The sequence below is a fragment of the Microtus oregoni genome, unplaced genomic scaffold (assembly GCF_018167655.1).
Source record: "Microtus oregoni isolate MIOR12 unplaced genomic scaffold, Mior012 000008F_ref0000371, whole genome shotgun sequence".
Classification (NCBI taxonomy): Eukaryota; Metazoa; Chordata; class Mammalia; order Rodentia; family Cricetidae; genus Microtus; species Microtus oregoni.
The window spans coordinates 38,519,700-38,657,044 of record NW_024543067.1 but is presented as its reverse complement, the minus strand read 5'-3'; the positions used below and the strand labels follow the sequence as shown (position 1 = coordinate 38,657,044).

General features: G+C 50.5%; 8 protein-coding genes across 18 annotated transcripts; 6 read left to right on the top strand and 2 right to left on the bottom strand.

Moving 5' to 3' along the window:
* Positions 1-7,927: 7,927 nt before the first annotated feature.
* On the top strand, positions 7,928-18,620 carry Ecsit (ECSIT signaling integrator). Of its 2 annotated transcripts, none has more exons than XM_041657176.1 (8): positions 7,928-8,019; positions 13,990-14,146; positions 14,856-15,273; positions 16,300-16,523; positions 17,112-17,166; positions 17,254-17,402; positions 17,741-17,846; positions 18,290-18,620. In XM_041657176.1, exons 2-8 carry the CDS (start codon positions 14,051-14,053, stop codon positions 18,541-18,543), a joined length of 1,302 nt encoding a protein of 433 aa, XP_041513110.1. In that variant the 5' UTR covers positions 7,928-8,019; positions 13,990-14,050; the 3' UTR covers positions 18,544-18,620. The 2 variants fall into 2 exon arrangements, with proteins under 2 accessions (XP_041513110.1, XP_041513111.1); XM_041657177.1 differs by having other exon boundaries at positions 7,983-8,120.
* Positions 18,621-18,962: 342 nt separating this feature from the next.
* On the top strand, positions 18,963-36,143 carry Znf653 (zinc finger protein 653). 2 transcript variants are annotated; one of them, XM_041657175.1, is made up of 9 exons: positions 18,963-19,449; positions 22,421-22,464; positions 24,642-24,857; positions 33,072-33,680; positions 33,800-33,977; positions 34,081-34,192; positions 34,925-35,039; positions 35,363-35,462; positions 35,544-36,143. In XM_041657175.1, the coding sequence occupies exons 1-9, from the start codon at positions 19,157-19,159 to the stop codon at positions 35,719-35,721; spliced, it is 1,845 nt and encodes a 614-aa protein (XP_041513109.1). In that variant the 5' UTR covers positions 18,963-19,156; the 3' UTR covers positions 35,722-36,143. The 2 variants fall into 2 exon arrangements, with proteins under 2 accessions (XP_041513109.1, XP_041513108.1); XM_041657174.1 differs by having other exon boundaries at positions 33,776-33,977.
* Positions 36,144-39,211: 3,068 nt separating this feature from the next.
* Elavl3 (ELAV like RNA binding protein 3) lies at positions 39,212-75,530 on the top strand. 3 transcript variants are annotated; one of them, XM_041656970.1, is made up of 7 exons: positions 39,212-39,648; positions 53,947-54,163; positions 54,385-54,488; positions 65,197-65,350; positions 65,461-65,686; positions 67,096-67,134; positions 71,633-75,530. In XM_041656970.1, exons 1-7 carry the CDS (start codon positions 39,640-39,642, stop codon positions 71,982-71,984), a joined length of 1,101 nt encoding a protein of 366 aa, XP_041512904.1. In that variant the 5' UTR covers positions 39,212-39,639; the 3' UTR covers positions 71,985-75,530. The 3 variants fall into 3 exon arrangements, with proteins under 3 accessions (XP_041512904.1, XP_041512903.1, XP_041512905.1); XM_041656969.1 differs by having other exon boundaries at positions 53,944-54,163; XM_041656971.1 differs by having other exon boundaries at positions 39,213-39,648; positions 53,944-54,163; positions 71,654-75,530.
* A 581-nt stretch (positions 75,531-76,111) lies between these two features.
* On the bottom strand, positions 76,112-86,926 carry Prkcsh (protein kinase C substrate 80K-H). 3 transcript variants are annotated; one of them, XM_041657409.1, is made up of 18 exons: positions 86,781-86,926; positions 86,325-86,474; positions 86,048-86,164; positions 85,283-85,378; positions 85,130-85,187; positions 83,712-83,829; positions 81,824-81,953; positions 80,169-80,253; positions 79,750-79,828; positions 79,172-79,258; positions 78,846-79,004; positions 78,676-78,772; positions 78,320-78,389; positions 77,825-77,914; positions 77,329-77,403; positions 77,144-77,243; positions 76,905-77,055; positions 76,112-76,426 (listed from the first exon to the last, which is right to left on the bottom strand). In XM_041657409.1, exons 2-17 carry the CDS (start codon positions 86,398-86,400, stop codon positions 76,909-76,911), a joined length of 1,584 nt encoding a protein of 527 aa, XP_041513343.1. In that variant the 5' UTR covers positions 86,401-86,474; positions 86,781-86,926; the 3' UTR covers positions 76,112-76,426; positions 76,905-76,908. The 3 variants fall into 3 exon arrangements, with proteins under 3 accessions (XP_041513343.1, XP_041513345.1, XP_041513344.1); XM_041657411.1 differs by having other exon boundaries at positions 78,867-79,004; XM_041657410.1 differs by having other exon boundaries at positions 86,777-86,859.
* On the top strand, positions 86,631-101,948 carry Odad3 (outer dynein arm docking complex subunit 3). Of its 4 annotated transcripts, none has more exons than XM_041657407.1 (13): positions 86,631-86,797; positions 92,965-93,086; positions 93,167-93,244; positions 96,357-96,524; positions 96,610-96,711; positions 96,800-96,925; positions 97,870-97,992; positions 98,562-98,714; positions 99,560-99,720; positions 99,804-99,960; positions 100,509-100,661; positions 100,998-101,082; positions 101,228-101,948. In XM_041657407.1, the coding sequence occupies exons 1-13, from the start codon at positions 86,683-86,685 to the stop codon at positions 101,344-101,346; spliced, it is 1,662 nt and encodes a 553-aa protein (XP_041513341.1). In that variant the 5' UTR covers positions 86,631-86,682; the 3' UTR covers positions 101,347-101,948. The 4 variants fall into 4 exon arrangements, with proteins under 4 accessions (XP_041513341.1, XP_041513340.1, XP_041513339.1 ...); XM_041657406.1 differs by lacking the exon at positions 86,631-86,797 and adding an exon at positions 87,314-87,663; XM_041657405.1 differs by lacking the exon at positions 86,631-86,797 and adding an exon at positions 87,314-87,663 and having other exon boundaries at positions 96,354-96,524.
* A 117-nt stretch (positions 101,949-102,065) lies between these two features.
* Positions 102,066-120,024, top strand: Rgl3 (ral guanine nucleotide dissociation stimulator like 3). 2 transcript variants are annotated; one of them, XM_041656724.1, is made up of 19 exons: positions 102,066-102,115; positions 102,534-102,644; positions 103,184-103,416; positions 103,563-103,616; positions 103,770-103,984; positions 108,607-108,746; positions 108,838-109,053; positions 109,684-109,787; positions 109,872-109,956; positions 112,982-113,038; positions 113,146-113,232; positions 113,418-113,450; positions 113,535-113,656; positions 114,594-114,689; positions 114,797-114,865; positions 114,952-115,048; positions 116,216-116,356; positions 116,692-116,806; positions 117,276-120,024. In XM_041656724.1, the coding sequence occupies exons 1-19, from the start codon at positions 102,083-102,085 to the stop codon at positions 117,392-117,394; spliced, it is 2,127 nt and encodes a 708-aa protein (XP_041512658.1). In that variant the 5' UTR covers positions 102,066-102,082; the 3' UTR covers positions 117,395-120,024. The 2 variants fall into 2 exon arrangements, with proteins under 2 accessions (XP_041512658.1, XP_041512657.1); XM_041656723.1 differs by having other exon boundaries at positions 102,534-102,662.
* A 2,727-nt stretch (positions 120,025-122,751) lies between these two features.
* Epor (erythropoietin receptor) lies at positions 122,752-127,267 on the top strand. The gene is made up of 8 exons (XM_041657822.1): positions 122,752-122,889; positions 123,922-124,054; positions 124,374-124,549; positions 124,636-124,793; positions 125,465-125,618; positions 125,701-125,788; positions 126,468-126,555; positions 126,649-127,267. The coding sequence occupies exons 1-8, from the start codon at positions 122,775-122,777 to the stop codon at positions 127,258-127,260; spliced, it is 1,524 nt and encodes a 507-aa protein (XP_041513756.1). The 5' UTR covers positions 122,752-122,774; the 3' UTR covers positions 127,261-127,267.
* A 1,946-nt stretch (positions 127,268-129,213) lies between these two features.
* Swsap1 (SWIM-type zinc finger 7 associated protein 1) lies at positions 129,214-131,753 on the bottom strand. Its single transcript, XM_041657457.1, has 2 exons — positions 131,511-131,753; positions 129,214-130,873 (listed from the first exon to the last, which is right to left on the bottom strand). Exons 1-2 carry the CDS (start codon positions 131,751-131,753, stop codon positions 130,280-130,282), a joined length of 837 nt encoding a protein of 278 aa, XP_041513391.1. The 3' UTR covers positions 129,214-130,279.
* Positions 131,754-137,345: the final 5,592 nt, after the last annotated feature.

The following is a 137,345-nucleotide window of genomic DNA, read 5'->3' as shown; positions in this document are numbered from 1 at the left end:
GGTTTAATTGGAGTTATTTTGTGTTGGCCGAGAGGCTCTTCTTAAGAATTTTCTTAACAGGATCTCACGTAGCTCAGGCTGGTTTTGAACTCTCTGTGTAGCCAAGCCACCACACCCAGATGTTTTGTGAGTCAGGTGGCCATCACCTCTGTGTAGCCATCACACCCAGATGTTGTGAGACAGGTGACCATCACCTCTGTGTAGCTTTCACACCCAGATGTTGTGAGACAGGTGACCATGACGAAAGTGAGAACCTGTGACAATGAGCAGCATGGAAGGGACTATCTGATGCTATCGACAGGAGAGAGAAGTTTCCAAAGATTTCATATGATCGAGGTCCTCCACTTTAGACCCAGGCTGTCGTCAGCCTCAAGAAGTCCAAGTGAAGGCGTGAAGAGTGACAGCGTATCTGGGACATTTGCTCTGGGACCGTGTCACCCTATGGATCCGTCAGCTGGGAGCACAGGGGACAAACATGAGGCCAGAGCAGGCAGACTCAGCCGCAACCAGATAGAGGTGCCTCAGTGCTGTGGCAGATGCCAAACTCTTTTTGCTGTCCTTGGAGGTATGTTGATGTGAATGAAAAAGCCCCCATTAGTTCATATATTTGAAAACTTGTCCCCAGTAGGTGGACTGTTTGGGAAGGATTTGGCGGTGTGGCCTTGTTAGAGGAGGAGTGTCACTGGAGGTGGGCTTTGAGATTTCAAAGTCCCTGTCAGACCAAGACTGTGTCCCTCCGACTGCACCTTTCAGATCAGACATGAGCTCTTAGCTACTGCCCTATCTAGTGCTCTGCCTGCCTGCCTGCCTGTCTGTCTGTCTGTCCGCCTGCCTCCCTGCCTGCCGGCTGGCCACCATACCCCTGCTGTGATGGCCAGGGCCCACCACTGAGACTGCAAGCCCCCACTTTCCTTTCTAAGTTGGGCATGACGCATCTTCTTGGCCACAGAACACTAAGACAGGTGGGTGTATACCACCATGTGCTGCCTGCTGCATAGCCTTACACAGGTTGGTTTTAGCCTGGTTTGATTTTTTAAATGTATTGTATGTATATGGTGCTCTGCCTGCATGTACACCTGCATGACGGAATAGGGCACCAGATCCCATCATAGATGGTTGTGACCCACCATGTGGTTGCTGGGAAGTGAACTCAGAGTAGCCAGTGCTCCTAACTGCTGAGCCATCTCGCCTGCCGCCATGGTTTGATTTTTTTTTTTAAATACAGGTTTCAGGGAGTCCAGGCTGATCAAGAACTCACTATAGGGGTGGGCAGCACTGGGATGGAACCAGTGGTACAAAGTTCTTGATACCAAGCCTGGGACCCACAGGTGAGGACCAACTGCGCCATGTCCTCCAACCTCCACATGCACACCAAGGCACTCGGACCCCACCCAAATAAATAAACAAAATCAAACCTTTTTTTAATTTTTAAATATTTATTTATTTATTATGTATACAATATTCTGTCTGTGTGTATGCCTGCAGGCCAGAAGAGGGCACCAGACCCCATTACAGATGCTTGTGAGCCACCATGTGGTTGCTGGGAATTGAACTCAGGACCTTTGGAAGAGCAGGCAATGCTCTTAACCTCTGAGCCATCTCTCCAGCCCCCAAGCAAACCTTTTTTTAAAGAACTCAGTGTATAGCTAAGGATGAACTGGAGCTGTTGACCCTTCTGCCTTAGTTTTGAGTGACAGCAATATAGATCAGCAGCACACCTGGCGTTAACACCTTTTTGAACCTTAATTTCCTTCTGTAATGGGCATAGGAACAGTTCCTCTCAGGTTTGCTTGTTTTAAACTTTTTTAACATTTACTTATGTTTATTTATTATTCGTGTGTGTGGCCACATCACTGCTGGTATATGGAAGGTCAGAAGACAACTCCCAGTGATCCGTTCCTCTCCTTCCATCATGGGGCCCCAGAAGTGGACTTGGGTCATCAGACTTGGTGGCAAGTGCCTTTGCCTTCCGACTCATCTGCCCAGCCCTTCTAGGCTGGCTTAGTGGCTAAAGTCACTTATGCAAGGATGAGGAGTTGAATCTGACTCCCCAGAACCCACGTTAAAACTAAGTATGGCAGCTGGGCATAGTGGCACACACCTTTAATCCAAGTAACTTGGGAGGCAGATACTGTGCAGGATCTCTGTGAGTTCCGGGTCAGCCTGGTCTACAGAGAAAGTTCCAGGACAGTGAGGGCTACATAATAGAGAGACCCTGTCTCAAAGCAAGAACAAAACAAATACATAACAATCCAGACATGTCTGCCTGCGCCTGTAAGTCCAGCATGGGATAGGGGCAGAGACAGGATGGTACTGGAAGCTGCCTACTCACTACAGTAGCCAGGTTCAGTGGGGGACCCCATGTTAAGGGGACACCATGGAGATCACTGAAGGAAGACATCCAAGGCCTCCTCTGGCCTCCCACACACTTACAGGGCACAGACACGCCGATGCACATGCCCACAGCCACGCCTGTGCCACACGCACAGACAAAATGGTAACCTTTGTTTTTATTTTGTTTTTTGAGACATGGTTTTTCTGTGTACCCCTAACTTTCCCAAGACTTGCTCTATAGACCAGGCTACCCCAAAAATGGTAACTTTTAGAAAGGAGTTACAGATTTCTCATCTGAACTTTTTCCCAGCTGCTTATGTTAACATAACATATTTTAAAGTTATGCATGTGTGTGTGTTCCCACGTTTGTCTGTGCACACGAATGTATGTGTGTGCCTGCAGGTATCCGGGGGTGCTGGTCCCCTGGAACTGGAGTTGTAACTACCACAGGGTTGTAACTTAGGAGGTTATGAGCTACCACCTGGGGTCTGGCACCTGACTCAGACTCCGTAGCAGCAGCAAGTGTCTACCTGCTGAGCCATCTCTTCAGCTCCAAATGGTAACCTTTATAAAAATAAACTACCTCTTTGGTTTGTTTGTTTGTCTAGTTAACTGGTTGAGACAGGATCCTATTATGTAGTCCAGGCTGGCCTCAAACTCACAAAACTCCTGCCTCAGCATCCTAACTCTGGGGATTACAGGCGTGCTCCCCCATGCCCAGCTCAGGAAAGTTCTATGTGCAGAGCCACAGGCTTCATGAGACTTGTTTGAGTTTGGGGGTTGTTTGCTCTTTTGTCCTTCCCTCCCACTGTGTCCTTTGGTTCCGGAGGCCAAGTCGAGATCCTGGCTTTTGGTTTCACGCCTCTCTAGATTCTCCAGTAGTTGTGTCGTTTGTGAGCCTGACTCCTTGGCAGGGACTTTGCATTTGGATAGTCTCATAATTTGGCCCTGATCCAACTGCAGCTTTGCAGGAAGGATACCAGAGAGGTGACAGTGTGCCTCTGTGTGCGTCATACCAGGGCATGTGACATCACCATGACTCATGGCTGGTGATGTGAACCACGGTTCTCCGGCTGCCAGGATGTCTGCCCACACTCTTCACTACTTCTCTGGGGTTATTCTAAGGACTGCACGGTAAAGGGACACTCAGATATACTGTACCATATACAGTCCACACAGCGGTGCAGGGCCAGTGAGAGCACCTGCTTCAGTCAACTACTTGGGCTCACTCCCCAACCCTCTTTGTGTTTGCTCTTAAATTTTTATTACATTTATTTACTTGTGTGTGTGCACACAAGCTCAAGGCAGGCCACACACGTGGGAGTCTGCTATCCCCTTCCACTGTGTGGGTTCCAGGAGTCAGACTCTCAGGTCTTGGGACTTGACTGCAAATGATGTTCTGTGAGCCACATCACTGATCTGGGACTTTTTTTTAAATAATGGTGTTGAGAACTGAGGGACCTGCGTTTGCTAGGTAAGCACTCTACCACTGAACTACATCTTAAGCCCCATGGTACTTTTTCATTTTACAACCTTTACTCATCTTAAAATTTATGTGTGCCGGGCAGTGGTGGCGCACGCCTTTAATCCCAGCACTCAGGTGGCAGAGGGAGGCAGATCTCTGAGTTCGAGGCCAGCCTGGTCTACAAGAGCTAGTTCCAGGACAGGCTCTAAAGCTACTGAGAAACCCTGTCTTGAAAAACCAATAAATAAATAAATTAATTAATAAATTAATAAAATGTTACGTGTATGAGTGCTTTGCCAGCATTTATGTGTAGCATGTGTATTTAGTGCCTGGAAGAGCAAGTTTAGTTCCCAGCACCCATGTGGCAGGCAGCTCACACAGATCTGTAACTCCAGTTTCAGATGTAATGCCCTCTTCTGGCCATTGCAGGCACTGCACACAGTGCAAATACCCACACTTAGACGCACAAACACATAAATAAATATAATAAAACTAGGGATTGGAGAGATGGCTCAGAGATTGAGAGCACTGGCTGCTCTTCCAGCGGTCCTGAGTTCAATTCCCAACAACCACATGTACAGTAACTACAGCAGAAGCCATCGTCCAAAGGGACACAGAAACAAAGGCCATCACCTCTCAACAGACAGCCATAACTAGGCATTAAGAGGCTAGCACAGTGAAATCAAGGCCCCAGGTCTACCTCTGCCTTGGCTTGGGGTATTGCTGGTTAGTGTCACTGTGGTGAAATGCCTGAGTAGTTTTATATAGAAGAAGGGTTCCTTTAGTTTAGTGTAGTCCTGGAGGTTCAGAGGTTCAGCACCAGGTGATGTCTTCTTGCTGGCAGAGTGTGCAGGAAGGCAAAGCATCACCTGACAGGAAGTGGGGCTGTGGACAGGTCCTCTGCATCTTCCTGACACACAAACACCCCCCCCACCAGGGTTCCTCATTCTGTAGCCCTAGCTGGACTGGGAAAGGCTAGGTGGACCAGGCTAGTCTCGAACTCTAAGAAGTGTGCCTGCTTCTACCTTTACTTTTTTTAAAAAAAAATTTTTTTATTTGTGCAGAGTTTTGCCTGCTTGTATGTCTGTGTGAGGGTGCTAGATACCCTGGAACAGGAGTTACAGACAGTTGTGAGCTGCCATGTGAGTGTTGGGAATTGAACCCAGGTCCTCTGGAAGAGCAGCCGCTGCTCTTAACCTCTGAACCGTCTCTCCAGCCCACCTTTTCTCTTCATATGAAGCCACTAGTACTGATGACTTTCTGTGGTCCGAATTACCCCTAAAGGTATCACCTCGAAACTCCATAGTTGGATTAAATTTCTTTTTTGTGGAGACAGTTCTTATGAAGCTCAGGCTCTGCCATGTCAGGGGTGTCTTTGAACTACTGATTCTTCTGCCTCTGCCTCCTGAGTGCTGGGATGATAGGCATATGCTGGGCTTGCTCACTTCCTTTTCCTTCCTTCCTTCTTTCATTTCTTAGCTACATATCCAGTTTGGGCTAACCTGGGCTACACTGTCTAGTGGCCATGCATAGTGGCACATGCCTTGAATCCCAGCACTTGGGAAGCGCTCAAGGCCTGTCAGAACACAGTCCAAGAATGGAGTCATGTGATAATTCTTGGAGAAAGGCGTAAGTCTTGTGGCCTCAGTTTCGTCACAACACAGCTGTCCCTGGCATGGTCTCACTCTCCGCCCAGGTGCAGCACACAGGAGTGAGTTCACTTCAGCTGCTGTCACTCATTTGCCTCTGTGGAAATACGTCCTTGTGACTGAACGCCTTACACACATGATGTCTCGTAACCCTCAGAGTGTAAACTGTCGGGTGCTCTCAGTAAAGCTGCTACTGCATGAGACGTTAGTCCACCCCATTTTCCCTCCTTTCCCAGGTTCATGGCACCAGCTAGAGTGGTAATCAGAGGCCAGCCTGGTCTACATAAAGGGTTCCAGGCCAGCCAGGGTGAGCGATATAGTGAGACCCTGCCTAAACCAAACCAGAGGACTGGGGCTGTACCTCAGTTGGGCAAGTAACTGCCCACAATGTAAGAGGCCCTGGATTCTGTCTCCAGCACCACATAAACTGCATGGTGGTCCAAGACCTGTAATCCCAGTGGGAAAGAGGCGGGAAAATCAGTGCAAAGTCAAACTCAGCTACACACAAGTTCAAAGCTAGTCTGGGCTACACAAGACTTGTCTTGGAAATGATTGCTTATGGGGTTGGCAAGCTGGCTCATTGGGTAAGGTGCTGCCAAATCCTACAGCCTGAGTTCAGTCCCTGGGACCCACATGACAGACAGATTCTAGCAAGTTGTCTTCTCATCACCACATGTACCACCCCAAAACAAAACATCTTAGGAAAGATGCATTTAAATTAACAAAACTCTACACTCAAAAATTTTATATATATATATATATATATATACATATATATGTATATATATATGTGTGTGTGTGTGTAAAACCAGTATTATCTATACACTCACAGCAGTTCCAGGCATGATCAGATCACCTACACATACATTCCACAGACTTCTCCATTGGCCCTCAGGTTTTTTAAAGACCACTGCTCCACCTGTATATTTTTTGATTGAAAGATGCTGTGTACAAATGTGTATGTTACATGCCTTCTTAGAATGAGAGCCGATTTAAATATAGTAAAATGCTTGAACCAACTCTTGAGATGGGAGAATCACTTGAACACGTGTAAGCATTCGTAGTCAACTGTGATCAGACAGACAGGTGGTGATTAATGTTGAACTCTATAAGTAGAGGCTGGCAGCAAATACAATATCCCTCTTGATTTTGGTGACTCCTTCAGCAAATTTGTTCTCCAGCTCCGCGTTTCCAACAGCTTTTGCTGCTTGACACATCTGTCGAAGCTGTTCTTCCCAGGCGCCTCATCCAGCGAATTGTGCTGCCTTCAGCGACAGCTGTCGTTCTGCAGATAGAACAGATGTGGCTCCAGTTGCCCAGGTACACACCATATCCATCAGGTGAGGGTTGAGTGAGCTTAGGTAAGTGTCTTCATCAATCTCCAGTTTTGCGCTTGCTGAAACTTGTGCAATTCTTTTAGCACATTGCTGCATTTGCCGAAGTGGTCCAGCCAACTGTTCTGTTAGTTTGGGCATCTCACTAGAACACAAAACAGCTCAATAGTGCAGTTGCCTGTTCTGCAGGAAGGTCATTGGAAAGCCCCTTAAACACCATCTGTTAGAAGGAGCTCATCGGCACTGCGTATTTCATAAGCCACACGTCCCTTTCATCTCTATACGTAGCAAAGCCCAACCTTCTTAAAACACATTTGGACATTTGAGTTCATCCATGGCCCTCAGTTTTGAAGCGTCAACCTAGACTCCTTGTTCGGGAATGAGAGGGTGCCAGGAGTGCATGTCCTTTCTCACAGTAGCCCTTGTACTTATATGGCTCTTTTACATAGATGAAGTCAAACCTCAAAAATTCTAATTAATTCTTATTAAAGTGCTTGCTGCCAAGCCTGATGACCCAAATTTCATCCCCAATATCCATGTGGTAGAAGGCCCATTCCCCCTGAATTGTTCTCTGACCTCCACGCGAATGTGCTCACACAGATTTACATTCACACGTAAATAAAATAAATAAACCTAACTTGGAATCCTATTAAAGCTGCTGGCAGTGTTGCCCACCTGAAGTGCCAGCTACTCAGGAGACTGAACCCTGAGGACCTCTGAGTCCAGGGTTTCGAGACCAGCCTCGGCACTATAGCAAGACCCTGGCTCAGACAACTCAAATGCAACCAACCGAACTAAAAAAAATTGTTTGGTAAATTTTTGCGTGCTTAGCACGCAAGAGGCCCTGAGCGCCATCCCCAGCTCTGCACGGAATCGAACGTGGTGTTTCAGGTCCGTAACAATATTTTGTCCGAAACAACAGTTTACCATCACACTTCGGGTGAGAAAACTGGATGGGATAGGCTCAGCCGCCGCCAGTGCAGAGCCTCCGCCCCGGGACCTAAGAGCCCCCCCACACACACACTTGGGAAGGAGCAGGGCCTGCTCCCCCTGAGGCGGGATCAGTGTCCTCCCTCCTTCCTATTGGTGAGTCTCTTCTTATGGGCGGGATCTATCGCCACAGGCTTTTCTGATTTGCTGTCCCTTTAGCCTGTAACCGGAAGTTCTATGACTCCACATGACGGCGCCCAGCGGTGCCACCGAGCGGGCTAGGTTCCCGGGCCGGCTGCGTGAGTAGGTGGGTCTCGCGTGGGAGGACGATGGGACAGTCTGGGCTTCAGGGCGTCCACTTCCAGGCCTGGTAGAGCCGTGGAGAACGACCGTCAGCTCGGCCTCAGGGTGAGGGCACCGTGACCTTTGGGGGGGGTGCAGGTTTGGGAACGAGTGAGAAAGGTTGCTCTGCACCTCTTGCTTCAGTGTCCGGTTTCGCAGGTGCGACAGTCGGCTCAGGCCACACAGCACGTCGGTGTTGGGCACTTACCACGTACCAGGCACTGATCCTGCTGGTGGAGATACAGCAATGAGAAAAACAGATTTTTTAAAAAATTATTATCTAAAAGAGCCAATTATTGAACAAAACGGAACAGTTTTGTGATTTCAAATAGTGGTTGTTGAAAGCAATGTGTTTTTCCCTGAAACAAGAGGCTTTATGTATCCCAAGCAGGCCTCGAACTCTTGATCTTCCTCTTCCAGGCCTGCACCAAGATAGGAAGCGAAGCGGTAGACACGGGGTAAAACAAGTTCAAAGCCTCTGAGACCAATAAACTTGTCTTGTTTCAGAAACAGGGTGGCTGGGACCTCAAGGGATAGGGGGAGTTCAGCAGGTAGACTCTGATATTTATTTGAAGAAACAGTGTGGCTGGGACCTCAAGGGATAGGGGGAGTTGAGCAGGTAGACTCCGTCTGATACTCATTTGAAGTGTTTTAGTTATGGGGGGAGGGTGCACGTGCTGTGGTGCACGGTGGAGGTCAGAGGACAGCTATGGAGTTTCATCCTTACACCTTATTCCAGTTCCAGGGATTGAACTCAGGTCATTAGACTTGCATTGTTCCAGCAGCAAGAACCTTTCTGTCCCGGCTCTTATTTATTTTAGCCAGGACCTTACTGTAGCTCAAGCTGGTCTGGATGCAATCCTCCTGCCTCAGACTCCACAGTGCTGGCTTTGGAGCCACAGCACTTGTCTCAAGTCTGGCTTGTTTTTTGAAGCAGAGTCCCACTATGTATCCCTGGCTGGTCTGGAACTTGCTGTGTCTGTGTAGCTCAGATTCACCTCAGACTCAGAGGTCTGCCTGCCTGTGTCTCCTGAGTACTGGGATTACAGGTATCTGCATTTTATGTGTTCATGTATGGCTGCATGGATGTATTGTTAGTGCATGTTCATGTTTGCACATGTGTACAGGAGGACACATGTTCTTGGATGTTGTTCACCTTGTGCTCTGAGACAAGGTCTTTCACTGGGACCTGTAACTCAGTAAGTAGGCTGGCTGGCTGCCAAGCTCAGGGACCTGCCTGTTTCTGCCTCCCTGGTGCTGGGATTGCAAGGGCATGTCACCTCACCTTTTTATGTGAGTGCTAGGGATCAAACTCAGGTCCTCAGACTCAGGGCAAGCATTCATCAACAAAGCCTTCTTTCCGGCTCACCTAGTTACATTGTTAGAGCTGTCTTTGTGCTGGAGGGACTTAACTGACTGGGCGGGAGGATAATGGTATGCAGGGAAGCCGAGTGGGCTGGTGCGGTGACCTGCAGCAGAGCGGGTAGATTTGGAAATAGTCTCCAGGACTGTTTGACAGATTGAATGACTCCAACTTTGTGTCCTTACTGGGAAGGGTGGTGTCGCTGGCTGGCCTCCAGAGAAGCACATGAAGCAAAGGTATGTCGGTTGGTGTCCCATTCGGAGTTGGAGATGGCTGCTCTGTACTAAAGCTATGTTTAGGCATGGAGGTGAAAACGTTAGGGAACCATAAGCACAAGTTGTTACTACTCTGACTAATACATTAGGAGCCACCTATGGCTGCCGCAAAGCAAATTCTCACACAGTAGGTCTGACAGTCAGCATTTTATAGGTCCTGGAACACAATTTGCAAAGCAAAGGTTTAGATTCTTCTTACCTAACTGTATGCCAACCAAGTATCCCACCATGAGTCCACCATGAGCCCCTCACTGGGGATTCTAGGCAGGAGCTCTACCCCTGAGCCACACCCCAGCCCTTCACTGGGGGATTCTAGGCAGGGGCTCTACCACTGAGCCACACCCCAGCCCCTCACTGGGGGATTCTAGGCAGGGGCTCTACCACTGAGCCACACCCCAGCCCCTCACTGGGGGATTCTAGGCAGGGCCTCTACCACTGAGAGTCCCCAGCAGCTCACTGGGGGATTCTAGGCAGGGGCTCTACCCCTGAGCCACGTCCCAGCCCCTCACTGGGGACTCTAGGCAGGGGCTCTACCACTGAGCCACACCCCAGCCCCTCACTGGAGGATTCTAGGCAGGGCCTCTACCACTGAGAGTCCCCAGCAGCTCACTGGAGGATTCTAGGCCAAGTCTGTACTACTGAATCACTGCCTGAGTCTAGTCCAGTTGCATTTCCTCAGACCACTAGCTGCAGCTATCACCAGACGTTGGTCAGATATGCAAACATGTTGGCATCGCTAAGTCTGAGTCTGCATGTTTTATGCTCCCAGAACATTTGTCTGCACCTTCAGTTTCGCAGACACTGCAGGACCCTGAATGCCAGGAAGAAAACCAAGGATGTTAACAAAGGGCTGTGAGGGAGGGGCCTTCACTATCTGCTACTTAGGAAAAATCAAGCAAGTCAACACTTTGAAGTTATTGGTGACTTCTTCGAGGTGTGGAACACACCAGTTTGGACTAGTGTTACTGACATGACTAGGGCAGCCTTCGAGTGGAGAGGAAGGAGCCAGTGTGTGGATGTGACTTCGGTGTAGCTTTGTGATAAAAGATCAGGAGGTTGGAGGGAGATTTTGGGCAATGATACTAGAGAAAAGGCTGTTTTTTCTTAAATAGATTGTCACTAGGTAGCCCTAGCTGGCCTGGAACTTACTGAGATCTGCCTGCCCCTGCCTCCTGAATGCTGGGATTAAAGGTGCATTACCATGCCTGGCTCAAGTAAATGAAGGTTTTGTGTGTGTGTGTGTGTACGTGTGTGTGTGTGTGTGTTTACGTGTGTGTGCCAGTGGAGGTCAGAGGACAGCTTGTGGAAGTCAGTTCTTTCCTTCCCTCTGGATTCCAGGGACGGAATTTCAGCAGTCAGACATGACAGCAACTGCTTTTACCCGCTCAGCCATCTTGTAGCTCCCAAGGTATTTTGTTTTGTTTTCTTACCCTGTTTTTGGAGGCAGGTTTTTATGCAGCGCAGGCTGGCTCCATACTTGCTATGTCTACAAAGCTGATCCTCCCGCTTCAATGCTGGGATTACAGGTGTGCCGCCACACCTGCTGCACCCAGTGGTGGCAAGGGTGACCCAAACTCTTCCTAACATTGTTCTCCAAGGCCTAGGCACCATGACACAAAAACCCCACAGGTACACTAAGAAAACTGCAAGCCAGTGCCTCCGGACTATCGCCTAAAGTTCTTTATAGCGGGTCTACAAACATATCGAAAGGAGTCTACATTGTGGCCAAGAGAACGTATCTCCAAAATGCAAGGGTAGTTGGATATCTAAAAATTTAGTATATATATTAATTATATATTTTAATATATAATAATAAAATACATTAAGAACAAAACCCCCAAATTACGTGATTATTTCATATGATGCAGAAAAATATTTGACAAAGTCCAACACTCTTACTTTTGTATTTGTTTGAGACAAGATATCACTGTGTTGAACAGACTAGCTGTGAGGGTCCCTGAAAGTGTCATGGCCAACAGTGAGATGACCTGGATGAGGTTAAGAATGAAACTTTAGGTCAGCACAATTTAGCTGGTGCCAGATCCAAGCTTCTGGAGTCTAATGCCAAGAGACTTATTTCTTATACATTTAAGCACAATAAAACTTTGGGGGAGAGTTTACATGTCATGTGACAGTTATCATGACAAAGCTTCAGGCATGACTACATAGAAACACCTTTGCAAAGTGGGTCTCCTTTTGTTTAAAGATTATTTATTATGCATACAATGTGCTGCTGGCATGTATGCCTGCAGGCCAGAAGAGGGCACCAGATCTCATTACAGATGGTTGTGAGCCACCATGTGGTTGCTGGGAATTGAACTCAGGACCTCTGGAAGAGCAGCCAGTGCTCTTAACCTCTGAGCCACCTCTCCAGCCCCACAAAATGCATCTCTATAACAAAGCCCCTGTGGCCTTTCTCACAAGAATGGGCACTACTGCTGGGCAGTGGTGGTGGCGCATGGGCAGTGGTGGCACTCGCCTTTAATCCCAGCACTTGTGAAGCAGAGGCAGGTGGATCTCTGTGAGTTTAAGGCCAGCCTGATCTACAGATTGAGTTCCAGGACAGCCAAAGACTATTTCACAGAGAAACCCTTTCTCAAACAAACAAACAACAACAACAACAAAAGGAATAAAAAGGGTTCTACTGACTGAAAACAGTGCTCAGGACAAAGGCCTAGGGAGGAAGGGTTTGTAATAAGCATCTGTGGTCAGATGGTCCCTACTTTCTTCTGAGCCTTGTGTTCAAGCCTTTTTTTTTTTTTCTTTTCCTTTTAAAGCTGGAGGAGGCAGAGAAAGGGGAGTCCTTGGGGCTTACTGGTCAGCCAATCTAGCTGACCTCGTGAGCTCCCAGTTCAGTGAGAAACTGTCTCCAAAACTGTGGCGCTGCCTGCTGTAAATCCCCACCCGGGAGAGGCAGAGGTGGGGGAGCTCGGTGAGGTTTGAAGCTAGCCTGCAGAGCAGCTTCTAGGCCAGCTAGAGCCATCTAGTAAGACCCTGTCTCAAAAAGGGGCTGGGGGTCTGGAGAGTGGAGAGATGGCTCAGCCATTAAGAGCTCTTGCAGGGTTTGATTCCCAGCACTTACATGGTAGCTCACAACCATATCTAACTCCAATTCCAGGGATCCAATACCCCTCTTCTGACCTCCACAGGCATTAGGCATGAATGTATATATAGACATACATGCAGGCAAAAACACCCATACACATAAAATTTTTTAAAAGCCAGCTATCTCAGGCCGGGCGATGGTGGTGCACGCCTTTAATCCCAGCACTCGGAGGCCGAGGCAGGTGGACTCTGTGAATTCAAGGCCAGCCTGGTCTATAAGAGCGAGTTCTAGGACAGGCTCTAAAACTATGGCGAAACCCTGTCTCCAAAAAAAAAAAAAAGAAAGCCAGCTATCTCGGCATTTATACAGTGAGGTAGGAGACTACTGAAAAACTGTCCTCTTGCCACAAAAGTAATGTGGACTATACATCTGTGTACAGATACACACGAAATAAATGGATTTTTAGAAAAAAAATGAACTGGGTGTAAGGTGGGGGTGACATGCACCTTTAGTCCCAGCACTCAGGAGGCAGACCCAGATCTCCATGAGCTCCAGGCCAGCCTGGTCTATGTGAAGAAATCCTGTCTCAGGAAAAAAGAAGAAAAACTACCAGGTATGAGCCAGTGAGCTGACTCATTGTATAAAGATACTTGTGCCAAGCCTGGAAAACTGGGTTTAATCCTAAAACCCACATGCTGGAAGAGAGCCAACTCTCCATGCTGTCCCTGACCTCCACACAAGTGCATGTAGTGTATACACGAGGCAGGCATGCACAAGCACACACAATAAATCAATAAATATAATTTTAAAAAATGGGCTGGAGAGATGGCTCAGAGGTTAACAGCACTGACTGCTTGCTCTTCCAGAGAACTTGAGTCCAAATCCTAGCACCCACAAGGTGGCTCACAAACACCTATGAGATTTGGTGCCTTCTGGTATGCAGACATATATATGTACATAATAAATAAATCTTTTTTAAAAAATTATCAGGCACTCTATCAATAAAGCAAAATTCGAACCAATTTTTGGAGGTTCTGTGATGGCTCAACAGGACCAAAAAAAAAAAATTATCAGGCTTGGTGGCTCACACCTGTAATCTCAGCACTTAGAAAGTGGAGGAGTTTAAGGCCATCCTTGGCTACAAGCAAGCCTGGGCTATATGATACTCTTATCTCAAAAACAACAAAATCAAACAGGAACACTTGGGGCTTTGTAGGCTAGGCTCTTTGAACTGTTCTCTTTGCCTTACAGGTGTGTTGCCAGGCTAACGCTGTCTCAGTTTCTCTTGACTGGTGGCTGAATCTGCAGAGGCATGAGCTGGGTCCAGGCCAGACTGCTGGCCCGAGGCCTCTCTAGGGGCTGGGGAGGTATCTGCAGGACTGGCCTCTCAGAAGCTCCTGTTGCTCAGGTAACCACAGGCTAGGCACTCAAGAGTGGAGGGGTAAGGCCTGGGCTTTACACTCACCTTCTCAAGATCAGGCCACAGAAGTTAACAGTGGTCCTTGACCTGCCTGTCCTGCTGATAGCCCGTGTTTGTTTTGTTATTTTGCCGTTGCTATACTAAAGTACGATGACCAAAAGCAACTTAAAGGTATTTGGGCTTGTGGTCCTGAGGACGAGTCCATATGACAGGGGAGGCATGGCAGCAGGTAGCCAGAGCAGATGCCAGGGTCGCACTCAAGCGTGGAGAGTGAACTGTACAGTTGAAGCATAAATCCTCAAAGCCCCCTCCAGTGACATACTTTCTCCTGCAAGGCTCCAAGTCCCAAAGGTTCCATAATCCAAAAGCACCTACTGGAAACCAAGTGATCAAAAAGAAGCCTATGGAGTATTTCTCATCCAAACCACAATAGTATGTGTATTTTTGGGTTGTGTGTGTAAGAGCCATATGTAATAGCAAATGGCCTCAGAATATGATGTGTGGTTCAAGCTAGCCTTGAGATCTCAATTCTCCTGCCTTAGCCTCCTGGGGGTTAGCATTTTAGGTGTGTACCACCATGTGGCACATACTTTGTCATGGTACCTAAGCTAGGGCTAGCAGCCACAGTCTCAAAGCGCCTCCATGATGTTGAGGGCACCTCTGCCAGGAAAGCTAAGCAGCATCTGTGCTCTCCCAGGTGTCCCTCTGGGCCCCACGAGGCCTCCACTGCAGTGCAGTTACACACAAGGATGACACGTGGTTGATTCCTCCACCTCCCGAGCCCCAGAAGAAGCCCAACAAGGTCCCAGTTGTCCATGAAGAACTGTTCGGGTCATCAGCAAATGGGGAACGAGACAAGAAAAGCTTCACTCGTGCCGTGCGCAGCTTTGGGGAGCACAATGTGCGCAAGCGTGGCCATGTGGACTTCATCTACCTAGCGCTGCGCAAGATGCCAGAGTTCGGCGTGGAGCGGGACCTCTCAGTGTACAACCTGCTGCTGGATGTCTTCCCCAAGGAGGTCTTCCGGCCCCGCAATGTTATCCAACGCATCTTCGTCCACTATCCACGGCAGCAGGAGTGTGGGCTTGCTGTCCTGGATCAGATGGAACGGCACGGTGAGGGATGTGGGCCCAGTCTTAGCACCTGCTTCATGCCCCTGCTTTCTCCATCTCTACCTCTCAGGATTTCTATCCCTCTTAGAATTACTGGGACGAGGCTGTAGCTCAGTTGGAGGACTTACTGGGATGCTCCGAGGCTGATCCCCAGCACCCAACAGCCTCAGGTGCACGCCTGTCACCCCAGCTCCTTGGGGGTGTGTGTGTGTGTGTGTGTGTGTGTGAAGTGGATGCAGGCATTCAAGCTCATCCTTACTATGTAAGTTTTGCTTTGAATTTGTTTGCCTTTTTTTTTGTTTTGTTTTTTTGTTTTTCGAGACAGGGTTTCTCTGTTTAACAGCCCTGGCTGTCCTGGAACTCTCTTTGTAGACCAAACTGGCCTCAAACTGAGTACTGAGGCTAAAGGCCGTGCACTACCATGCCCAGCCTTTGTTTTCTGTGAGTGCTTGAGTGCACGTGCCCCAGAGAGCCAGAAGAGGGCTGGATACCCTGGAACTGGAGTTTACAGTGGTGCAGTCCACATTCACAACTGCTGAGCCGTTTTTTCTCCAGCCCTTTTGCCCCAACACGTACATTTTAGATCCTCTCACGTAGCCCAGGTTGACCTTGAATTTGCTGTGCTGGCCTTGGACTCCTGATTTTTGCCTCTTGTTCCAAATCTTGGGATCATAGCCTGTGCTGCTGTGCTCTTTCATATGGTAAAGTCAAACTGGAGCTGTGTGTGTCAGGCCAGCACTTTTACTCTGCTATACCCCAGCCCCAGCTTCAAACAAAACAAGCACTGATGGCCGGGTGTGGTGACGCACACCTTTAATCCCAGCTCTGGAAGGCAGAGACAGGCAGATCTCAGAGTTCCAGGCCAGCCAGGGCTATACATATAGACCCTGTACCAAAATAAGAAAGAAAAAAAAATCATGAAAAGTAAATCCCCTTTAATTCTGTCCTCCCTTCCTGCTCTTTCCTGACTTGACATTTGTCTAACCATACCTACCTCTCTGAGGCTCTACCTGGATCTGCCCAGCACAGGAGTCATGCCCGACAGAGAGACAGAGTTCCTGCTGATTCAGATATTTGGACGCCACAGTTACCCCATGCTCAAGTTCCTACGGATGAAGCTGTGGCTCACCCGCTTCAAGAATATCAACCCCTACCCTGTGCCCCGAGATCTGCCCCAGGACCCTTTGGACCTAGCTAAGCTAAGCCTGCGACACATGGAGCCTGACCTCAGTGCCAAGGTCACTGTCTACCAGGTATGCATTCCTGTTGGTTGGTTCCTGCAGCTACCATCCCTGGCTCGTGGTGCTCATGGCCTTCCTTATTACCACAGTTGGACCCGAATTAGTCTATTTAGCCGTTACAGAAACATCCTGTGTCAGGTGTATTTGTCCCTTCTTGTAAATGACTTGGATGAGGTCACTGCGGGTTGCATATAAGTTGGATGGCTCCAAGGTCCCTTCAGGATGGGCTCAATGTTGGCAGCCCCGGCCAAACTGGCTACAAAAAAAAGAGGAAGGGACCACTTTCGTAACATGTAAGAGACCTGGTACAATTGTTCAGGATTTGCTGGCATCCTCTTTCCCTTTGCCTTCTCTGGCTCCCCTGTAGATGCTCTGGAATCACAATCTTTTTTTTTTTTTTTTTTTTTTTTTTTTTTTTTTTTGGTTTTTCGAGACAGGGTTTCTCTGTGGCTTTGGAGCCTGTCCTGGAACTAGCTCTTGTAGACCAGGCTGGTCTCATGGAGATCCGCCTGCCTCTGCCTCCCGAGTGCTAGGATTAAAGGCGTGCGCCACCACCGCCTGGCTGGAATCACATTCTTGCATCCCTGCTATTCCTTGCAGATGTCTTTGCCCAGTGACTCTACAGGCATAGATCCCATCCAGCCCCACATTGTAGGTAAGACCCCAGCCTGTCCCAGTTTCTGCCGGATCCCTTTGGGCCTTTCGCTGCTAAGGCGTCACTAGGTTCTCATCTCCACACCAGGAATCCAGAGTCCTGATCAGCAAGCTGCCCTGGCCCGCCACAACCCATCCAAGCCTGTTTTTGTCGAGGGCCCCTTCCCTCTCTGGCTGCGCAATAAATGTGTCTATTATCACATCTTGAGAGCTGATCTGCCATCCCCTGAGGAAGAGGTGAGTTACATCCCAGAACCCACATGTCAAAGGAAAGAACTGACTCCTGGGAGTTGTTCTCTGAGCTACACAGGGCTGTGCAGAAATATAATTTAAAAAAAGAAGAAATACATAGTGGCATATAATTTTAATTCCAGCACTCAGGAGACTGAGGCAGGCAGATCTCTGAGAGTTGAAGGCCACTGTGGTCAGTACAGTGAGTTCCAGATTAGCCAGGATTGTAGATTCTGTCTCAGAAAAAGGGGTAGGGGGCCTGGCACTGTCTTGAAGTTCAGATGAGGAGCTGGGATTCTGTGTTCTGGCCTCTGATCACGCTTGCTTTCTCTTGCCGAAAGTAGAAAGTAGAGGAGATCCCAGAAGAATGGAATCTCTACTACCCAATGCAGCTGGACCTGGAATATTCTAGGAGCGGTTGGGACAACTATGAGTTTGACGTGGACAAAGGTAAAAGCAGTTTTCTGTACAGCACATCCTGTGTGGTGGCCATGGGACCTCAGGCTGAGACACTCACTGCTCATTTCTCCAGTCCCCACAATCAGGGGTCATGTACTCCTGGGGAACCTGACCTCCTTAGCCACCCCCTCTCCCTTAGATCTTTTATGGAGCATTATGCACCAGCTAGTAACATGATCAGAACAGATGCAAGTCTCAGGTCAGTAGGGAACAGTCAAGTTATGTAAGGGAGTTGAGAGGAGGCACGTGGCAGCTTCCAGGTTTGGGGTCAAGGCCAGCTTCCTGATAGCGTCTGAAGAAGCAGGTGGCATAGTCCAGGTTAAATGTAAAACCAGTATGTAGCAGGGGGTTGCTCTGTGAATGTTTGGAGGTGCCCATCAGTGGGAGGTCAGAGTACCTCAAGGTAGTGAGGGCAAACTCCTCTCTCCTAACAGTGACAGAAGGCCCCATCTTCGCCATGTGCATGGCTGGTGCCCATGACCAGGCAACACTGGTCAAATGGATCCAGGGCTTGCAGGAGACCAACCCAACCCTGGCACAGGTCCCTGTGATATTTCGCCTGGCCAGGTCCACGGGGGAGCTGCTGACAATCTCGAGGCAGGAGGAACAGTCCCCTCCCCACAGCCCTCCCAAGGGCCAGGAGGAAGATGAGGCCTTTCAGGCACAGCAGCAGCAGGGCCAGAGTTGAGTCTGAGCTGTAATGAAGCGAAGAAAGACCGGACTGATACAAAATAATATGGACAAAATAAAAATTTCTTCCCTGGCCTTGTGGCTTCCCTTCAGATGTTATGCATGAGTTCGTCTGGCTCTACCTTTCTGGGACCCTCCTTTTTATTTACCTTTAAAAATCCGTTTATGTATTTGTGGTGTGGGAGGGGTGTGTGGAGGTGAGAAGACTATTTGCTGGAGTTAGTTCTGGCTTTCCACCTTCTGAGTCCTGCAAATGGAACTCAGATTGCCAGGTTTGGCAGGATTCGCCTTTACCCGCAGAGCCATCACCATGGCCTTTTAAAAAAAAATTAAGATAGTGTTAAGTAGCCCACACTGCTCTAGAATTCAAGAGACAGCCAAGGATAACCTTGAGTTCCCAGAACGTACTGCCTTCACTTCCCAAGTAGCCCGGTAACTGGAGTGTGCCGTCTTCCTGGCCAGCGCATGCGCAGCTCCGGCTAGCTGTCCCCCGTTTGGCGCCGCGGGCAGTGGAGAACCTGTGAGAAATCTCCCGGCGGCGCAGGCTAGGCGCGCCACTTCCGGTTGAGGCTCCTAACAACGGGGGAGGCCGGTAACCAGGTTGGGGGGGGATGGCGGAGCGGGCTCCAGAGCCCGGGGCGGAGGCGGGGGCGGGGGCAGGCGGGGAGACGGCAGCAGAGGAGGGCGCGGCGGGTCGAAAGGCGCGGGGCCGACCGCGGCTCACAGAGTCGGACCGGGCCCGGAGGCGGCTCGAGTCCCGGAAGAAGTACGACGTGCGGCGCGTGTACCTGGGCGAGGCGCACGGCCCTTGGGTGGACCTGAGACGGCGCAGCGGCTGGAGCGACGCCAAACTCGCTGCCTACCTCATTTCGCTGGAGCGCGGCCAGCGTACCGGCCGCCACGGGTGAGGGGGCGCGGGCCCGGGAGAAGGAGGGAAGGAGGGAGAGGCGGGGAGAGCGCCGCCCCCGGAACTGGAGGCCCCGCCCCCGAGCCGCCAAGCAGGCCTCAGGCTCAGGCGACCCGGACCCCTCACGCGCCGCCTCCGGCCTGCTGACTATCCAATGCCAGCCTTTTCCCGCCCCTCTGCCCGCCTCCAGTAACTCTGACTGGCCCATCCTGGCCTCGGTTGGGGCGTCCCGCAGGTGTGAATTTGCAAAGGTGCCTGGCACTCTAGTTTTCTGTATGTGACTAGCTTGTATGTATATATGTATGTATGTGTGTGTGTGTGTGTGCGCGCATGTATGTGCACCACCTGCGTGCCTGCTGTCTGCGGAGGTCAGAAGAGGGTGTTCGATCCCCTGGAACTGGAGTTACGGATGGTTGTGAACCACAGGTAGGTGCTGGTAACCAAACCCGGTCCTCTGCAAGTTCAGAAAGGGGTCTTCACCACTGAGTCATCTCTCTAGCCAGCGCTCTGTTTCAACTCCCTTGTCGGGGCTACCTATAAAGTCAGCAGGAAGGGAAAGACTTCACCTGTCCTGCTCCTTCTGAACTCGAAGACTTGGCGAAGGACTCCGGTCCTCCCTGATGCCAGTTAACTCGGAGCTGAGTTGCTCCCCAGGAGCCAAGGGGCTTAGGGGTGCCATGACTTAATTAATTATTCAGTTGTTGGTTAGTTTCTCGAGACAGGGTTTCTCTGTGTAGCCCTGGCAGACCTCGAACTCGCTTTGTAAACCAGGCTGGTCTCAGCATCCTGCGTACTGGGACTAAAGGCATGCACCAGGCTTGGCATAGGGTTCTTTTAAGATTTTATTTGTTTGTGTAGGCCCACAGGTGGAGATTACAGAACAGCCATGTGGAACTGGTCCTCTCCTACCATGTGTGTTTTGCCACACTCTAAGTATTCATATGTTGGTAAATTGACATGTACTGCTTGCCCATACTGAGAAACGGTCTCTGAAAGTATGTCCGCCTCCTCCCCCATATTTTAGAGCCAAGCATGTTTGTATCAGTGCCCTCCAACACCCTTTGTCTGGGGTAGGGTGGGCCCTCTAACTCAGTGACAGGAAGAGAAGAAAACTGCAGAACAGCCCAAGAGTAAAGATCCTGTGCCCTTAAGAACAGCAGAAGGCGGAGTGTTTCCAACAGAGCTTACTACTGTTTGTTCCATAATGCAAAAATACCTGCAGTGGGAAAGAGGCTGAAGTTCAGCCGTGGAGAGAGAGCTCAACCTGGAACCCCAACTGACACCTCAGCTTCCCCAGCCAGCTGCTGCACATTGTAAACGCCAGATCCGATGTTAGCTCTGTTTGGTCTGCACAGACAGTTCCAGCCAGCCAGGGCTACATCATGATACCCTGTCTCAAGTAAAATTACAGAGCTTAGAAAGGATCCAGCCACAGTGGGGATTCATGGTGTATCTTATTCTTCTCTTGTTGACCTCATCTGTCTGATTCTGGGGGCTGGAGAGGTAACTCCAGTGCTTAAGAGCACTTGTTGCTCTTGCAGAGGATCTGGGTTTGGTTCTAGGTTGTGGTTTGCAACCATCTGTAACTCCAGTTCCAAGGGATCCTTCTGATTTCCATGGGCAGCAGGCACATACATGGTACAAAGGCATAAATGCAGGCAAAAACTTATGCACGTGAAATAATAAAATCATTTTTTTAAAAGTTAGCCAGGCATAGTGGCACATGCCTTTAATCCTAGCTCTTTGGAGGCCGATGCAGATGGAGCTCTCTGAGTTTGAGGCTAGCCTGGTCTACGTATTGAGTTCCAAGATAGCCAGGGCCACATAGAGAGAGACCTTGTTTCAAAAGGAAAAACAAAACAAAATAAAAATAATTTGATTCTGTGGGGCAGTAATCAGCCAGGAGCAAGGGGTATATAATTCAGTGGTCAGTGATGGAGTACCTCATATGTGAAGAGCTCTGGATCCCACCCCCACCATATGCAAGCATGCATGTTTGTAATCACAGCACTTCAGAGAAAGGCATTTGCTCCCAAGCCTAATGACCTTAGTTGATCCCCAGGACACATTAGCAGAAGAAAACTGACTCCTGCAAGCTGTCCTCTGCCCTCCATACATAATCACTATGACACATTCCCTACCTCTATAAATAAGTGTAACACAAATTATTACTATTATTATTATTTTGGTTTTTTGAGATAGGGTTTCTCTGCAGCTTTGGAGCCTGTCCTGGAACACAAATTATTTTTAAGAATAAAACTCTTACATTGAAGCATGAGGAGTAAAGGTAGGCCCTGGGATGCCAGGAAGAAGGAATTTACAATAATCCTCTTGCCTCTGCTTCTTGATTTCTGGGATTATAGGCATGAGCTGTCACATAGGGTTTATTTGATTCAGTGAAAGGAACCCTGGGCTCTGCATGCTAGGCATGTGCTCCAATATTTTTTTCTATTATTTTTTTCTATATTTTACTTCTTGAAACAGGGTTTCCCTATATGATGTAAGCTGGCCTTGACTTCTTGATATAATCCAGACTGGCCTCAAATTCATGATCCTCCCACATCTGCCTTCTGAGTGCTGGGGAGACGGGTGTGCGCCCACACTTCTGACTAACATTATCAATTGATGGTTGGTGGAATTTGTGGATATAGGGACTGACTCTGAATACAAGCCATCTGCCCCATGGGGTAGGAGTCAAGGAACTCTCTTAGCATTCTTCCCAGTCTCTACGTCCCATCTGCCTGGGACCTTCTGAGGGCTAGTGTTCTCTGAGCTAAGTAATCGTAAGAGGCCTCCATTCAGGGCTGCTGCCAGTGGCAGTTACCCAAACCACGGACTGCTGGAAAGGGAACAGGACAGCAGTTCAGATTCCATCCCAGAGCAGATGAACTGCTGTCATTTTCTACCAGCTCAGGACTTGGGCCCAGCTTGGCCCCAAATTCACCCTCACCGCCTCTCTGTGTTGCAGGAAGCCTTGGGAACAAGTCCCCAAAAAGCCAAAACGGAAGAAAAGTAAGTGGAGCTGCAGCATGGGGAGGGGTGGGAGCACGTGCAGTGCATAGCCTAGAAGCAACCCAGTTACCATCCCTTTGCTGCGTGGTTGGAAGGTGGAAGAGCCAGTCCCTGCCCCACATGCTAGAGGCAGAGTGTGTTGTGTGCCAGGTGGGCTGAATCTAAAGAGGCCCCACCCAGCAGGACCTCAGTGCCTTACCAAATCATTAGGCTGCGGGTCTCCTTGACATTCAGCTGGGTGATTAAGAGAACCACCTGGTGGCCATGAGTCCTGCTCTGCCTCTTTTTTGATACATGGGTCTCAGTGGAGCTCAGGCTCATTCTATAGCAGAGGGTGGTCTTTATCCCACAGTGCTAGGCTGACAGGTATGTGCCACAAGTCCAGTTCATGTGCTCTTAGTGATGGAACCCACGGCTGTGTGCTCACTGAGTAGGTTCTCTACAACTAAGTCATATCCCCAGCTTCCAATTAAAAAAAAATACATGTTTTTATTCTTTTATTTGTGTGCATGCACACGTGCATACACATCACAGGTGTGAAGTCAGAACTACTTGTTTAAGTTGATTCTTGCTTTCTACCACATAGGTCCTGAGTATCTAACTCAGGTGGGTCAGGCTGGTAGCCAGCTACTTATCACTGAACTATCTTGGTGGCATACTATTTTTTTTTCTGACTTGTTTTACTGTGCAACCCAGGCTAGCCTCAAAACTCAAAATCACCCTGTCTGATGGGATTACAGGCATGCCTAACCATTCCCACTCACAGCTTTGGCACATGAATTCTTGGAGGCAGAGGCAAGTAACCATCTTTACTGTGCAACCCCAAAGGGTTAGGTAGTGCCAGGCTGGAAGTGGAGCAGCTGTTGAAGTTCCATGTCACTGATGTGGTTCTCATGAGGATGGAGACCCTGGGCATACTCCCTCAGCCCAAATACCTCTCCTTCCCAGCTCTACAGGTGTAGGACAGCCCTACCCCATCACACTCATAGGCCCTAGTGTTCCTCTGTGCCCTTGTGGCTTCTTTACCCCTTCTGCCTCTGTGGCAGTCTCCAAAGGTGGAATCCTGGTTCTCCCCTGGCCACTCACTTAGAGCTGCCCAGCCAGATTGTGACAAAGCCTAGATCTGAACGCAGGCTGTTTGGCTCTGCCATTCTCGCCCTCCGGCACCCTCACCATGTATGATGAGTTCTTGCCCTAGCCAGCAATACTGATGGTGTGGAATGACAGCCTTTGTGGGGCTGTCATTCTAGAGGGGGAGACAGACAGGAGGTATCTGAATAGACAGCCACAGGCAGCTTCTTGGTGCTGTCACAAACATACCAAAGTTGGCTAGCATGACTCCGAAGAGCATGGCTTCTTAGAGGAGGGCATCTATGGGTGATCTCTGGGTGGAGGCACTGAGTGAGGCTGTCATCTGGAGGATGTGCAAGGGCCGAGGCAGGACCTTACCTAGCTCATTTAAAGGACAGCTAGGAGGCCATGTGGCTGGAAGGGGTGAAGAGGAGTATGGGACCTGACAATAGTATATGGTCTTGCTGGCCACCTTGGCACTTGCTTTTCTCTTTCCCCTTTTGAGGTGGTGGCCAGTGGATTTTGAGCTGAGAGGGGATATGCCCTGCTCTCCTGGCACCCCCTTGTGGCTGTAGATGTTAGCATGCTGACACCAGGGAGAACTCCTAGGACTGTGTGGCTCTAGCCCAGAGGTATTGATGAAGATTTTTATTAAGAAGCAGCTGGGTATGGTGGCACACATCTTGAATCCCCCCAAAAAACCAGCTAATGATGGGGGCATCAAGCTAAAAGCTGAGCAGTGGCGCATACCTTTAATCCCAGCACTGGGGAGACAGAAGCAGGCAGATCTCTCTGAGTTCAAAGGTATCTTGGGCTACATATGAGCCCCCCGCTTTTTTTTTTAAAGGAAAAGAAAACAGCTAACAATTATTTTGCCTCTAGTATGTGCTAGTCCCCATAATCTATATGACTTCACTCAGCCATGGACAGTACCTGGCTACCTCTGGATCCTAGTTGTCTCTAGGTTGTGTTACCTCTCCTATCCTCAGTTTCATCTCCTGCTAAGTGGGAGTGGGATTCAAGAGGCTGTCTCAGACTGTGGGAACTGTGGGCTCCAGGGGGAGTGAAACCCTGTCCTCATGTCCACCTGGATCCTGTGTCCACAGGGCGGAGGCGCAACGTGAACTGCCTGAAGAACGTGGTGATCTGGTATGAGGACCACAAACACCGATGCCCATATGAGCCGCACCTGGCTGAGCTTGACCCTACTTTTGGCCTTTACACAACGGCTGTGTGGCAATGTGAAGCTGGCCACCGCTACTTCCAGGACCTGCACTCTCCACTCAAGCCCTTAAGTGACTCAGAGCCTGACAGTGACAAAGGTGGGTCTTCAGGACACGGGCATCGGAGATAGCAGGCATGGGGCCTCAGCACTCTTCCCAGGTGGACCAGCCTGGACTGCCCTCAGCCTCAGGGAGCTGTCAGAACTGTATCAGCCAGGATGTAGCCTGGCCAAGCCCTGTGTAGACTTGCAGCCTTTGAGTCCCTGCCAAGCTGAGCAGAATGCTGTCCTCCTGTGCACTAACAGCCTTTTCATTTCTTCCAGCTTTCTCAGCTCCCTTTCCCTGTCTCGCCCTTCTCACTCCCTTTGTTCTCATCAGCTGAATTACTGGTTTTGGTTTCCTTTTAAATATTTTATGCATTTTTTCATTTGTTTTTGGCTGGCCTGGAACTTGCTATTTTAGACCATGCTGACTTTGAACCCACACTAATCTGCCTGCCTCTGCCTCCCGAGTGCTGAAATTAAGGTGTGCACCACCACATTCAATCCTGTTTTGTTTTTTTAAGTCAGGGTCTTTCTTTAGAGCCCAGGCTAGTCTTGAGTTTTGGACAACCCTTCTACCTCGGCGAACCAAGTACTGGGATTACAGATGTGCACACAAAACCTGACTTCTCAGTAGTATATTCTAAGCAGGTGTCTGCCACTTGGTCATGCCCTTAGCTCCTCACTGAAAGATTCTAAGTACATGTTCTTCAGCTGAGCCACACCTCCTCGGCCCCCACTCCTTTTTTTTTAGCCCTTAAAATTTGTTTTTTTTTATAAACTTTTTGTTTATGTATATTGTTATTTTGCTTGTGTATGTCTATGCATCGCAGTGCCTTTAAAGGCCAGAAGTGGTGTTGTATTCCTGGTCCTCTAGAAGAGCAATCAGTACTCTTAACCTCTGAGGCATCTCTCCAGCCCCTTTCAGCCCTCTTTTTAGTTTTGAGATAAGGTTTCATCAAGTTCCCCAAGCTGGCTTTGAACTCTCTGTAGCTCTAGTAAACCTTGAATTTGAACTTGAAATCCTCTTGCCTCAGCATCCCAAGTAGTTAGGATTACTGCTTGGGCCACACTCAAGCTTCTTTCCTGCCTTTGATCTTCTGTTTTCCACTGTTGTCCCTCCCGTTCCCCACCCCACCCAGGTCTATCACATTTACTGTCCCCTCTCTCTCCTATCGCACACAAGTCACATTGGGCTAGCTGCCCACTTAGTCTGAGAGGGACTCCAGGAAGGCCTGAGTTCATCCTGGTGTGGGCAGTGAGGATGCTGCATGCTAACTACCTCAGGACTTGGCATGACTGACAAGGCCTATAGGGCCAGTTGCCAAGTGCTGTGGCAGGCCTGAGGGTGGGGTCAGTCATCAGAGCTAAGTCTGTGCTGGCAGGCATCACCAAGCAGGTGGCATCCCAGCTGGCTGAAGGGAAGCTGAGATGAGAAGTACTCCTGGTGGGCCTCCTACCCACGGCCACCCCTCTGGGCCTTGGCCAGTCTCCAGAGGGCAGGAGTCTTAGTTAGGGTTTCTTTCGCTGTGAAGAGACACCATGACCACAGCAACTCTTACAAAGGAAAACATTTAATTGGGGTGGCTTACAGTTCAGAGGTTTTAGTCCATTATCATGGTGAGACATGGTGTTGTGCAGGCATATATGTTGCTGAAGAAGGAGCTAAGAGTTCTACACCTTGATCCAAAGGCAGTAGGAAGTGAACTGAGACACTGGGCATGGCTTGAGCATATATGAGACTTCAAAGCCCACCCCCACAGTAACACACTTCCTCCAACAAGGTCATGTCTACTCTGACAAAGCCACACCTCCTAATAGTGCTACTCCCTATGAGCTTATGGGGGCCCAATGGCATTCAAACTATCAGAGCAGGTATCCTGTGCTTTTTGTTTAGCACCCTGTCCTCTTCAGCCTGCTACTTCTCCCTCAGTGTGCCCCACTGGAGGCCCTGCCCTGGGCCATCTGACTTCTCCCCATAGCCCTGTCATTTGTCCTGCTGTAGGAGGATTGGGACTCGTCTATCTGGTACTTCTTAGGCTATGATGGTGTCATCCCAGGCCAACACTGACCTCTATAATTGGGCTTTTGGGAGTGAGCCCTGTGATTCATTAGCCGTGTCTGCCCAGGCAGTGGTAAGGAGGTGGCTTTGCTCCTGTTCTGGCCTTGTCCCCAAGCGCCTCTCCCTACCTTGGCCCATGCCTGGGGTGATCTTGCCACCTCTCAAGAGTCAGACTGGGAACCTTCTGCTGGTCTGTGAAGTCCAGACACAAACAGATGTTTGTTGTGTTGGTGCTTGGAGTGGAGTCCAGAGCCTACAGGTGATAGGCAAACATTCTCCCCTGAGCTTTTTTGGAGCCAGGGATGGAGCACCAGGTTGCCCATGCTGACCTTGAATTCATTTTATAATGCCAGTAGGCCTTGAACTAGTGATCTTTCCGCCTCAGTCTCCTGAGTAACTGGGGGCTTAGGTGTTATAAGTGGCAGAAAGGCCTGTTCCTCTTCCCAGCCACCCTGTGGCATCCAATCAAGATGGTCTCCATGCCTGTGTGAGTCAGCTCTCTGTTACTATACTGAATGCCCAGAACAACCCACTTAGGACAAGAAAGGCTTGCCTAGGTCTCAGAAACTCTGGTGCCATTGGAACATGATGCTTAGGGACAGCAACAGTGGGGCTGCCTGCAGGAAAGTGCCAGTCATCACAGCTTCTGCCAGAGAAAACTGGAGTGGGCTAAGGCCCCACAGTTTCCTTAAAGACCCACCTGTGGCCTGAGTCCTCAGGCTCAGCCTGTCTGTTAAAGGCTTCCCCACCTTCTAATGGTGCCGTTTTTGGAACCATATTTTTAAAACAGGAGCCTTTGGGGAACACTTAGACAAGCCATAGCTATACCCCAAGGGTCACTAAGAAGCTAAAAGCAAAACTCATCTACTTGTTTGGTCTGTTTTCATAGTTAATAGCCCCAGTGCCAGTTGAGCTGGCCCCAGAGTGATTCTGGGGCCCAGAGTGGTGCTGTAAAGGCAGGCCCTTTACACAACTGCCAGCAGGTACTGATCCAGGCTCTGGAGCCGCAGAACTAATGGTCCCCAATGGCATGGCCAGTTGTGTTTTGAGCATAATAACAAAAGTTCCAGTCACTCATGGCTCCATTCCCTTCAGTCTTTGTGTGTGGAGTTTAGTAACAAATACATGACTGAAATATTGGGCCTTGGCTTACTAGTGGCCTTCTGGGAGTAGAAGGAGTGCTCTGCCCAAGGGCCTCCTTTGTGTGCACATGCGTGTGCACATAGAGTACAGGCGCTCAAGAAGGCCGGAAGCCTTTGATCCACTGGAGCTAGAGTTGCAGGTAGTGAGCTTCCTAACGTGGGTGTTGGGACTGAATGTCTGCAATAGCAGTGTGTGCTTTTAACTACTGAGCCCTATCTCTGGCCCTTTGTGGTATTTCAGTTCTAGAGTAGAAGCAGATGATAAATAACATAAGCAAGTACATAAGATATTCTGGAAAGGGGGATTGTTTGAGACAGGCGATCAGGATACCTCCCTGGGAAAGTCGATGAGCTGACACGCCCCAAACCTGAGGACTCAGGTTCTTTTTGTCCTGTGGCTCTAGCCTCCTCCTGGACCTGCCAGGATGGATGAGAGGGTCAGAAAGGTGGAAGGTTAGCCCAAGGGAAAACATATTGGCTGCTCTGTTGGCTGGAACCAGAGCTGGGCTGTGTCTACCTGTTGCAGGGCATGGGAGATGCAGACCAGCAGGGTATGTGTGCACAGGAGGAAGCGCTGGCCTGTCTCTTTGGCAGGAAGTGATGAGCAGGTTCTTAGGAGCTGGGGAACCAAGCTCTATTGCAGGGATGCTGAGGCCATGACCAGCATCTGTAGGGATTGAAGAGAGGCAGTTGGGCTGTGGGTGGATGGATTTTGGATGTAGCCCCAACAGGTTTTACTGACAGATTGGAAGTGGGTCTGAGAGAAGGTTAAGTATAGCCCCAGGACATTGGCTTGAGCTACAGGAAGGATAGAACTGCCACCCTGTGAGACTGGGCCACCTGTGAGCAGCACAGGCTTTGCTGGAAGAAAATCTAGTGAGGAGGATCCCAGTGTCACCGAATGGATTCTGAGATGGGAGCAACAGAGAATGCAGTAGGGAAGCCCAGCTCCCCATGAATACCTAGAGTCACCAGGCCACTGGTGTAGCCTATGGTGTCAGAGAAACAGATACAGTTGAAGGGTAGGGAGGTGGTAGCTGGTCAAGTGCTTGCTATGCAAGCATGAGAACATGGAATCAATTCCCAGCACATGCATCTAAAAAACAGGTGTCATGGTATACCCTGTAATCCCAGCAGTGGGGAGACCTGACAGGAACTCCCTGGGGCTCACTGACCAGCCAGTTTAACCAAAATGGTGAACTTTAAATTGAAGGAGAGACTCTATCTCCAAAAATAAATTGAGCCAAACATAATGGCACACGTCTCAGCACTCGAGAGGCAATGGCAGGTGGATCTCTGTGAGTTCAAGACTAGCCTGGTCTACATAGTAAGTTCTGGGCCAGCCAGTACTACATACTGAGACTCTTGATTCAAAATATACAGTAAAAATAAACGAATAAGGGAGGTAGAGAGTGATTGAGGAAGGTGCCAAAATTGGCTTTTGACCTCCACATATATCTGTACACATGTGCACACATATGCAGACACATAAACACATATACACACATACAGTAGATACAGCCTGTATTCTGTGCCCATGTGTTTTATACTCAATGCTTCTGTCTGCATACAGAGTCAGCCAACTGAACATAGGGGCAAGGTCAGCGTGTGTGAGTTCATTTCCAACACAACACAGTATGGGCCTCTTTTTGATTCCTTTTCCTTTTTTCTTGTGTTTTCTTTTGTCTATTTGCTTCTGAAGCAATACAGTATAGAAAGAGTTGTTTGTATTGTGTCAGGTATTACAAATTATTTAAGACAAAAGAAGTGTGCATAAGTTTTATGAAGGTTTGCATTTTATTATTTAATTTTTATTACATTTATTTGTTGGGAGGACTGTGTATGGCGTGCCACCAATGTCGATGCCAGTGAATATCAGAGGACAACTTAGTAGGGGTTGGTGCTCACCCTTCCACCATGGGGTCCTAGGGGTCAAACTTAGATCCTCAGTTCTGGCTGCAAGTGATATTTACCAACTGAGCCTTCTCTGTAGCCCCCAGATACTGTATTTTATACACAGGCTTTCAGTTTCTGAGAATGTTGATGTCAGCTTGGAGTTCTAGAACCAATAATTCCCCCTGAACAAACTTCCAGAATCTTTAGAATTTCCTGAATGGAGAAGGTTTTTTGTTGTTGTTGTTGTTTATAAACTAGTCACACAATGAGTAATTGCCTAGTTATTTTTACTTTATCAGTGTGCATGTGTGTGTGCTCACCCGCGTGTATGTGCACGTGCCAGAGAGGGCATCAGATCTCCTAGGGCTGTTGAGAGCTCCCCGGGAATAGAACATGAGTCCTTTGGAAGAACAGCAAGTGCTCTTTAACCTTAAGCTGGGCCTGATAGTGTTTTCTGTAATTCATATGGAGTCACTTTAAGGAGCTATTTGGAATATCCCTAAATCCATCCTAGTTAGGTGATTCTGGGCTGCAAACAGAAGTTTCTGTCCCACCAGCTCCCACAGCCATTCAGTCCCAAAGAAACACACAGAGGCTTATATTAATTATAATCTGTTTGGCCTATTAGCTTAGGCTTATTAACTAGTTTTTACAACTTAAATTAACCCATAATTCTTGTCTGTGTTTAGCCACAGGGCTTGGTACCTTTTATCAGTGAGACATTCTCACCTTGTTTCCTCTGCATCTGACTGGTGACTGCATCTCTGTCTTTTCTCTTCCTCAAATTCTCTTAGTCCGGTTTCCTTGCCTATACTTCCTGCAGGGCTATTGGCCAATCAGCATTTCATTAAACCAGTGTGAGTAACAAATCTTGACAGTGTACAAGAACATTATCCCACAGCACTGGGCACCACAACTACAATAGCTGCTGGGTAGGGGGACTAGCCATCTACAAGACCAAACACAGGAGGAGAGGGAAGATGTAAGCTTAACACCCTTCCATCAGGGAGCAGCTAAACATTTGGTCATGAGAGCTCTTCTGAGGCTGGGGAGATGGCTTAATCAGTAAAATACTTGCTGTTCAAATGTGAAGACATGAATTTGGGGCCCCAGCACCTGCAGAACAGCTGAGTGCCAGCCAGTGAGATGGCCCCACAGGTAAAGGTGTTTGTTGCCAAGCCAGATGATCTGAGTTCTGTCTTTGGGACCTACATGGTGGAAGGAAAGAGCTAACTCGTGCAAGTAATCCTCTGGCCTCCATACATGGACACCATGGTGCCCCTACCTGCAAATAAGTAAATGTGAGAAATACAAAATAGTAAGGGAGAGAGAGATTGAGGGAGACAGCAGATGTCCACCTCTGGCCTCCACCCATGCACACCCAGGCTCGTGAGCAGTGAGCGGAGAGTTCTGGTGGGGTGGACTTGATGGCGCTGAGAGGGAGGCACATTCGGAGAGGTGCAGAAGCTGAAATCTGTCACCAGGAACCAGTACTGTGACTCCAGTGTTGACTTCTGACTATTGATAAATTACAACTTCATGATAAAGTTGTGATCGTAAGCAGACCAAAGGGAGAACTTTCTAAAGTTCCATAAGTCATCCCAGCAAGTCATGGCACCTGAGAATGGCATCATGGGAATTCTTAGCTGATACCTGAGACACACAGGGTGGACCAGGATTTTCCATGGGCATCAGAAGTGGACAGAGCCTTGTGACAGAGCCCTTGACTTAATAAATTAGAAGCTTACTCCAGATAGGTTGTTTCTGAATCCTATGGAATTGAGATGATAGCATTTGACATGAATCAAATTAGTGTGAGAATCAGTGCTAATGCTGGGTGTGGTGGTGCACGCCTTTGATCCCCACACTTTAGAAACAGGCAGCCCCTGTTTGAGGCCCCGCCTGGTCTACTATATATCCCAGCCAGGGACACATAGTGAGACCCTATCTCAAAACAACAAAAAAACAAGCCAGAGAGGCCAGGGAAGAGCAATGTGAGAGCCTCGAAAAGAGACTAGTGGTTGAGTATAGCTAGCCAATTCAGGTATACAGGGACCTAGAAGGGACCACTGGCTTTGGACCTCGAAATCACAGTTCCTAATTCCTGGCCATACATAGATTCCAGCTGCTGCTTCTGCTGCCACCACCAACTGCACCACCCCCATGTGTGTATGTTTTCACGTGTGTGTGTGTGTAGGCCAGTGGATTACCTTGGGTGTCATCCTCAAAATTGTCATCTCCCTCCTTTGAAACAGGCTTCCTCACTGACCTGAAGCTCACTATTTAGTCTAGACTGTCTGATCAGTGAACCCCAGTGGTCTTTGTATCTCTGCCTCACCAGTGCCGGGGGTGGAGCACTGGGAACGTGAGGCCATGGAGCACATGTGGAGGTCAGAGGACAACTTTGTGGAGTCGACTTTCCACCTATATATGGTGTATTAGTTACTGTTTTGTTGCCACGATAAAACACCATGACCAAAAGAAAGAATTTATTATTCTGGCTTGTGGTTCCAGAGGAGTGAGAGTCCGTCTGGTGGTAAAGCATGGCAGCGAGCAGGAAGCTAACTGCAAACGCAAGCAGAGAGCAAATGAAAAGAGATGAGGCTGTGTAACCTCAGGTCCTGCCCCTACTGATGTGCTTCTTTCAGCAAGGCTACACAACTTAAACTTCCCCAAACAGTGCCAGCAACTGGGGATCCAGTGTTCAAATGCCTGAGCCTATGGGAACTTTTATCATTCAGATCACCACATATGGGTTCTATGAACCAAACTTAGGTAACCAGTCTTGCATGGCAAGTACCTTTAACCACTAAACCATCTCACCAGTCCGCACACAGAAATCTAAAGACTTATTTTTATGTGTATGAGTGTTTAGCCTGCATGACTATAAATATACTACATGTGTGCAGTACTCATGGAGGCCAGGAGAGAGTGTCAGACCCCCTTCAACTGGTGTTACAGGCTGGATTGAGCCACCACATGGGTGCTAGGAACTGAACCTGGTCCTCTCTAAGAGCAGCAAGTACTCTTAAGCACTGAGCCATCTTCCTAGCTGCCATACATGGTATCTGACCTGGATTATGGGATGGAACTCGGGCCCTTGTACTTGTAAAACAAGCACTTCGGTGTGAGCCGTCTCCGAGCTAATAACCGTCCCCTTTTGTCTCTGCAGTGGGCAATGGACTGGTGGCTGGCAGCTCTGACTCATCCAGCTCTAGCTCCAGCTCTGACTTGGATGAGCCTCCTGATGCCCAACTGGCCAAAGCCTCAGCTGCTGCTGCAGCCACCCCTGCCAGCCCTACAGGCAGCAGTGGACTGATCACTCAGGAAGGAGTTCACATCCCCTTTGATGTCCACCATGTGGAGAGCCTGGCTGAGCAGGGCACCCCTCTGTGCCAAAACCCTGCAGGAAGTGGGCCCGAGGCCCTGGAGACAGTGGTGTGTGTGCCAGTGCCCATGCAAATGGGCGCTGGCCCCAGTACCCTCTTTGAGAACATGCCCCAGGAGGCACTGGGTGAGGTGGTGGCCAGCTGCCCAGTGTCAGGCATGGTGCCTGGCTCCCAGGTGATCATCATTGCTGGTCCTGGTTATGACACCCTTACAGCCGAGGGCATCCACCTCAATGTGGCTACTGGCAGTGGCACTCCCAGCAGTGGCGTGGGTGAGGAGGTACCCTGTGCCATGATGGAAGGTGTGGCAGCCTATACACAAACGGAGCCTGAGGGCACCCAGCACAGCACCGTGGACACCACCTCCATAGCCAGCATCGAGACCAAGAAAGGTCTGGAGTGCCACTGTGGCCTCTGGCAGGGGTTGGGAGGGGTGGCAGAGGGGAAGGAGCTCAAAGTGAGCTCCTTGACAGCCTTATCCCCACAGACACCGCCCCGTGTCACCCCGTAGAGAAGGAGGACCTGTGTATGCTCAAGGAGGAGAAAGAGGATTCGGTGGCCCCAGAGCTGACAGAGCTGGCAACTACCATGGCCGAGAATAGAGAAGCGGAAGCAGATGTGGATGGAGAGGAACTGGACAGCAGTGACATGTCAGCTATCATCTACGAGATTCCCAAGGAGCCTGAGAAGTGGGTGCTAGGATGGATGGGTGGGACCAAGGGTAAGGAACAGCTACAGACTTATAGCCTACTGGGACTGACACCCTGATGCTACAGGCTCCTTCCTCTCCAGGAGACGGCGGAGCAAGCGGTCACGGGTGATGGATGCTGATGGCCTGCTGGAGATGTTTCACTGTCCCTATGAGGGCTGCAGCCAGGTGTATGTGGCTCTCAGCAGCTTCCAGGTGAGGCCACCCCCAGGCAGGTCTGGGTCATGTGGCTGCATGTGGCTCTATTTGGTGTCAGTGGCACAGGGCCTGTGTCCGGGAACCCATTTCATCCCGGCTGGCCTTGCTGGACATCTGGCTTTCTCAGCCCTCTCTCTCTCTGCAGACATCAGACACAGCTGCCTGGTCTTACCAGCACCCCGACCACCCTCTTAGTCTTCCATAGGAAGACCACCGAAGTCCCAGGGGTCAGCCATACATGGGAGCCCCAGATCCTAGTACAACTAGAACTCTTTTCCTGTAGTTTACCTTCACAATGTGGATGATATACCCCGGGGGCAAACAAGGGTTTCCTCAGCTCTCCACACTGAAGGCAGCACCAGTAGACTGTTGAATTTTCTGAGCATGTGTTAAGTTCCCAGGCTGTTTTCATGGGTAAAGAATGAGATAACAGAATCAAGTTCCCCAGGGCAGTGCAGTATGTGAGGCATCCATCAGCCATTGTGCCTCTGGAGCCTCAGTTTCCTCCATTAGCAGCAGGAGCCTGCCAAGGTTAACTGGAGCCCAGAACTGGGATTGATAAAGCTGCTCTTTGACTCCCGCGCTCCTGTCCAAGCTGGATACTGGAATGCCTTTTCTACCTTCAAGTCTAGGCTGACTGTGGCTGATGTCCCGGCTACCTGCATGTCTTCCCACTTTAATAGCCCCCAGATGGGTCCATGGTACCACTCCTGCCCTTCTCACCCCTAGAACCACGTCAACCTGGTGCACCGAAAAGGGAAGACCAAAGTGTGCCCTCACCCTGGCTGTGGCAAGAAGTTTTATTTATCCAACCACCTGCGGCGCCATATGATCATCCATTCAGGTCAGGCCCTGCCAGCTGGCACCCATAGGCCAGGTGTAGTGCGCATGTATAAATCCCAGCGTTCAGGAGGCCTGGGCTGCACAGTGAAACCCCACATCCTTCCCTATACCCGGTACTGTTTACATGTGCAGTAGCCCCAAGTCCCAACTCTTGTCACATGGGGGCTCATCTTAGCAGTTAACACCCTGTGTCAGGAACTGCAGTCCTCTTACCTGTTGTGACTCCAACGGACACCATTCTCAGGGTTGTGGGATGGGGTAGGGGAGCTTGCTCCTTGCAGTCACCTCTACTGGGCAGTTTCCTGAGGCTGTTGCCACTCCTAGGCATCCGAGAGTTCACTTGTGAGACCTGCGGCAAGTCTTTCAAGAGGAAGAACCATCTGGAGGTGCACCGGCGCACGCACACAGGAGAGACGCCCCTGCAGTGAGTGTTGGGGTGCTAGGGAGGGAGGGACCTGATCGGGTCGCAGGGGAGTCTCAGGTGACCCGCCCCTGGACCACTCAGGTGCGAGATTTGCGGGTACCAGTGCAGGCAGCGTGCATCGCTCAACTGGCACATGAAGAAGCACACGGCAGAGGTGCAGTACAACTTCACTTGTGAGCGCTGCGGGAAGCGCTTCGAGAAGCTGGACAGTGTCAAGTTCCACACGCTCAAAAGCCACCCGGACCACAAGCCTACCTGACCTGCCTGCTCCCACGGACCTCAGCCTCTATTTATTTGTATTCTTGGACATCATGCCCAGACCTGTCAGAGCCCAAGACAGCCACTGGGGCTGCCCCAACCGCAGGCCGGAAGGAGGTGTTCCCCATTCCCCCTGGGCAGGTGCCCCGCCCTGTCCCTTCACGTCCCTCCCATGGAGCTGGCACCTGGGACCGACACTGCCGAACTGTGTCAAGAACACAGAATGAGATTAAAGTGAAAAAGGAGATGCCCTTCCCCTAGGCCTGAATAATTGTGGGGGTTGGGCACACTTTTGTGACCAATTAACCTGCTCTCCTGACCCAAGACTAGGTTGGGGGTGACTGCCCTTGGATAGCACACAGGAACCTTTCCTGTTAGCCTCTGCTCCCACAGGGTACCAGAATCCTGATGTCCACACCTCTCATGTCTCAGAATGTTGATTCCTGGCCCAGAGGACAGTGGGAGGAGCTAAATTGTTGAACACACATTTGGGAACACCCAAATGAGACTTCTACACTGGAGACAAACACTGGATAGAAAATGGAGTGATGGGTTGGGTTAGCGGAGTAGGAGGGACTTCCCTGAGAAAGTGTCTTTTGCTCTTGTGCCAGAGTAACAGAGAATCAATCCCAGTATGGGAGGATGGCTAGGTGTGTTCCTGGAACAGGACCTGGCCCCATTGCGTGCTGGGAGATTCGTGGGGAAGGAGGAGCCACCACCAGGTGGTGCATGAGCCTATGGACCCGGGGTGGTTGGTTGCTGCCACGTGACCCAAGGGAACACAGCTGCGCGAGCTCTGACACGTGCCCCTGGGAGCCTTGCAGCGCCACGCGCAGATTGGTCCCCATGGGGTGACAACACGACTCAATTCCCGCTTGGGACTCGGGTCTGCATTAGCGTGGTGCAGAACTGAGGGGCTGGTCTAAGCGCTCTAAGAGCCCCTTCTCTTACTCGCTCAATAGGAGCAGGCGGTTTCCATGGGAACCGCGGTGCGGCCTTTGCCCCAGGAAGTAGCCTGGCAGCAGAGAAACTCCCAGCCGAAGGGAGCGCGGGGGTGGAGGGCATCATTTGTGGTGGTGGGTCCTGCATCGGCAGCCGAGTTGCTCCACAAACCCCAGAGGAGCCACTTGGGAGCCTGCTCTGCCACCGCCCCTTCTGTGTGGGTCATTCTGATTGGCCCGCTCTCTTCCTGCGCGGCAGCACCTTCATCGTATGTTCTCTCATTGGCTCAATCTCCAGGGCATCTTGCAATTGGGTCTTTCGAGAGTCATTCGTGATTGGTTAAATCAGACTGATTCGCACTCTTGACAAACCGGATCATGAAGGGGCATACAAGAGTAAGAATAGGGCCGCGAAGACGGCTCATGGGTAAAGGTATCTGCCCCCAAGACTGGTGACATAAGTTCGATTCCTGGGGCTCACATGGTGGAAGACGAGACATGAATCCTAAAAATTGTTCTCCCTCTGACCTACACACACACAACATTCAGTGTTAATTAAAAAAAAAATGATTAGGTTAGGCTGGGGACAGTGACTCGGGTTAGAGAATCTGGTCTTCTGCCAGCAGCGCCTTTCCACCTGATCAGACCGCTGTCTGTGGTGCTGAAGCCTTGCTCGAGCCCCCACCCTGACCCAGTAAAAGCAGTAAACATTAAAGGAGGTGTTGCCGCTCCAATCTCCTAAAAAGGGGGGTGCTTTTACAGGACAAACAATCACATTCCCAGAAAGCCAGATATTAATCAGTAGGCCTGCCAAGCCTTGTTTGCCCAAGTTTGGAGACCTTCCTTATCTATGGTTTTGTGACTAGAGGTTGTATGACTCTAATGGGGGTCGATGGTCTAGAAGTCTTAGCACAAACCTCTTCGCCTGCTTTGGAGCAGCGTGGCGTTTCCCTGCCAGAGGGGGTGCCAGCGCCCAAGTTCTAAACCCTAGAGTACTTGGTGCACTCAACACCCACAATGTCTAGTTTCCTTCCACAGTGGATACAGTAAGACCTCCTTAACTGCTTGATTACTTCTGCTTTTCCTTTCCTTCCTTTTTTCTTTCTTTCTGTGGCTTTGGAGCCTGTCCTGGAACTAGCTCTTGTAGACCAGGCTGGTCTCGAACTCACAGAGATCCGCCTACCTCTGCCTCCCAAGTGCTGGGATTAAAGGCGTGCGCCACCACCGCCCGGCTCTTTTCTTTTCTTTTTCTTTCTTTCTTTCTTTTTTTTTTTGTTGCTGTTCTTGTTTGGTTTTTGTTGTTCGTTTTGAGAGAAGGTCTGTGTAACTCAGGTTGACTTGGAATTCACTATGTAGCTGATGATGACCTTGAATATGTGGCCCTTTGTCTCAGCATCTCCGGTGTTGGGATTACAGCACCATGCCAAATTTATGTAGTACGAGGGATGCTAGTAACTGAACCATATCCCTAGCCCATTTTAAAAATTAGTATTACTATTTGTGTGTGTGTGTGTGTGTGTACCATGGGTGAGTGTTTGGTGGTCAGATGACAACTTTGTGGAGTTGGCTCTCTCCTTCCCTTTAAATGGGTTCCAAGAATCAAACTCAAGCTGCTGCCCAGTATGGTAGCAATGACTTTAATCCCAGCACTTGGGTTCAGAAGCAGATGGATTTCTGAGTTCAAGGCCATCTCGAACTTGGTCTATAAAGCAAGTTCCAGGACATCCAGGACTAAACAGAGAAACCCTGTCTCAAAAAACAAAACAAAAACAAAAAGCCCTCAGATTTCCAAGATTTCATGGCAAGAATCTTTTCCTCCTGAGCTATATCTCCTTTTGTTATATTTTATTTTTTTGAGAAAGGGTCTCATGTAGCCCAGGCTGGCCTTGAACTCCGGATCCCCCTGACTCTCCACCTCTCAAAGCTGGCCTTACCAGCATATGCCATTGTGCCCACCTATTTTTTCTTTCTGTTTTTTTTTTTTTGTCTTTTTTCTTTACTTTCTAAAGAAACAAAATTTTTCTAAGCAGCCTGGAGCTTGCTATGTAACCCAGGTCAGTTTAGAGTCTTGTGTAGCCCATTCCATTCTCAAATTATCAACGATCCTCCTGGCTCACCACACCTAGTATTATTTCTAATATCACCAGAAGTCATGCGGAGATGAAATCTATTCACCTCGGATCTAGCAGCCTGGGTCTGGGTCTTTGTCCCTTCCCAACCTTCTTCTGGTTGTGTTTAGGCCATGGAAAACTGTCTTTACCACTTCAGAGTTAGGTGCTGGACCGAAGAGGGGAACCCATTTTATCTGCAAAACTCAAGGAGTACTCAAGAACGGTGTCAAAACAGGACGAGGGAGCCGAGATGTGAGGCCTCAGCATATTCATTCTCGGCGTGCAGAGTCCGGCCAGCGCGCACTCGCTTCCACCTGCCGCGCCGTCGGGAGCCGGGAGGAGGCGGGGACCCGCCCTCCCAGCCAATGAGCGACGTCGGCGCTGGCAGCTGCCGCTATAAAGGGCTGGGGGCGGCGGCGGTGCGACCCAGAGCGCGGAGCGCGCAGCGCGGGCCGGAGGGAGGGAGGGAGGGCGGGCGAGAGGAGCGGACCCGACACCCGACTCCCGGCACCCGGCACCCGGCACCCGGCACGGGACAGGCCGATCCGAGGGCCCACCGCAGAACTGCCGAGATCTTAGTTGAGAAGGGCGACCTCTCCGGGCCCCGCGGGGCCGCGCACTGGGCGTCCTCCACCGCGCGCCCGCTCCCTCAGTCCACCTGCCGCTGGGGACCCGACCGTCGGCGCGCGCATCCCCAGGCTCGGGTCCCGGCCCTCGAGGGCGCCGCCGCCTCCGTCTCCGCCTCTGCAGCGTCCGCAACCGCAGACGCCCGGGCGGGACCCCGGCGTGAGCACCGGGCGCCCCCCAAGGAGTGCACGAACCCCGGAGCCGCCCTCGATACGGACCGCGCCCGCCGGGCACACAAGAATGGTCACTGTAGGTACTCCCTTGTCGCTGCGAGATGAACACGAGAGGGAGGGGCTGAGTCTGGCTCCACGGAGACGCGGTGGGGGGGTAGGACCAGGCCTAGCTAGGCCTGAGGGTGGGGGGGTAGGACCGTTCCTCGGGCCTGAGAGTGGTTAAAGTCGCATCCGGAGTTCTAGGGAGCAGAGCCTGACCTGAGAGGATTGGCGAGCTGGGCTGTGTGCGGGGTTCCCTCGGCTACCCCGGGGTCGGGATGGCCCCTCACTGGAAGACTGTGGGGGAGGGGCCGCGGCGCGGAGGATGTTTCCAGCATCCCAGGCCCAGACCCGTAGGCCGCCCAGGAGGACGCGGGCCGCGGTGGCCTTCTGTTGGTCCGGGCAGGGGCCTCACGGCATTCTCCGAGAGCTTTTTTGGGGGGGGGGGGGGGGGGGGATGGAGAGGCGGGGTGTAATCGGATTGCGCTATCCCGGGCCCCAGCCGCGCCCGAGAGGCGGGCATCTTCGTCCTCGAGCCCCGTCGACCTTGCGGCAAGCGGGGAGGAGAGAGGAGGGGGCGCCCCGAGGCCTCGCTGCCACCGCTGTGGTCTCTTTGTCTCTCCGCCCTTCTTCGCAGGCCATAGCCTCGCGCGGGGCCTCGGGGCTGCGGAGGGGGGGGGGGGACGACAAGAGAGGGGTTTCCTGTTCCCTAGCCACTGCCTCCAGGTGAGGGGGTGAGGGGCTGCAGCAGCATCCCATCGAGCCTGCTGCACGCGCCCTCCCCGGGCCAGGGCTCAGGGCCTCGGGGTGACCTTGAACGCGCCCGCAACTCTCGCCGCTCGGCCGGCGCGCGTTCGCTTTCAGCAGTCTCAGAGCTGGTCAGCTCCCGAACTCGCGGCCCCGCCCGACGTGCCACGCCCTGCCTGCCACGCCCATTCAGGCCCCGCCCCGAGGCCCCCAGGACCTGGCCTGGAGCGAGCCCTCGGACCTCCACCCGGTAACCCGGGCGTGTCCCGGGGCGGGGCTGGCCAGTGCTCACCGCACCCTGGCTCCACCCCCGCCTCCCTGAGCGACTAGCTCCCCGCGCCGTCGCGCGTCCTTTGTCTGGTCCCCGCGCCCAGCCTACCTTTTCTGCTCTTCGGAGATCTCTCCCTGTGTGTCTTTGCACACCAAGTGTTGTTCCCGGCCTCTTTTTCGAGTCGAGGCTAGTACAGTGGAGGTCGGGAAGCTCAATAGTTCATCCTGGGCCTCCTCTCTCTTGGACCCCGGGACTGAACCACCGCCTCCCCGAAACCTTCCTAAGACAGGCTCATCGTGCTGTGTGACCTCAGGCTGATTCCTTACCATCTCTGGGCCTCAAGGTGCTCATTCAGGTCTGAGAACAGGAGTGTGGCCTCCTTGGGACTCTCAGACCCCTATAGCAATATAGCACTCCCCTGATTCCCCCTCCTCTGTTCTGCTTGAAAAGAATGCGTAAAAGAGAAGAGGGTGTGGTCAGAGGTTACAGGAGGACCTGGAGCCCCTTGAAGGCCTGGAATTCCCATGGGTGGTGGTGGGGGACTCTCAAGAAGGAGGAAGTGAGGGGGATGGAAACGGTGAGGCCCCTAGCAGAAGTAGAAGGCAAAGGGTTCAGAAATAGGAGGCTCAGTCTGCACCACGTGGTGGCCCGACTTGCCTGCACAGATAGCCACTCAATGCCCTATTGTCACCAGTATCCAGGCATCTGTCACTGTGATTGGAGCCCAGAGGCCCAGCTGGAGGCCAAGGGGGTCTGAGGAGCGAGTGCCTTTAGGTGTGCTTTTGAGAAATCCCTACCTCAGCTGTGTGTGGTGTGGTGCTGGGGGGTGCAGTGGAAATGAGAAAGAGTGAGGGGAAAGGTTAAGCCAAGAGAGAGAAACAGACCCATAGGAGGGGCCAGGAAGGGAGGGGGGAAGTCCTGCTCAGTCAGCCCTGGGCCAGTCCTCAAGGCCCCTCCAACGCTGGGGTGCCACCAACCCAGGCTGCAGTTACTACAGGACAGGCCAGGTGTGGCTTCTGCCAATCCGATCCCCATTATCGGCTTAGGCGGCTCAGTAGGTTCAGCTGTGAAAGGAGCACCAGGCCCTGCCCAGCTAAGCTCAAGCAGGAGAGGAGGGAGAAGCGCTAAGGTGAGCAGGCTGGCAGCAAACCCGCAGAACTAGCACACCCTGGTACCCCTACCGTCATGGGGGCACAGCTGTAGGTAACTCCACACTCAGGGCTCAGTAAGTCAGGGGTCAGCTGCTGACTTGGAGCTGGCAATATGGCTCAGTGGGTACTTGTGCCAACCTGACTTCCATCTCTAGGACACACATGGTGGAAGAAAATAACTAACATCCAAAAGTTGTCCCCTGGCCTCCATACAGGAGCAGTGGCACACACAAGCACACACACACACAAGCACACACACACAGGCCTATCTAAGATAGGCTCCACAGCAAACACTAAACCATTACCTCTGGCCTTGGTTTCTCCATCTGAGAAATGGTCTCCATTTTCGGTATAGTGCTGGTAGTCTCAAAACATGTAGCTGGACATGGTGGCATAGTCCTTTTAATCCCAGCACTCAAAAGGAGAGGCAGGCAGATCTCTGAGTTCAAGGCCAGCCTGGTCTACGCAGGGAGTTTCAGGACAGTGGGACTACATAATGAGACCCTGTCTCAAAACAAACAAAACAAAAATCCACATTCCACATGCTCAATGCCTGACACACAGTGGGGCTCCAAAAACTAGGAAGTAGGCTAAAGACAGCATGCCTAGCACACGTGATGTCCTATGCTCTGAAGCAATACTTGCTGCAAGTAAACAGGCATTCAGCGCTGCTTGCTCTGCGGATGTTGGGTTGTCTTTTTATTGAGTTCAGTTTTTAAGGCAGGTTTGATTTTGTGTCGAGTTCCAGGTCCTGGGAACTACAGCTGAGGGCTGCCGTGCCATTCTGTGTTTGCTGTTTCTGTTCATCTGTGTGGTGCTGGGGCTCTGTGCAGGGCCTGTGCACTGCATGCTGAGAGTGTGCTCTGCCACAGGTGCCGTTGGGGCTCTGTGGCTCTCGTTATTATTGATCTTTGATCCTAGATTTGAATTTTTATTACACTTGTAAATTTGCTTATTTGTGTGTGTGGAGGTCAGAGGACGGCTTGCAGGTTTGGCTCTGTCCTTGCAGTTTGTGGACACCAGGGATGGAGAACAGGTCCTAGGGCATGGCCGCAGGCATCTCTATCTGACTGGCTCTGTTCTGCCATTTCACCTGGGGCCATCCCTGTTTCACCGAGACTCAGTTTTCTCACGAGATCAGTGGAGAAAATGCCTTCATAATGTTCTATGTTGGGAGAATTTCTGAAAGTTTCTCACGAGAAAGCTGGGGTTAGGACTCAGTGGCAAAGTTACCTGTCTAGTATGTGTGAGTCCTGAGTCTAATTCCTGTCCTAAAAAGAAAAAAGAACAGGGTAGCAGGTTCTCAAAACATAGGCTGTGCTGTCAATATAGTATTAAAATTAGGAAATCCTAAACCAGGCAGTGGCGGCACACGTCTTTAATCCCAGCACTTGGGAGGCAGAGGCAGGCAGATCTCTGTGAGTTTGAGGTCAACCTGGTCTACAAGAGCTAGTTCCAGGACAGACACCAAAGCTACAGAGAAACCCTGCCTTGAAAAACGTAAGTAAATAGATAGATAGATAGATAGATAGATAAAATAATTAGGGAGGCGAATCAGGCATGTTTGTACACATCTTTAATCCTGGAACTCAGGAGGCAGAGGCAGGCTCATCTCTGAGCCCAAGGCCAGCCTGGACTACAGAGTGAGTTCCAGGATGCCAGGGCAATACAGAGAAAGCCTGTCTTGAGAGAGAGAGAGATCTTGAAAGAGAGGGAGAGAGAGAGATCTTGAAAGAGAGGGAGGGAGGGAGAGTGAATATTAGGAACCCTGCAGTGTTCACCATCTGACTGCTGTGCCCATGACAGGCATTACTAATAAGCCCAGGATTTAATCAATGCAGAACATGTTCCTCCAGAGACTAAATGGCTTTGGAGTACTCTGAGCAGATGATTGTGGGTAGCCACTCTCAGCTGATTGGCCATCAGAATTGACGCTCTATGACACCCTTTCCCTCACCCTATTGTACTCAAGATGCCCAGGGCCTTGCTTGTGTGAGGGAGTGAGTGCCCTGCCTCTGAACTACACCCAGTCTGGTGTCAACCTTTTAGAGACTGAAAGGCAGTGGGGCCTGATGGAGCACATCTGCCTCCACAGCACAGGGGAGGTAACTAAAGACCTTTTAAGTCAAGACTTTAGGAGCTACCCCAAGGGCAGGGTTTGCAGCTCAGCTGGGGTAAATGCTTCTTGGCATGTAACAAAACCTGGAATGGATTCCCAGCTCCACTCTAATAGGGCATGCTAATCCCAGTTTGTGAGAGTGGAGACTCAGAAAGAAGTTCAAGGTCAGGAACCAGGAGAACCAGAAGGCACAACAAGTCAAGGCTCTTGCCACCAACCCAAGGACCTGAGTTCGATACCTGGGGCCCACAAGGCAAAAGGAGAGAACCAGTTGTGTGTGGACTCATGGGATGGTTGTAAATAATACTGCTGAGGCAGGGGCATGAACCTTACAAATCTACTTCCACTTCTCACAACTAAGCCCATAGCAGACTTTACTAACTGATCTCAGTATGCTGCCCAGCTGCCCTAACACAGGGCTTTAAATTCTTCCTCAGGTTGCTGCATCCGTAATCTGAGGTTCAACAGTGTGGCCCGGAGTCCAAGAAACTTTAGGGAGCAGATCTGAGGATGCACAGCTGGGCAGTGTGGGCTGGCACATCGCAACTCCCTCACCAACCACTTTCAAAAACTTAACTTTGTTAGCGTGTGTGTGGTTATAATGGGCATCTGTGTGCCGCAGCAGGTGTTTATGAAGGCAAGGGGACAATGTTGTGGGGTCCGTTCTTTCCTTCCACCTTCACGTGAATGCTTGAGTTAAACTCTGGGCCCAAGACCTCAACACCTACATCAAAAATTTGTTTTTGTTTGCTTGTTTGTTTAGTTGGTTGGTTAGTTGGATTTTTGAGAGAGAGTTTCTCTGTATAACAGTCTGGCTGTCTTGGAATTCACTTTGTATACCAGGCTGGCCTCAAACTCACTGAGATCCACCTGCCACTGCCTCTGCCTCCCAAGTGCCGAGATTAAAGAAATGTGCCACCACCGCCTGGTCTCAAACATTTGATTTTTAAGATTTATTTATAATATGTGTGTGTTGACTATAGGCATGTTTGTGTGCATACCTGGTGCCTGGCGGGGTGCACGGGGTCTAGAGGCCGGGAGAAAGCCGTGGATACACTGAAACTAGAGATACAGCTGTGGGCCATCCTGTGGAAACAAACTAACTGCTAAGATGCCTCTCCAGCCACCATTTTTATACTGCATGTGGGCTTTGGAGACAAGGTTTCAGTTTGTAGTACTGGCTGGCCTGGAAAAGCTCACAGAGATTCACCTGCTTCTAGCTGCCTCGTTCTGGAGTTAAAGGTGTGTGCCACCATGCCCAGCATAATTTTTTTTTTCTGGGTGGGGTAGTAGGACTTTGCTATATCTACCATACTGGCTTTAAGTCATTACATAGCCAGGTTAACCTCAAACTTTTTTTTCTTTCTTTCTTTTTTTTTTTTTTTTTTTAGACAAGATTTATCTGTGGCTTTGGAACCTGTCCTGAAACTAGCTCTTGTAGACCAGGCTGGCCTCGATCTCAAAGAGATCCACCTGCCTCTGCCTCCTGGGGGCTGGGATTCAAGGCGTGCGCCACCACCGCCCTAACCTTAAACTTTTCATACTCCTCCGTCAGACTTTCAAGTGCAAGGATTACATGTATGAGCCACTATGCATAGCTCGGGCAAATTTATTTACTTTATATTTGATTTATTTACTGTGAGTGAGATTGTGGAGTGTTGGCATGCACCCCTATGTGGCGGTCAGAGGACAGCTTGAGACAGTTGGTTCTTCCTCTGCGTGAGTTCCAGGGAAGGAACTCAGGTTTTAGGCTCCATGGAAGGTGCCCTTACTTTAAAATAAGAAGGACTCTCCAGTTTCCTCTATAACTGACCACAGTGAGTGTGGCTTCTGGTGAGCCAGCGTCCATGCCACCAGGGGCTGGATCACTGTGCTGTCTTGCAGGTCCATCCGAAACAGGCTAGGCACTGCTGCCATTTCACACACAGAGCCCTAGGGGACTGCTGCTCCCCAGTTTAAATTTTGTTTGTTTCTTTGTTTTCAGACAGGGTCTCACTACATAGCTGTGGCCGGCCTAGAACTTACTATGTAGACCAGGCTGGCTCACAGAGATCCATCCACCTGCCTTTGCCTCCCAAGTGCTGGGATAAAGGTACATGCCCCACGCCCAGTTCATTTTATATTTTTGATAGAGGCTCTCCTTTGACCCAGGCTGGCCTTGAATTGGTTTGTGCTGATGAGGATGCCCTTGAACTTCTGATCTTCCTGTCTCCATCTCCCTAGTGCTTCCTTTATAGCCACGTGCCACCATCCTCGACTCTCTGTAACCCAGGCTAGCCCTGAGCTGCAGTGGTGATCTTGCCTCACTTCCTCTGTACAAGGCTACAGGGATTAGAGGGGTAAGCCAACACACCGCGATAAGATTATAAAAATCCCCTCCTTTCGTCAGTCCTAGGAACTAAACCCTACCTCACATGCTGGGCAAGCACTATACCCTGAACATTATCCCCAGCCAAGCTTTGGTCACTGTTAAACACACACATTCTCTCTCCTTTTCTTCCTTCCTTCCTTCCTTCCTTTCTTTCTTTCTTTTCTTCTTTCTTTCATCTGTTCTTTCCCAGTTATTTAGTATGGGTGTGTACTAGTGTTAGTGTGGAAAGGTCAGAGGACGACTTTAAGGAGTTGGTTCTCATCTTGTGGGCCCTGGGATTGAACTCAGGTTCTCAGTCCTGGCAGCAAGCACCGTTACCTGTGGAACCATCTTGAAGTCTCCTTCCTTGCCACGACTTCTCAGAAGAGCTGGAGGCAATGCTGGCCACTTTGCCTTCTGGTGTGCATGGCAGACACTACCAATAGATCCCAGCCCTCTTTCTAGCTGAACCAAGACCTGGTTTACACAGCCCTCCCATCAGAGTCATTACCAACTGCTTTGGTTTTCTTTCTTTCTTTCTTTCTTTCTTTCTTTTTTTTTCTTTCTTTTGTTCTTTCTTTCTCTCTTTCTTTCTTCTTGTATGAGTGTTTATCATCACATGAGTTCAGTGCCTAGAGGCCTGAAAAAAGTGTCAGATCCTCAGGACTGGAGTTACAGATGGTTGTGAGACACCATGTGGGTGCTGGGAATCACACTGAGGTTCTGTGCAGAACCTCAGTGTGATTCCCATCTCTTCAACTCCAACTGTTTTGATTTTTGCTGCAGGGGAAAACAGAGTCTCAAGAATCTAAGGGGTATATTCAGAGACATCAACTGAGTGTCAAAGCCGTACAACCTTAGTGACTGCGATCTCACCTAGAGAAAGCGAACATGTCCTTCAGTGGAGGGAGATCCACATCTGAGGTCTAGTTCCAGCACTAACGTGCTGTGTGACTCACTAACTTCCTATGGTCTTTGAGCCTTAGACTTCTCACCTATCCTAGGAGAATTAGCTCCCGTCGTCTAAATGTGTCAATTCGCAGCCGGTGGGGTGGCCACAAGGAGCTGCAAAGTTGGCCCAACACAAAATCATAACCCTATTTAAAACAGGAAGTTTTTCCTGACATGCTGGCACACATCATTAACCCCAGAACTCAGGAGGCAGAAGGCCAGTGGGTCTCTAAATTCAAGGGTATCCTGCTCTACATTTTGAGATCCTGCCTTCAAATAAACATCGGATTCGGGGAGGGGAGCACGTTTTGTTAAAGATTGTGTGGTTCTTCAGTGTGAACTTGTAGACAGTAACATCATGTCCAGTGTCAAAAGACTGACACACTGGTTAAGTATCAAGCTGAATTATACTCTCAAGCATAAACATGAGAATTGTTGAGTAGATGGGGAACTAAGGGTACAGCACTTGCCTGGTAGAGTAAGCTTAGCTCTGGGTTCGATTCCCAGTTCCCAATGAACAAAACATATCAGCAAACTAAATTAAGCAATGCAAACAAATACAATTAAAATATGCATGACCAGGCTGGTGAGATGGCTAGCAGGTGCTTGCAGTTAAGTCTGGCAATCTGAGTTCAATCTCCAGTACCCACATGGTGTAAGAAAAGAACCGACTCCAACAAGTTATCCTCCGACCATTTCATTAGTCATGGGGTGCATGCACCCACACATATAAGCAAATAAACAACACTGAAAAATTAAAGACAAAATATGGTTAAAAGAATGTTTGAGATGGGGTCTTACTGTTTAACCCTGCTGCCTTGGAATTCCCTGTGTAGACCAGGCTAGCCTGGAACTCACAGAGATCCATCTGCGTCTGCTCCTGAGTTCTGGTATTAAACATTTGTGCCACCATACTGAGTCCAAAATTTACTAGTTATGTAAATACTAGCCAGTTATGATCCTAGCTCTTTGGGAGTTTTGAGGTTTGCAAATCTGAGGACACCTTAGACAGCTAATAAGACCCATCTTAAAAGGTGTGTGTGGTGGGGGAGGACTGGAGAGGTAGCTCAGCAGTTAAGAGCGCTGGCTGTTTTTCCAGAGGACCCAGGTTCAATTCCCAGCACCCACTTGACAGCTCACAACTGTCTGTTCCAGGATCTGATATCTTCACACCAATGCACATAAAATAAATAAATCATTTTTTTAAAAAAAGGTGGGGAAGGTTTGGGACACCGCTCAGTTGGTAGAGTGCTTGCCTGCCGTGCAGAAAGCACTGAATTCTGTCCATAGATCATACTAGCAACCTAGTGTGATGGTGTCTGCCCCAAATCCCAGCACTCAAAGCTTCATGAGTTCAAGGTCATCCTGGGCTACTTTGGTCTGTATGAGACCACTCAAAAAGAAAACAAAATGGCAAGAGAAATACCACAGTGTGCCATGGTATTTCTTCAGCATGCAGTGAACTCAGGTTCAATCCCTGCTGAAATGATAAATCTAGATCAAAATAAAATGCTGCTTTTTAAAAAAATTTTAACTGTTGGAGATCAAACTGAGAGCCTTGATTCTCTCATTTCAATGTAGGATCTGAGGATCAAACTCAGGCTATCAGGTTTTTGAGGCAAGTGCCGTTACCCACTGAGCCATCTTACTGGCCCATTTTCTTTTTCTCTTTACTTTTTTTTGGGGGGGGGGGAGCAGGATCTCAGGTAGCCCAGGTTGGCCTTGAACTCTCTTTTAGGAGAGGATTATGCTGGACCTTCAGCCTCTGCCCCCAAGGGCTTTGGGGCTCGTGTCTGTGCCACCACACCACCTCCAACTTCTGCACAAAATCATCTTAACTGGTAAAGCTCGCGTAGGAAAAATCTCTCAATTGCACTTTAAAATTGTTTAGTATTTATTATCTCTCTTTTAGTTTCTTGAGACAGGGTTTCTCTGTGTAACCGCAGTGGCTATCCTGAAACTTGGTTTACAGACCAAGTTGGCCTTGAATTTAAGAGATCCGCTTGCGGGGGCTGGAGAGATCGCTCAGTGGTTAAGAGCATTGCCTGCTCTTCCAAAGGTCCTGAGTTCAATTCCCAGCAACCACATGGTGGCTCACAGAGGTCTGGTGCCTCTTCTGGCCTGCAGACATACACACAGACAGAATATTGTATACATAATAAATAAATAAATTAAAAAAAAGAGAGAGAGAGATCCGCTTGCCTCTAACCCCCAGTGCTGTGGTTAAAGGCATGTACCACCACAGCCTGGCTGTTTAGCATTTATTTATTGTATGTGTTAGTATGTGTGTGCCGTGGTTCACATGTGGAGGAGGTAAGAAAGCAACTTGCAGGAATGGGTTCTCGCTTTCTACCACATAAATCCTGGGGGATTGAAGTCAGGCTTTCAGGCTTGGAGGCAAGCCTTGTCTGCTGAGCCATCTTGCCAGCCCTAGGGGAAGAATTATCTGTAGCTAAGACGATTGTGGAGCTGTGAAAGGTTTGAAGCTTTAGTTATTTGTCTGTTTGTTTGTTTGGGGCTTTAAAAGGATCAATGTATTCTGTATTTATGTGTATATCTGTGTGCCTGTATGAGTTCATGTACCAAATGTACCAGAACCCCTAGAAGCCAAAAGAGGGTGTCAGGTCCCTTGGAAATCGAGTTGCAAATGGCTGTGAGCTGCCCTGTGGTGCTGGGAATTGAACCTGGGTCTTTCAGAGCAGGATCTGCTCTTAGCCACTGAGCCGTCTCTCTAACTCCCTGTTTTTTTGTTTGTTTTTTGAGACAGGGTTTTGCTGTAGTTTTAGAGTCTGTCCTGAAACCAGCTCTGTAGACCAGGCTGGCCTCGAACTCACAGAGATCCACCTGCCTCTGCCTCCCGAGTGCTGGGATTAAAGGTGTGCGCCACCACTGCTCGGCTTGTTTTTGACTTTTTGATATGGGGTCTGTGTAGCTCAAATTGGTCTTGAGTTTATGGGTACTCTTGCCTCAGTCTCCTAGGTGTTGGAATTACACACACACACACACACACACGAACTGTCCTGCCCCCCTTTCTCTGTTTTTTACTTTGGAGTTCACAGGTAGCCTGTTATTCAGAATGACACTGAACCCACAGAGATCCACCTGCCTCTGCCTCCCAGTGCTGGAATTAAAGGTGCGCCACCACACCCTAATTAGCTTTTTTTGTTTTAAGCATTTCTTTAACCCCAGGAAATCAGGACCCTTGCGATGGGCTCCCAGTCTCCACAAAAAGTGACAGATACAGTCTAAAAATTAAGAAATAAAAGTCATTCTTTGTAGATGTTTTATGTTTTACAAAAGAAAAAAAGAAGAAGTAGTGGCATTTCATTTTATTTTAATAAACAAAACTTGCCTGAGGATAAGAAAAGTAAAACAGCCACACTGGCCAGCCTTACCGACCAGGCAGCAGCGACACACACCTTTAATCCCAGTAGCCGCACCAGCTTGCCACAGAAACCAGGCAGTAGTGGTGCACACCTTTAATGCCAGAACTAGAGAGGACTGTAAGATGGGAGGAGACAGCTCTCAGACACAGTCTCATTCTGAGGTTTCCTGGAGGCAGGATCGTCATTTTCAGATTGAGGTCAAAGCAAGAGCCAGTGGCTGGCTATTTTGCTTTTCTGACCTTCATGTTGAACCCCAATTTCTCTCTCTGAGTTTTTATTAATTATGCTTCATTTGGTGCCCAATGCGGGGTCATTACAAGAAGAAAAGGAAGAAAGAAATTCAAAACAAATAGCTCACAGAGAAATTATGGGGTAAATAACTAATAGGGAAATTATGCAGGAAAGAAAGAATATTAACACACTTCAGAGGGGGTTACTTCTGGTCGGAGAAGAAAAACAAATCCTATTAGAGAGGACTTGGCTGTGGCCTTAAGGTTACTAATATTGTTACATTTCCAGTTTTTGTTTTGGTTTGAATTTTTTATTTCTTTTTCTTCCCTCTGTCTTTAAAACAGGATCTCTGGGCTGGAGAGATGGCTCAGTGGTTAAGAGCTTTGCCTGCTCTTCCAAAGGTCCTGAGTTCAATTCCCAGCAACCACATGGTGGCTCACAACCATCTGTAATGAGGTCTGGTGCCCTCTTCTGGCCTGCAGGAATACATACAGGCAGAACACTGAATACATAATAAATAAAAATTTAAAAAAAAAAAAACAGGATCTCTGTGTAGTTCTGGTTAATCTAAAAGTTGATATGTCGACAAGGCTAGCCTCCTAAATTTTGGGATTAAAAGTATACACCACCACGAAGGCTGCAACTACTTTTCCTTCTTTGCTCCTTTGCTCTGAAAAGTCCCAAGTTGATTTCAGCTGCTCGCTTGTTTAGATGAAGTCGCTCCTCAGTTTCTCTTGCTGTGACAAAATACTTGAAGCTGAATGTTTATAAAGAAAAGAGTGAGGGGGCTGGAGAGATGGCTCAGAGATTAAGAGCACTGGCTGCTCTTCCAGCGGTCATGAGTTCAATTCCCAGCAACCACATGGTGGCTCACAACCATCTGTAATGATATCTGGTGCCCTCTTCTGGCCTGCAGGCATACATGCAGGCAAAACACTGTATACATGATAAATAAATTGAAAAAAAGAAGAGTGGGGCTGGAGAGAGATGACTGAGTGGTCAAGAGCACTGGCTGCTTTTGCAGAGGACCTGGGTTTAATTCCCAGCATCCACATGGCAGCTCACAGTAACCCCAGTTTCACACAGATGTACGTGCAGGCAAACACCAAAGAAAGAAAAGAAGGATGAGTGAGCTGGTTCTGCGGGCAAAGGATGCCAACCCTGACCCACCTGAGCTTGACCCCTGGCTCCCAAGTTGTCCTCTGACCTCCAGATGTGTGCCCTGGCACTTGCGTGCTGCACACGCAATTAACAAATAAAATGCAAAGGCTTGAACTTTAGGAATAAAGAAAGCACTCTGAGGGCGGTTTTGTTTCCGTTAGGGCCTCACTGTGCAGCCCTGCTCACCATAAACTGCGGCAATCCTCCTGCCTCAGCCTCCCTGCTGCTAGGATTACAGGCATGTGCTACCATGTCAGGCTACAAAAGAGATTTTCTTAGCTTTGCTTCGGAGGTTGAAGGTCTCAGAGTAGGTGGCCCCATCAGTTCATCCTCTAGGAGCCCCTTGGTTGGATCACAGTAAGGCAGAGAAGTGGAAGTGGAGGTGCCACCATGCCATCCCTGGTGGCATGTGCTGGCTCCCTTCTGAAGGACAGGAAAGCAAAGGAAGAAGAAACTGCTGTGTTCAGAGGCCAGGCACATGGGATGGTCTTTCCACACAAAGTCTGAAAGGGGTCAGGGGTGGCCCAGTGAGACACCCCTGTCCCCTGAAGCTGGAGTCACAGGTAGTCGTGAGCCACCTGACAGACCCCGATGACTGAAGAAATCAAACGCTCAACTGTGTGTCACTTTCCAGTCCCAAACAACCTACTCTTGAGGGAACTGGCCAGGGTCCCTGGAGGACATCGGTCCCTGCCAGCAACCTAATTACTTCCCACTAGGCCCACCTTCTTAAAGGGTCTGCCACTTCCCAGCTTAGCCCCCTAGGCCCAGCACATCCACACCTCTGTGGGCACACTGCAGCCTATCCAGACCATAGCTGACGGGTTAGGGAGTAGACTCACCCATCTTAGGCACATCTGCTTCCCTCATACCATATTTGGATTCAGTTTTAAGACGGGGTCTGGAGTGTGATGGCATACTCTTGTAATCTCATCACCTTGGAGGTAGAGGCAGGAAAATCAGAAGTTCAAAGGTTGAGACCAGTCTGGGTTTCATGAAACCCTGCCAAAAGAGAGAGAGAAAAAAAAGAAGGCCCAGGTCTGAGTGTTTAGTTCAGGCCTCTTCAGTGTTGGTATTATACACAGGTAAGATACTTATAAAGCATTTATAATTAGCCACATAAAGCGTTTATTTTATTTATTTTGGGTTTTCAAGATAGAATTTCTCTATGTAGCCATGGTTGTCCTACAACTAGCTCTTATAGACCAGACTGGCCTGGAACTCAGAGATCCGCCTGCCTCTGCCTTCCCAGTGCTGGGATTAAAGGTGTGCTCCACCACCACCCAGCGCTTTTTTTAAAAATTAATTTTAAAATGTATTACATTTAAACTTTTTAGTTTGTGTACATGTGTAGTGCACACATGTCATGGTCTACTTGTGGAGGTCATAGGACAACTTTATGGAATTTATTTATTGGACTCTGGAGACAGAGCTCAGACTTTAGGCCTGACGACACATTTACCTGCTGTGCTGCCTCTCCTTCACCATAAATAACTCACAGAAGAAGACGAATGAATACACCTGTCATCCTAGCAGAGGCAGGTGAGTCTCTGTGGGTTCAAGACCAGCATGGTCTATGTAGTAAGCCAGTGTCTCAACAAATATCGTGTACCCAGACTGAGCTGCACAGTGAATTCAAGGTCAGCCTAGGCTACACAGCCAGAAAATCTCCAAATCAAAGAGACCACCAAACAGCTAATCCCAGCACTCGGGAGGCAGAGGCAAGGGGACTCTGAGTTTGAGACTAGCTTGGTCTACAGAGTGAATTTCAGGACAGGCAGGGCTACACAGAGAAACCCCGCCCCCAAAAAAGAACAAACCAATGAACAAACAAAACCCAATGAAAACTGTCATCCCCTCCTTTGACTAAGTTCATACCATATTAGACATGCCTATGCCTAATTCATCCCCCAAATCCCTCTTTTCAGTGATGGGGACTGAGCGGGTGCGACCTGTTTTCTCCAGCAGATACTGGGGGCCATGGAGTCTCAGGTTGGGGGGGGGCCGGCCGGCCCGGCCCTGCCCAACGGGCCACTCCTTGGGACAAATGGAGCCACTGATGACAGCAAGACCAACCTCATCGTCAACTACCTACCCCAGAACATGACACAGGACGAGTTCAAGAGTCTCTTCGGCAGCATTGGGGACATCGAATCCTGCAAGTTGGTTCGGGATAAGATCACAGGTGTGGGACTCTTTCTGTGTGTGGCCTCCGGTGGCAGGCAGGGAGGAAGTACCCTTGGAAAAACTAGTGTGACCTAGATGGGGTAACTCAGGATGGATGGAGCCAAGTGGTTCTCTAGGGAACACATAGGGAGGATAAATCCGAGTGGGAAGCTGGAGTCTGGCAAGGTGTGCTGGGGACACTGGGCAGACTAGAGAAGTCACTCTTCTGTCCTCCCACAGGGCAGAGCCTGGGCTATGGGTTTGTGAACTACTCTGACCCCAATGATGCAGACAAAGCCATCAACACCCTCAATGGCCTCAAATTGCAGACAAAGACCATCAAGGTGAGTGTCCCCACCCCATGTGACACCTGCCCCTCACTGTTGTCTCCGCCCCCTGCCATCATTCCTTCTGAAGCTTTGGTTCTCTCTCTTCCTTATTGGTCACCCGGCTTTATTTCTCTGAGCCTGGTCCCTCACCCATCAGTGTGAGGGATTACTTCTATTTCACTATTCTTTGTGTATGTGTGAACAGGCACGCATGTGCCCCTGTATGTGTGAACACTAGAGCAAATGTGGGAATTGGTTTTCTCCTTTCACCTTGTGGGTCCCAGGGATCAAAATCAGACGGTCAGCCTTGGCACCAACTGCCTTTACCAGCTGAGCCACCCCCTTGACTGGAGACATTACTAACAGTAAGAAGACTTAGGGAATCTGCCAGGCCCAGGAGGTAGGACAGAGTGACCAGGACCCCACAGGCAGACCCCTCCTTGTCTTTGTCCTGGAAAAGGGGGTGGGGCCCATCTGCCATCTGGAATCTAATTAGGGACTGGGGAGGGGGTAGGATGCAGTGCCCCTCCCCCACCTTTGTGCACTGCCCCTCCCCCATGGCCTCCCTTCTCAGCAGCTGCAGCTGGGACCATGTGAGCCCAAGTTCCCTTGGGAAGAATCACCATGGAAACCCCCTCTCTGAGTTGGCCTGGGGGTGTTTGGGCTCCACCCTTCAAATCTGCTCTAGGACCCCTGGGGAGGCCAGGCTGAGGGTGCCCATCTGGCCCCCAATTTATCATGGGAACAGAAGTATAGGAATCTTTTCCTTTCCCCAGAGTGGGGAGAAGGGAATAATGGTACCACTGGATGAGTCTGTGTACTGTAAGCTTGATCCAGAAGCCCCAGGGGCGTGAGAGTAGACCCCAGTGACTGTAAGTAAATCTGCAGGTGTGTGCAAAGCAGCAGATTGTGACTCCGCACTTGTGGGATACAGTGACTGTGGGTGACTGTTGTGAGACAGCTGTGGGGCTGGGAGTGTAGCTCAGCGACAGAGTGCTTACCCAGCCTGCCTTTCATCTGAAGCACGGACAAATGAATGATTAGGGGCGGAGCCTGGAGAGACAGCTCAGCTGTTCGTATTGCTTTGAAAACCTGACTTTGATTCCCAGAACCCCAATAAACAAGCCAGGTATGTAAAATCAGGCATAGTGGCATATAACTTTAATCCCAGGACTCAGGAGGTAGAAGCAGGCAGATCTTTGTGAGCTGGGGCCAGACTGGACCATATAGCAAGTTCCAGGTCAACCATAGCTATATAATGAGACCCTGCCAAAAAAATGAAAAAGGCAGATTTGGTGGCCTTTGCCTGTAACCCCAGTACTGGAATGTGAGGCAGGTTGACCCCTGGCCTACGCACACACTCGTACTCATGCACAAGATTTGGGGACTGGGGCTCAGTTTCTGCAAGTATTGCCTATCCAGCATGCATGGTGGCTCAGGGTTGGCTCTCCAGCACCACATACACTGGGCCCGGTGACACAAGCCTGTGATCCCAGCATTCTAGACAAAGCAGCAAGAAGATCAGAAGTTCAAGATCATCCTTGGTTTCATAGGAAGCCTGGCTACACAAGACCATCTCAGAAAACATCAGACAAGACGACTGTGAGTGTGTGGAACCTGGTGTTCGTGTGACGCGTGCTTCGTGACACCACAGTTCCTGTTGTGGCTTCCAGGGTGCACAAGGGGATGTGTCTGTTGCAACAAGATATCGTATGGCTTGGTGTGGTTGTGTGTGTCGGCCTGGGCCAGGTTTGTGGGCTATGCTGTGGGGTTGGCATGCGGTCAGCACCTGATGGTTTTCTTACTCTAGTTCTGGAGGGCCCAATATTGTCAGTAGGGCTGTGACTTTATGAGACAGCCTCTTGCTGGTTTTGTCACGACTATGTTGGTCAGGCCTGAATGTTGTTGCCCTGGCAGATTTGGGCCAACATGGTTTCAGCTACTTGGATGCCCCAGGTTCCATCCTGGTGTGGGGGTACAAGAAGAACACCAAAGCCCACCCGAGTATGAGTGACAGTTCACAATGCTGGAAACCCAGAGGAAACTGCACGGCCTGCAGGCAGCTGCACAGGTTGGAGAGCATCCTTCCAGGTGTCCAGGTGGCCTAACCCTCTTCCAGGCAGCTCGGCTGGTTTCTGCTTCTCCCAGGCCAGGTCTCAGCATCTTCCTGCAGCTTTGTTCTGCAAGTCTCAGAGGAGTGCTCAGCTTTATGGCTCACTCTAGCAGGGAGGGGCCTGCTGAATCTGGTCAGTTTCAGGGACTTCCTGAGGCTGGTTTGAGTTATTTATCTTCCTGCTTGAGGAGCTTCTGGAAGGATGGGATGTTTCAATCTCTGAGAAAACTGTAACACGACCTGACCTCTTGTGCTCTTCCATTCTGCGCAATGTCTGCCCCTCTTCCGCAAAGACCTCTGAGACTCGGTGGGGGTGACTGTAAGTGTCCACGTGTGGCTAAGAAACAGGCCACCACGCCACAGGAAGTCACTTGTTCTCAGGAGCTTCACAGTCATGAGTGGAGGGTGACAACAGTGATCTATGGTGTCACCACACGTTTAGAAGGCCGTCTGACGGGCACATCACATCCGTCTAGAAGAACCATACAAGTCACCTCCCCAGACACAGCTGTCTGGTTTACAGTACCAGACGTACTTGTACGTCTCTTGTGGAGCTGGCCTTAAGTCCAATTGTTCTTGCCCATATTGTCTAAGCAACTACTGCACAATCAGGCCCATCCTGCCTTGTGCGTCAGTATTTCAGCACACAGGGTCCACAGCCACGCAGGAATGTTGGGGACAGTACCCCACCAGCAGCCTGCATGTGGCCCCTTCTGGCACTGTGTGAGCAGGCAGCAGATGGGAGCTTGCAGTCCAGTCCCAGCTTAGTTTCCCCATGGCCTACAGTTGGAGCACGAACTGCGGTGTCTTCAGCAATAGGGTGTCATGTTTAGTCCTGGCATACAACTCACAGGGAGGTAGCCCACCCTTGGTTCTAAAATTTTCATTCAGTGACCTTAAGGCCTCTGGGAGTGTCCTTTGGGATTTTTTTTTTCAGTGAACCAAGTCCCATAGTGTTGTGAGGTAAGTAGCAGGCAGGGTCATGGCACTTGGTTGTCTGTCTCTCCAGTGTCTTTCCAAATCTGCAAACCCTCAGAGGTTAGCATTATGTCACCTGTTAACAAAGCTTTTTTCAGAGACTACACAGGACAAGGCAACATCCCAAATCCCCATCGCACAACCTTTGTGGGGTTACAAAGACAACCATGGTGAAGCACTCTGAAAGTCTGCTGTCACCTGTTCTCAGCAAGTGTCAGGTGATCTCAGGAGTTCACAACTAGGAAGACACCAAAGTCAAACATAAGCAAGGTCTAAAACAGCACAGAAAGGTTCCATCCAAGCCGGGCGGTGGTGGCGCACACCTTTAATCTCAGCACTCGGGAGGCAGAGACAGGCAGATCTCCGTGAGTTTGTGGCTAGCCTGGTCTACAGAGCTAGTTCCAGGACAGGCGAAAACAAAACAAACAGACAAAAAAAAAAAGAAAAAGGTTCCATCTATTTGTATCAGCTGCTTCCTTCACAGATCAAGGCTGGGTACAAATCATGGAGAGGAGACACTAACTTAATTAGCTCTCTGTAACCCTCGGTCCCTCTCTCTGAGCCATTACCTTTCCATATCCCAGAGCTCTTCCACAGAGCCACCCTGCATCTCTCCACCCTAACCAAGTCAGTGGCCTGTCTTAATCTGCTCACACCTACTCAGGGCCACAGGTGAATGTGGTCCAGGTTTCCCCTGCTGCACCCGCAGGCTCTCTGGGTTGGCACAGTGGCTGTGGCCTCCCCATTCATCATTCCTGGCTGTTCAAGAAGTTCCTGACTGGGCAAACCATTTCCACACCTAACATAACCTTTTGCTGGAGAGAAATGTACACTCCTTAGTGGGGGGGGGGGATAATCACCCAGCCCTGGGGCAGGCTTGACCGTCCTCTCCTGTCTTGTTCCATCACGGTTCTGTGAACTGCTCCTCAGGCTCACAGCCTTGCAGAAGCTCCTCAGCACACAATCTGTCTCTGTCAGTCTTTTGCTTAGGAGCTCCAGCTTGCCACAAATCCTGCTACATCTGTTTCTGAGTAGCCAGAAGGCCTCTGCCTCTGCCTTACGTTTTCTGGCCCCCTCTAGGTTGTTCTTTTACTTATGAACTTCCTTTCCATGCTGGTCTAAGTCACTTAGCTGTACCAAAGCCTTTCCTACCCCACACAGCCCTTGCCCCACCAGAGAGCTCAGCAGAGCCACTAAAGCTCCACAACAGCCTCCAGGTCCCCGCTGGATCAACCTTTCCCCTAACTCCTCTGTGAACACAGTTCCAGCTGGCCCAGTGGACTGGGGTTCCAACACAGCTTCTCTTGCTCCTGGTTCCCTCACGGGTGCCTCTCCCTCCTCAATTGCCCTCCATTCCCGGACATTTATGGGAACCCCAGATGGAGATTATCCTAATGGCTCTGATACGACAGTCCTTCTCTCTCACGCCGTCTCAGGGTGTGCAGCCTCTGCCTGATGGAGGGGTAAGGCGCTACATGACTCAGTTTCCTGCCTCCACAGCAGTCTGACTGCTCCCATCCCCTCTCCTGTCCCACAACCTCACAAACCCAGGCTGTGATAGGCTCTTTCATTGCTGGCTTTCAAGTCCTCCTTGACTTCAGGAGTTCGAGTACTGAGTATTCCAAGTCACATAAGCTTCTCATACTGGATCACTGGAAGGCCCCTCTGTACATCAGATCACAGATTCCCCTATTTTCGACTAAAGTTTGGACGTGTGGAGTATCTTCTATCTCTTTTCCACCTCTCTCTCGGCCCCTCCTTTATCTAATTTTCTTGCCAAATCCGAGGCTGACGAGGAGGCTGCTGCCGTTTCTTCCCTTTCTTGTTATGATTGTCTTTACACAGACAAGCTCCTGCTAGGCCGCCATCTCAGTCTCAGGTCACTGACTACACACAGCAGTGGCCAGGCAGCCTCTGCTGGGCATTCTTAGATCTGCACCCACCTTAAAGACGACAAACTTTCCTCTGAACTTTTAGCTGTCTTCAGAGCACCTCCATATACTCCTGTGATGCCCTCTGCCTAGCAAGCAGGCATTGCCACCCCATACCTCATAGATGAAGACTGCCGTCCTGGGCTTCCTCCCCCAGACCTTGTTTCCCTGTCTCTACCCAGAGCAAGAACCATGCAACTGCTCTCGACGTACACAGCACACAGAAGAGGACCGCTCTATTGGAATTTCCTCCCTGGAGGCTCCCCCTTAGGTTGCTCAGTCTGCTGTGTGCATGTCTTGCTACCCATAGCCAAGACTGCGCTCACTCTGCCCCAACTCACCCCTGCTTCTGCTGTGTCCTTATCCAGGAGGGACACAACACACATGTGTACTCACCCACATAGGGAACCCATGGCAGACCAAACTACAGAGACCACCAATGTCCAACTTGGTGAATCAATGAGTTACTTACAGCAGCAGAAATGACTCAAAGATGGCTGCATCGCCAAGGCCCACCCATGCATGGATGGGAACCTGGAGCACACTGCACAGCCTGCAGGCAGCTGCACAGGTTGGAGAACATCCTTTGCAGGCGCCTCAGCTGGTCTAAACCTCAGCGTCTTCCTGCAGCTCTGTTCTGCAAATCTCTTCTTTTTTTTTTTTAAATATTTATTTATTATGTATACAATATTCTGTCTGCGTGTATGTCTGCAGGCCAGAAGAGGGCACCAGACCTCATTACAGATGGTTGTGAGCCACCATGTGGTTGCTGGGAATTGAACTCAGAACCCCTGGAAGAGCAGGCAATGCTCTCAACCTCTGAGCCATCTCTCCAGCCCTGTTCTGCAAATCTCAGAGGAACTCTCAACTTTTATGGCTTACTCTAGTAGGGAGGGGCCTGCTGATTCTGGTCAGTTTCAGGGACTTCCTGAAGCTCGTTTGAGTTATTTATCTTCCAGAAGGATGCAATGTTTAGTCTTAGAGGAAACCAGTAGACCAGTGTGTAAAGTACTTCCTGCAGAGGCCTGAGGACCTAACTTTAAATCCCCAGGGCGCAGGTAAAGACAGGCTTGGCTGTGGGCACCTGCAAAGAGGACCGCAGACAAGGGACTCTGGAGGCTGACAGGCCAGGTGCCCTGGTATCCGCAGTGGCACACGAGAGACCAAGGTGGGGAAAGTGAGGACCAACACTGTGGCTGTCCTTCTCTCACACACTGTAGCGTTGCGAGTAGCTAACTCCGTACACAGACTTAAGAAAGACAGGGAGATGCCACCCCTAGCTGGGTGTGGTGGGTCATGTCTATAATTTCGTCACTCAAGGCTGAGGCAGGAGGGTTGCTGTCTAGGACTCCATAGCAAGACCAAAACTCACCATTCCAAACTGGGCACAGAGGCACATGCCTCTAGTTCGTGAGCTCTGTATCTCTGTGAGCAGGCCAGCCTGGTGTACACAGAGTCCTCCAGACTCCCCCAGCCCGAGGCTGTCTCAGTCCGACCCTGTCTCAGAAACATTGACCAGAGCAGCTACAGATAATGATCAAAGCCCTCCCAGCCCGTGCTGGAGTTAGGAACCTCAAACACTCAACTGCAGTTCTTATTTGTGTGTTTAGTCCTGGCATACAACCAACAGCAGGAGCAAAGACTTCACAGTTTGTAGGGCCTCGCTGGCCAACAACTCAGAGGGAGATAGCCCACCCTTGGTACTAGAATTTTCATTCAGTGGCCTTAAGGCCTCTGGGAGTGTCCTTCAGGATTTTTTTTTTTTTTTTTTTTGAGAAAGGCTCTCGCTATATAACCCTGGGTGGCCTGAAGTATGCCATGTAGACCAAACAGGTCTGGAAAACACGGGGATGTGCCTGCTTCTGCCTCTGGAGTGCTGGGGTGACAGGAGTGTGCCGCCACACCCGGCTCATAGGGGAAAGGTGAAGGTGGCTTCCGCTTGTTCCTTGTGACAGCCCGGGTCCTAATTAGTTACTTCTTTTTCAGGATTTCATTACATTTACTTAGTTTGGTGTGTGAGGACAACTTTGGGAGCCAGTTCTCCCTTCCACCCTTTGAGACTGAGAGATCAAATTCAGGTCCTCAGGCTTGGTGGCAAGCACCTTTACCCGCTGACCCATTTCAACAGCCCCTAATTAGGTATTTGTAATGAAGCAATACAGCTTCACAATGCATCTCCCCGAACAAATGCCAGCCATGACAATGGTCCCTATCTCCCTCAGTTTAGAGGTTTGAATAGAAGCAGCAGAAAGCAGACCTCGGCAGGAGGGAAGAGGAGGGGTGCTCACAAACCTACCACCACAGACTGGTCACCCCATTGACACTTGTGGGCGGGGCCTCAGTACCCAGTCTCCAGGGCATTGATAAGGACACAATGAGTGGGGTTCCAGAATACTCTGTGAGCAGACTTTTCTTCCCCACTCCACAATGCTCCCCAGTGTCCCGTGCTCTGAATGGCTGAGTCGGTCAACTTGCGAGCAGCTGCAGAGTTGGTGAGATATGTCCTCTAGTGACACAAATGGAATGACCTTACCAGAATGGGTACAAATCCCAAGCCTGAGCAAAGCACCTGAGCGGGCACAAATCCCAAGCCCGAGCAAAGCACCTGAGCAGATACAAATCCCAAGCCTGAGCGGGTACAAAGCCCAAGCCTGAGCAAAGCACCTGAGCTAGGGTCCTAGCAGGCTAGCGAGAGGGTGCAGTGGATGGGAGGAGCTTGCTGCCAGACCTGATTACTGAGAGCCACGTGGTACAAGGATAGAGCTGACACACCCCAGAGGTCCTGTGACCGCTACACTCACACACGCACACACAAAACAAGTTAGTGTTAAAAAACAAAAAGCTGAGAATCGAGGAAGATAAGAAGGACATTTCAAATTTTGAACTGGCAGAAAAAGAGGGAAGAGTTTCTGTGGGGTGGGGTTGAGGCTTCAGTCTCATCCTGTGGCTCAGCTGGTCTTGTGCTCCAGATAGACATTCCATCGAATCCTCCAGTGTTGGTTTACAGCCACGAACCACCAAGGCCAGCACGAAAGGACTTTCCAGCATCAAAAACAGCAAGTGCAAAAGTCCTGAGGCCGGATGTGCCCGGGTAAAAGAAAGGAAGGAAGGAGGGGGAAGTAAGAGGAGGTGAAAGTGGAGAGGTGACCTGGTCCAGTGTGAGGCCTGTGGACACGGAACTTAGAGGTTGGAGCTGTAGTTTAGTGGTAGAGCAAGTCCCTGACGTCAGTCCTCAACACCCCCCCCCCACCTTCCTAACCTGACCTCCTCTCTTCCTAACCTTCCTCTCTGACCGCTGCAGCTAGGCATTGCACATGCACACACACGTGCACACTCAGATGTGATTTAGAGCTGTTTTCATTTTGGGGGGCTGAAGAGATGGCTCAGCAGTTAGGAGCACTGACTGCTCTGCCAATAACTGAGATTCAATTCCCAGGCCCCACATGGCCAGGCAGCTCACAACTGTCTGTACCTCCAGTTGCAGAGAAGCCAGGACTTGCTCTCTGGCCCTTGTCGGTACTGTGTGTACACAATGCACACTCTTAGGTAAAACACTCACACATAAAAAAAAAAACAAACACCAGACAGTGGTGGTGCACACCTTTAATCCCAGAACTCGGGAAGCAGAGACAAGTGGATCTCTGCAAATTCGAGGCCAGCCTGGTCTATAGAAGGAGTTCCAGGACAGCCAGGGATTCACAGAAATCCTATCTCGAAAAAAACAACAATAATAATGCAAAATAAACTTTTTTAAAAAAATAAAAGTGTAGTTTTTAAGCTGAATGTGATGGCATGCACCTTTAATCCCAGCACTCAGGAGGCAGAGGCAGGTGAGTTTCTGAGCTTGAGGCCAGCCTGCTCTACAGAGTGAGTTCCAGGACAATCAGAGCTACATAGAAAACAACATAGCTTTAAAAAAAAAAAACAGAATGTTAAAAATTTTGGACAGGGTCTCAATGAAGCCCTGGCTGTCTTGGCCCCAAGAGATACCTGATCTGCTTCTCAATGCTGGGACTGAGGCCTGGGCCACCACACTTAAGGCAGAGGAATGAAGGAGCCACAGAAAAGTCTGCCGGGAAGAGCCTGGTTAGTGTGCGGGGCGCCCTTTGGCTGCTGTGTAGAACAGAGCTTCAGCATGGGAACTGTAGCGTCAGTAGCAGTGGCCTTCGAAGGGGAGGAAGTGTAGAACTGGAGGCACACATCAGGGATTGGCAGTTTTTCCATTTTGATTTTTTGTCTGAAATAGTCAATTATCACCTACCCTATTTTTCTTGTATTTTAATTACATTTAAATTTTTATTTTATATACATGTGTGTATGATACACAGGTCAGAGGGTGGGCTCTTTAGGCATGAGGATATGGAAGGCAGAGGACAGCTTGCAGAAGCGAGTCCTCTCCTTCTACCCTGTGGTGACCCGAGTATTGAACTCAGTGGACAGGGGTGGCAGTGAGCACCTTTGCCTGCTGAGCCCTTCTGTGGGCCCTGTGTTTTAATTATTATTTTTTAATTTTATGATTATTATTTTTATTATTATTTTTAAGACGAATGTGAGTTGGATCCTTTTGGTTTGAGTTTGCAAAGATTATAATTCTGTTACAGTTTTCAGGGGTGATAATTCCCACCCACCTCACCCCTCCCTACCCCACCCCTAAAAGGCACAACTTATATTTACAGCTCTGGGCTCAGTTCACACTGCACATGGGTCTGAGAAGCAGGGGCAGGTCCTTTGAGGAATGACTGTTTCCAGCCAAGCCTCTGCTGCACCCCACCCCACCCCACCCCCACCGCCTTTGCTGGTTTGCTTTGTTTTAAGTGTTTTGTCTGAGATAAGGTCTCAGCCACACAACCCTGGATGTCCTGGAACTCACTCTGTAGACCAGGCTGGCCTCAAACTCACAGGGGTCCACCTGCCTCTGCCTCCGAGTGCTGGGACTAAAAGCGTGTGACATCACTCCTGGCTCTCCCAAACTTTTTCTTTTCTGAGACCCAGAACCGGGCAGGACCCATAAGCTCATGCTGGCAGCTGGTGAAGCTAGGGGTTGCCTGGCCCCTCCTAGAGTCGGGATGACAGGTGTGCACCAGAACATCAAACTTATCATTTTAGATAAAAAAGTTATTATTGTTATTGTGGGGAGTGTGCACACACATGCTGCTGTGTGGATGTGGAGGTCAGAGGATGCTGGGAGCCGGTTTTCTCCTCCACCGTTGGTTGGTACCAACTCAGGTTCTCATCTTCCACAGCAGGCCATTCACCATGGAGCCATCGCCATGGCTGCCTGGTTACTTCTGGGTTCACTTTGTTTTCTTATGTGGGTGTGGGAATCCAGCTCAGGGACTCAGTCTTGGGCAGCAAGCCCTTTACCAACGGAGCCATCTCCCCAGCCTTCAGCTTTGTTCTTGGAGACAGGGTCACATGTGGTCCAGGCCAGGCTTGAACTTCATATGTAGTAGAGGATGACTTAGCTCTGATCCTTCTGCCTCCATCTGCCAGGCCCTGGGATGGCAGGATGTATATTACCTTGTTTATGTGGTGCTGGGATGGAGGCCAAGCTTCTTGCATGGTAGACAAGCACTCCACCCAGTCAGCCCCAGCCTTGAGCGACTTGTTAAATGAACTATTGGGAGTGTGTGGGGGGGGTGTCATTCCTGAGCCTTGTCATTTCCCATGCACCCTCACTCTCCTCTGACCCCTGGCCCAGGTGTCCTATGCACGCCCCAGTTCTGCCTCTATTCGGGATGCTAACCTGTACGTCAGTGGCCTCCCCAAGACTATGAGCCAGAAGGAGATGGAACAACTCTTCTCCCAGTATGGCCGCATCATCACTTCCAGAATCCTGCTGGACCAGGCCACAGGTCAGAATGCCAAGAGGAGAGGGTGCTCTGGGCCAGGGTGTCCCAGGGAGGGAAGAGTCACACGAAGAGGTATAGAGTACCTGAGACTGATGCCCTCACTCCCCTGGCAGGTGTCTCTCGGGGTGTGGGATTCATCCGCTTTGACAAGAGGATCGAGGCTGAGGAGGCCATCAAGGGACTGAATGGGCAGAAACCACTAGGTGCGGCTGAGCCAATCACGGTCAAATTCGCAAACAACCCGAGTCAGAAGACAGGGCAGGCCCTGCTCACCCACCTGTACCAGTCCTCTGCCCGGCGCTATGCGGGTCCTCTGCATCATCAGACACAGCGTTTCCGGTGAGCCAGAGTCCCCAGACCCCAGGTCAAATGCCCCAAGCCTGCAGCTGCCCTCCCTGAGCCAGTTTTCTTCCCATGGTACCCAGGGACACCTCACCAGCAGGAGCATGAAAGGGCGTGTGCCCGGTACCTAGAGCTGGTAGCTAAGAGAAGTCAGCTGTGACTCTGTCTCTGTCTGTCTGTCTGTCTCTCCCTGTGTCTTGGTCATGGTTTCTATCACTGTGATAAAGCACCATGACCAAAAACAATGTGAGGAGAAAGTTGATTTTCATCTTAACAGCAAACCGTTCACCGTGAGGGGAAGTCAGGGCAGGAACCCGGAAAGCAGAGACCATGGGGGACACTGCTTCCTGGTTGGCTGTCCATACCTTCCTTGCTCAGTCTGCTTTCTTATACAGCCCAGGCCCACGTGCATAGAAGAGGCACGGCCCACAGTGGGCTGGGCCCTCCCACATCAATCAAGGAAATATCACACAGGCCATGTGATGAAAGTGTATTTTCAATAGAAGTTCCTCTTCTGGAGACTTGTGCCAAATTGACAAAAAGCAAAACAAAACCAAAAAACCCAGACCAAACAACAACAATGACAGAAAAAAACAAAACAAAACAAAAAAACAACCTGGACAGGATGTCTCCCAGTTTTCTTGTGTGTCTGCCTGTCCTTTCTCTCCCATCTTTCCCTGTGCCTGTCCATCTCTCCTGTCCGTCTCTCCTTACATTCTCTTCTAGTCTTTCTGTCTGTCTCTTTATCTCCATATCTCTGTCTCTTCCTCTGCACAGGTGTGTTTCTGTCTATCTTTGGCCTGCCCCGTGGGTCCAGTTGTGCCTCATTTTCCTTATGGATAACACCCACCAAACATTCCCTTTCATATTCTGTGTGCCAGCCATGATCATATTCTGGCACGGTAACTGGGTAGAACAGCTTGTTCCGTGCCATTCACTGAGATTTCTTCATCTGAGATGGAGTGTGGAAAAATCCAAAAGAAGACTTGAACCCAGAACCCTGGCTGCTCCCAAGCCGGAGGTCATTGGCAACAATGATAACTATGGGGGTGGCTGTGCGCTCTGCCCACCCTCCCGTGAGCTCAGGAACCCGCCCCCCCAAGGCTGTACCACCATCTTTGTAAGCTCTCAACCCCTGGGTCCTCCTGGCAGGGCCCATGGAGGCATCAGGAGGGCAAGACAAGATCCTTCAGGCTGGGCAGCAGCAGGGCTGGTGAGAAGCAGTCCCGAATGAGTGAGGTTCCGTGCCAGGCAGTGTCCAGCCGGGCTGGGAGCAAGCAGCGGGGGGTGGGGGGGTGGGAGTTGAGGGGGCGGGCTGTTGAAGGCTGTGGGGGTGGGGTGGACTAGCTGTCACATCACAGGGGCTGGGTCACAGGCTACTCTGACAGCTGCTTCTGCCTCCACAGGCTGGACAATTTGCTCAACATGGCCTATGGAGTCAAAAGGTAACAGTGCTCCTGTCCCACTGTCCCTTCCCACAGCTCCCTTACCTTGATGGCCTCCTTTTTAACCCCTGCATGTCCCTTGTCCCTGGGACCACTGGGAACCCATCTCTGCCTGTATCTAGGAGATGAAAACCTCAAGACTAGGAGCAGAGCGGACGTATAGAGAGAGTGGCTATGGAAGGTGGGGCATGGAGAGCTGTCTGTGGCTTTCACCCCTTTCTTTTGCCCCAGTCCCCACATTAACTCTCTGGGAGTCACTAACCACTGCTATGTTGTGCTCTAGGCGTGGAACCGGGGACTCCTGCATGCTAGCCTTGCACTGAGTCATGCCCCCTTACCCCGGGCCCTCACTCAGCCATTCCTGAGCCCCATCCATCAGCTGTTGTTGCTGGGTTTTTGTCAACAGCCACGGAAGGTTTCCTTTCCTCCCACAGTCGCGATTAACCTTGAAGGCATCCTAGCTCCATCCACATCCCTGCTCTTGTGAAAGTCTCCATGTCTATGGTGTCATAAGCTGGTGGGAACATGTTGCATATCGAAACCTGGGCTTGAGGCCAAAGATGCAGCATGGCCCAGACTTGCTCTCTTGGACATGAATTCGAGACAGAACACAGTGCTTGGTACATAATAAAAGGTGGCCAAGTATAAATACTGTCGCTGTTCATGTTCTCAGCTCCACGGGGATGAGAGGTGTGAGCAAGTGGTGGTCAGGGCAGTGCAAGGGCAGCGTAAGGGTCACGAGATGGTGGCCAAAAGAGACCTGGAGGGAACCTGGCAGCAGGGACAGCAGTGAGCTGAGTCCCTATGGTCAAGGTTAAAGGGGGTTAGACTTTCAGTGATTAATCCTGAGGTGAGGGAGTCGATGGGAATATGGTTGTCTGTCCTTTAATTAGTTTGGTCCACAGACAACCTGTTACCCAGGGGTGAGATATCCCAGAGACAATGGCAGGGACCTGGTGGTGACATGAAGCACCATTGTCCTCCTTACCCGTCAGGGACACATCCTGAGACTCCTTGTTGGTGCCTGACGAGAGATTGACATCGAAACCTCTATATCTTATTTACTTAAATTTCTATTTATTTGTTTATGTGATTGTTTGTTTGTTTATGAGACAGGGTTTCTCTGTGTAGCTGGGTGACCTGAAACGCTTTCTGTAGACCAGGCTGGCCTCGAACTTACAGAGATCCGCCTGCCTCTGTCTCCCGAGTGCTGGAAGGCACCACCACCGCCCAGCCCTTTCTTGACACAGGGTTTCACACAGGCAGGTCAGCAAGCCTAAACCACGCGTGTCCTTGAACCCTGCTCCTTCTGCCTCTCCCTCAAACGTGGGGCTTCAGAGACGTTCGTTTATCTTCTTACTTTTATTTCGAGCTGTGACTCTCCTGCCCACATCCTAGAGTGACAAGCCTGCACCACCAGGCCAGCTCCTTCTTCATAATTTCACAGCTTTGTCCTTTCCTGAGGTACTAGTGGCCTCAGCATATGGATACCCTCTTTTCCATAAGTGAAGAACTTTTCCCTTTTCCCTTAAAGAAAACATTTTTATCAGTTTTTCTTAGGCATCTCTAAATTACCAACATTAACCAGTTGAAATAACGGTTCCTTAACACAGAAACTATGATTTTAGATAGTCAGTCTGCTCCTGAGACAGCTAAGTGACTAGTGGGGGAGGAGTACATCCGCATGGGGACCTTCTGTCACGCTGCTCATTCTCCTCGTTTATCCCTTTAGTTCTTCCTCTTTTTCCACCTCCTCCTCCTCTTTCCTTCTCTCCCTTTTCTTCTAGACAGGGTCTTATATGTATCTGACTGGCCTTGAACTCATAAAAATCTCCCTATCAGGAGACACTAACTCCTGAGTGTTAAAGAAAGGCATCTTCTTTTTTGGCTTTGTCATCTCGTGTGTCCCAGGCTGACAGCAAACTGAAGGTGTAGATGAAAATGACATGGAACTCCTCGTGCTCCTGTCTCCGCTGCTCTAGCGCTAGGATGACAAGAGCCGTCTACCATGCCTGACTTTTTGTGAAGTAGGACAGGGGCTGGGAAGCTGGCCCAGTGTGGCACAAGCTAAGGAGGACCTGACTCAGATCTCCAGCATCCATCAGAACCCTGGAGTGACAGTGCGTGTCTGAGACCCCAGTTCTGGAGGGCTGAGACGGGAGGGTAAGAGAGGAGACGGAGACAGACTTAACAAGAAAGGCTCTCTTGAGAATGAGAGTGTGTTAAAGCTGGGGCAGATCCAGGAGTCAAAAACATTTGTTTCAAGACAAATTTTTGCTCTGTGCCCTTGGCCTTCCAAGAACTATAATTATAATCCTAAGTCACCTAACCACATTCAGTGTGCAATTAAAATTTATGAGTGTGGGCTGACAAGAATGTTCAGAGGGTAAAGGGGCTTGCCACACGGCATGATTACCTGAGTTTAATGCCTAGAACCCATATAAGGTGGAAGGAGAAAACCAACTCTACAGACTCGTCCTCTGCCCTCCACCAGTGTCACGGCATGTGCACCCCCTCCTCCTACTACATACACACACACACACACACACACACACTAATGATACATTTAATACAATTATATTAGAAATTCCTTATAGTTATATACCTTCTGATCCACATAACTCAGAAGGCAGATTCACAAAGATCACAAGTTAGAGGCTAGCCTGGGCTATACAGTGAGATCCAGTCTCAAAAATCCAAAAACATGGGCTGGAGTGAAGGCCCAGTGGTTAAGAGCACTTGTTCTTGCAGAGGACCCAGGTTCGATTTCCAGCACCAACATGGTTGCTCGCAGCTCTCTGTAACTCCAGTTCCAGGGGTTCTGATGCCCCCTACTAGTGTTGAGAGGTTTCTGTCCCATCTGGGCTTACAGCCATTCAGTCCCAAAGAAATACACAGAGGCTTACATTAATTATAAACTAGTTGACCTATTATCTCAGGCTTCTTATAAACTCTTATATCTTACATTAACCCATAATTCTTGTCTGTGTTAGTCATGTGGCTTAGTACTGTTTATCAGTGAGGCGTTCTCATCTTGCTTCCTCTGTGTCTGGGTGACTACTTCAGACTGAGCCTTTCCTCTCACAGAATTCTCCTGTTCTGGTCGCCCGGCCTATACTTCCTGCCTGGCTACCAGCCAATCAGCATTTTAGTAAATCAATACAAAAGAGAAATCTTTTCAGGGTACAAGAGCATTGTTCCACAGCACACTGGCTTCTGCAGGTACCACGTATGCATGCGTTTCACTTACATACATGCAGGCAAACACACATAAAAATGAAATAAGTCCAAACTGAGCATGGTGTGTTTAATCCCAGCACTAGGGAAGATCTCTGAAGGCCAGCCTGGTCTACATAGTGAGCTCCAGGACAGCCAGAGTTACATAGAGGAACCCTGCCTTGAAAAACCAAAATAAACAAATAAATAATCTAAATAATATTTTTAAAAAAACAAAACAAACACGCAAAACAAACAAACAAAAGCCAGTCTATGAATTGTTTATTTTTAGAAATTTTCATTTAAGGAAACTACCAGTAATTGAAACCAGAGAAAGAAAAACTAAGTCAGAAGGGTATTGCTTGTGATTTGGATAGGAAGAGACCAGAAAAGAGACAGATGAGGCCACTTTTCATGTTAGAGGAAGGTGCAGGACCACTGGCTCACATACGACACCCTATGCTGGTCTTGTAGGGCCAGTTTCTACCCACACAGGGAAAGTCAAGATGGAGTCAGAGCTGTCAGGGAAGATTGGTACCAGGACAGGTTCAGATTTCGGCCAAAAAAGAAGAGCCAGGGCTCAGCTGTTACCCATGCTGGGCTCCTTCATCGGCCGAGGCAAGAAATGGAGTTCAGTTCGAGGTCAGCATGGTTGGAGTACAGAGGCAGTCTCTGTCTCTCTGTCTGTCTGTCTCCCTCTGTCATCTCTCTCTCTCACACACACACACCAGAGTTAGTTTTGAAGGGGTGGGGACTGGGAATGCAGCTCAATTGGAAGAGCACTTGCCTGGCATGCACAAAGCCTTGGGTTCCATCCCAGCGCTGTCAGCTGGGTGTGCAATGCCAGCATTTGGGAGGTAAAGGCAAGAGAAGCACAAGTTTAAGACCAGCAAGCAAAAAGGAAGAAAAAAACAAAACCAAGAAGCCACCCTTGGCTATATAGTGAGTTCAGGCCAACTAGGCCACAGAGAAAAGCTGAGTATACCTATGGAAGGGTGAAGATCAGCAGGGCTCAGGATCAGGTAGGGTCAAAGGTCACGAGATCCGGCTAAAGATGGCACTTTAGGACAGGGTCATAGGTGATATTTGGAGAGCGGTGGAGGTCAAGACAGGTTGCAGGTCAGGGGCTGGTGTCTCAGTGGGGTCAGAGACAAGCAATGGGGTCACAGCTAGGTTAGGACAAGGGTCTTACATACATAGCACACAGTATAGGGTTCTCCCAGTGGGGGATGTCGGAGGCATGCTGGGGATCAGGGCAGAGCCCGCGTGACCCCCAAAGTAGTCCCCTGTCGCTCATCGCCAGGTTCTCCCCAATCGCCATTGATGGCATGAGTGGCCTGGCAGGTGTGGGCTTGTCCGGAGGCGCGGCAGGCGCTGGCTGGTGCATCTTCGTGTACAACCTGTCCCCGGAAGCTGATGAGAGCGTGCTGTGGCAGCTTTTCGGACCTTTTGGGGCAGTCACCAATGTCAAGGTCATCCGGGATTTCACCACCAACAAGTGCAAAGGCTTCGGCTTCGTCACCATGACCAACTACGACGAGGCAGCCATGGCCATCGCCAGCCTGAATGGCTACCGCCTGGGTGAGCGTGTGCTGCAGGTGTCCTTCAAGACCAGCAAGCAGCACAAGGCCTGAGCATTTACCGCCCTCCCTCCCTGGGCAGCAGAGAGAGAGAATGAGAGCGGGAGAGAGAGAGTGAGAAAGAGAGAGAGAGCGTGACTGCAAGAGCAGGAAGACCCACACACTTGCAAAAAACACCACAGGGTGAGCATCGGGATGGGGAGGGTCTGCAGGGAATCGAGGGGGAGGGGTCCCCCCATCCTCCCTGCTTTCCCCACCCAGCTGGGGCTTGTTCACTCTCTCGTCTTGGTTTGGTTCACGGTGATGGCTTTTGTTTCTTTTTTTGGCTAAAAACAAAAAGAAGAAAGCAGAGAGGAGACCCCCCCCATCCCACCTCACCCTCTCCACCCTGCATGGGATGGCTCAGGGGACACAGCAGTGCTCCACCCAGGCCTCCTTTGCCCAGGCCTGTCCTATACCGAGAGAAAGGGGAGGGAACAGGTTTAAAAATCCCCAAAACAGCAAAAAACATGAAAGAGGGGTGTGGGCCTCCCCATCCCCGGCCCCAGTCCCTGGGCAGAATACAGGGAGCAGGGTTGGGGCAGGGTAGGAAGCAGAAACAAAACGAAAAAAAAGGGTGGGGTGGGGTGGGAGGGGAAGAAAAACTCTATTTTTGTAAAAAGGGAAAAAGACCTCGTGGAGAATTTTTACTGGGGATTCTTGAACTTGAAAAAAAAATCACAAAAAAAGACAAAAAAAAAAAAAGAAACTATTTTGGCAAGTTATGTTTACCAACTAACTGGGGCGGGGGTGCAGGGAGCAGGGCTGAGGGTTTGAAAGTCCATAGGGCTGCCAGTGCGCGCGCACACACACACACACACAAACACACACACACAGAGCCACAAGAAGACAGGAGGGACATATACTTGGACCTCGGAGACACAGAAACATTTCAGGATACATTCAGGAAGGTGACCAAAGCCACAAGAGAGGATGGAGACACACGGACCCTTAGGGCTGTGTAGACATAGATACAGACATTGGCTGCTTGTCCACAAAACCATGTGACGTGTGAAAGCCACTGCCACAGATCCATTTGGACGTAGGAATCTGGACATAAGTTTCCAAAGAGAGCCGGGGCTGCCGTCGGTTGGTGGACCTGGGTTCAGCCCAGCACTGCAGCAACCTGGAGCAGTGGTGCACAGCCTTCGTTCTTCCTAGTACTTGAGAGGTGGAGGCAGAAGATCAGGTCAAGACTAGCCTTGGCTACATAGTGAGTTTAGGTTAGCCTGGGCTATATAAGACCCTGTCTCAAAAAACAAAAACAAAAATAAACAGGTCACCTAGAAACATACAACACCTAGGGACATACAACACCTAGGGACATACACCCATGTCCACAGCATCCTACACGTCACCTAGATACATACAACACCTAGGGACATACAACACCTTGGGACATACAACACCTAGGGACATACACCCATGTCCACAGCATCCTACACGTCACCTAGATACATACAACACCTAGGGACATACAACACCTTGGGACATACACCCATGTCCACAGCATCCTACAGGCCCAGACAAGACGTTCCTACTGGAGACCCTGACCCAGTTACTTCCTCCAGCCAGGCTGGTCCAGCCACTTCTCCCTGGGCCCCCAATAAGCCCCAGCCCCAGGTTCTCTGCACAGACTCCTTAGCCCACCAGGGGCCTCCCTGCTGCCCACACATATGGCGTCCATGCATCCAAACACACAATACCTCGTTCTACTTTGGCATCACCGTGGGCTGGAGGGGGCTCTTACTCCCCACAACACTGAGGCCAAAGGACCCCCTGCCCCTGGGACTCAGCCCCCCTGGGTCCAGGGGGAGGTCTGCAGTCTCCTCCCTCAACTAGGGCCAGTGTGCTCCCCACTGCAGCAAGCACCCAGAACATCCCCCAGACCCAGGGGTGTCCCCACACCCCTTCCCATCAGCGTGTCACCTTTTGATTGTTGGGTTTTTTCGTCTTTCTGGACTGTGGGGGAACCATGGATGCAGCCTTCATGAGCCCCGGCCCTGGCTTCTGACTGAATTTTGCATCCATAACCCCACACTCTTTTTATTCTTTTATGCAAGTTCCAACAGAAGCCACAGGCTGGAGCCCCTGGGAGCCCCAAACCTTCAACCCATCCCTCAGTGGGCCCAGTCACAACTGAGAATCGTGAAGCCCCGCCCCGCCCTGCCCTCTAGTTCTAGTTGCTTTCTTCTGGTGTCCTCTGCGTTTGGTGTCTGGCCATGGCCCCATCTGAGCGTCCAACTCTCTCTCCCCACCCCTCCTGGTGTTGTTCTTAACCGTCTGTGGAATTTCTGCTGCAAGGAACAAAAAGAAAAAAAAAATTAAAAAAAGACCAAAAAATAAAAAAACGGAAAAAAAAAAAGAAAGAAAACTCAAGCTGAGATATAGCAACAGGAAAGAAAGGAAAAAAGACAAAAACACACACAAAGACAATTTAAAAACAAAAAAAAAGGAAAAAAAGATAAACTGTCACCAGTTAACTTTCTCGTACTTTTTTGCTGAATTTAGCTTCATGTAGTTTTAACTTATTGCTATGTTAACTATTTATTACCCTTGTTGGCCTGTAAGGACCTTTGTGTATATTTCTGTTCTTTCATTGGTTTGCAAGTTGAAGGAAGATGTCCCTTTTCTTTCAGTTTTGCTGAGATGTGGTTATGCCTAATTTATTTATAAAAAGGGGAAGTGGAGTCATTAAAGTAATAATTATTAATAACAGTAATGGTAGCGGAGTGCCCCCTGGGGTGCCGTGGGCTCCCCACAGCTGTTGGTGCCCAGGGCCTCTCAATGGGTTTGTTTTGCTATTGTCTTGAGAGGTTTTTCTGTCTATTTAGCTGGTGAACTCTAGCTTGCTCATGATACACCGAACCTATTTATTCTGGTGGTTTCTAAGTCTGCCCTAATCCTCCCCATCCCTCCCAGCAGGACAGGGATTCCCCACCTCCAGGAGGGTGCAACCCCTTCTTTCCCTGCTGTTTCTGGGGTCTCCCCCTGCCTTCCACACATGCTGGAGGCATCCGAGCAATAAGGGCTGGGTTTGTCCCCCACCCTGGGGGGAGGGCCAGCTCTGAAGAGGGGGCTTCTCCCCCCACCCCCTCCCACCAAGGCCTAGGTCCCTGCTGTCCCCAAGACTGGGAGGAGGGGACTTTTTTTCTAAGATACAAGCTTAGCCCAGCTAGCCCCCCTCCCTGAAGGCCAGTCCCCCAGGAGGGCCAGGCCAAGGGCTCCCAGGGAGAGGAGCCCTTGGGTCTTCCAAAATCCCTGGGGGGTCACAGGCAGGGCCAGTGGGAATGGGGCTCAGCCCCTCCAACCCTTCCTTCATCCTGTTTATTGGGAAAGTTTCAAACCATGATAGAGTCCATGTTGGAGGTGATATAAAGAACTGTAGAAAAAAAAAAACTAAAAAAAACAAACCTCAACCCAAACCCACAAACACTTCAAGTTGCGTTTAGACTATTTATTACCGAGATTCCAGGCCTGGCCGCGGTAACTGACTTTTACATGGAATTGTTTAATTATTTGTACTTTTCATGCCAGAGAATAAAAAGTTCAGAATCTTAAGTCTCAGGTGATTTGTGGGCAGGGGTGGGCAGGTCTGTGTGCTGGGACCCCCGGGAAAGGATGCCATCCCTCCCTGGGCTGGGATCTCCACTCCCCATGGGAGACTCAGGAAGCTGACAACACTCTACTGTCTACCGATTGCTGGGGCCTGGGTGCCTTCGCTGTCAGTTGGGTTGCGGTGCTGCAAGAGGCTGTACCTACTGCTTCCCTCGGTGTAAACTGCAGCTGCGACACCACACCTGACAGTTCAAGAGTCCAGTCCATCACGGCAGGAAGGCGTGGCAGGAGCTTGAAGCTGCTGGCACTGCAGCCAGGAAGCAGAGATGGCTGCAGGAGCTAAGGTACACGTCACCAAACCTTGACCTCTGCTCCTTCTCTGTAACTACAGCCAGGTCTGTCTCCTAGGCAACTCCAGACCCTGCTAAGTTGACAGCGGTACCCCCCACCTTCCACATCTGCCTCCTGTTCACACCCCAAAATAAAGGCATGCTGGCCCATGCCCTGAGCGACTGAGGAAGGAGACAGCCTGAGGCTGGCCTCAACTATATAGACCAACGGGGGAAAAAGGCACACACAGCCAATACGGACGAGTCACATTTATTGTTCTGAGGTCACGTGTGAGGTCATCCACTCATCTCCTACCAGCTGGGAAGGCAGGGGTGAGGTGGAGCAGGGATTAACTCCCACCCAAAAATCCAAGGAGGGTGAGCTCCTTTATCCATCTCTGGAGGCCGCTGGGGCCTCAGCAATATGGATGGCTTGGCTAGCCTGGGCCAGAAGCGGGGCTTAGAGCACCACGGGGTTCCTGCTACCTGGAGAACAGCCAGGAACCCTGGGTAGGCAGGCCTTGGTCCATAGACTGCAGGATCAGTAGACAGGTTTCAGGCCTTGAAGTTCTAGGATGGAAGACAGAATTAGAAAGACAGAATTAGAAAGCCCAGGACATGGGCTGGTGCAAAAGCAAGCACCAGCACTGGAAACCTAAATTATTTCTGGAAGATATGGCTCAGCTGGCAGACTGTGTGCCTAGCACAGAAAGCCCTGGGTCAGTCGTCAGTACCTCGTACACTGGGCGTGGTGGGTGGCACAGTGGGCAGGACTGACAAATGCTCAAGGCCAGTATGGACTACACAATATACTGTCTTTTTTGTTTTCGAGACAGGGTTTCTCTGTTTCTTTGGAGCCTGTCCTGGAACTCTACAGAGTGAGTTCTAGGAAAGCTAAGCAAGAATACACAGAGAAATGAAACCCTATCTTGAGAAACTATGAATGAATGAATGAGAGAGAGAGAAAGAGAGAGAGAGATAGTCAGGAGCACAGGTTAAGAAAGTAGCAACACCCACACTAGAGCAGACAGAGATCCAGCCTCCTTACCAGGCTACAGCTCATCATGGTCTCCCTCAGTGGGTGCTTCTGGTGGTGGTTCTGGGCAGGCTGCTGGTGTCGTCAGCTCCATGAGGTACTCACAGCGACTGGGCTCCGTGGTACTGGTCACCACAGTCTCTTTGCCACACAGCAGGCGCACCTGGGGACAGGGACAGAGCAGGAGCGATGCTGGGCTGGGCTGGGCTGGTCCAGGCCCAGGTCCCCACAGCCCCAGGTCAGACACTCACTGTGGTTGAGCGGTTGGGGCCCTGCCAGCAGCCGGTGCCCTGCTCATACTTCATGGCACTGAACTTGTCATGATCGGGGCCAGCCCACGAGCCCCATGTGCTATGGGAGAGAGCAGAGGTGCTGAGTGCCTGGCCAGTGGGTGGTTGGGGGCAGGGTTAAGGGTAACAAACCTCAACCCACTCACCCAAGGTTGGTCGGAGAGCCCCCATGTTTGGGTTTCTGGGAGACCAGTTTGAAGGGGCAAAGCCGGTAGATGTACCTAAGGGCGGGGAGAGGAGCTGCTGAGTGACATGCTTGACAGGTTTGGGGACCCTTCCCAGTCTCCTCGGTATCCAGGACAGGTGGCTCACTGGCACTTCAATGCCCACTGACCCCTGGACCCTGCCTGTGTTCCCTTCTAGAGACAGGGTTCACACAGCCCAGGCTGACCTCAAACATGCTCAAGTAACTGAGACTGGCCTTGAACTTACGATCCTCCTTACACCCACTTCGAGCATGTGCCACTATGCCCAGTTTCATGAGGTGCTGGAGATGGAGCCCAGACTCAACTTGAGGTCCTCCTGCCTCAGTCCCCCAGTGATGAGATCTCAGATAGGTACTACAACTCTTGTTCGCCCAGTGCCCTCCTCCCCTGTATCTTGCCCCTCCCCACCCCTCCCCCGACCAGTGCCAGGATGTACTCATTGGTTGTGAGCTCATAGCATTGGCTGTAGAGGTACGCAAACTCTCCATGGGGACCGAAGTCAAAGGAGATCTCTTGTTCCAAACTCCTGGAAAAGCAGATCCGATGGTGAAGGGGGGCAAGGACACGAGAGCCCCACACAGAAGGGTCCAGGGAAAGGGGGTGTAAGGATATGAGAGTCCCACACAGAAGAGTCCAGGGGAAGGGGGTGTAAGGATATGAGAACCCCACAAGAAGGGTCCGGGGGAAGGGGGTACAAGGACACAAGATCCCCACACAGAAGGGTCCAGGGGAAGGGGGTGTAAGGATATGAGAGCCCCACACAGAAGGGTTCGGGCAAAGTGAGGACACGAGAGCCCACACAGAAGGCCCAGCTGTATGTATGGTGGATAGACACAGGTTGTGCTTGGAGCCCTGCAAGAACCAGGCTCACACCTCCTCCAAGGAGCCGGCAGTAGACGGTCACCGGGCAGGAGGCGGCCTTGGGGCTCACCTGATGGACTCCTCCATCTCTTTCAAGGACCGTTCGGCTTCCTCAAACTTATTCCGGGCCTCTTGTGCAGCTGAGGGATGGGAGATGAGAGTGGGCCCCAGTTCCATGAAAAACCCAGAATGGGCCCCACAGAGAATGTGAAGGATAGGCCGACCAGCGCAGAGTGAACCTCCTGTCGCTGGCTCTCTAGAGTACAGGCCAGGGCTCCTGGGAGCCTGCAGGTTCCCGCCCTGTTGTGCACGTTTTACAAACAAGTGCGGCCCATGAGGAGGGAGGACTCGGGATAGAAACAGTAACTCCCCAGCAACTCGGGCACTGCAGGGCCAGGGGTCCCTTCCCAGCAGGTCCCCACTCACCATCGATGACAGCCTGTGCCTCCTCATCATAGGGTGGCATCTTTTCCTCCTCAGTGGGGCTGGCAGGCTGTGGGGGTTGTAGAGGGGCTGGGGCCTCCTGGGGAGGGGGCAGGGTCCAGTTAGCAGGCAGCCCCAGCCACCCATCTGCCCACCATTCTCCCAACACAAACCTTGGGTTTCTCCCCCTGCACCTCCTCCTCCTCCTCCTCCTCCTCTTCCTCTTCTGGCTCCTCCTCCTCCTCTTCTGTAGGTGGCAACACTGGTAGCTGCTCCTCTTTGGGCTCAATCACATCCGGAGCAGAAGGGGCAGGAACATCAGTGGGCAGCACCTGGCTCCCGGGATTGTAGAGGCCAATGCTGAGACCTCAAGGCTGGAGAACACTAGTTCCCAAGTCTGGGAGGGTTGGCCTCCATGGAGGACCGGGGACCAGCACAGGAGATGATATTTTTGTGAGGGGTTGGGGATAGGACCACTTCCCTTCCTTTTCCCACAAACCTCAGAGTGGTACTTGTCCCTGACGGCAGCCCAGACACGGTCATAGAAGGAGGTAGAGTCAATCTCTGTGTCCCCACTGAGAAGGGCCTGTGTGCATTGGGGTAGGGTCAGGGTTAGGGCCCCCAGAGGCCCACACACCCTGCCACTTACAACTAGGGACCAGGCCATAGCAGATGGGTCAGGTACTATATGACCAGGAGGGACAACCCAGGCCTGAAGGAGGTCCCAGGGGTTGGGAAGTAAGGGGACATCAAGACAAGACACAGGTATACAGAGGCACAGTGCCAAAGTGTGCTACACTCTAAGCAAAGGTTCAGAATGGGCAGGGAAGGACCTGGTTTGCAGCAGAAATGGTAGAGGGGCAGAGACAGGGATGGCAGGCAGAGAGAAAGACAGACTCCTACTTTGAGCAACAAGCAGAAGGTAAGTGGGATGGACAAGCCTGGGGACAGGTGCCATGCTGCCCTGGTACCAGTCTAGGGTTCTACCAGGCAGCCACAAGGAGCTCTCCCCAGAGAAGGCCTACCTTGACCCTCTCACCCTGAATTCACTCTAGGCCAAGGATAGGCTTGGGGTACCTGGGCCTCCTCTTCCGATAGCACTGCATCCCCATCTGTGTCCAGCTCCGGGTGAGTCTGTAGCTCTGCCACCGAGACCCTGAGTACAGAAAAGGGGGAGGCTTCTGTGGGATCTCTACACGTGTGAGGGCTAGGATGGGAGGGGCAGGGCCCAGCCACTTCCCACCCTCCCCTATAAGAGACCTAACTCTAAAGAGAGCCAAGGCAGGGTGGGTCCTAGACAACACCTACACCCTAGCCCTTCCATCTGCTTCTGCCCCACATGCCCAATGGTAGTGACAGCTCTCATCTGCCACTGCAAGGCTCCAGAGGCTGAGACAGGAGGACTATAAACCTGAGACCAGACTGGCTACCTGACGCGTCTAAGGCCAGGCTAGTCAGACTTGGGTGAAGAACTCTCAGTGGGCAGTTACACTTACACCCCATCTTCGTTGTCATCCAGTTCCTGGAAGGCACTGGCTGCCAGCTCCTGTTCCCGCCGGACCTTGGCAGTAGCTTGCTGCTCTGTAGAGGGGGGCATTCTGTCATGCTGTACCATAAGTGGCCAAATCCCATCACCCCCAAAACCTGCACAGAGTCCCACCGTGAGAGCAGTCTTACACTGAGCACTGGGGACACGACCCTGGATTTAACAAAGGTCTGTGTCCTCTGGAGGGAGGACGAATTTGGGAACAAGCTGAGTAAGTGAAGGGCCACCAAGATGGTTCAGCAGGTACAGAAGCTTGTCACCAAGCCTGACAAACTGAGTTCAGTCCTGAGCCCCACAAGATGGAAGGTGGGTACTGACTTCTACATGTGCACCATGGCACACACATACAAACAGATGTAAAATGGGGAACGGCTGAGGAGGTGGGGAAAAGGCAAGTGGAGGCCTGGGCCGGGAAAGATGGGACAGTGGAGGGAGGAAGCAAGACTGAGTCAGCAGATGTGTCCAAACCCCTGCCAGGGACAGACACTGCAAGAGCTCTAAGCAGCTGGCAGAGTAGCAATGTTTTCCTTCACACCTGGCTGGGCTGGAATTCTTAATCTATTTCCTAAGGGCTAGAACAATAGTCTCCAAGGCCCGGCTCCTTCTTTATAATTCAGTCATTTATTAGAGACACGATCTCACTTATGTAGGCCAAGTTTGTCTGGTATTTATAGTCCTCCTGCCTCAACCTCCCAGAGCTGGGATGACAGTTGTTGTGGCTGATGGAACAAGTATAACCAAATCTAAGATCAAGGTTGGGGCTCTACAGAAGAGTCTCCGGTGACCTCAGGAGGACGGCATCTCCTCAGAGGTGGTCAGGTCATGTCAGAAAACACATGCATGTATCTAAGTTCATACTCTGTGTAGGCTGAAGGCTTAGCACAGCAGTGCACAGCATTAGGGCCCCTGGTGAGGGGCCGGGCAAGGGTGGGCCAAGCATGATCAAGGCGCTACATCAGCCTCTACTACCACAAGGGAGCCACACATTGCTGAGAGGTCAAAGGTCTTCAATTTGGGCTTGAGATTCCTGGAGGGAAGGTTCTAGGCACCAGACAAAATGCAAACAGAAATTTGTAGAGAAGGATCTTACATCCAAGGTTACAAATTATTCTTACAGCTTTCCTAACTAATGGCCAATACAAAGTTAACTAGGCACACAAAGAAATAAGCAATCATGGTAAGAAACAAATGAAATCACCGAGTGCAGAACATGGTGAGACACACATTTCAAATCCAGCACTTGCGAGGCAGAGCAGGTGGACCCTTAGGAGTTCAAGGCCAGTCTAGTCTACACACAGTTCCAGACCATGTCTCAAAACATACCAACAAAGAAAAGCAAGCAAACAAATCAAAACATAAATAACCCAGGCATAGTAGTATATCCCTGTAATCCTGGCATCTAACATATAGAAACGGGAAGATTAGGGTTTCTAGGTCTTCCTCGTCTACATAAAAAAACTACGGCAGTCTGAGCCACATGAGACCCTGCCTCAAAAGGAAAGATGAGATGAGTGTAGCTCAGAGGTAGCTCTTGGCCAGCAGGAATTAGACCTCCCAGCCCTGGTTCCTCTCTGGTCAGAGCTGCAGTGCTGACCCACAGCATACCTTCCCACAGCTTCCGGTGCTGCTCTTTGGCCTCCTTCTCTGGCTTCTCTGCTTCTTCCTTTGCTAACCGCAGCATCTCTACCTGGTCTTCTAGAGACTTCTTTCCAGCCTGCAGTTCAAGCAGCTTACCCTGGAAAGAGAGGAGAAGGTGAGAGGCCAGCTCTGCTTAGGCCTGGTCCTCTCTTTGTCAAGTGCCTCTGTTCCCCAAGATCATTCCGAAATGCCTGCATCACAGTGTATCCCTACTTTACTCTGGTTCCCTTGATGTTCTGTGTGCCATCAGCCCCTCCCTCAGTCCCACCTGTCACATGTCCATCATCTAAACTTTACCCCTGCCTTTTTCTTTGAGGAGGGAGACATGTGGCAGTCAGATGACAACTCAGAGGAAATCAGTTTTCTCCTGTCCTGGGAAACAAACTCAGGTCATTAGGCTTGGTGGCCAAGGGTTTTTACCCTCTGAGCCATCTCAACCCCCACACCCTGCCATCCTGAAACTCAAGAATAAGATTCAGACCCCTCCACCTGGAACACTTTCCATGGCTGGTATGAATTACCTACAGATCTCCAATAATATGGCCCTTCCTCCAGGAAATCCTCTTCATTTCCTGCCCCTAAGATAGGTGACCACGCAGAAAGCTCTGGATGCCCTGAGGTCCCTGAACGCCTCTACCCAGGAGCAAGAAGAGAACTTTCTAACGACCTTGATCTAACATTCCCAAGGCAGGTGCAGGTCTGGTTCTAACCTGCATAGCACCAGGTACACCTTGGGCATCTATTTATGTTCTGAGAAGCAACAGGGGTGGGAGTGCAGAACAAGGGTGGAACACTTGCAGAGAATCCCCCAGTGAGGGGCTGGGGTGTGGCTCAGTGATGGAGCCCCTGCCTAGAGTCCCCCAGTGAGGGTCTGGGGCTTGGCTCAGGGGTAGAGCCCCTGCCTAGAATCCGCTAGTGAGGGGCTGGGGTGTGGCTCAGTGATGGAGCCCCTGCATAGAATCCCCCAGTGAGGGGCTGGGGTGTAGCTCAGCAGTGGCAGAACTCCATTAGACAGCCTGGGGTTGTGGCTCACTACTAGAGCACCTGCCTAGCTTATAAGGCCCTGGGTTCCAGCCTCATGTGTGCATGGTGCTGCACACCTTTAAAACTCTGTGAGTTTGAGGCCGGCCTTGTCTACAAAGGAAATTCCAGGCAGGTCAGGGCTATATAGTGAGGCCATTTCAACAAATAAATCAATTCAAAGACAACAAAAAGGGCCCCAGGCAAGCTCTGGTGTAGAGGTACAGAGAGGGCTCCCACAAAGTGATGGCTTCCCTAGATCCCCTGAATTTGAAAGGGCAATCACTGTCCACTGAAGGAAGCAGGGCCTTCCAGCCTCCTCAATTCAGAGAGATTCTCCAGTCACGAGGGTAGGAGAGAAGAGCCTGGGATCTTTTGTGGACAGGAACAGTCTGGAGTCCTGTCTCGGTGCACTGGAAGCACCTCCCAGGCAGCGCTGCTGCTGAGCCGTGGTGAGTCAAGCCAGTGGTGGGCAAGGGAGGGAGACACACAAGCCCAAGAATCCTCGAGTGCCTACCGTACTCATTCAATCAAACAGTTTCTACTGACATTTAACTGAGGGATTTCCCCAGAACTAAGGTGTCACGAACCACCAGCCTGTTATAGTCAGTGAGGCAGGGGTACAAAGAGATGTTCTTCCTATCTCCAGGAGTTAACACTTCTGGCTCGTAATCTGATAGCCTCTTATCTGGGAAGTGCTCAGTCAACCACTCATAAAGGAAGACACAGGCTCATCACAGCCCAGAGTCAAGTGTATACCCACGTGCATTTACCCGCCCATCACTCAAGGACCCCAGGCCCAGGTCCTACAAATGCATCTCTCTGGGTCCCTCACCTGTTTCTCTTCCCGGGCTGTCTTCCACTCCTCAATGAGCATCTGCTTGAGGCGGAAGCCCTCTCGGGTGACCTCAGCCAACTGCTGCAGGGACTCCTTTTCCTTACGACCCTTCTCTCTGGAGTAGAAACACAAGTTCCACTAAAGACACTCAAGACCCAGCAGAATTGCCTTTTCCAGAAGGGCCTGAGTCACCTGCAAGCTCCACCCCCAACCCCACGAACAATGCTAAGAAAGGTAAGGCACAGAAAGAGCCTTCTTCAACCTGCCCCTCCAAGTTCTTTTTGACCAGAGGCCTCAGTTCTGTCCTTAAGAAGCTGGACAGTGTGCATAGTCTGCCCATCCTTGGGATTACAGACAGAGCAGAAGTAGTGGGGAATGAATGGGCTTGGAAGCTAGCCCTCAAACTGACAAAGAGGCTCAAGCCAGTAATGGTGATGCACACCTTTAATCCCAGCACTTGGGAAGCAGAGGCCAGCCTGGTCTACAGAGTGAGTTCCAGGACAGCCAGAGCTACAAAGAGAAACCTTGTTTCAAAAGAGAGAGAGAGAGAGAGAGAGAGAGAGAGGGGGGGGGAGGGGAAAGAAATTAAAAACAAACAAACAAGTGGGGGTGGGAAAAAATAAACCAAATATTGAGAATATTGACCCAATCAGAGCCCAAGTAGTTGTCAACCAGACACAAATCAAGTCGTTTCTCTTCCTGCACTGATTTTCTCCCTTTTTCCCTAGGTTTTTTGAAACAGGTCTCTAGAAGCCCATGCTTCAGACTCACTGTATAATCAAAAGACTCTTGAGCTCCTAATCCTCCTACCTCTACCTCCCAAGTGCTGTGATTATAGGCCTACGCGCCTGTCGTAGCACCAACTCCCATCCCTTTAAACAAGTAAACAATCTCAACTGCTTCACAGCTGGAGGGAATTCTGGTAATTAGAGTTCCCAAGGGGCATGACCAGTGGACTCACAAAAGGACAAAAGGAGCCAAGATGGTGTAGGCTTGAAAGTGCAGCATTAGGTTAAGGGAGGAGGTGCTTGAGGCCAGGCTGATGGGGCACATTGAGGGAAGGCTATCTCTAACAAAGAAAGGAGGGGCTGGACAGACTTCACTAGCTGCTCTTCTAGAGGCCCTCAATTCGACTGGTAACTGCAGCTCCTGGGGAGATCAGACACCCTCTTCTGACCTCTGCAGCCGACTTGCATGTGGGTGGCATATACTCTACCTGCCTCCCCCCAAAAAAAGATAAAAATAAACCTCCTTTCAAGTGCTGGGACTGGAGGTCTGTGCCACCACACCCAGCAAATAAAAATTAATCTTAATAAGTAAAGTAAGAAAAAAAAAAGACAATGAACCAGCCAGACTTCCAAGTAGAATGTGGCAAGAGCCAGGGAACCCAGGGTGCCACACCGCTACCCACCCACCTGCAGGTGTTCTCGCAGACACGGCCACTGTTGTACTCATCTGTCCCATCGCAGCAATCTGAGGCAGAGGTGAGAGCAAAGATCAGAGAGGGCAGGGTCTCCTCCAGCTGGCCCCTGCCTCCTTCCCCAGATCCCCAGAGTACCCTCACTTACCACACACCCCATCGTTAACCCGGCTGGAGGGGATGTACAAGGGCTTATACCCCGTGTTGGTGCAGTGGAAACTGCCATTGGGGCAAGCGGCTGTGCCTGCAGAGAAAGAGAGTTTGCTGAATGTGTTCCAAGCCAGACACGTCTCATCTATTCATAGAAAGCATGAGAAAAACAGGTGGAAGTTGGCTGAATCCCAGCAGCTGGGAGATAAAAAAGCAGGGTCGGTAGTTCAAGGTCATTCTCAGCTACCAACGCGTTCGAGGCCAGCGTGGGTTATATAAGAGTGTCTGCAAAACAAAATATACCAAGGACCAAGGGAAGAAACTATCTTCAGAGGCCTGCAACAGAACCTTCCAGTCTTCCGCAGCTTCTCCTAAGGCAACCCACCCCCAACTCCTCCTTAGCCTTCACCAGTACAATGCCATTCAGCCTTACTCCCCCTCCCACCTCTGAGAGGTGTCTGTGTTGGCTTTTCCTGGCCAGAGACCTTACCTCCTCCTGGAAGCTAGTCCTGGGTCCCACAATGCCATCTGCTGACTTGGTCATAAACCTGAACATATATTCTTTTACTTGGGAATGAAACCAGAGACCGAAACCTACAAATTCTATCAATGAGCTAACCCAAGCCAACAGGGATCTCACTCCTGTCCTTCCTTCTGTTCACTGAGCGGAGAGCAACGGGAAGATGGGACCCTAATCCTTACGGGGCATCTGCTCTCGGCAGGCTTATTGAACGGGCAATGAGGACATGCAGCAAAAGCTCACCGGGTTCATCTGAGCCATCCTTGCAGTCGCAGTAATCATCGTTCACCTGATCAAATGGGATGGTGGCTGTGCCGTCCAAACACGTGAAAGGCTTAGATTCGTCATAGAAGTGATGATCTGGGGAGGAGAACAAGAGGCTCAGCCCAGATCTTCTTAAATAAATGAATAAATACCACCTCTGTCCTATCCATTCACCAGTGGAAATGTTATGGGAAACTGAGGCAAAGGGAGGAAAATGCCCCTCCCGACCACCAGGCTATACACAAAGAGGACTCACTGCTGAGGGAAACACCCCGGGGTCTCTTAACCTCCACCGCCCAGCAGAGGGGTAACAGAAGCAGTAGCAGCAACATCCCGTCCGGGCCGAGACCGGAAGTGTGTTCTGCGGCAGGAAGCAGGCTGCAGGAAGATGTGCTATGTCCTCTCACTGTAGGAAAGGATGAAGCATCAGGTCATTGAGAGGGGTGCTTATCCAAAACTGGACTCACCACTGCTTCCCAGAAAGGAGGGCTCAACTGGCTGCCGAGCTGGAGGTGCAGGGCTAGGGGGTCTCCTCAATCCAAGCCAGTGGAAGTCTCAAAGGGAACTCAAAATCCTAGTTCTCTATAACGGGGTGAAGTGGGCAGCTCCCGCCAATGGACCCAAAGGATTTACAATCCCTCCACACCACCCTCCCTAATGCAACCTATAAGAAATTAGGGTGCCTTCCTCCCATTGCTACTTCATCACCTACACGAGGCCGAGACAAAGGTCAAGAGCCACCGCACCAGTCTGGCTGAGCAGCCACGGTTCCTGCAGCCGAAAGAAAACGGAACGCTCTAGGATGCGTCACTTCCGTTTTGCCCGCCACGCTTGGGTAAAGGCAACTCGAGGACGCCATGTTGGGAGTGGCAAGGGTGCGGGTGCCGCAGCTGAGGCGGCCATCTTGAGTGGGAACATGAAGACGGCCTTCGAGAGAACGGATCGGAAGTCTAGCGCTTAATGGCGGCGCAATGTGCCTCCATCTTGGGAGTGGCGCGTCTCTGGCCACGGGGTGGGGGGGGGGGGGGGAGGAGAAGGGGGCACGTGACCGCTGAAGCGACCAGCCCCTTCGTCGAACGATCGCGCCGCTCTTTTGCTGAGCCTCCTTGTGGGACCGCCCCTCCGAGCCGCGCCAGCCAGTGAGAGCCGTGGAGTGTAACGCGGGTCGTTTCCTTGGGAACACGGGCGGGGGGAGGAAGTTACTTAGCAACCGGGAGATGCTTAGAGGCCGCCAGCCAAGCAGTTAGCAAAAGTTCATTCCCAGAGCTCAGGGAACCTGGACTGAAGACGCCAACTTGTAGTTAGTTACTCTCCTACTTTAGAGGCTTCCTGACCTCAAGCCAACCTCAAGCCAATCACCATGACATCTCCTCTGTGCTGGGCAGCCGGGACCAATACTGTGACTATCCAGGAGCAAGTTCCAGCTCCGTCTTCCAAAGTCAAGGGCAGTAAGGGTCAGGGCCACCGAGGCAAGGCTTTGGGCCGGGCACAGGCCTGGCCTGCACAGCGTCTCAAGTCGGGAACTTCCCACCAGTTGATGAAGTCTTCCATGCAAGCACAGATGCTTGAGTTACAAAGGAAAATCCAGCTGTTAGGTAAGATGGCTGCAGAGGACCCAGAAGGATCAGGAATCAACAGTACTCACCCAGTCTTCTGAGTAGGCACCCTGTGCCAGGCTTCACCAGTGGGAATCTACGTGACTAACGTGGAGATGCAAACATTCACATTGCCCGTACTTCTCGTTGCCTTTCCTTCACGTTTCACTGTAATCTTACCTCTTCTAAAGTGTTTGGGGGAGGGGGGGCACAGATTCTGGAGTTTGTTTTTCTTGATTTATTTATTATGTTGTTTGAGTGTCTGTGGACCGAGTGAAATACTCTCAAAAACCAGGATCCGGCAGTGGATCCCTCGGAGCTGTAGTTACAGGTGTTACAGACTGATTACTGTGGGTGTAAAGACTGACCTCCAAGCCCTCTGCAGGAGCAGCAAGGCTCTTAACCACTGAGCCATTTCTCCTGCCCAATTTTATTAAATTATTTATTTATTTATTGGTTTTTGTTTTTTTAAAACAGGGTTTCTCTATGTAGCCTTGACTGTCCAGGGACTTGCTCTGTAGAGCAGGCTAGCCTCGAACTCAGAGATCTGCCTACCTCTGCCTTTCAACTGTTAGAATTAAAGATGTGTGCCACTATGCCCAGCTTCTCCAGCCCAATTTGTATTTATTTATTAAATTACTATCTTTTTTAAGATTTATTTATTTATTATGTATACATATACAGTATTCTTGGTATTTTGTCTGCAGGCCAGAAGAGGGCAGCAGACCCCATTACAGATGGTTGTGAGCCACCATGTGGTTGCTGGGAATTGAACTCAGGACCTCTGGAAGAGCAGGCAGTGCTCTTAACCACTGAGCCATCTCTCCAGCCCCCATTAAATTACTATTTTTGAGACTTGGTCTCATGTGGCTCAGGCTGGCTTGAACTCTAAGGAGACCTAACTTCACCTCTTTGGTTACAGGCGTATGCCACGATGCCTGGATTATGAGGGACCGAGGCTGGGACCCAGGGCTTCATGCATGCTACTCAAGCACTTTACTGAGTTACATCTCCAGCCCCAGGAGAATTTGTTTCTCTTGAGTTTGAACCCTAGCTCTGCATAGTAGTCGTTAGCTCTTGGGGAACTAGGAATAATATAATCGTATTTCAGTTTTTCCATCTATAAAATGGGCATAACCCTACAGTATAGTGCTCAAAATTCATAAAATGCTCAAAATAGTGCGCATTGCTATGGTTAATAAGTGAAAACTAGTGGCTTCCGTGGAGGGAGATAGTGCTGCTCTTCCTGACCACTGAGCAAAGTCTGCAGACTTTTTGGACTGTTGAATTGCTGAGTGGGGGAGGCTACTACTTGGGTTTATTAAGCAGAGGCCAGGAGGAGGGTCTTACAAGTTATAAGGCCTAATTACAGCCCCACAGCAAAGAACTATCAAGACCAGATATTGATTATGCCAGCATTTGGAAAACCCTTGTATGCCGTTACTCTTATTATTAAAGTGTAATCTTAAACCAAGCTGTGGTGTTACACACTTTTAAGGCAGACAGATCTCTGTGAATTCAAGGCCAGCCTGGTCTACAAAGTGAGATCTAGGACAGCCGGCAAGAGCTACAACAGAGAAACTTGTCTTGAACTCACCACCCCCACCCCCACCACCAAAATAAGAGGTAATCTTGCAGGCTGGGTGTGGTGGCTCACGACTTTAATCCCAAAACAGAGACAGGCAGATTGCTGAATTTAGCTCCAGGCGAACGTGGTGTGTGTGTGTGTGTGTGTGTGTGTGTGTGTGTGTGTGTGTGTGTTGAGAAGTAGGAGGATTAGGAGTGCAAGATCATCCATGGGTATGCATGCAACAAATCCAAAGCTAGCCTGGGCTGGGGCTCTAACCTAGCCCTGCTTGTGCTGGGCAAGCACTGGAGCATTTACCTGAGCCTCACTGAACTTAATATTCTTTTAGTTAAAAAAAAAAGTAAAGTACACCAGGCACGGTTGTACACGCCTGTAATTGTAAAGTACACCAGTACACCAGGCATGGTTGCACACGCCTGTAATTGCAGTACTTGAGAGGCTGAGGCTAGACAATTGCCATGAGTTTGAGGATAGTATAGTATAGTCTATCTATTGAGGTAAAAGCCAACTTGGGCCACAGGGTAAGATCCTGGAGGAGGGGAGAGGAGGGAGGAGAGAGACAGACACAGGAAAGAAGGGAGGAGGGTGGGGGGGGAGAGAGGGAGAGAAGAGATTAGGAAGAGGGAGAGAGAGGGGGAGGGAGAGAGGAGAGGAGGGGGAGAGAAGGGGAGAGAGGAGAGGAGGGAGAGAAGAGGAGAGGAAGAAAGAAAGAGAAGGAGGGAGAGAGGAGAGGAGGGAAAGAGGGAGGGAGAGGAGGAGAGGAAGGGAGAGAGGAGAGGAGGAGGGAGAGAGAGGAGAGGAGGGGGAGAAAGAGGGTGGGAGAGGGGGAGAGAGAGAGGGAGGGAGGAAGAGCAAGAGGGAGGGAGAGAGAGGAGAGGAGGGGGGAGAGTAAGGGAGAGAAAAAGGAGAGGAGGGAGGAGAGAGGGAGAGAAAAAGGAGAGGAGGGAGGAGAGAGAGGGAGAGAAAGGAAGAGAGAGAAGAAAGAACAAGGAATGTAGGTCAGCAAGATGTCCAGCAGATAAGGATGCTTGCTGCAAAGTCTGATGGCCTGAGTTAGTTCCCTGGAACTTTGACTTTCTGATCCTTCTCCTCTACTTTCCATTCTAAGAGAGTAAAAGAATGCACCAGCACACTAGAAATTGATGGGCAGGGGGGCTGGAGAGATGGCTCAGAGGTTAAGAGCATTGTCTGCTCTTCCAAAGGTCCTGAGTTCAATTCCCAGCAACCACATGGTGGCTCACAACCATCTGTAATGGGGTCTGGTGCCCTCTTCTGTCCTGCAGGCATACACACAGACAGAATATTGTATATATAATAAATATTTAAAAAAAATTATGGGCAGGAGAGAAAAAATGTTTTTTTTTTGTTTGTTTGGTTGGTTTGGTTAGTTTTTTTTTTTTTTATAGACTTGGCTGGCCTTGAATTCAGAAATCTGTCTGCCAAAGACTTTTGAGTGTTGAGATTAAAGCAGAATACCATACCCATTTCTTTTTTTTGAAATATTTATTTATTTATTATATATACAATGTTCTGTCTGTGTGTATGCCTGCAGGCCAGGAGAGGGCACCAGACCTCATTACAGATGGTTGTGAGCCACCATGTGGTTGCTGGGAATTGAACTCAGGACCTTTGGAAGAGCAGGCAATACTCTTAACCGCTGAGCCATCTCTCCAGCCCCATACCTGTTTCTTTATTCATTTTTTTGCTTCTTGAGATCTTGAGATCAGACCCAGGGTCCCATGAAGGCTAGGCATGCGCTATAGCCATAGCCATATGGGTTTTGCTTTTTTAAAAAATTAATTTAAAATTTTTTATGCATATGAGCATTTTACCTAAATGTTTGTCTGTGTATCATGTGTGTGCCTGGTGCCTTTGGAGACCCCCAGAACTGAAGTTACAGACTGTTGTAAGCCGCCTTGTAGATGCTGGGGATCAGACCTCTGGCAGAGCAGTCCTCTGAACCACTGAGTCATCTCTCCAGGCTCTGATTTTTGCTTTTTGTTTGGTTGAGTTGTTTTTTTGTTTGAGACAGGGTTTCTCTGTGTAACAGCTCTGGCTGTCCTGGAACTCAATTTGTAGACCAGGTTGGCCTTGAACTCACTGAGATCTGCCTGCCTCTGCCTCCCGAGTACATCACCACACCTGTTCAGCTCACATGGCTTTGACTGACATGGACTACTCATACATGTTGATGGGATACAAAGTGGTGTTTTAGGTATTGTATCATGACTAGATTGTGGCAGTTGGCATCATCAGGTTTGCTGATGTTATTGTGAAGGCCTATGATCCTTTGTATAGCTATTTGGCAACACATGAGATATTTTATAATGTACTTATTCCACTGTGCCTTAGGGCATTAGAATTCATCCCCTGCACCCGGCAAAATGTCCTCTCTCTACCATCGGGCACCATAATACTGCTAACTGGGCTTAATGGTGCATACCAGAGACTGAGGCAGGAGGATCCAGGCTAGCCTGAGATACGTACTGAGACCCTATGTAAAGAGATCAAACAAAAAACAATTCGCAAAAGGTTTTGAGTGCCAGGAATGATGGAACACATCTATCATCTCAACACTTGGGGCCTGGAGACCGGAAGATCAGGAGTTCAAAACCACCTTTGACTATATAGTGAGTTCCATACCAGCCGGGCTATAAGAGACTTTCTCTGAAAAAAACAAGACCAAAGTAGTGATGGTGGACAGATGACTGAGAAGTTAAAAGTGCTTGCTTCAAGATCTTGAAGACCAGAGTTTCCAATTATTACCCACGTAATAAACTGGGTGTTCTGTAAATGTCTCAATGGCAGCTCCTAGTTGGGTAGAATGGAGCCTCACTGCCAGCCTAGCAGAGAGAGACTCCAGCCTCAGCATTCACAGACTTTATCTCCAAAAGCAATGAGAAGGGGACTAGAGCGATGTCTCAGCAGTCAGGTCTGCACACTGTTCTTCCAGAACCCAGGTTCAGTTCCCACAGCTCCCTACTGCCTCTAACTTCACCAGCTCCAGGGGACTCCAGTCAGCTTCTGGCCTTGGCAGGAATGCACACATGCACACATATGCAAACACACACACTTAAAATAGTTCATGGTTTTATTTTTAATGATGTTTATGTGCTTGGGGGGGGGAGCGCCCAAGGAGGCCAGAAGAGGAATTCTGACCCCCTGGATCTAGAGTATAGGCGATTTTGAACCACCATGTGGGTGTCAGAACTGAATGAACTTGGGTTCTCTGCAAGAAGAGTAATGAAGCCACTAAAATCAAATCTTTTACAAGAAGAAAGAATGAGACGAGTGTGATACAGAGAACAGCCATGTCTTTCTGGCCGCTCAGGGCACCGACGCATGAGCCTCTCCACATGCCTGTGTGGGTGTACTCACACAACACACGACACACGCACTTCCTCCTCCTCATGTTCTTTTTAAGCGAGAGCTCTGGGGCTGCAGCTCAGGTGGTGGACTACTTGCCTGGCATGCTCTAACACCAGTTCCGCGTAGACTGAGCATGGCATGACTGTACATCTGCCATCCCGGGGAGATGGATGGAAGAGGAGTAAGAGCTCAAGGCCAGCCTTGGCTATCTGATGAGTTTGTGGCAAGCCTGGACTACAAGGAACCCTATCTAAAAACAAAAACAAAACAAACAAAACAAAACAACCCACCACCACCAAATAGGTCTTTTCTCTGGGAATGACAGTGACCCCTGTCTTCCCCAGAGGGTGACCGGAAGGCCTTTTATGAGAGCTCCCAATGGAACATGAAGAAGAACCAAGATACTATCAGCCAGCTTCAAGAGGAGACCAAGGCTCTCCGCATGCAGCTAAAAGACCTGCTTCAGGTGAGGGTGCACAGGTGAGTGGAGGGTTTTGGGGGCTAACAAGTGAACTGAGGAAGTGACTGGTCTCCTCTCCTTGGCAGGGAGATTCCAAAGTGGTCCAGGCAATCATTCAGGAATGGAAGTCAGAGAAGCCTTACCTGAAGAACAGGACTTGTGAGGTTAGCTCCTCCCCCAAACCTCTTCACTTTCTCCGCACCAACTTCTTGTCCTATTTTTGTATATGCAGTCTCGGGTCTCAGCATGGGTATGGAGGCCAGACAGCCACTTTTGGAAGTTGGTTCCCTCCTGCCATGTGAGTTTTGGAGAGGGATCTCAGACCATCAGGCATGGCAGCAAGCACTTTCACCCACTGAGCCATCGTGCTGGTCTGTCGTTATACATACTGACCTTGTGTTTGATCCAGTGTTACTGTGGGTGGCATTTTTGTGATTAAGCAAAGTGAGCCCTTCCAAGAAGGTATGTCTTAGTGGAAGACTGACAGGTGTTGAGTGTGTGTGGGGGGTGCCTCTATTTCAAGCACAGGGAAGCTCAAACAGGAGTTGAAGGCTAGCCTGGGCTATATAGTAAGACCTGAAACCTTGGGTTGTGGGAGTCAGTATCAATCTGGAGAGATGGCTCCTTAGTTAACAGAACATATCGTTCTTGTCGAGGACCCAGATTGGATTCCAAGTACTCACTTGAGGCTGCTCACGACTGGCTGTGACTCCAGCACCTAATCTAATGTCTCTGGCCTCTTAGGGCCCTGCACAACACATGTACACACCCAAACTCATCCACATAATTAAATATGAATATATCTTTAAAAAAAAAAAGAGGAAGTGGGGCGATGGGAGCACAGACCTTTAATCCCAGTTTTTGGGAGGCAGAGACAGGCAGATTTTTGTGAGTTCAAGGCCAGCCTGGTCTACAAAGCCAAGTTCCAGGACAGCCAGGACTTTTGCACAGGGAAATCCTGTCTTGGAAAGAAAGAAAGAAAGAAAGAAAGAAAGAAAGAGAAGGGTAGAGAAGCTGAGCGCTGAGACCAAGGGCTAAAACTGGGAGAATGAAAAGGCTGTAAAAGAGGTAAACTCCCAGGGCACTGCTTGTTTCTCCAGTTCTGACCAGCTCTTGTATCAGGAGTTTGATGGGGCCTCTGTCTGCCTCCCTCCTGAGGAGCCCAGACTTTCACCTGAATGGCCTTCCTGCAGCTGTTCCCTCTCCAGGTGGCCAGACAGGACTTCCCAGCCCCTCACCTGAATGGCCTTTCTGCAGCTGCTCCCTCTCCAGGTGGCAGACAGGACTTCCCAGCCCCTCACCTGAATGGCCTTTCTGCAGCTGCTCCCTCTCCAGGTGGCAGACAGGACTTCCCAGCCCCTCACCTGGATGGCCTTCCTGCAGCTGTTCCCTCTCCAGGTGGCAGACAGGACTTCCCAGCCCCTCACCTGGATGGCCTTCCTGCAGCTGCTCCCTCTCCAGGTGGCAGACAGGACTTCCCAGTCCCTCACCTGGATGGCCTTCCTGCAGCTGCTCCCTCTCCAGGTGGCAGACAGGACTTCCCAGCCCCTCACCTGGATGGCCTTCCTGCAGCTGCTCCCTCTCCAGGTGGCAGACAGGACTTCCCAGCCCCTCACCTGGATGGCCTTCCTGCAGCTGCTCCCTCTCCAGGTGGCAGACAGGACTTCCCAGTCCCTCACCTGGATGGCCTTCCTGCAGCTGCTGCCCTCTCCAGGAGGCCAGACAGGACTTCCAGTGATGTCTTCTTGGACATGGGCACAGCAGCTAAGTTTGCTGATATCGAGGCCACCACAGTGGTGTAGCCAGAGCAGAGCCTGGCATTGGAATGGTGTTTGGCAACTTGATTATTGGTGATGCCAGGAACCCACCTCTCATGGAGTAGATCTCCTGTGCCATTTTGGGCTTTGCCCCTGTCTGAGGCCACAGGGCTCTTCTCTTTAGCTATCACCTTCCTCATCCTCTTCCCATGTGAGGCTTTGTGGGGTCACCCAGCTGACTACATGCCAGTCCAGTGCTGTGCTGCACGTGCTCAGCTTTCCAGTTTGGGGGGTGGGGAGAAAAGAATCCTTAAATCTTTACAAATCTAGGCTGGAGGCTGAAGCAATGGTTCAGTGGTTTAGAGCACAGAGCACCTGGGTGCCACTCCCACCTGTCTGCATGCTCACAACTGTCTGTAATTCCAGTTTCAGGGGGTCCAATGCTGCCTTCTGGCCTCCTGGGGCATCAGACACAAATGGTGCACAGATATACATGCAGACAACACACTATTACACTTAGAAATGAAATGAAAATAAAAACGTAAAACCGTGACGGGAGATAAAATAGGAACCTGGGGAGATGACTCAGTCAGCAATAAGCTTGCTGTGTAAGCCTAATTCCTATCTCCGGAGCCCATGGAAAATCTGAGTGTGGGCTGGAAAGATGGCCCAACAGAGAAAAGTGCTTACTGCCAAGCCTGGGGACCTGAGTTTGTCTCTGAGCCCAAATGGTAGAAGGGAAGAACCAACTCCCTCCCACAAGTTGTCCTCCGACCTCCACATGAGGTCCAGGTGTGGTTGCATGCACCTGTCATCCCAGCACTAGGGAAATGAAGAGGAGGCTGCACAGAGCTCTCAACAACAACGAGTCTAGTGACCCAGCCAGCTTCAGGTTCAGTGGGAGACCTTGTCTCAAATCAAAGCTGGAAAACAGTAGAGAAAGATACCAGACATTGACCTCTGACCTCTGTGTACATAGCTGTGCTCTCTCTCTCTCTCTCTCTCTCTCTCTCTCTCTCTCACACACACACACACACACACACACACATACACGAAGGAGCTGAAAGTGTAGCTCAACAGGTGGAATGCTTCCCTAGCACACATGAAGTCCAAGCCCCAGTTGATTTCCAGAGCCTCATTAGATGGAGTACAATGGTACAGCAATATGATCGCAACACTCAGGAGGTGCAGGCAGAAAGGTCAGAAGTTCAAGTTTATCTCCAGCTGGATACAGAATTTGAAGCCAGCCTAGACTACATAAGACCACGTCTTTAAAAAAAAAATGTAAAAGAGAGCTGAGACTATAGGTCAGAGATATAGCCGCTGTCCAGCTGTGCAAGGCTTGAATTCCCCTGCACACACACACACACACACACACACACACACAGAAAAAAAGTGCTGGATGCCAAAGGTCTGGAAGTCAACTAGGAGACCAGAGGGACAAGGACTTCTGGGAGAGCCAGGACTCAAGTCCTTGGGAAGGGCAAGCTGAGGTTCTGCTCTCTGCCCTCCCCAGGAGGCCCTGGAGCACCTGGAGCACCAGCTGAGGGATAAGACGAACCAGCTGAATGCTTTGCGACACCAGGTGACGCTGCGACAGAAGCGTCTGGAGGAGCTGAGGATGCAGCACAGCCTGCACCAGCTGGAGACGACGGAGGTGCAAGACAACAACACAGAGGCTGCCAAGGTGGGGCTTGCCGAGGGCTACAGGGGCTTTGGGGGAGGCTTGAGTGGCGACGGAAGGGACCCAGCCTAGCCTGCTGTCCCTCTAGACCATGCGCAACCTGGAGAACCGGCTGGAGAAGGCCCGGATGAAGGCAGAGGAAGCAGAGCACATTACCAATGTATACCTGCAGCTCAAGTCTTACCTCCAGGTAGGGATCTCTGGAGAGAGCAATAGGTGAGGAGGGCAGGCCTGGCCAGGGACAGCAGTGTCAAGCTTTCCCTCTCTCCATGTGCCAGGAGGAGAGTCTCAACCTGGAGAACCGGCTGGACTCCATGGAAGCTGAGGTGGTGAAGACCAAGCATGAGGTAGTGGAGCTGAAAGTGGTGAATCAAGAGGCTCTAAATGCCCGGGACCTCGCCAAGGTACTAATCGACCACCCCAGGGTGGAGTGGGGAGGGGTTCTGTCACAGCTGCCAACGTTATAGGACGGTATAGAGCACAGTATCCACATCCAGGTGCGATGACATGCACCTTTAATACTCGTGCGCAGAGGCAGAGGCAGGCGGATCTCTGTGAGTTCCAGGCCAGCCTGGTCTACATAGAGTTCCAGGACAGCCAGGGCTGCAAAGTTAAAAACAAAAACAAAAATAAAAAACCATCAACCACTCCACCAAAGTCTAACTTGGAGAACAATGAGTTTATTTTTTTTTATTTATTTTTTTGGTTTTTTGAGACAGGGTTTCTCTGTGGTTTTGGAGCCTGTCCTGGAACTAGCTCTTGTAGACCAGGCTGGTCTCGAACTCACACAGATCCACCTGACTCTGCCTCCCAAGTGCTGGGGAATCAATGAGTTTATTGGGCTTCCTTGCAGAGCATGGCTGAGGAGTTTTGACGTGAAAGTCACATCTCTAGAGTTCTGTTCCTAGAATCTTGCTTCTTTTTTTTTTTTAAGTATTTATTTATTATGTATACAACATTCCTTCCATGTATGCTTGCATGCCAGAAGAGGGCACCAGATCTCATTATAGATGCTGTGAGCCACCATGTGGTTGCTGGGAATTGAACTCAGGACCTCTGGAAGAGCAGTCAGTGCTCTTAACCACTGAGCCATCTCTCCAGCCCCCAGTGAATCTTGTTTTTTGAGCCTTGTAAGTTTCAGCGACTTCCTGAGTCTTGAACCGCCTTCTCCCTCTAAGAGGGAGTGTTCAATTCAGAGAAAATAGCAATGGAGCACCAAAGGCTCAGGGAATTCTAGTCAGAATTCAGTTGTCTTTAAGTCTTTCCCAGCAGTTGTACTGCTGCGGCATTGCCTGGGGATGCTCCCTGTCTATCCTGGATAGATACCAGGTGCCCCTGCCTGCCCTAGAGCCAGCTGCAGTACCTGGAGGAGACTGCCATCCGGGACCGCAAGAAGCGCGAATACTTCATAACGGACTGCAAGAAGCGGGCGGAAGAGAAGAAACTTCTAACAGAGCGCATGGAGCGCAAGGTGTGCACTCCTAAGGGTGCAGGACTTGGCCAGCTCAGACCAGACAGCCTCAGCCTTGCCTTGCCCCCACATTCTGACCGAGCCCTCCCTACTCCTCTCATTGTCCTGACCTCGCCCCCCACAAATCTCACCTCATCCTCCTTTCCTGGGAGAGGCCGCAGCCTGCAGCCCTGCCCTGACTGTCTGAACCTCCGCTGCGGCCTGCAGCCCTACCCTGACTGTCTGAACCTCCGCTGCGGCCTGCAGCCCTACCCTGACTGTCTGAACCTCCGCTGCGGCCTGCAGCACCACCTTGACTGTCTGAACCTCTCCTCATCCTACCCCATTTAATTTAGCCGCTTTTGTTCCAAATCCGACTGGGGCTCTCGCCCACCCCTTTCCGGAGGCCACTCCTTCTATGACCCTGCTTCCTTACTCTGGTTCTGAGGTCACCTCTCTGAGTCTTGCAGGGATAACCATATCTAGACTGTTCCTCACAATCTAAGCCGGATCCTCTCCTGACCTCTGTCCCAAGCCCTGTTTGGAATTGATTTTGATGGTAGCCTTGACTGTCCCCCACCCTCAAGCAGACGCACCGAGAGCATGTCCTGCTGCAGTCAGAAGATACCATCCAGGACCACCAGCGGCACAAGGAGGAGGAGCTGAAGCAGCGCTGGGGCATGTACCAGATGGAAGTGATGTTCGGCAAGGTTAAGGATGCCACTGGAGTGGCTGAATCGCACGTGAGTGCCCCAGGCTGCGTGTGAGCCAGGAAGGGCTCCCAGGATGGCGGAGCTGTCCACATCAGCCCTTAATTTCTTCCATTCTTCCACTGTGCTAACTTGTTTGGTATGTCAGTTTTGGGAGCTTTATTTTTCAGGTCCTGTTTCTCAGATCATCACTGTGTGGAATGATCTAGAATACAGTGGATTGCCCAGTATTGCCCCTAACCTCGGAATCCCAGCCCTGCTCTGTGTCTCCCTCCAGCGCCTGATCCTGCTTTAGAATACTGACCCCCACACACCCAGTCAGTTTCTCCAGTTTGGGTTCTCTGTACCCAGCTACCCCTGGAAAGTGGTTAATCCCCAGGCAATCAGCCGTGAATTCATTCAGCAGTCCGAGAACCCCTTCAGAAACGGGTCCCAAGCTGGTGAGATGGCTTGGCGGGTAAAGAAGATGGCTCTCGAGCCCGACAACTCGAGTTCCTGGGCCCGGTGTGGTGGGAAGTGAGAGCAGACTCCTCCAAGTTGCTTTCTGAAATCCACACGTGTGCCACGGCACACACACAGCCGGGAGGCCTGATCACACCCTAGAGGTACACACAGCGTCTTTGTGCTGTTTAGCGAGATACCCACCCAGAACTTGCTGGCACAGGGATTTTTGAAAGGTGTTCACTCTGCTGCCTCCCGCATGCTGATTTTAGCTGACTCAAACATAGGCAGGAAAGGGCGTGGGGGAAAGTATAGCCTTGAAAGAACCGGCAGACCCACACAATCCTCCGTACACACGGCTGTGTGACACTGTTGGAGTCAGAGCGCCCTCGAGCCTCCCTTGGCCCAGGCTCTGACCAGGAATGGGTGGTCCTCAGGCGGTGGTGCGAAGGTTCCTGGCCCAGGACGAGACCTTCACGCAGTTAGAGACTCTCAAGAAGGACAACGAGCAGACGTTGGTGAGGCTGAAGGAGGAGAAGCAGCGGCTCCAGAGAGAGCTGGAGAACCTCAAGTACTCCGGGGATGCCACACTGGTGAGGTGAGGCCTCAGTGGCTGAGGGAGGCCTGGGGGACGCTGGAGTCAGCCGCCTGCTAGCTGCTGAACCTCCTGGCTCCCTGCAGTCAGCAGAGGCACCGCGACTCGATGCAGGAGACACTCAAGAAGGAGGAGCAGCGACGCAACGTCATCCAGGAGCAACTGGATCGCACCTTGCGAACTCTCCAGTTGGCCAAGGACTGCCTGGAGCACTTGGCCAGCAAACTGAACCACGTGATAGTGGTAGGCCCCCCCCCTCCCTGGTAAAGATCTACCCCTAGTGATGCTCCGCCCCTTGGTGGGGGCACCCAAGGAGATCCGCTCCAGTGGACACTGTCCCTGGGAGGCCCCACTGCAGAAAGCTCCACCCCATCCCTGGCAAGCCCTGCCCTCATCCTCCCAGAACATCAGAATGAGTTGAAGTGCCACACAAGCCACAGGATTCCAGCCCTGTCTCCTGCCTAGAGAGCGTGACTTCGTTTAAGGAAGAAAGTTTCACACCGCGCATCACTGTCCGGGTTCCACATTCCTGGGGAAGTCCTCATTTGCTCAGGCTAAAGCTGACGCTAGTTCTTTAGAAAGCCTCCCTCACTCATGTATTAATCTCAAAGAGACCTCCCATCCTTTGTATAGATCAAGTCCTAAGGCGAGGCTTTAATTTTAGGACCTGCCTGTGGATGGACTCTTTGCAAAGCTCTCCCCTCCCTGGGAAAAGCCCCACTCATGGGTGAAGCCTGTCCCTTCGCAGGGACCTCGCATCTCTCAGCTAACTTAGCCTATCCCTCCTGCAGGATAATAGCCTTTTGGCAGGAAAGTTAGACCCGGACACAGAGGATTATGTGTCCAATCTGCTGGTTGTTGTCGAGGAAAAGTTGCTGAAACTACAGGGGCAAGTAGAGAGTCATGACATACCAGAGATGCTGCGACACATCACAGAACGAGAGGTGCAGCCACAGGGTCGAGGCTGGGGGCGGGCTGGAGAACCGAGGGCACGCTGAGATGGGAACAGCAGATGGGGTGAGGTGTGAGCTTCTTATCCAAAGAAGAGAAGCCGGGACTGGTTGGATCAGATGGCAGGACTGGAGAACCTGGGATGACTCTAGACAGGTCTACAGGCAGGGTCCAGAGCCCAGGCCTGAGTGACAGTTGTCAGCCTGCTGGGGAAGAGTATGCAGGAGAGTGGACAGTGGTCTCTCCTAGAATCCGGGCACTATCTGGAAGTATGGTGGGAGGAGGAACAGCTTCGCTTCAGTCCCACACCTCTCTCCTGCCTCCTGCAGTTCCTGGCCACGTTAGAAGGAAAACTGCCCCTCTACAACACCCGCATCCTTCTGCCCGTTGCCAGTGTCAAGGACAAGTTCTTTGGTCAGTGTGCGCCAAAGGGAGATGGGTGGGAGGGGCACGAGGTGGCCTTGTGTCAAGGCCAAAGAGGAGGTGCATGGTGTGGTGAAGTCTGGGAAAGGGGAAAGAAACGCCCTCTTCCCCTCCCACCCACCACGCTTACCTGCAGACGAAGAGGAGAGTGAGGAGGACGACCTTGATGTGGCGACCCGCGCTGCCTTCAAGCTTCATTCCCAGAAGTTAATCGAAGCCCGCAGTAAGAAGCGCAGTAGGTCGCGCAGGTCCTAGACTGGCAGTCACATCCCTTCGGATGCCTCCTGGCCTCTAGGGAGCCCTCCGACCCTCTGGAGCTACCTACCGGTGTGGCCTCGAGGCTCCTTCAAGGGCTGAAGGAGGCTTGACGTGGAAGCACCTCAGGCCGGCAGCGCCCGGAGGAGGAAAAAGGTTGAGAGCCAGAAGTTCCCACAGTAAATCTCTTGAGGCGGGTTAGAGTCCGCCTCAGAATCGCGCAATAAAGGTCACAGATTAACCCCTTGGGTATTCACCTCTTCTTGGCCCTGCACCGCCCCTCATAGGCTGACCCCACAAAATGCAGGGCCACAGACACTTCGCAGCTTCCAGCCTGAGACAATAGGGTTCCCATCACCTGTGATACAAATTCAGTGTGCCCTTATTCCCCTCCAGACATAGGAGCACTCCTACACCTGGGGCTGATCAACCACAACTGACCACAAAGAACTTCCCACCCGGGGACACAGATCTGTCGTCGTCCCCCGTACACTCATATCTGGGATCAGGGAAGACTTATGGTCAGGGTGACAGCTTGACACACCTTTGGGGGAGGTCCCGGACTTCTGTGTTGGTTTAAGTGCCAGGGTCCGGTTGGGGACCTCTGGAGTCGTACGACCGCCTTGCCCAGCCCCGCCCCGCGACTGGACGCGCGGCCGCCCCGCCCCACTGCCCGCTCCTGCTGGCCCTTCCGCCTCACTCCGCGGCGCCAGGGAGCAGGACGGGCATCGGGGCCATGCAAAGGACAGCGAGCAGAGAGCTGGCCTTGGTAAGAGGGAGCTGGGGAATCCTCAGACCCCACGTCCCTGGTGCATCCCCAGACTCAGAAACTCCGGATATCCACCTCTCGTTTTTTACCTCTTTCTGCCAAATTGATGTGCCCTGGAGTTCCCACTTGGGGATTCACACTTCCTGACCCCGCGACGCGGCTGGTTTGTGGGGTGGGGACCGGGGTCTGAGACTATCTCGGGAGGAAATGACAAAAAGATTCTTTGTGACATTGGACTATGGAATGTCCTCAAATGATACCCCATCCACTCAAGACCTAAGAGGAGGCTATCTGTGGCGCAGAGGGACCCACCTGGGATCCCAGCCAGAGTCTCAGTAGTCTACTCGGGAAAGAGGCCCAAACTTACAGGCCAGGGCAGAGGTGGGGGTCACTGCTCTGAGCCCGCCTCCACATCCAGGCGCCTCTGCAAGACTGGGGCGAGGAGACAGAGGACGGCGCCGTGTACAGCGTCTCCCTGCGGCGGCAGCGCAGCCAGCGCTCGACCCCAGAGGGGCCTGGAGACGACCAGGTGCGGAAGGGGCTGGAGGTGAGCAGTGAGGGCGGGCTCAGCCCGGGCTGCGGCGGAGAGGCAAAAGCTAAGAGCAGCGGGGCCAGGAGGAAGGGTGGAGCTTAGAGGCGACCAGGTGAGTGGAAAGGACCTGGGGGCGTTCAGGTGACTGGATATAAATTCAGGAAATAGGGGTGGGGCCAGATGATAGCACGTCCCGAGAGGTAAAATGACCGACAAGGTGCAAGAAATCTGAAAGGTCAGCAGCAAGATGGGGGGTGAGTGGGACCGAGGCTTGGCCAGTGAAGCGAGCTTGCAAGGCTGACTGAAGCCTAGGGTTGCCCGGTGAGGAGGGAACAGAAGGCAGGGCTTAAAGTGTGGGGTGTCTGTCCTACGGGATTAATGTAGGCTTTAGATGGGTGGACATCTATTTAGGGAGTCTCAGATTTACAAAAACGAACACAATCAGAAGCAAAAGAGGTGCCAGCGACAGGTGTGGTTGGAAACAAGGTGCTTGGGACACCCCTCATGTTATCCCATCCACCGCCCCCCCCCCGCAGGCTCCCACCCCGGTTGCTGACACCTTCCTCCAGTACCGCACCAGCAAGGTGCGGGCGCTGAGGGCCGCCCGACTAGAGCGGCTGGTGCATGAGTTGGTGTCCGGAGACCGTGAACAGGATCCTGGCTTCGTGCCTGCCTTCCTGGCCACACACCAGGCCTTTGTGCCCACAGCCCGAGTTCTGGGCTTTCTGCTGCCCCCGCCGCCGCCGCCGCTGCCACCACCACCTCCTGGGTCAGTCATTCTCAGGAGACTCTCAAGTCCCCAATTTCAGAACCCCTTCTGCGCCCCCTCCCCCGCCCCCAAATTTAGAAACCCAGAGCACAGGTCTTAAAAGCTCTATAGCTGCATTACCATCTGATAGAGGCTTTTCTTCCCAGGGTAGACAGCAAGAGGGCAGAGGCACAGGATCTGAGCTTCAGCAAGCATCTGAGGTTGGTTCCACCCCCACAGCCCCCACCCCCACCCCTGGCCCAAGGGAGCGTGGGGGAAGGGACCTCAAAGTCAGGACTGTCGGCTGCGTGGAAAGGCTGGGAAAGTCTAGGTCCTTGGACTCAGTTTTGACTCACACATCCTTCTCCATTCAGGGCTGTGGTTTCGGTACTCGGTTCTTGGCTGCGAGATCATCCTCAGGACTTCTGGGATCCCCCTGCCCATCAGAACCTGGGGAATGTCCTAATATTTTTGGGCTGGGCAGCCCCAGGAGGGGCAGAAGCCAGGGAAGCAGAGAAGCTTCTAGAAGAGTTCTTGGAAGAGGCTAAGGGAGAACAGGCAGAGGAGGAGCGGCGACTGGCTTGGGCTGGTAAGGGACATTTAGTGCTGGTGATTCTGAGATTGTGCTACCCCTCTCAAAATGACAGACCCAGAACACATTTTTTTAAAAAAATAACAAGAACAATTTTATTGTTGAGGGTCACCACATAAGGAACTTCATTAAAGTGTTGCAGCATTAGGAAGTTGAACACATTTTTTAAACTTATTTTAGTGCTCGGAAATAAACCCTTTTCGCATACCAGGCAAGCTCTTGTAGGTCTTGAGCCACATCTCCAGCCCTGGAAAAAGCTTCCTTTCCTTTCTTCCTTCCTTAATGTGTGTGTGGTGCATGTATGTGTTCATGAACATGGGTGCACATGCACGTATGTGCACACGAATGTGGAGACCAGAAGACAATGCTAGGTGTTTTCCTCTGCTGCCGTCTACTGTTATTGAACCTGGAGCTCACCCTTTTGGCTAAACTGACTTGCCCTTGAGCCCCAAAGTTTCTCCTGTGTTTGCCTATCCAGGACTGGGCTTTCACTACTGTGCCTTGTGGTTTGTGGGTGCTGGAGATCTGACTTCAACTCCTCACACTTGCATGAGCAAATATATTACCCACTGAGCCATTTCTCTAGCCTCATGGGAAAATACTTTTAAGCTAAATGAGCCTTATTTTCTTCACCTGATCATAAGTCTTTATCAAAAGATATTAGCATTTGCTTATTAGTATCCTCATGCACCCCAAGATCCTTCGTTCTCTGATTTGGGATGTCACTTAGTGGCTGAATGCTTGCCCAGCCAAGAGCAGCAACGTGGGTTCAAATCCCAGGCCTGCCGATTGGTTATTGTGTGACCTTGATTAGATCTCTCCCCCTCTCTGAGACGGGAATGGTAACAGTGATTACCTCATGGGATTTTCCATTTAGTATGTGTTGAGACCCTAGCCCTGGCCATTAATGATGGACTCGGTTTCCCAACCTTCTGGAAAGGACATCCAACACACACAGAAAATCAGTACACAGCAAGGGATGGCCAAGTGTCCTGGTATTTTGTTTAATTTGTATTCATTGCTACTGTGTGTCTGACACGTGTCTGGATCCCTACATGCCACAGAGTGCTTCACTTTTTACTATTATATGTGTTCCTTGTTCTTAATGGCTGGGCCATTTGACTAATCATATTATTAATATGTGTTGTTTTTATTTTACAAGACAGGGTCTCAGGTAGCCCAGGCTATCCTCCGGTAGCCCAGGCTATCCTCAGTATGTAGCCAAGGATAACCTTGAACTTCTGATATTCCTGCCTCTATCTCCCCAGTGCTGGGTGTTATTTTTGTTACTGTTGTAGTCTCTTTGCTTTTTTAATTTGTTTATAACTTTATGTGTTTGAGTGCTTTTCCTGCATTAAATGCACCGTGTGCCTGCAGCGCCAGCCAGCGTAAGTCAAAAGATCTCTGCTCCCCTGGAACTGGAGTTCCAGGCAGTTGTGGCCATAGTTTTGTTTTACTTTTTGAGACAGGGTCTTGCTATATACCCCGCGCTGTGCGCTAAGTAGCAGAGGGCGACCTTGGACAGATGTGTGGTTTACACAGAGCAAGGGACTGAACTCAGGGCCCCTTCTGTGTGAGGCAGCACCAGTTCCTTCCCTGGAGTGTTGGATTACGTGTGTGCCACCAGCCTAGTATTGGTGTTTGTCTCCTGGTTTTGGTGCTTGTTTTTTTGTTGTTGTTGTTTGTTTGTTTATCAAAATAGAGTTTCTCTGTGTAGCCCTAGCTGTCCTGGAACTCAATCTGGAACTCAACCAGGCTGGCCTCGAACTCAGCATACACTTGCCTCTGCCTCCCAAGTGCTAGAATTAAAGGTGTGCACCACCACCACCCAGATGTTTCCTTTTTTGTTTGTTTTGTTTTTTAGTCTTTATTTATTTATTCGTGTATTTCTGTTGCCAGGAACTGGAACCTACCTCTATACAATCGAGGCAGTTTTCCCACGGGATCTAACCTTTTAGGTATCTACCGGGGCGGTGGAGTGGGTGCCACACATCAATTGACACCTTATTGTGAGCACTAAGGTACCAGCAAACACTACAGAAAAACTGGTGCTCTGGAAGCCAGCCTGGTCTACACAGTGACCTCCAGGCCACCCAGAGCTATATGGTGAGACCCTGTCTGGAAACAAAGGAAGCTAAGGATGAAGAAAAGATTACAAATCTCACTCAGGTCTTGAAATGTCATTTCTGGGGCAGGTGAGAGGGCTCAACAGATAAGGGGGCTTGCAGACAGTCCTGATAGTCTGAGTTTGGTCTCTGAGACTTACGTAATAGGAGCGAACAGGTTCCTGAAATTTGCATTGTGCACAATAGATGCGTGTAGTTTTTATTCATTTGTTCATTATTTATTTACATTTTATCCATTTTTTGGCAGTGGTGAGAGTGGCCCACATGTGCCAATAAGCCATCTCAAATGAACCTACATGAAATTTTGAGTTTTGTTTTGGGTTTTTTGAGACAGTATCTCATCTCACTGTGTAGCCCAGGCTGGCCTGGAACTTGCTATGTAGCCCAAGCTGGTCTTGAACTCCTAGAGAGCCTCCTGCCTTTGCTTCCTGAGTGCTGGGATTAAAGGCACCAAACCCGAAAAAGAAATTTCACTTCTCTTGAGAATGCCTGTCCCGTCCATCTGATGCCTGAGGCTGCCTTGTTTTTCTGCACACTTTGTAGTTGATTCCTGGCTTCCCTGCATCCCATGAGTGCAGTAGCGAAGGATGCTATTGGCTTTGTCTCCACCAGCAGGACAATTAGGATTATCTAACGAAATAATTTTACTCTGCTTATACAGAATCATCGTCTCATCCGTGTTTGAGCTCATCTGATTCTGTGTCCCTAATCCTCATCCTTTAATCCCTCAAACCCTGAGCTCAAGTGGCCACTTCCAGCTCTCAGCCACTTGCAGCTCTCGAGGGAAGCAACTACTTACCCATGCCTACTGGTGGTGTTTTCTTCTCTGCTTAATTGATCACCGAGAGATTTCCTTTCCTACCATCAAGTTTTAAATCTTTTGTTACATTTATTTTCCTTATTCTGCGGTGGTGGACTGAGTGAGTGTGGGAGTCGGTTCTCTCCCTCCGCCATGTCGGCCATCAGGAGGGACCCCTATGTGTGTGAGTGGCTAGGGACTGACCTAGGGCCTCACCCCTGTTCTTCCACTGAGCCACAAACATTTGGGGCTTGGCTTTCTGGGGGTTTTCTTTTGTTTTATTGGGTATAACTGAACCCACTATGAAGATTCCGATGACCTCAGGTTTTCAATCTTGCTCCTCTGGGGTAACAGGTGCTCACCACCACATTTAGATAGAATTAGAGGCTATATTTTTATTTTAATTTTTAAGATTTAATTTTAAATATACATGTGGGGGGGGGGGATGACACACAAGTGCAGGTGCCTGTGGAGGCCGGAGACTTTGAATTTCTTGGAGCTGGAGTTAGAAGCAGTTGTGAGCTGTCTGACATGGCGCTTGGAATTAACCTCCAGTCTTCTGGAGAAATACTATCCACTCTTAATCTCTGAGCCATCTCCCAGCCCCTGTTTTTATTTTTTAACATTTATTCATTTATTTTCATGTACGGGACATATCATGTCACAGTGTATGTGTGTACGTGCACGCATGCTTGTGTGTGTGTGTGTGTGTAGGTCAGAAGACAGCTTTTGGGAGTTGGTACTCTCCTTCCATTAATGGCATCCGCTTCGGGTCTTTGGCTTTGGCAGCAATCTCCTTTAACCACCGAGCCATCTCAGCAATGCCACACCGCTACCACCCCACCTTGAGACGGAGTCTCACTCTGTAGCCCAAGCTAGCCTGAAACCATAGCTGAGGTCGGCTTAAAACTCCTGGCAATCCTCTTGCCAAATGCCCTCCCACCAATGTCATCAATCAGAGGCAAGGAAAACTGAAGAACGCAGTGATGTGTGGTGGCATATTCTTGTGATCCCAGCTGTGGCAGGAGGACCAGCCTGAGGGTGTAGAAAGCCTCCTCCTAAAAACAAAGCTAACAACAAAACCACTTGGGGTGGGCTGCAGAGATGGCTCCACCAGGTAACAGCACTTGCTGCCAGAGCTGGCCCCTTGAGTTAGATTTTTGGAACTTCAGGGTGGAAGGAGAGAACCAACTCCCATTGTCCTCGACCTCTGAACATAAACCGTGGCACTTGCGGACCCAAAAACACACATAAAATTAATTACGTAAATAAAAAGCAAAACAGTCAGGGTGTTCACAAGTGAGGAGGTGAGACACAGAGGCACTTGCCTAAGGTCCCACAGGCAATCTAGACTCCTGCTGAGATTAAAGGCATGCACCACCACCGTCTGGCCTTTACTTAATGTATAGCTCCGTGTGTGTGTGTGTGTGTGTGTGTGTGTGTGTGTGTGTGTGTGCTGTGTTTTGCCTTCATGTTTGTCAGTGCATCACATGTGTGCACGATGTCCACAGAGGCATCATGTAGATCCTGTAGGTCCCCTGAGACTGGAGGTACATAGAGGTACAGAGTTGTTAGCTACCATTTGGGTGCTGGGACTCCAACCTCTGTCCTCTGGAGGAACAGAAAGTGCTCCTAACTGCTGAGTTATCCTCTCAGCCCAAACATGAGTTTTAAACATTGTATCTATTCCCTAGGCCCTTCCAGGGCTGCCCAGTCTCCCAGATCAGAATTCTCCGAGGACTTCGAGGAAGACGAAGACCCCAGTTCTGAAGGCCCCGAGCTCCTGGACTTCAGAGTGGATGAGGTGGCGGAGCAGCTGACCCTTATGGACGTGGTGGGAACCCCAGCCAGCGTCAGGGTGGGAGGGTGGGTGAGGCCTGTACTGATGAGCACCCACCCATCTTACCCTCTTCTCCCCTACACAGGAGCTCTTCTTGCGCGTGCGTACCTGTGAATGTCTGGGTTCCATGTGGTCTCAGCGTGACCGGCCGGGGGCTGCAGGCATTTCTCCCACAGTGCGTGCCACCGTGGCCCAGTTCAATGCAGTTACGGGCTGCGTGCTGGGCTCGGTGCTCGCAGCGCCTGGCCTGGCAGCCTCGCAGAGGGCACAGCGCATCGAAAAGTGGATCCGCATCGCGCAGGTCTGCATCAGGATGGTACTGGGGCGGGGCCCAGCAGCCGACCTAGGGTGCGGCCAGAAACCAGCTTGCTGAAACTGAGGATTAGAGACTGGAAGTGGATGTGTTGAAACAATAGGATTGCAGTGGGAAATGGAAAAAGGGGGGGGGGAACAGATCAGGTGTATGGGGTGTCTAGAGGAGTGGGGAGGGGAAAAGATGATCCTGGAGGACTTGGGAAAGGATCTTGGATCCAGAGGAGAGGCTGTGGGCACGTGTAAGAACTGAGGAACTACAGAGAAGTAAAGCGTAGGGGTAGATGGGGGAACCAGGCTCAGCCAGGAGGGGTTAAGAGCTGAGCGAGGGGCTCGTTGGAGAAAGGGAGCATGTCGGTTTACCTGCTTAGCCACTCTACAGGTGAGGCCTGGGGTCTGACCTGGTATCAGAAAAGCCCAACCTCAAGTCCCGTGTAGTGGCATGTGCCTGTAGTCCCAGCATTGGGGAGGTGGAGGCAGAAAGATCAGCCTTGGCTCTGGATCCAGAAGTTGTCTTTAAAAACAAAACAAAGGCAGCACGACACAGCTACCGAAGAAGCTGTGCCTGGGAGACGGAAGTGGAGTGTGGCTGCTGACCAAGCCGCCCCCTTACTCCCAGCGCTGCAGGGAACTTGGCAATTTCTCTTCATTGAGAGCTATCCTGTCGGCCCTGCAGTCTAACCCCATCTACAGGCTCAAGCGCAGCTGGGGATCTGTGAGCCGGTGAGTTGGGTGCCCCATGCAGTAACCGTGCCCTGGCTCTGACTGTTCCCTCTGCTGACCTGAGCGCACCTCTCACCCCCGCAGGGAACCACTGTCCACCTTCAAGAAACTGTCGCAGATATTTTCTGATGAGAATAATCATCTCAGCTGCCGAGCAATTCTTTCCCAGGTATTGGGTACCCCCAAATCAAGAAAGTGTGGTGGCCCGTGCTTGGAAGGCTGAGGCAGGAGGAACACTGTGAGTTTGAGGCCAGCCTGGTCTACAGAACGAGTTCCAGGGCAGGCTCCAAAGCTACACAGAGAAACCCTGTCTTGAAAAGCAAGCAAACAACAAAAACAACAAAAATATTCCAAGTATGAAGATGGGGAGATGTCTCAGTCTGTGAAGTGCCTTCCGCACAGGCATGAGTCTCTGAGCACAGAAGCCAGCAGCCACACAAAAGCAGAGTGGGAGACCTCTGTAATCCCAGCAGTGAGGAGGAGGACAGGGTGTTCAAGGACAGTTTCAGCTACAAAGTCCAAGGCTATCCTGAACTCCAAAAAACCTTGCCTCAAGCCGGGCGATGGTGGCGCATGTCTTTAATCCCAGCACTCGGGAGGCAGAGGCAGGCGGATCTCTGTGAGTTCGAGACCAGCCTGGTCTACAAGAGCTAGTTCCAGGACAGGCTCCAAAGCCACAGAGAAACCCTGTCTCAAAAAACCAAAACCAAAACCAAAACAAACAAACAAACAAAACAACAACAACAACAAAAAAAACCTTGCCTCAAAACAAAACAAAAAGTAAACAAATTTTTTTAAAAAGCAGGGCCCAGTGACTCTCAGCACTTGGAAGACTGAGATAGCCTGGTCTTCAGAGTGAGTTCCAGGACAGCCAGGGCTAAGGGGACTTGGAGCCATTCTCAGGGAAGCATCGTGTCCCCAAAACATCCTTCCTTCAAGGATTTGCTGCAAAGCCAACTCTAGCTTCTGTCTCCAGCTTGCTTTCTCCCTGCTTCACAGGCAACACCAGCCTTCTTTATTCATTCTGCAAAATGCAAGGAAGTCAGAGGAAACGATTTCCCAAGGGGCCTAGGGAGGAGGAACCATGTTCTAGGAATTCACCTTGATAAGAGTTTTTCAAATGTGGGCCAGCAAGGGTAAAGTTCTGATTAGAATCGAGTGCTCACCCTCGGTGTGAATTCCATATAGATGAGCATGGAGCCTGATTCCTGGGTCTGGAACATCCAATACCCCTCAAGATAGGTGTGTGCTGTGCCCACTCCCCTCCTTCAGGTCTCTTCTAAAGACCTCCACCTTCAAAAGTACCTCCCCCAGGCCGGGCGGTGGTGGCGCACGCCTTTAATCCCAGCACTCGGGAGGCAGAAGCAGGCGGATCTCTGTGAGTTCGAGACCAGCGCTGGTCTACAAGAGCTAGTTCCAGGACAGGCTCCAAAACCACAGAGAAACCCTGTCTCGAAAAACCACAAAAAAAAAAAAAAGTACCTCCCCCACCTCCACACTCCCCTCCCCACCTTCTCCACACTCCCCTCCCCACCACCTCCACACTCCCCTCCCCATCTCTACATTCCCCTCCCCACCACCTCCACACTCCCCTCCCCATCTCCACACTCCCCTCCCCATCTCTACACTCCCCTCCCCACCACCTCCACACTTCCATCCCCATCTCCACACTCCCCTCCCCATCTCTACACTCCCCTCCCCACCACCTCCACACTTCCATCCCCATCTCCACACTCCCCTCCCAACCTCATGGCCCTTACCCACCTGATGGCCCTTGTTTCTGCCTTCCTTCTTATGAGTTATCTTGGCTGTCCCAGCCATTTTGTCTCACTTGGTCACCCCTGACTAATTATTACCCCAAACAGTGCATGACAACACAGTAAATATTCAGTAAATACCATGAGGGGCTGAAGCTGGATTCGGTTGGTAGAGGCTTGCATAACACGATGAAACCCAGGGTTCCCTCTCTCGCACTGTATAAAATGGGTGAGGTTGTATGCACCTGAGACCCCAGCACTCAGGAGGCAGAGGCAGAAAGTGCAGGAGTTCAAGGCCACTCTATGCCACAAAGACCCTGTCTCCAACAAACAAAACTAAAGCAAAACAAAAAGTGAAGAGAAAGGAAAAAGAAAAGAAAAATACCTTGTTAATGTATGGGCAAGGCAGGTAGCACACCCCTGTAAGCATAGAACTCAGGAATGAGACAGGAAGATCTCAAGTTTGTGGCCAGCCTGGGCTACAGTGAAACCTTATCTCAAAACAAACAAACAAACATCAGGGGAACCAGAGAGGTGGTCAGTGGTCAAGAGCTCTTGAACTCTTTGAGAGGATCTGAGTTTGGATCCAGTGTTTCATCCACACAGCTCACAGTCACTTCCCTCTCAGCTCCAGGGGATCTGATGCCCTCCTCTGGCCTTCTGAGGCACTGCACACACATCTACACATACCCATACTCATATACACACAAAACAGACAGCCAAACAAAGTTTAAAAACCTTCCCAGTGAAGGTGTATTTCAAATGAGGAGGACTCAAGAGGCAAAAATCAAAGCTACTGTGTGCCAGGCATTGTCCTGACCCTCTGGGAACCAAACACATACTTGTTCCTGTAGGAGACGCCAGCCCAAAGGAGGACAGAACAGACCTTCTTGCTCTCTGTCTGAATAATGCCCAGAAGTGAGTCCAGGGTCCTTCTAGAGGTTCCCCAGTCAGCCTGTTCTAAGTAAACCAGGAACAAACGTTTTCTTCCCATCCACCCTGGGGACACAGAACTTGCTTTAGAACTCCCTTAGTTCAGGCTTTCTCTATCCCCAGGGTAATCTACACCCTGTTTGGCGCTAACAACTCATTTGTGATGTTCTTTTGTTTTTAGACAGGGTCTCCTGTAGGATAAGGATGTCCTGAGCACCTGATCTTCCTGTCTCTATCTTGAGTGCTGGGCTGACAGGAGAAGGCTGCCACAGTCAGGCTGTGTACTACTTGGGATGGAACCCAGCAGTTCCAACTAAGCTACAGCCCCAGGCCACAAAAGTCAGCCCAGTGCTGACTGGGTGGGTCCTTTCCCCGCTGAGCCATCTCACCACCCCCCAGCTAGTGGTCTGTGAAGGCAGCATGGGTATATGTGCCAGTCTCAGAGTGGTCTCTGTGAGAAGTGTCAAAGTGAGCCTCAGATTCCTTTAGTCTCTTCCTTCCCAGGAGGAGACCACTGAGGGACCCCATGATGACGACTGCCTCCCAGGAAGTCTGCCGTCAGTAAGTGATAGGGTTCAGGATGGAGATGGGGGTGACAAAGGGGACTCTCAGAGAGAGGGGCCTGGGGTCAGTGATGCCACTGAGTAACTGAAGTTTTGGGGTTGCAGAAACTGTCCCCAGGTCCTGTCCCCTACCTTGGCACCTTTCTCACAGACTTGATTATGCTGGACACAGCCTTACCGGATATGTTGAAGGTTTGACCCCTTACCCTTGACTCCTGACCCCTGCTCTATTACCCCCAACGCATCACCTTTGATCCTGCCTTGTACTCATCTCCCCCATTCACATACTATGGTGGCTCACACCATCCTAGCTTTTGATCTTGACTTTTGACCCTTGACCCTGGATGCTGTAGCTCAAGCCTGTTTTGCCCCCTCAGGGAAATCTCATCAACTTTGAGAAGAGGAGGAAGGTGAGTAGGTGGGTACTTGGGTGGGTGGGATGCCCCAGGGTGGGGAAGCAGGGTGGGGCAGGGTCTCAGTAGACACCCCCTTAGGAATGGGAGATCCTGGCCCGAATCCAGCAGCTACAGCATCGCTGCCAACTCTACAGCCTGAGTCCCCACCCACCAATCCTGGCTGCCCTTCGAGCCCAGCGCCAGCTCAGTGAGGAACAGAGGTAACCAACCCACCAAGTCTAGTTCACATACAATCCACATTTCCTCCCCTTCCAGAAGCTTCTCAGACCATTCTGAGGACAGCCCCACCCTGTACCCTTTATTCCCTTGGTCTGAAGGTCACTACCCACCTCCAACCTAAAATTTGAGCCCATTCTATACCCTGATTTTGCCTTTCATGTCCATTAGTCAATCAACTTGAACGCCCCACCTGTGTCCCCGTAGACTTCTGATCCTGTCATCCAGATCTGTGGCCCTGACCATCAGCTCCGCAGTGACGCTGGCTTTAGTGTCCATCTGGCCCCCCGACTCAAGAGCCCTATTGCTTCCTTTCATTCCATTCAACACATGCCATACACTATTGGTCCCCTAAATTATCTGACCCTGAATTTAATGTTGGCCCAATTGACTCTTCAGTTCACACTGCGGTTTCTGTTTTGTTTTGTGTTTGTAGTGTTAATGCCTCATACATGCTAAGTCTGTGCTCTACCCCTTAACCATGGCCTCAGCCCCTCGCTGGGGACTCTAGGCAGGGGTTCTACCCCTCAGCCATGGCCCCAACCTCTCACTAAAGGATTCTAGGCAGGGTATCTACCCCTAAGCCACGGCCCCAGCCCCTCACTGGGGACTCGAGGCAGGGGCTCTACCCCTAAGCCATGGCCCCAACCTCTCACTAAGGGATTCTCTGCAAGCACTCTATGTGTGAGCAACACCCCTAGCTAATCTCACCCTGTAAGTGCTGTGCACCCCACTAACCAAAGAGTTCACCCCATCTATAATGCACCCTGGTACCCCAGTGAATCCTGTTTCCATCCTAATCTGACACCTCACCCCTTCTCTCCCCACTCTGTACTTGATTGACAACTCACACTAACTCCTACCTCTTGATTCTTCCTCTGCTTCCTGTTCCCTCGCCGCTCACATGCTGAACCTCTCCAGCTACCGGGTCTCCCGTGTCATTGAGCCACCAGCTGCCTCCTGTCCCAGCTCCCCACGTATCCGGCGGCGAATCAGCCTCACAAAGCGGCTCAGTGCGTGAGTGTCAGGATGTGTGCAGTGGAAGCCGTGTGGGCAGAGACGGGGGAGGGGGTGGACAGGGGCGTCCAGTTTCAGAGCTAAACCATCCCTTCTCCTCACCCTAGGAAGCTGTCCCGGGAGAAGAACTCTTCCCCTAGTGAGAGTCCCGGGGACCCGTCCTCACCAGCCTCCAGGTGAGTAGGCAGGCCAAAAGGGACAGGCGACATCAGGACCAAAAGTCCGGCCAGCCCTCCCACCTTGAATTCCGTGTTTTTACCAGTGTGTCTCCAGGGTCTCCCCCATCCAGTCCCAGAAACCGAGAGCCTCCTCCTGGTAGTCCGCCAGCCTCCCCAGGACCCCAGAGCTCCAGCAACAAGGTACCACGATAATCTGTGGTTGTGTTGAGGACTGGGGCACAGGGTTCAGTATCTGTGTGTGCACATGCGTGTGTGTGAGTCTGGTGTGTGTATGCAGCACTGCAGGTGTGTGTCGCAGAGACTGGCTGTTCTCTGCTGCCTTCTCTGGGAGACTGCACCTCCATGGCCATATGAGTCATGACCTACCATCTGGCTCCTCCTGTCTGATTGGATTTCCACCAATCTGTAGGGCACACCAGGTATAATCCCCATACTTTTTTTTCCTAACAAACAATACTCAAGTGTGGTGGTGGTGCAGGCCTGTAATCCCAGCACTTGGGAGATGGAGGCAAGAGGACCAGAGTTCAAAGCTGTTCTTGGCTACATAATGAGCCTGGGTTCCATGATATCATGTCTCAACAACAATGACAAAAACAAATCAAAAACCAAAACAAAACACAAAGTACTGGGATTGGACCTAAAACCTTTCAAGTGCTCTACTATGGAGCCGTGTTCCCAGCCCCTTGCGGGAGATTCTTTCTAGACAGGGGCTCAACCGCTGAGCCATATCCCAGCTCCTCAGTGGCAGACTCTAAGTCAGTGACGAATTGCTATGCTCCCAACACTTTTATTACTTTTTGTCTTGAGACGGGTCTTATTAGGTTGCCGAAGCTAGCCTTGAACTTGCGATCCTCATACCTCAAACTTTCCAGCAGCTGAGATAATAGTTCTGTGCCACCAGCTCTAGCTGTCACTCACTTCTACAAGGATATACAAGCCTAAAAGTCTGCATACCTGACAGGGAAATGGCCCAAATATCCACAGAGCTATGCCCGAGGTTGCTCACTGATGGTGTGTTGTGGCTTTTCAACTATACAATGTACACTATGTGCTGTCTACTCTGGAGCCTGCTGTGAACTTGGCTTTGTGTGTCTATGGGTCATGTGTCCATCTGTTTCTATAACAGGGAACTGGAGTCTGTGTGTGAGGGATGACATATGCTCGGTCTTGTGGGTGTACCCTAACTGTGTGGTCCTCAGTCTCTCATGTAGCAGGAAAGGGGTGTGAGGACTCTGGGGGAGTCGTGTGTGTTCATCAGCTGAGTGACTATAATGGGGAAAGAGCTGCATGGTGTTCATCACGCAGATGAGCAAGGCCACAACCTCTCCAACCCCACACTGCCTACAGCCATCTCTGAACACGGAATCCTCCACAACCTTGACCCTGAGCAACCCTCGAATTCCTCTCCTTGGGCAGCAGACCTCAGAGGCCCGTGTCATTCGAGTCAGCATCGACAATAACCATGGGAACTTGTATCGGAGCATCTTGGTAAGGGATGAGGAGGGGACAGCCTTGTCCTTAGTTCTGGGACCCTGTCCCCTTATCACCTGCCCCTCTTGTATGAGTTTTAATTACATATATGTGTATATCTATAGTATATGTATGTATATATATATGTATATATAGTATGTATACATATATATGTATGTGTGTGTATATATATATATATACATAGTGTGTGTGTGTAGGTCAGATGACAACTTGCAGGAATTGGTTCTCTCCTTCTACCATGCAGGTGTCAGGGACTGAACTCAGGTTGTCTCTTGGAGTAGTCTTTTCCTGCTGAACCGTCTCGCTGGTCTTTTCCTGTCTTTCTTTTACAGCTCACTTGTCAGGACAAAGCCCCCAGCGTGGTGCAAAGAGCCCTGGAGAAGCACAATGTGCCTCAGTCCTGGGCCCGTGACTACCAGCTCTTCCAGGTCCTACCTGGAGACAGAGGTAAGAAGGGACATTTTGCATTGAGCTGGACTTGGAACCAGTGCTGTCACTGCTGTGACAAAACCCCAGACAGCAACTGAAGAGAGGAAGGGTTTATCTTGGCTCACAGTTGCAGAGCTACAGTCCATTACGGTGGGGCGAGCACGAAGAAGCTCCAGGCTGCTGATCACTCCACACAATGCTACCAAATGTGGACCAAGTATACAAATACCCAAGACCATGAGGAATATCCCAGTTCCAACCACCACCACCAGCACCCACAATCACAGGTTGTTCAAGGGTTGAGTGTGAACGCCCTTAGCTTAACCGGCTGGAGAGGAAGAGTGGTGGCAGTCATCTGAGTTCATTGTCACCGTAAACCCAGCTTGGCTGGGAAGGGGTGTGGGAGAAGTCATTGGGGTGATAGGAAGTTGCCCAAGGAGCGCCCAGACTTTGCAGGCCACCCATCGTGGTCCCCATTTCCACGCAGAGCTCCTGATTCCGGACAGTGCCAACGTCTTCTATGCAATGAGCCCAACCGCCCCTGGCGACTTCTTGTTGCGTCGGAAAGAGGGGACAAGGCATACACCTTCAGCTTCCCCAACCTGAAGCAGCACTCACCACGGACAGCTTGGTACCTGGCTTCTACCACCATTAAAGTAGGGGTCCATTTCCTGAAGAGCTTCCGTCCCCCAATGGAAGCCATCTTATTCCATATCCTGGGGATTCCCCAGCCTTAGCCCATCAGACACCATCTCTCTGACTTCCTGAGCACTTGGCCATTACTCCAGAAACATGGATGTGTGAGAAAAGTGTAGAACTCAGAAAAATCAAGAGCTTAAAGAGCTGGGAGCTTAGCTTAGTGGCAGGGCACTTGCCCAGCATGCCCTAGACCCTGGATGTTTTCAGCACTACCCAAAATAAAAGTCCTATACAGTGTAGTTAAGTTAGATCCTAACACGTGGCACCAGGGGTCTGAGAGCCAGCACTGAGTATATCCAGCATGTTGCCACATGCCCATAATCCCAGTGCTCAGGAGCTGCAGGTAGGAGAATCAGGAGTTTGTCATCCTCAGCTACATAGTGAACTGAAGGCAAACCTGGGCTACATCATAAAACTTCATTTAAAAAAAACAAAACTAAGAAAAGGTTGAAAAAATCCTCACGAGAGTTCAGGGTTTTCTCCCCCCCCCCCCCCGGCTTTCAGAAGGAGCGACCCTGCCTCTCCATCACATGAGTGGAGATGTGGGAGGAGGGAGGAGTTTGTCATCACTTGCAAATACAGGCAGCGAGAAACTGGGCATGGCGGTGAATGGCCCTAGCACTGTGGAGGCAGGAGGATCTCAAGTCCAAGGTCATTTTCAGCTGTAGTGGGAGTTCCAGACCAGCCTGTGACATTATTCCCTATCTCAAATAAGCAAAGAGAGACAGTGTGGATGAAGTGAGCTCGGAGGTAACCTCAAAACAGCAGCAGCACACTGGCTTCCGAGATTCTGCTGTAAACTAGACCTCAACAGGAAGGGGCTCTAGGTCTCACCGAGTTCTTCCATTTTTAAGGGGTCTGTAAAATGCCTTAGTGAGGTAACCTCAATTCAGATCCCCAGCACCCACATAAACAGCAGGGCATGGTGGGGTATGTGTGTAATCCCAGTCTAGGAGTGGAGAGAGACAGGTCCCAGGGGTTTGCTAGCCATCATTCACGTGAGACCCTGTCTCAATAATGTTGAGGACCATCAAGATGACTCAGTGGGTAAAGGTGCTTGTGAGGCAAGTCCGGCGTCCTGAGTTCAATCCCAGGATCTATGTAAAGATGGAAGGAGAGAACGGACTCCACAAAGGGGTCTTCTGACCTGTGTGTGTGCACCAAGATATGTGCTCTCAGCACACATTCCAAGACAGGGTTTCTGTGTGTAACAGCCCTGGCTGTCCTAGAGATCGCTCTGTAGACCAGGTTTGCCTCAAACTCACTGAGATCCGCCTGCTTATGCCTCCTGAGTGCTGGGATTACAGGCGTGCGCCACCACCGCCCGGCCCGAGAGTAATATTTTTAAATATTTTTAAAGTAAGGTAAAGAATGATAGATATCTGATACCAACCTCTGGCCTCCAATGGGAGTGTGCATGAGTGAGCACACACACGCATAATACACACCCATAAATCCTAGTGAAATAGGCACTTGCCAAAAAGAAATTGATATCTGCTGTATTGAAAAGTCCAATAATGGCGAGGCAGTAGTGGTAGCATTCAGGAGGCAGAGGCAGGAGCATCTCTGAGTTTGAGATCAGGTCAGCCTGGTCTACAGAGAAAATTCCAGGACAGCCAGAATACACAGAGAAACACTGCCTTGAAAAAAAACAATGAAAGAGAGAGAGAGCAAGAAAAGAGAAAAGTCTAATACGGGGCTGGAGAAATCGCTCAGTGGTTAAGAGCACTTCTTCTTGCTAAGGATCTGGCTTCTATTCCCAGCACCCTCAAGGAGGCTCACCACTCCCTCAGCACTTGGCACTCACATAGAGGCGACTCTGATTTGCTCTGAGAATAAGATTGTCTGTTCTCCCTCAAATTCACTCACCTCGTATGGAACTAAAGCCAGTGATCTTCAGCTACTCAAAGTAAAAGCCACAGATGTACTTGCCGCTCTAGCATACAGAAAGCCAAAAGTGAAGGAAGATGGGCTTAAGGGCAACCCAAGTTACATAAGAGACCCTGTGTCAAAGCAATATGAACACTTTTCCTGTGTTAGGGCTCAAACCCTGGGCCTTGTACATGGTGGGCAATTGCTCTGCCACTGATCTACAACAAAAGCTGTTTTATCTGACTCCTATAGCAAATATGGTCACGTGATTAATTCTTGGCCAATGAGAGATACAATGAAGGGAAGTTGGCCAATTCCGAGGGCTACTCTTAAATGGGAGGGGTGAGTCTTCCCCTTCCACATTTCCTGCTTTCTGCTGGTTAGATTGAAGACATGAGATAACTGGTCTGGTTGAGTAGTCACATCCTCTGAGTAACTGAGCAACAAGTGGGAAGGCACCTGGGCCCTTGGGGTTGGACAACTGCTGTGTGAATTGCTGTCACTTGGAGAGTAATGTCAGAAATAAATTGCTATCTCCTTCTGCTATCCATGGTTTTGTCATAGCAGCCAAAAGAACATTTTTATGCTAGAGGTTGGTGGAACACTCCTTTAGTCCCAGCACTAAGACAGAGGCAGGTGAATTTCTGAGCTTGAGACCAGCCTGGTCTACAGAGAGGGTTCCAGAACAGTCAGGACTGTTACATAGAGAGACCCTGTCTCTAAAACAAACCAAACAAAGATAAACAACAAAAAAGAACATCCTTGGGTGTCTCGCTTAGTTGTTTGTTTCTATCGTTATATTGAGTGTGTTCTGTATACATGTGTTCACAGGCAAGCACTACACAGGCCAGAGGGAGACTTAAAACATCTGAGTTGTGCATGCTCCATCCTATTTTTTTGTGACAGGATCTCTCACTGAACCTGGTGCTCACCTCTTCAGCTAGACTTCATCCACATCTTGCTGCAGTGAGATTCATGTAGAAACTCCTCATCCTGCCTTTTACATGGGTCTTGGGGATCGAACTTTACCTACCGAGCCGTCTCCTCAGCTACCGTTTTTCTGTTTGTTTGGTTTTGTTGTTGTTTGTTTTAGTCAAAAATCTCCTTAAGACCATTTGTATCAGACTGGAGAGATGGCTCAGCGGTTAAGAGCACTAGCTGCTCTTCCAAAGGTCCTGAGTTCAGTTGCTGGCAACCACATGGTGGCTCACAACCATCTATAATGAGATCTGGTGCCCTCTTCTGGCATGTAGACATACATGCAGGCAAGATACTGTATAAATAATAAATGAATCTTTTTAAAAAAAAGACCATTTGGGTGGGGGGGAGGGTGGCGCACACCTTTAATCCCAGCACTCGGGAGGCAGAGGCAAGCGGATCTCTGTGAGTTCGAGGCCAGCCTGGTCTACAAGAGCTAGTCATTTGTATGTGCGGCATCATCTCATGTTCTCATCTGAACTAGCCTGAGAGTGACCCCCTGCCCCATACGCATCTCTAGGCCAGGCAAGGCGCACACGCCTGTAATCACAGCATGGGCTTGGGAGGGAGGAGCAGAAGCAGGATGACCCCTCTGAGTTTGAGCCTTTGATACATAACCAAGCTGTCTCCAAACAAAGCCCATTTCTTTTTTTAAAAAAATATTTATTTATTATGTATACAATGTTCTGTCTGTGTATATGCCTGAAGGTCAGAAGAGGGCACCAGATCTCATTACAGACGGTTGTGAGCCACCATGTGGTTGCTGGGAATTGAACTCAGGACCTTTGGAAGAGCAGGCAATGCTCTTAACCACTGAGCCATCTCTCCAGCCCCAAAGCCCATTTCTTGAGGAAGAGAATCACACTGATATCTGTCTTTTGTTGTTTTATGTGTTTGGTCATTTTGGCTGCATATACATCTGTGCACATGTGTACAGTGCTCATAGAGACCAGAAGAGGGTGTTGGATCCCCTGGAACTGGAAATACAGACAGTTGTGAGGTACCATGTGGGTGCTGGGAATCCGAACCAGGTCCTCTGCAAGAGCAGTATGAATGTATGTATATACGTTTATATGTGCGTATTTATCTATCTCTCTACCTATCTATCCATGTATGTATCTATTCATATATGTATGTACATATCCACACATATATCTTTGTGTGTGTGCATCCATACATGTATCTATCGTGTACATATGTATGAATTCACCTACCTTTCTGTCCATCTTGGTGGTGCTGGGGATAAACCCGAGGCTTTCTGCTGCTAGGCAAGGACTGTACCATGAGCTACACCCCATTCAACTTTCTTTTTTAAAAGTAAAGGAAGCTAGGTGTGGTGGCACAGGTCTGTGATCCCAGCATTCAGGAACCTGAGACAGGAGGATTGCCACAATTCCAGAACAGTCTGGGCTATTTAGTGACACCCTGTGACAAAAACAAACAAAAAATAACAAAACAATACCGGAGCTGTAGCTCATTGAAGAGCCCTTGTCCAGCATGCCTGAGGTCTGGGTTCCGTTCCAGCACCACATAGACCGGAGATGGTAGTGCATGCCTGCCATCCATCCCAACATGAAGGAAGTGGAGGCAGGAGGACAGAAGTTCAAGATCATCCTTAATGATTCATACACTGAATTTGAAGTCAGCTTGGGATACAATAAGACCCCGTTTCAGAAAAAAAAAAAAAAAACGGGCTGGTGAGACCTAAGCCCCAAGGCTGGGAACCACATGGTAGGAGAGGGCTGGCTCCCAAAGTTGTCCTGTGCCCTCCATATGTGCCCTAGTGCATCGGGGCATGCACACACTCACACATGCACACACACGTGTGTGCACACACGCACATGATAAATAAATGTTTACGATTTTTAAAATCATAATGATCTATTCCCAAATCGGTGTAATCCACAAACAGAAAACACCATAGCATGTTGTTTGTCAGACTGCACGGCCTGGTCCCGCTCACACGTCCAGTTGGTAGTCGTCTTTAGGATTTTTATTTCGAACCGGACTGGGGAAGAGGTACCGCCTAGTGCAACAACACAGCTTCCATCTGTGTCCTGCTGAGGCCATTTTTACAAACGGCCTGACTAGACATGAAGAAGGTAAGTCTCCTGTCCATGACCACATTAGCAACCACCAACCCCCTCCCCCGAAACAAAACCCTGCTGTCTGCCCCACCCCCCTACACTGGTTATGGCGGCGGCTGTGCCCAAGAGGGCCCCTGTTCCCTCCGGAGGCCTGTGGCTTATCTGTCCCCGACTGCGTGCTGGCCCCGCCCCCTGGAGGGAGCTGCCACTTGGAAGCTCCTGGTCAGCTGTGTCCGGCAGCTGCTGCTGACCCAGCTGTGGACTGGGGGAAAGGGGAAAGAGGAAAGGGGAGGGGAGGGGGGGACACGAAGGGGCTGGAGCCCTGGGCTTCCTGAAACTGGGGCTGCATCATGGACCACCTCAGGGTGTCCCTCTGGCCTCGGGTTGGCCCCCTCTGTCTCCTACTTGCTGGTGCAGCCTGGGCTCCCTCACCCAGCCTCCCGGACCCCAAGTTTGAGAGCAAAGGTAAGAGCCATACATGGGTACCCCCTCATAAGTCGTAGAGGGCAATGCTACCGCCTGAATTTCCAGCTTGGGTCTCAGGGGCCACACATCCACGTCCTCTGAACCCCCAGATGGATCCTACAGTCAAACTGGTTTCTGAACCTGATGAGGCACGTCAATGTCTTGACCCTTGAGCCATGCCCAGGGGGAAAAGTCTTAGAAGGGCTTAAGATTGTTTTAGCTGTTTGAAACAGGATCTCAGAAGGTAGACCAGGCTGGCCTTGAACTGCTAGGATTAAAGGCAAGTGTCACCCTGCCTGTGCTGTTTTTGTTTTGTTTTGTTTTTGAAGCAGGGTCTTATGGTAGCTCAGGCTGCCCTCAAATTCACTATGTAACTGAGGTTGAACTTGATTCTCCTTCCTCCACCTCTCAACTACTGGGGTGACAGGTTAACCAACACCTTTGGCTCTGTTTTTTTTTTTTTTTTCTGTTTTGTGTTTTGAGGAACTCTGAGACGTGGTAGAATTCGGAAGGGCAGAGTAGGTCAGAGCTCCTAGTTGGAAGTGATCAAACTCACAGTGGCCCTGGAAAGTGGATAAGGTGGTGGGAGAACAGGACCCGTCTGCAGGCGACTGTAAACACGGTTTGGCGCGGCGTATGGTGCTAGATCTCTTCCACTTCTTGCTAGGAGGAGGAAGGGGGGCGGGGGACACGGTTGGCGCTATCGGGGGGCAACCGGGTGCCTGCGGGGACCGATAGGAGGCCAGTACTCTGCACACACGCGCGCTAGGGCGGGGCCAGCACCGCTCAACTTGCAGGGTGAGTGGGCGTGTGCACGGGGTTGGGACAAAGCAGGCGGGGTCGCTACTGCGAGTTCTAGAGGTGCCACTTCAGCAAGACCCCTCGAAGGCCCTCTAGGAGAAGAGGGCGGGGCACTACAATTATCGTGTCTGCACAGGCGATAGGAGGGAGGGTTAGGGGACTGTGGAGTACAGACTTCGACTTCCCTGACCACCACCCACCTCCCCGCTCCATGGCAACCCCCCTCCCTAGCGGCCCTGCTGGCATCCCGGGGCTCCGAAGAACTTCTGTGCTTCACCCAGCGGTTGGAGGACTTGGTGTGTTTCTGGGAGGAAGCGGCGAGCTCCGGGATGGGCTTCAACTACAGCTTCTCTTACCAGCTCGAGTGAGTCTCTCAGGACTAGGTGACCTAAGGCGGGGTTCGGGGCAGCAAAATTTCCTGAATGTCATAACCTGGAATGTCTCCACCGGTCTGAAGTCTTGGTTAAGGGTGACAGGCTGGGGTGGGGGTGGGGGAAATGGGCGGAGGGCTCCCCCTGGTGGCCGGGGTTGGAATAATTCTCCATCAACGGTCCATCACATTGGAATTGGGGCGCTCCAATGTGGTCTCCACTATCTGAGCAAAAGAAATCAAAACCTCTCCAGTCATCTCCTACCCTCCCTGCTTGTCCAATCTTTTCTTCTCGGTTTCTCCGGTCGCACAGGGGTGAGTCACGTAAGTCATGTCGCCTGCACCAGGCACCCACAGTCCGCGGCTCCGTGCGTTTCTGGTGTTCACTGCCGACAGCGGACACGTCGAGCTTCGTGCCACTGGAGCTACGCGTGACGGCGGCCTCCGGATCTCCTCGCTACCACCGCATCATCCATATCAATGAAGTTGGTAGGTGAGAGGAGATGGGAGCGACATCGGTCAGGGTGGAGGCTGGGCTGTGTCCCTGCCTACCCGATTTGCTTCATTTTCTGCAGTGCTCCTGGACGCCCCTGCGGGACTGCTGGCGCGCCGGGCAGAGGAGGGCAGCCACGTGGTGCTGCGCTGGTTGCCACCTCCTGGGGCACCTATGACCACCCACATCCGTTACGAAGTGGACGTGTCTGCAGGCAACAGGCCAGGGGCCACGCAAAGGGTGAGAGTCCATTCAACCTCCCTGCGTCCTGGCCCAAAATACCACTCTTTTGGGTCCCCATCGCTGTTTGTGTTTTTTAAGATTTGTTTATTATAAATATTATACAGGGTTCTGTCTACTTGTGAACTCAGGACCTCTGGAAGAGCAGTCAGTGCTCTTTACCTCTGAGCCATCTCTCCAGCCCCAACCATCGCTATTTTTTAATTGCTCTCTTTTCTGTGCTGGGTGCACGCTCGCCACTGTGCCCTTGAAGGGATCAGAGAACAACTTTTCCTGAGTCTTTCTCGTTTTACCACTAGGGTCCCCTGAGCGGCACCATACCTAATTGGCGCTCACGTTAGCTCACGCCCACATTCCCCCCACTCGCACTTTGCTCAGGCTTCTCTCGGGCCTCAGCCCCGCTCACAACCTAGTTCACATCCTCAGATGTCAGGGTCTCTGTGAGGTGCCTGGCTCTTCCTTTATATGGCTCAGAGTCAGCTCTTGGCTTTGGGGGTCCTTGATCTGATTTGCCTTGAGCCAAAAAATGGGCCTTGTCAGTGATACCGTTACTTGAGTGCCCCTAAGTACCATTCCCATTGTTAGAGTGCTGACTAGATGCCTCCGTGCAAGCTCCCACATCTTCTCACTGGGCGCTAGTTGGTGAAATTTCTGGCTCCACCGAACCCTAGGTGGAGGTCCTGGAAGGACGCACTGAGTGTGTACTGAGCAACCTGAGGGGCGGGACGCGCTACACCTTCGCTGTTCGAGCGCGCATGGCCGAGCCGAGCTTCAGCGGCTTCTGGAGCGCCTGGTCTGAGCCTGCGTCGCTGCTGACCGCTAGCGGTGAGGTTCCAGTTCCTCGGAGAGAAGAACGAGGTGGGCCAAACACCCGGCAAACCTCCCTGACCTCCTTCCTGTCTCCCAGACCTGGACCCTCTCATCCTGACGCTGTCTCTCATCCTCGTTCTCATCTCGATGCTGCTGGCAGTGTTGGCACTGCTGTCCCACCGCCGGTGAGCCCCCAACCCGAGCTAAAGTCAGATCTCTCTCTAGGGAAAGCAGGCTGAGGGGTGAGCACTGGCCTAGAGTCACCCAGTTATCAGTGATAGAGTACAAGCCAGACCACACCCAGACTCTTGAACTTCCTTTCTCTCGGTCACCTCTTGACCTCAGCGATGGCTCCTTCCCGCATTCTTTTGTGGGTCCCATTTCCCGATGTAGTCAACCTTGTCAAAACAACCAGACAGTTAATGGAAGAGATTTAAGCCCAGTGGCTTTAATGACCTGACCATGCTGCGTATTTATAATTATGTGTTGCGGTATTTATAATTCCCAGTGCACTCAAAACTTTGCTCGTCCTACTTTTCCAGAAAGTACACATCCTGCCAGCCCTTTGTGGCCCTGGGTATTTACTTCGTTGGGAATCGCGCACGCACACAGGCACTTACGCACGCACGCACGCGTTTTGGTGGTTCCGGGGATTCCACCCTCAGCCTATGGAAAGGAGAGATGACGGGTGTGAGGGAGCCTGCACTGAACTCCTTTGCATCCTTCAAAACTATCCCAGACACCCTTTTGTAGGACCTCCCCCCCCCTGCAGGAACCTTGGCATCACTGTAGTGGGGGGACCTGAGAGGGCACTGGTGAGTGCCCAGCAGTACACACCCATGGACTTGTTTCTGACTTCAACAGGACTCTGAAGCAGAAGATCTGGCCTGGCATCCCAAGCCCAGAGAGTGAGTTTGAGGGTCTCTTCACTACCCACAAGGGTAACTTCCAGGTAGGTGACCTGTTTGTCTTCTCCGCTCCTGGGGCTGCCCTGCTACTGCATGCCAAGCCCAGGCCTCTGAGCAGGAGGGTGCTCTCTTCCCAGCTGTGGCTGTTACAGCAGGACGGCTGTCTGTGGTGGAGCCCAAGCAACTCCTTCCCGGAGGACCCACCTGCCCACCTAGAAGTCCTCTCAGAGCGCTGCTGGGGGGTAACACAGGCAGGGGAGCCACGGGCAGATGACAAGGGGCCCTTACTGGAGCCAGGGGACAGTGAGCATGCCCAGGACACCTACCTGGTACTGGATGAGTGGTTGCTGCCCCGGAGCCCATGCAGTGAGGACCTCTCGGGATCTGGGGACAGTGTGGACCCAGTGACTATGGATGAAGGCTCGGAAGCATCTTCCTGCCCCTCTGAGTTGGCCTCAAAGCCCAGGCCAGAGGGCACTTCACCTTCCAGTTTTGAGTACACCATCCTGGACCCCAACTCCCAGCGCCTCTGCCCTCGGGCGCTACCTCCTGAGCTGCCTCCCACTCCACCTCACCTGAAGTACCTGTACCTTGTGGTGTCTGATTCGGGCATCTCAACAGATTACAGTTCGGGGAGTTCCCAGGGAGTCCATGGGGACGCATCTGATGGCCCCTACTCCCACCCCTATGAGAATAGCCTTGTCCCGGACCCAGAGCCTCTGCACCCCAGCTACGTGGCCTGCTCCTAGGACGCCAGCCTACGAGATCCCAAGCCCACAACTTCTTGAACAGGGTTGAAGACCATACTTAAAGTCACAGCTGACCTCGGTCTTCTGCCCAGCCCATCCTGTCCAGGAAGCAACAGCCTTGCAATGTCAAGATGGACAGTGATCTGCCTGTACATAGAAATATATACATATCGATTTTTCTACCACTCTCTATCTGATTTGTGTGTGTAACTCATGGATGGAGTCGACTCCCTCCCCCCGCCTTGTTCCTGCCATGCTTCATGGCCCGGGCTGGTTGTCTGTGCTTCTGGTTGCTCCTCTGACCTCTGCCCCCATCTTGTCTTTGGATTGCTCCATCAGACCACACACCACAACCAGGTTTTATGTTTCTTACGTGAGTTCCAGGGATGTGGGACTCATGTTCCTAGACTGGCATGGGAAATGCTTTTACTCTGAATTCTCTTGCTAGCCCATATTTTAGTTGAGATGTGGTAGCTGAAGGTGACCTTGAACTTGTGACACTCCTGCTTCTACTTCCTGAATGCTCGGACTCCAGGCTTGTTCCACCATACCAAGATAACGTGGTGCTGGGAACTGAACTTGAGCTTCACACATGTGCAGTCACTATGCGCTCTGCTGCAGCCTCTGTAAAAACTTCAAACCCCAACTTTCCCTGGACCTAGACCATGGGAAAGCATAGCAAAAGTCTTGGTGCTAAGATTGAAATTGTGGATCTGGCAAACATGAAGAGGGACCACAACAGTCAGGGCATGCTCCCTAGCTGCCAATACGAGTCACCTGAGACTTAGTGCCGCATCCACACTGCTCCTGGGGGGGCACAAACCAACATCTACTCACCCAGATAGAAAAACAGATCCAAGTACGCGTGCCACCGAGTCCAATTTGGTGACCCAATGAGTGTTACTGGAGTTATGTGCATTCCTGCACATGTGGGTGAGGGGTTACTTGCAGGAGTAGAAGTGACTCGGACAGCTGCACCAGCAAAGCCCACCCCAGCACTGGAAGCCTGGAGCACCCTGCACAGCTGCAGACAGTTCGACAGGTTAGAAAGCATCCTTTCTAAGCAGCTCAGCTTGTCTGAGAGTTCCAGGGTCTTTCCGAAGCCTTTGAGTTGTTTACTTCCCAAGCTTAAGGAGCTCCCGTTACAGGATGAATTATTCACCCCTCCCCCCCCCTTACAACACCCTGAGTCACGAGCTTACCTTCAGGATTGATTTGTTTTGTTTTTAAAATTTATTTATTTATTTAGTAAGCATACAATGTACTGCTGACGAGGAAGGCACCAGGTCTCATTACAGATGGTTGTGAGCCACCATGTGGGTGCTGGGAATTGAACTCGGGACCTCTGGAAGAGCAGCCAGTGCTCTTACCCTCTGAGCCATCTCTTCAGTCTGTTTTTAAGATTTTTATATACTTTTGTAACAACCGATTTTGTGTTACACCCTCGGTACAGTTCACGCGCCACTGTACCTTACGCAAGTCGGGCAAGGGCCTGGAGATTGAAAGAACGCACAAAGAGACCTGGGTCATTCGAAAGGAGGTCAGCTGAATGGCCTTTATTCAACCTTGGGAAAATCCTTACATACCTAGCTGCTGCACAAGGATTTCTGCCCAGGCAGATGGAAAATTACCATGCCAAAGATGAAGTCAACAATGCCCTACATTTAATCACCAGGTGGGACAGGGGGAGCACAGAAACAAACAGAATGCTTTAGTTAGCTGACCAAAAACTGTCCTCAAGATGCACCCCAGGAAGCCGGGCGGTGGTGGTGCACGCCTTTAATCCCAGCACTTGGGAGGCAGAGGCAGGCGGATCTCTGTGAGTTCGAGACCAGCCTGGTCTACAGAGCTAGTTCCAGAACAGGCTCCAAAACCACAGAGAAACCCTATCTCAAAAAACCAAAAAAAAAAAAAAAAAAAGATGCACCCCAGGAACAAGGGTAGACCCGGGCCCTACATACTTTAATTTCATGTGTATGAGCATTCTGCTTATATGTATGTATGTTCACCACTTCTTGCCCAATGTCCAAGGAGACCAGAAGAGGGCATCAGATCCCCTGGAGCTGTAGTTGCAAACGTTGCGTCTGATAGGAATCCGCATTCTGTGGGAGAATTCTTAACCACCAAGCCCTCTCTCCAGCTCCCTAGTTTTTTTGTTTTGCCTTTGAGACAGGGTCTCACTATATAGCCCTGGGTGGCCTGAACAGTCCATTGAAACTAGGCTGGCATTAAACACACTAGGATTAACAGCCTGGCCCATTTGGGTTCTTCCGAGACAGGGTCTAGTGTATGCCAGAGTGGCTTAGGACAACCTTACACAGTGACCTCCTACACCTACATCCCAAAGCTGGGCCTACCATTTTGCATATAACCATGCTCAAATTCAGTTTAATGGCATTAAAAATGTATGTCCTATACTCTATGTGGAGTGAGTCCACTCCCAGCCGTACACCCTACACACATGTGCAAGGGCATGTGTATGTTTAATCCTGACAGTATGTAAGCAGAGACACAGAGGTAACGGATACAGGCACCCATGGAATAGGCAAGAGGAGTCAAGTATATGAGAACACGCCATAGGCCCTGCCCTCAAGAGATGGGGCTGGAGGATCAGAAGTTCAAGGATAGCCTCTGCTAAGTATTTATTTAGTCTGAGCCTAGCCTGAGCTACACAAGGTCCTGTCTGGGAAAAGAATGCAACAGGTAAAGAAATGAACTAGGAAACGTGGCTGAATCTCATCAATGACAGCCAGTGGGCAAAGGAAGCTCCAGCTGACTATATTTATTTATTTAGAAGGGTTTATTATTTATTTATTATTATTAGTGTGGAGGGCGTGTGTGTGTCACCACCCAAAACTGGAGGTCAGAAGACAACCTGCAGGAGTCAGCTCTAGACTCCAACCATGTGGGTCCCAGGAATCAAAGTCAGGCCATCATGCAGGTTGGCAAGGTCCCTTCCCTACTGAGCCATCTCACCAGCTCTCAACAATGCTAGTCTATAAAAGAAAACCTACACTGTTCAGGTCTTTGACTCTGCACCTGTCCCCGAAGTCAGTGTTCTATCCAAGGGACACTGAGGACCAGAGAGGTTGTCACATGCCAAAGTTAATGACTGGCTTCTAGCACTAGAACCTTTTCTATCTGAGCAGGGCTTAGAAGCCTGGGTAGGCCATGGGGTGATCTTCATCTCTCCACTGGGTAAGAAAGTCACTGACCACTCCATCCTGGGACTCAGCAGGCCCGACGCCACGCTGGCTCGAAGGCAGTACTGCTGTCCCAAGCCTAGGGCATCTGGCTGCAGCCAGCACTGTGCAGGAAAATACCGCTGAAGCAATGTCAGATGTGGGACATCATCGTCGGCTTCTTTTTGGGTCTCAAGGGCCACCACAAGCCCGCAGCTGCCACTGGCTCCAAGATGGTGGCTAAAGTAGGCAACAGTATCCAGAAGCAATGCAGCCAAGTAGGCGGCTTCCTGGGCCCCTGAATCTTCTGCTAGATAGTCTTCCAGGCCGTCCAGCAGTAGAAGGGACAGGGCAGGCCCTGGGGCCTCATGGGCAGAGGCTAGCAGCTGGAGAAGCTCTGGAACTGAGGATGGGTACTGGAATCGAACCTTCTAGAAGACAGGAAAAGGCAATATTTAATATAGGAGGCCAAGATGCCATACTATGGCTGCCATAGCTCTTCTATTCTTTCCCAGTCGAGGCTCTCACGCCCCATACACAAAGTTCAGGATGAAGCACCAGCAGCCTTTGCCCTTCTCTGATACATGCCTTTGTCCAGCATGTATCATGGCTCATGTTACCCAGGATGATTGAAAACTCGTTATGTAGCAGGATGGCTTGATACTAAGGAAACTCCGAATCAGAGGGGGAGATAGAAGGGGGAGGGAGAGGGGAGATGAGAGAGAGGAGAGGGGAGAGGGAAGAGGGGAGAGGGAAGAGGAGAGAAGAGAGAGAGGAGGAGAGGAGGGAGAGGGAGAGGGAGAGAAGGGGGAGGGAGAGGAAGGAGGAGTGTTTAGACCAAGGTTTCTACCCTGACCGCTCCTCCTGGGCGCCCACGCTCGCTAACGATGGTCTTTCATTCAATTTTAACTAAACCCGCACTGCCATTGCCACACTTGGCTACTCCGAGTCCTCCACCCTCCTCTTCCACATAGGTTTTCTGTCGTGCCATTGGCCTGCCGACCTGCCACTCATGCGCAGCCTATCCTGCCATTGGGTGACACGTTCCAGGCCGCGCCCTCCGGTTACCTGGAGCCGCCAGGGTTCCCGCGCTGCGGGTGTATTGAGCGGCAGGCTCTGAAGTGGCCTTCGTGTCAGGAAGAGGACAGGCCCGCGGCCTTCCCCTGCCGCCTCGAGGGCGGCTGCAAACAGCAACGATGTCTGCGCGGAACGCGGAGCGCCGAGCAGCAGCAACGGCGGCCCGCTAGCTCCATCCCCCTCGGGCCTAGCCGCGCTGCCCGCATCCAGCACCCGCCTCAGCGCCTCCGCCATTTGCCAAGTACCGCTGACCAATCAGGGCTGCGCTCTCATCCCGGGCCCGCCCACACCGATGCCTCATTGGCTACAGTTCACAGCTTCACTGTCGGTCGCTGGAGCTGTCGTAAACGGTCAAAACACGGAACGTGGAGGAAGCTGGGGCTTGAGGGATCCCTGGAGGAAGCTGGGGCTTGAGAGATCCGTGGAGGAAGCTGGGGCTTGAGGGAATCGGCCGCCGAAAGCCGCGCGATCAGATTAGAAGAAAGGTCGAGGGTGCCAATGTGCTGCCCAGATTCTAGGCCGGAGCCGGGGAGGGTGGCTGAGTTCAGTTTCCAGTATCCACAAGGTGACTAACAACCGTTTCAGGGGATCCCACGCCCTCTTCTGACCGCGGCCACGAGGCACACGTATTTACATGCTCTCCGCCCCCCCCCCACACACATAAAAGTAATCTTAAAAAAATATATAGGTCACCCTTAGCTACATATTGAAGTTTTCGGCCAGCCTGAGCTACATGAGCACCTGTCTTTTTTTTTTTTTTTTTTTTTTGGTTTTTCGAGACAGGGTTTCTCTGTGGTTTTGGAGCCTGTCCTGGAACTAGCTCTTGTAGACCAGGCTGGTCTCGAACTCACAGAGATCCACCTGCCTCTGCCTCCCAAGTGCTGGGATTAAAGGCGTGCGCCACCACTGCCCGGCCATGAGCACCTGTCTTAAAAATAAATAATAATAAAAACCAGATTCTTAACCTCAGCTTGCCCATTTGTAAAGCGAGTATTCTGAGTCTTTGTGATCATCGCAGTGTGTTGGCATGAATATTAGCTAAATGTCACCGAAGGACTGTTCATAGGCGGAAAAGGACAGCTGTTTGTTTGGCTTTGCATGCTTCAATATGAGAATGTGGTTTGTATGGGCTGCAGATGGGAACTCATAGTTTTTTTGTTTGTTTGTTTTTTGGTTTGTGTTTTTTTTTTTCTTTTTCATTTTACACTTGTCTGGAACTCCGAGGATGGCTTATGCTACCACACCAAGTTTTTTTTTTTTTTTTTTTCGAGACAGGGTTTCTCTGTGGTTTTGGAGCCTGTCCTGGAACTAGCTCTTGTAGACCAGGCTGGTCTCGAACTCACAAAGATCCGCCTGCCTCTGCCTCCCGAGTGCTGGGATTAAAGGCCTGCGCCACCACCGCCCGGCCGCTACCACACCAAGTTAAGGCAGGAATCAAACTCAGGGTTTTGTACCTGCCAAGCAAGCACTCTACAAATTGTGCTGCGTTCCTAGCCTCAATGAGGGGTTTGTTACATTGATTTAGTTGCTGTGTGTGTACGTACTCCGATGACCCAGTGTTCAAGGACAACTTGTGGAATGGGGTGCAGTTCTTTCTCTCCTTCCATGTGGGTTCCCCAGGATGAAAGGTCTTCAGGATTGGTACAAGAACCTTCAGTCATCTCACTGACCCTGATTTCCGTTTTAAGTTTTAAAAATTTCTATGTGTGTGGGTGTGTGCAGGCAGGACTGTGCCCTCCCTGAGCGTGTGGAGGTCAGTCCTCGCTTACCATCTCATTTGAGGTAGTGTATTTTGTTCACTGCTGTGTAGGTCAGACTGGTTGGCCCAAGAGCTTCCGGGGTTTGTCCTGAGTCCACGCCCAAGGTCATCACAGCCCTACCCTGACGACACTCATACTTTGTCTGGTGTTTCCACGGCGCTCGTGCCTGCACTGCTAGCACTTACATGCTGAGCCCTCTCCCACGCTCCCTCTGAGGGCTCTTGAAGACACCCCTCATCTGACTTTCTTCTTGGCCTGGGACCTTCTTAATGCTTGCTTCTATTGGCATTGGGAGAGATACTGTAGAGGACAGATGTGCTAATAGGTTGAGGGCCTTGAAGGCTTCTTCATGAGCATCTGCTAAGTACACTGGAGAACTGCAAGTTTTTTAAAATAATTTATTTATTTTATGTACATTCGTGTTTTGTGTGCGTGTATGTCTGTGTGAGGGTGTCAGATCTGGGAATTACAGACAGCTATTATCTGCCATTTGGGTGCTGGAAATTAAACTTGGGTCTGTGCTCTTAACCACTGAGCCAAATCTCTCTAGTCCCGAGAACTGCAATTCTTGTTAAATCACTGAATGAAGGAAGAATTAATGAGAACCAAGATTCTGATTGCACAGCCAGTCTCTTCACCCAGACTTGGCTCTAGAGCTATCACTCAAGCCTAGGTTTCCCTGGAAACCTTGTCTCCTAGTAACTTCAAAGTGGTACAGTTGCCTGGAGACCCAGGGACAGGGCGGAACTGTGATTTCCTAGGCTTACTCTTTCCCTCTGGGGACAGAAAACAGCTCCAACAACATCCCCCGGTACACCCACACACACAGCTGGGCACCCCTACACCCTGTGCCCATACACACACACACACACACACACACACACACTATGCCATTTTGCATATATTCCCTTTTCAGACTTTCATTCCATACACACACACACAGCTCAACCCTGACACAAAGAATCCTATACAGTATTCATACTCTATTCTTGCACGCGCGCGCGCGCGCACACACACACACACACACACACACACACGGACACACTTTGAGATCACGGTGTGATTGGCATTCTGCACACAAGCACACATACATCCTCAGCACCCTGTTACACTGATCTGTGAAGTATGCTGCCTCAGCTCCCACCCCCGCCCCAGACACACAGCAAGCATAAAGCACACAAGCCCCAGGTCACAGGAGCACACGGACAGAGGAGCACACGGTCACAGGAGCACACGGACACAGGCATGTCTTGATCCTTGCCTAGAAGAGCTGGCTCTAAGGGCTCTGTCTAGCTCTCTCTTTGGTTTGTTGCTGGTTCTGTCTTTTTCTTCCTCTCTTCCACTCAGCACTGGGGATTGAACATGGGTCCCACGCATGCTAAGTAAGCTTCCCAACACTGAGCTACATATAGCCCTGGTCCTCTTTTTGTCCCCTCACATGAATTTTTTTATATTTCTATTTTATGGCTATGTGTTTGCCTGCATGTATTATATGTACCACATGAGCATGGTGCCCTCAGAGTCGAAAGAGAGCATCAGGACTCCTGGAACTGGGCTACCATGTGAGTTCTGAGAATGCAGCCACGTCCTCTGCAAGATCAGGATCAACTACTAAGCCACTTCACCGGTCTCCTCCCTTACTATTTATTAATTTATTAAGTCTTATTTATTTATTTAGTCAGAGTTTTTTGTGTAAATGGCCTTGGCTGGCCTGGAACTCACTATGTAGACCAGGCTAACCTTGAACTCACAGAGATTTCCCTGATTCTGCCTTTGCCTCCAGAGTGCTTAAATTAAAGATATGTGCTACTACAGGTTGTGGGTTTTTTTTTAATTGAGATACTCAACTTATGTTGCCTAAGCTGGTCTTGAATTGATTGTGTAGCCCAGGCAAACCTTGAACTCATGAAACTTGTGTCTCAATATCACAAGTAGTTGGGATTACAGGCTACAGCACTAGGCCTGGTTGCCATTTGTTGTTCATATGTGTGTGTGTGTGTATGTGTGTGTGTGATGTGTGTGTGTATAGGCATCTGCATGTATGTTTATGCAGCACACATGTGCAGTGTCCATGGAGGCCAGAAAAGGGCATCAGATCCCCTGGAACCAGAGTTACAGATGGTTATGAGCCACCAAGTGAGTGCTGGAAATCAAACCTGGGTTCTCTGGAAGGGCAAAAGTGTTCTTCATTTCTGAGGGGGCACCTCTCTAGACCCTTCAACTCTTCTTCTTGTTAAAAGAGATTTACTGATTTATATTTTATATATGTGGCTGTTTTCCCTGCACGTGTGTCTATGCACACATGTGTGCCTGGTGCCTGCAGAAGTCAGAAGAATTTGATTCCTGGGAACTGGGGTTATAAGCAGTTATGAGCTACTCTGTGGGTGCTGAGATCAAACCTTAATCCTCTGCAAAAACAGCGAGTACTTTCGATCCTTGAGCCATCTCCAGCATTATTATTTTATTTTTTATTGTTTTTATTGAGCCATATATTTTTATCCACTCCCCTCCCTTTTTCTCCCCTCCCCTTCTGCCCTCTCTCATGGTCCTGATGCTCCCAATTTACACAGGAGATCTTGTCTTTTATTACTTCCCATGTAGATTAGATCCATGTATGTCTCTCTTAGGAGCCTCATTGTTATTTAGGTTCTCTGGGATTGTGAATTGTAGGCTGGTTTTCTTTGCTTCATGTTTAGAAGCCACTTATGAGTGAGTACATATGATAGTTGTCTTTCTGGGTCTGGTTACCTCACTTAATATGATGTTTTCCATATCCATCCATTTGCCCACAGATTTCAAGATGTCATTTTTTCCTGCTGTGTAGTATTCCATTGTGTAAATGTACCACATTTTCCTTATCCATTCTTTGATCAAGGGGCATTTAGGTTGTTTCCAGGTTCTAGCTATGACAAACAAAGCTTCTATGAACATAGTTGAGCACATGTTGGGTATATACCCAAAAGTGGTATTACTGGGTCTTGAGGAAGGTTTTTTCCTACTTTTCTGAGAAATTGCCACACTGACATCCAGAGGGGTTGTACCAGCTTGCATTCCCACCAGCAATGCAGGAGTATTCCCTTTACCCCACAGCCTCTCTAGCATAAGTTGTCATCAGTGTTTTTGATTTTGGCCATTCTTACAGGTATAAGATGGAATCTCAGAGTTGTTTTGATTTGCATTTCTCTGATGACTAAGGATGTTGAACATTTCCTTAAGTGCCTTTCAGCCATTTTAGATTCCTCTGTTGAGAGTTCTCTAAGTCTGTACCCCATTTTTTTGATTATTTCTTGAGTTCTTTGTATACTTTGGAGATCAGCCCTCTGTCTGATGTGGGGTTGGTGAAGATCTTTTCCCATTCTGTAGGCTGCCGTTTTGTCTTGTTGACCATATCCTTTGCTTTACAGAAGCTTCTCAGTTTCAGGAGGTCCCATTTATTAATTGTTTCACTCAATGTCGGTGCTACTGGGGTTATATTTAGGAAGTGGTCTCCTGTGCCAATGCATTCAAGTGTACTTCCCACTTTCTCTTTTATGAGGTTCAGTGTGGCTGGCTTTATGTTGAGGTCTTTGATCCATTTGGACTTGGATTTTGTGCATGGTGATAGATATGGATCTATTTCCATTCTTCAACATATTGATATCCAGTTATTCAGCATTGCTTTTTATTCCTTCATTTGTGTCTAAGTGTGGCACTGTCATGGCACACAGTGGAAGGAGAAGGTGACCTGTGAGAGTCAGAGTCAGTTCTCTCCTTCCACTGTGTGAGCCCTGAGATCTGAACCCAGGTTGCCATGCTTACTGGCAGACATTTTGTCCACTGAGTCATCTTGCCCACCCCTGCTTGTTTCATTAACAATATACATCATTATTATGATATATCTCTGGCTGAACATCGCCTGCTTGTAGAGGCTTCACTTGAGCAAGTAACCAAAACTAATCCATCCCCTTCATTATTTTAAAGATTCATTTCTTTTAAAAATCTAAGTGTAGCCGGGCGGTGGTGGCGCACGCCTTTAATCCCAGCACTCGGGAGGCAGAGACAGGTGGATCTCTGTGAGTTAGAGGCC

What these genes read in the sequence shown, in the direction of transcription:
- Prkcsh (XM_041657409.1), bottom strand. Translation starts at nt 86,400, where the DNA reads ATGTTGCTGCTACTGCTTCTGTTACCCCTCTGCTGGGCGGTGGAGGTT. An exon ending in GAGATGGAGGAGTCCATCAG is followed by an intron (nt 77,915 to 78,319) that starts GTGAGCCCCAAG and finishes CTGCTTTTCCAG; the next exon opens with GAGTTTGGAACAAGAGATCT. An exon ending in GGCTCTCCGACCAACCTTGG is followed by an intron (nt 77,244 to 77,328) that starts GTGAGTGGGTTG and finishes TCTCTCCCATAG; the next exon opens with CACATGGGGCTCGTGGGCTG.
- Elavl3 (XM_041656969.1), top strand. An exon ending in GGTTCGGGATAAGATCACAG is followed by an intron (nt 54,164 to 54,384) that starts GTGTGGGACTCT and finishes GTCCTCCCACAG; the next exon opens with GGCAGAGCCTGGGCTATGGG. An exon ending in ATGGCCTATGGAGTCAAAAG is followed by an intron (nt 67,135 to 71,632) that starts GTAACAGTGCTC and finishes CCCCCAAAGTAG; the next exon opens with TCCCCTGTCGCTCATCGCCA.
- Rgl3 (XM_041656723.1), top strand. Translation starts at nt 102,083, where the DNA reads ATGCAAAGGACAGCGAGCAGAGAGCTGGCCTTG. An exon ending in CCTTACCGGATATGTTGAAG is followed by an intron (nt 113,233 to 113,417) that starts GTTTGACCCCTT and finishes TTGCCCCCTCAG; the next exon opens with GGAAATCTCATCAACTTTGA. An exon ending in CCGTCCTCACCAGCCTCCAG is followed by an intron (nt 114,866 to 114,951) that starts GTGAGTAGGCAG and finishes TGTTTTTACCAG; the next exon opens with TGTGTCTCCAGGGTCTCCCC.
- Epor (XM_041657822.1), top strand. Translation starts at nt 122,775, where the DNA reads ATGGACCACCTCAGGGTGTCCCTCTGGCCTCGGGTTGGCCCCCTCTGT. An exon ending in GGCCAGGGGCCACGCAAAGG is followed by an intron (nt 124,794 to 125,464) that starts GTGAGAGTCCAT and finishes ACCGAACCCTAG; the next exon opens with GTGGAGGTCCTGGAAGGACG. An exon ending in CCCACAAGGGTAACTTCCAG is followed by an intron (nt 126,556 to 126,648) that starts GTAGGTGACCTG and finishes CTCTCTTCCCAG; the next exon opens with CTGTGGCTGTTACAGCAGGA.
- Znf653 (XM_041657174.1), top strand. Translation starts at nt 19,157, where the DNA reads ATGGCGGAGCGGGCTCCAGAGCCCGGGGCGGAGGCGGGGGCGGGGGCA. An exon ending in AGAGCCTGACAGTGACAAAG is followed by an intron (nt 24,858 to 33,071) that starts GTGGGTCTTCAG and finishes TTGTCTCTGCAG; the next exon opens with TGGGCAATGGACTGGTGGCT. An exon ending in TGGCTCTCAGCAGCTTCCAG is followed by an intron (nt 34,193 to 34,924) that starts GTGAGGCCACCC and finishes TCTCACCCCTAG; the next exon opens with AACCACGTCAACCTGGTGCA.
- Odad3 (XM_041657404.1), top strand. Translation starts at nt 87,429, where the DNA reads ATGACATCTCCTCTGTGCTGGGCAGCCGGGACCAATACTGTGACTATC. An exon ending in AGCTAAAAGACCTGCTTCAG is followed by an intron (nt 93,087 to 93,166) that starts GTGAGGGTGCAC and finishes TCTCCTTGGCAG; the next exon opens with GGAGATTCCAAAGTGGTCCA. An exon ending in TGTCAAGGACAAGTTCTTTG is followed by an intron (nt 101,083 to 101,227) that starts GTCAGTGTGCGC and finishes GCTTACCTGCAG; the next exon opens with ACGAAGAGGAGAGTGAGGAG.
- Swsap1 (XM_041657457.1), bottom strand. Translation starts at nt 131,753, where the DNA reads ATGGCGGAGGCGCTGAGGCGGGTGCTGGATGCGGGCAGCGCGGCTAGG. An exon ending in GGGAACCCTGGCGGCTCCAG is followed by an intron (nt 130,874 to 131,510) that starts GTAACCGGAGGG and finishes CCTGTCTTCTAG; the next exon opens with AAGGTTCGATTCCAGTACCC.
- Ecsit (XM_041657176.1), top strand. Translation starts at nt 14,051, where the DNA reads ATGAGCTGGGTCCAGGCCAGACTGCTGGCCCGAGGCCTCTCTAGGGGC. An exon ending in CAGAAGCTCCTGTTGCTCAG is followed by an intron (nt 14,147 to 14,855) that starts GTAACCACAGGC and finishes GTGCTCTCCCAG; the next exon opens with GTGTCCCTCTGGGCCCCACG. An exon ending in GGATCAGATGGAACGGCACG is followed by an intron (nt 15,274 to 16,299) that starts GTGAGGGATGTG and finishes TGCCCAGCACAG; the next exon opens with GAGTCATGCCCGACAGAGAG.